This window comes from Microtus pennsylvanicus, chromosome 6 (genome assembly GCF_037038515.1).
Source record: "Microtus pennsylvanicus isolate mMicPen1 chromosome 6, mMicPen1.hap1, whole genome shotgun sequence".
NCBI classification, from domain to species: Eukaryota; Metazoa; Chordata; class Mammalia; order Rodentia; family Cricetidae; genus Microtus; species Microtus pennsylvanicus.
Genome location: NC_134584.1, coordinates 84,619,164 through 84,763,342, shown reverse-complemented (window position 1 = coordinate 84,763,342; position 144,179 = coordinate 84,619,164). Strand labels below are relative to the sequence as shown.

General features: G+C 42.4%; 2 protein-coding genes across 6 annotated transcripts; both read left to right on the top strand.

Annotated features, from left to right (window-relative positions):
• Positions 1-36,947: 36,947 nt before the first annotated feature.
• Positions 36,948-93,118, top strand: Prmt9 (protein arginine methyltransferase 9). The gene is made up of 12 exons (XM_075976612.1): positions 36,948-37,278; positions 42,895-43,043; positions 45,626-45,862; positions 48,135-48,302; positions 51,369-51,471; positions 52,834-52,940; positions 56,930-57,122; positions 67,028-67,211; positions 78,752-79,466; positions 83,398-83,551; positions 92,420-92,542; positions 92,818-93,118. The coding sequence occupies exons 1-12, from the start codon at positions 37,096-37,098 to the stop codon at positions 93,031-93,033; spliced, it is 2,532 nt and encodes an 843-aa protein (XP_075832727.1). The 5' UTR covers positions 36,948-37,095; the 3' UTR covers positions 93,034-93,118.
• Positions 93,119-117,642: 24,524 nt separating this feature from the next.
• Positions 117,643-138,857, top strand: LOC142852133 (transmembrane protein 184C-like). Of its 5 annotated transcripts, none has more exons than XM_075976608.1 (13): positions 117,643-117,937; positions 118,264-118,468; positions 122,285-122,415; positions 122,508-122,544; positions 123,280-123,479; positions 124,209-124,283; positions 126,089-126,182; positions 130,609-130,721; positions 133,415-133,514; positions 133,936-134,107; positions 134,584-134,907; positions 135,388-135,480; positions 135,995-138,857. In XM_075976608.1, exons 2-11 carry the CDS (start codon positions 118,355-118,357, stop codon positions 134,832-134,834), a joined length of 1,287 nt encoding a protein of 428 aa, XP_075832723.1. In that variant the 5' UTR covers positions 117,643-117,937; positions 118,264-118,354; the 3' UTR covers positions 134,835-134,907; positions 135,388-135,480; positions 135,995-138,857. The 5 variants fall into 5 exon arrangements, 4 of the variants coding, with proteins under 4 accessions (XP_075832723.1, XP_075832725.1, XP_075832726.1 ...); XM_075976609.1 differs by lacking the exon at positions 117,643-117,937 and adding an exon at positions 118,008-118,111; XR_012910924.1 differs by lacking the exons at positions 117,643-117,937; positions 126,089-126,182 and having other exon boundaries at positions 118,002-118,468.
• Positions 138,858-144,179: the final 5,322 nt, after the last annotated feature.

Below are 144,179 nucleotides of genomic sequence, written 5' to 3'. Positions count from 1 at the left end.
CAATAGAAAAATGGATAAAAAGTGTAGTACATTTACACAATGGAGTATTACTTAGCTGTTAAAAAATTACATGAGATTTTCAGGCAAATGAATGGAACTAGAAAAAAAATCATCCTGAGGGAGGTAACCTAGACCTGGAAAGACAAATATGGTATGTCCTCACTCAAAGTGGGTATTAGCTCTGAAGTAAGTGATATCCACAGACCGAGTAAGGTTAGGTAAAGAGGAAGGCCCCGGGGATGCATGGATCTCCCCAGGAAGGGAGATAGAATAGATTTTGTGGAAGGGCAGGGAGTGGGTGGGGACAGGAGCATAAGGGATTGGGGTAAGTGATGGAGGGAGAGAGTTTGGGGAAAGATAGCTGGAACTGGTTGGGGGTGGCTGTCTAGGTTGTAGTGTGGAAACCCAGTCCAGTGGAACTTCCCAGAATCTCTGGGGTAGCACTAGAGATGACTCCTAGGATATGGAAGTCTGAACTGGTGATTTTTACGTAGCCAGGCAAGGCTTCCAGTTGTGGGACTGGATTGCTTTCTATTAAAAGTTTGGCCAAGGAGGTCCTGTGGGTATTCCTAAACAACCCAGGCTGGTGATAGGACAGAAGGTCACTCTCTGAAAACTGACAGCAGGCTCCACTGCCAAGGACAATATCCACACAGCTCATTGGACACAGGTGGAGTAGGTCCCTGCCCACATAGAGACTTCATCTCTTCGTTCTAGCCTCTTTGGCAAGGGAACGTCTCATCAGGTCATACTTCAAAAATCTGTACTCCACAAAATTGGAAACTCTAAAAGAAATGTTCATATTTCTGGATAGGTACCACATACCAAAATTAAATCAAGACCAGATAAACAATTTAATAGGCCTTTAATACCTAAAGAATTGGGAGCTCACCAAGGCCAGCTGGACTGTGACTGAAAAAGCATGGGATAAAACTGGACTCTGTGAACATGGCGGACAATGAGGGCTGATGAGAAGCCAAGGACAATGGTACGGGGTTTTGTTCCTACTTCATGTTCTGGCTTTGTGGGAGCCTAGCCAGTTTGGATGTTCACCTTCCTAGACCAGGATGGAAGGGGGAGGACCTTGCACTTTCCACAGGGCAGAGAACCCTGACTGCTCTTTGGACTGGAGAGGGAGGGGGAGAGGAGTGGGGGAAGGGGGAGAAGGGTGGGAGGAGCAGGAGGGAAATGGGAGGCTGGGAGGAGGCGGAAACTTGTTTTTTCTTTTTCTCAATAAAAAATTAAAAAAAAAAGAATGAAACCTCTGCTCTTTCCCACTGCTCTTCTGAAGAGGCAGGCTGGTTCTTGCCTCTTCTTCCTCTTCCTTGTTCTCTCTTTCCTTCCCCAACTCCACTTATCTCAATAAAGCTACAAAACAAAAAGCAAAAAAAAAAAGTATCCCAATCAAAAAAAAAAAAAAGCACCAGGGCCAGACGGTGTTACGGGAGGTCCTCCCACTCCTCCAGCCTATAGCCGCTGAGATACCAGCCCATTGGGGCGTGGTCTCTCTCCCTTTAAAAAAGCGGCCACTTCCCTCTCCTCTCTCTCTTCACTTCCTGCTCCCCTGGTGACTAGACTCCCTTCCTGGTTGCATAGAGGGCTGTTGTCTGGGACGGCAATCTGTAAGTTTTTTCCCCTTTAAATAAATACCACCCTATTAATCATAATTCCAAACTGGTGTGGCATTGTTTGTGACTTATGCATACAGTTGGCACCCAACGTTTGGTATTAGGACCTCTCCTTCCCCCACGGCCTTGTTGGCAGCGGCCTTGTGGCCTGTGTCTTGTGCGTGGAGCCAGCAGCTTAATACTTCCAGTCCCCACGCACCCTATCGTCTGCCTCCCCATGTGGATTTAAACTCCACAGGCCTGCATAGTCTCTGCCCGCATGGTTTGCTCTTTTCTGAGTCGTTTTTAAATCTCCCTTGCAAGCACAGCTCTTAAGTGGTGCGAACCAGAGCACTCGGTTGCTGAAAGCTGCAACCCCTCAGGGTAACTCTGTCACATGGAGGCATAAGCGGCTTCCAGGTTGCTCTTCTCTACCCCTGGATTCTGGGTTTCTGGTTCCGTCTCTGGAATTGATTTAATTACATTTACTTTTTTGAGAAACTTGCATTTTCCAGTTTTTAACATCTACTAAGGCACTGAAACAGGACCCCGTTTTCATCGCGACTCGGCAACAGCGCCACCTGCTGGATAATAGGTAATATGGCAGTTTTCGTTTCTAACGCAAATTTTACTGATTTGTTTTCACTAATACAATGGATTAGTAAATTTATATTTACTAATACAATGGATTACATCATACAAGGTTTATATGATTATGGGGATACCTTAATTTGCTTGTTACTAGGTTTCAGTTTTCTTTTCCATATTCTATCATTAAGGAAGAATATGGCACTCCTAAGAACGATTGAATCTTTACGTACTAATAATGAACAGAAGAATATGGCACTCCTAAGAATGATAGAATCTTTACAAACTAATAATGAACAGAAGAATATGGCACTCCTAAGAACAATAGAATCTTTACGAACTAATAATGAACAACTAATTGACAGGATTAAAATTATTGAAAATCAGAGGTTATCTGAACAAGTGGATACTATGACAGACAAAATTGACTCCATATCCAAAGGTATTAGAAAGTTACCTGAAAGGGTACAGGCTGTTGAATTTGACCTTCAGACTTTATCACAAAGTTTTGATAAGGTAACAGACAGAATGTACCTCCAAGATGGGAATCTACATGATATACAAGAAAAGTTTAAGGAGGACATGTTATCTTTGAAGGAAAAAATTAAAGCTTTGGAATCACAGGTGCAGAATGGGGACCAAAAAATTGATACCTCAGTGAAATCACTGGAAATATATACAGGTCAGGAGATTCAGGATTTAAGAGAGACAATGATAAAAAGATTTGAAAAGATAGGAGAAATTATTGCAGCTGGTGAACGGAGTAAGGAGGCACAAGGACAGGATACAATGCCAACACCAGCTATTAGAACAGGCTTACCCAGGGTTCTAGCAACATACCCTATACTTATTTCTGACAAAGTGTCAACTTCTAAAGGCTCAAAGGGAGTCAGAGAAGCTAGATGGACACCAATAGCAATGAATGATCTGAAAGAAATTAAGCAAGCTATTGTTAATTTTGGCTTGCACAATGCATATGTAAAGGAAATGATAAGGACTTGGGCTTCTAATGCTAGAGCTACCCCCCATGATTTCCATCAGTTAGTGTTTGCAGTTTTAGATAATGGACCTTCCTTGATGTTTGGAATTTATTTCAGAGAAGAATCCAAATATATGGAACAGCAAGGAAGAGCAAAGGGTGTTGAGGTTTCCCAAGATCAAATTCTTGGTGCAGGAGAATATGCTGATCCACAGGTCCAAGCTCTTTATGACGACGAAGTACTGTGTCTATGTCACCAAGCAGCTTTAAATGTTTGGAATAGGATACAAGACCCAGCAAAAAGGGTTGAATCATATACCAGAATTAGGCATGGACAGAGAGAACCCTTTATTGACTTTTTGCAAAGATTAATTAAGGCTCTGGACATAGGGGTAACAGACCCAGAAGCTAGACGAATACTTCTTGAATCTCTAGCTTTTGAGAATGCAAACATAGAATGCAAAAAGATAATTGGGCCTTTAAAGTCTAGATCAGCACCTATGGATGAATGGATTCAGCATACGATGAATGTTGAGACGTTTAGCTATAATGATGAATCTTGGGTAGGAGAAGCGATTTCCACAGCAATGAGGAGACATCAAACTGCCAGGTGTTTTAATTGTGGTAAATTAGGACATTTGCAAAAGGATTGCAGGCACAGAATTTCTAGGAATATTATCTCCTCTGGGAATGACAAAAGTAGGAGACCTCGGCTTTCAGGTATATGTAGGAGATGTGGTAAAGGCCGACATTGGTCCAATGAATGCAGGTCAACAACAGACAAACAAGGCAACCCGATACCGTCGGGAAACTACTTGAGGGGCCTCTCGCAGGCCCCCAAGCCAACAGTGGCCCAGTCATTCCCAGTCACAGTGGAGAACGTGCCTCACCAAGAAAATTAAAAGCTCCAATTTCTGCTGTAAAAAGTAATACTGGTCTAAATGATGAAATCCGTGTGGAGGATGAGTCAAAAAACCCAGTTGGACAGAGTAAACGTATATTTTGGGAGACTTCTATTAATGATCAAAGACCAAAGCTAAGAGTCTGTATAAATGGCACTTTTATTGAAGGCTCATTAGACACAGGTGCGGATGTAAGTATCATTACCCCAGAATCTTGGGATCTGAATTGGCCTCTTCAAGAGGTAGATGTTCAGTTCCTGGGAATTGGAACCCTATCTCGTGTAAAACAAAGCACAAGATGGATTGAATGCATAGGGCCCAAAGGGCAAATAGGAAGACTAAGGCCATATATAGCCAATATTGCCATAAATTTATGGGGCCGTGACCTGCTACAGCAATGGAATACCCAGATTAACATTCCTGTAGTTCCAGGAACTCATAATTCTGGGAAAGATATGATGAGGTATTATGGAAAAAGGTCACCAGCCATTCAGGCTGTACAAGAACATACAGCAAATACCAAACCTTTAGAGGTACCAACAGCCCTACCTTTAAAATGGCTAACTGAGAAGCCAATATGGATCAAACAGTGGCCTCTAGCTGAAGATAAACTATAGGCATTAGAACAGCTGGTGCAGGAGCAACTAGATGCTCACCATATTGAAGAATCAACCAGCCCTTGGAATTCTTCTGTGTTTGTTGTAAAAAAGAAATCTGGTAAATGGAGAATGGTGACAGATTTAAGAGCTGTCAACAATGTAATTCAACCTATGGGCCCACTACAGTCTGGAATTCCTTTGCCTTCTCTGTTACCAAAAGGATGGCATCTTATAGTTATTGATTTGAAAGATTGTTTTTTCACTATACCGTTACAAGAAAAGGATAGAGAAAAATTTGCCTTCACGGTGCCTACTTATAATAATTCTCAACCTAATAGGAGATATCAATAGACTATCCTCCCACAGGGTATGCTCAATAGTCCTACATTGTGCCAATATTTTGTAAGTAAGCCATTGGAAATAATTCGTAAACAATTCCCCAAGTCCATAATTTATCATTAGATGGATGACATCTTGTTATCTGATTCAAATAAAGATACTTTAGAAAGGATGTTTGAAGAAGTAAAGAAAGTTTTGCCTAGGTGTGGATTACAAATTGCCCCTGAAAAGATTCAAAGAGGAAATTCTATTAATTACCTAGGTTACAGAATAGGATTAGAGAAAATTAAAACGCAAGAGGCACAAATTATGAGAGACCGGTTAAAGACACTTAATGACTTCCAAAGATTGTTAGGAGATATTTCCAGGCTACGACCAGCTGTTGGGATAACACCTGATCTAATAGTTCATTCAAACAAAACCTTAGATGGTGATAAAGATTTGAATAGTCCAAGAAAACTGACAGCTGAAGCAGAAAAGGAACTGACAATGATTGAGGAAAAATTACAGGAGGCACATGTGGATAGGGTGAACCCAAATCTTAGCTGCATCCTAGTCATATTGCCTTCCAGAATTTCTCCTACAGGGATTCTAATGCAGAGGGAAGATATTATTTTAGAGTGGATATTTATACCTAATAAACCAAGTAAAAAAATAAAAACTTATGTGGAAAAAGTCTCTGAATTAATTATAAAAGGTAAGCTGAGACTTCGTCAATTAGCAGGTATAGACCCAGCAGAAATTATAGTGCCTTTTACTACTGAAGAAATAACAAAGTTATGGGAAGACAATGAACCGTGGCAAAGAGCTTGTGCTAATTTTTTGGGAGAAATTAATAGCAACTATCCTAAAAGTGGTAGACTTAACCTTATAAAAAGAACTTCTTGGATTCTTCCTAGAATTGTACGTGATGCTCCAATAACTGGAGCCCGTACGTTCTATACTGATGCAAATAAATCAGGGAAAGCAGGTTACAAGTCAGATGAATTGAGTACGGTAGAACAAAGCTCTTATAATTCTGTCCAGAAGGCAGAATTATATGCCATTCTTATGGTGCTAAGGGATTTTAAAGAACCTCTTAATATAGTTACAGATTCACAATATGCAGAAAGAGTTATCTTGCATATTGAAACTGCTGAATTTATACCAGAAGACACAGAGGTGACTTCATTGTTTATCCAGGTACAAGACATAATCAGGAACAGGCTTTGTCCGATGTACATAACACACATCCGTTCCCATACAGGTTTGCCTGGTCCTCTAGCCCAAGGCAACGCTGAGATTGATCAATTATTGATTGGAAGTGTGTTGCAGGCCTCGGAATTTCATAAGAAGCATCATGTTAATAGTAAAGGCCTAAAGAAAGAATTTTCCATTACTTGGCAACAAGCTAAGGATATTATAAAGAGATGTCCTACTTGTTCTTTCTATAATCAAGCACCATTGCCTGCAGGGAGTAACCCAAAGGGTACTAAGAGAAATGAAATCTGGCAGATGGATGTGTTCCACTTTATGGAATTTGGTAAATTAAAATATGTACACCACACCATAGACACGTATTCAGGTTTTCAATGGGCTACTGCCCTGAGCTCAGAAAAGGCTGATTCAGTAATCACACATTTATTGGAAGTTATGGCCATCATGGGTATACCTGCGCAAATAAAGACAGATAATGGTCCAGCATATGTATCTAAGAAAATGAAACGCTTTTTTGATTATTATAATATAAAACACATTACAGGTATACCAAATAATCCTACATGTCAGGCAATTATAGAAAGATCAAATCGTACTATAAAGGATATGCTGAACAAACAGAAACGGACTGAAAATACCCCCAGAAATAGATTACATAATGCTTTATTAACCTTGAATTTTCTTAATGCTAATGAGAAAGGAACGACAGCAGCAGAAAGACATTGGATAATGGGAAAGTCTGCTGAACTAAATCAACCGATTTATTTCAAAGATGTGCTGACCTCTCAATGGAAGCCAGGAGATGTGCTACGTTGGGGAAGGGGTTTTGCTCTTGTTTCCATAGGAGAAGAAATATTGTGGATACCATCAAAATTAATAAAGTTTCGATTTGAAGAGGAGAAACCTCTTGGAAAGGAGAAATGACAACTTATCCACAATGATGATATTCATACAGGTGGTAAGAAAAACATATAGAATGGGGGCAGGGTTCTGTTCTTATCTCCACAGGAAAACACTCATCTTTGAAAAATTCAAGGGACCCTGAATATTTGGATACTGACAGATAGAAAAGTACCTGCCCAATAGGAAATATCAAGAAAACTGAAAAGGTTGTGTAAGTAATATTAAACCATATTTCTAAATTTATAAAGCTGGTTTTGAAGTTGTACTCTGGCTCAGTCCCTCTCCAATTCCAAGCCTGTTAGTAAGAGAAAAACCCGGAGTTTCTGGAGTTTCTGTCTCATGTCAAGAGCCATGATGTGGGACAGAAAGAAATATGAGTTTAGAAAACATCTTTGCTTTTCTTCATATCTATCATACTTTTCATTGAATATATTTATCATGTCTTTCATTGAATATATATATATATATATATATATATATATATATATATATATATGTCTATATATTTCTATATGATTAATGTTTAAGTTTTTCATAATGAACAATGAGTTTTTCCTGAAGGGACATTTGAAGTTTCCAGGAAGAAGATGGGGCCCCATAACAACAACTTCACCTTGTTGATATGACGTCATGATACTGATAGCGCTACTACAAGACCTGCTTTGGGTACCAGCTGCACGAGACAGTTCCAACTTGGTTAGCTGAAATGGTGCACATCTTATACAACATTTTGGCAAGACCTCCACAAAATACTCAGAGACTATTGGCAATTTTAAAAGACATTGATCTTGAAATTTAACCATCATTTTACTTTCACAGGATCCCCCAGAAAGAACGTCACCCCCATGACAGCTGGAAGTAATTCCAGAGGACGACGTCCCCTCTCCCAGTAAAGTTTGCCCTTGGGTTTAGGGACATCATTTAGGGGTTGATTATAATTAGTATATGATTGAGGGTTGGGGGAGGAATTTTATAAGCTCAGGGATCATTTCGAAAAAAAAAGAGGGATGATGGGATAATAGATTTGTAATTGTGAGTTACTGTTTTTAGACAAATATATTGGTATAGATTCTTGTATATTGATACAAAGTTAAATTATATTGACTATTGTATGCATGCATGTTTCTACCTCTGTTTAAAACATTGTTATGTATTGACATATATTGTATTGATATATATTGTATATATTTACCATATTGCAGTGTACATTTCTACCTCTGGTTAAGATACTTATATAATGTTTGTGTATTGATATATATTTACCTACTGCAATGTATATTTGTACATTGTTTATATTTGGAGGTCATTGTCCTCATTTGTTTCACAGTCATTTATTGTTTTAGTCTTTAAGTTAGATAGATATTGAGAATTATATAGACTAATAGTCATCTAAGTTTGTCATTTATAGTTAGACTAATCAGGTTCTTTAGATATATAGAGATTATACTCAGTATAGATAGATAATATTCAACTTCTTCAAAGAGCTGTAGAAAACGGCCTTTAATCTAACTCAGAGTTTTGTGGTAGTGAGACACAATTGCTTCTGGCAACACCACTCTATTCCCGAGAGAATGTTGAGCACCAAAGACACTCCACCTGGAGCCTTTCTTTTTGGCAGAACTGGCCTTTGGGCAAAGAAATGCCCATATCTCCACCACTGACAGAGATACAGAGCATGCATCAATGGATAAAACAGGGCTGTCTTATCCTGCCAAGACAGGGTAAGATAGTTTTGAAAAGTTGCTTGCCTTTGAAAATGGTATGTCAGTTATGTTAGGCCTTAGCCAAAGTTGGTTGCTTCAACGCTGCTAATGTGACTTTGGGTGATTGCCTAGGTAGCTAGTTGTCTCTGTGATTTGTTGCATGTTTTGGAAGTTGTTTTACTGAACTTCCTAATTAACCAGGTAACATTATTTCCCTTCTCAGATCTTTGATGGGGTTGAAGATATATAGATGTAGTTACTTTTCTCTCATGACTTGGCCAAGCTATTTATTATACAAGACCTAAGCTAGTTAGAATAGGATATTTGTACTTATTGTATATAATTTCATAGTAGTTTTAGAACTCTCTTACTTAAACAAAAGGGGGAGGTGTTATGGGAGGTCCTCCCACTCCTCCAGCCTATCACCGCTGAGATACCAGCCCATTGGGGAGTGGTCTCTCTCCCTTTAAAAAAGCGGCCACTTCCCTCTCCTCTCTCTCTTCACTTCCTGCTCCACCGGCGACTAGACTTCCTTCCTGGTTATGCAAAGGGCTGACAGTGATCTGTAAGTTTTTTCCCCTTTAAATAAATACCACCCTATTAATCATAATTCCAAACTGGTGTGGCATTGTTTATGACTTACGTCTTCAAGATGGAGCACAGAATTCTACTAGAATTTCTAAGACCAATACTCCTCAAATTGTTCCACCTGATAGAAACAGAAGGAACATTGCCAAACTCTTTTTATGAGGCTACAGTTACCCTGATACCCAAACTACACAAAGATGCACCAAAGAGAGAATTGCAGACCAATTTTCCTCATGAATAATGATGCAAAAATACTCAATAGAATACTGGCAAACCAAATTCAAAAACACATCAAATAAGTTATCCACCATAATCAAGTAGACTTCTTTCCAGTGATGCAGAGTTGGTTCAGCACATGAAAATCTATCAATGTGATCCACCATATAAACAAACTGAAAGAAAAAAAAACTATTATAATCTCGTTAGATGCTGAGAAAGCCTTTGACAAAATCCAACACCCCTTCAGGATTAGGGTCTTGAAGAGATTCAGGGATACAAGAAACATACCTAAATGTGAGCACCCACAAGTGACTCAGTTTCCACTACAGTCCAAGCTTGCTTGCTCCGGTCTCTTTGAGGGCTGTGAGAACATTTGGCTAAGCTCTTGGGAAATGGCACTTTGCACGTGAAAAACAGCACATTACCTAGACTGCGTACTATTGACACCAAACCTAAGGCACACCAAGTTAGAAACTGAAACTGCTCTAAGTGGCAGGCAAGGGGTAGACTGGAAACTGCTGTTCAAGGACAGGAATAGCCTTGGGGTTTTAGATTCTGTCTGACTAAAAAGGCTTTGAAATAAACTCTGGGCTGTTTGTCTTGAACCTTTCCTTTGTCTCAGTTTCAGTTTCTTGCTTCTGCCATTTCCTCAATCCTCACACCCCCTTCCAGGTACCCTAGTTGACTTGATGTCTGGCTCCGACAGGTGGCACCCAATGTGGGGCAGGATAGAGAGGACTCCGTGATGGACACTGCAGATTAAGGGAATGAGTTTGGAAAAGTGGAAGTGCGGTGAGTAATCTCGGTAGTATCAGCAGTCATGCAGTGTAAACATAAAAATAAGAAGCCACGTGGTATAAATACAAAAAAACTAGTTGTGCAGTGTAAAATTAAGTAATAAGTACTCAAGTATAAGTGTAAATATAATTATGGGTTAAGGAAATAGTAAATATATGTTTTTTTATTTTTCCATTCAGAAATTTATACTTCCTCCCCTCCACCCAATCCCCTCCCACTTCCCCACTCATTCTCCCCCCTCCCCCTCCCTGCTTGAGAGAGGGCAGGGAACCCTGTCCTGTGGGAAGTCCAAGGCCCTCCCCCCTACATCCAGGCCTAGGAAGCTGTGCATCCATATAGACTAGGGTCCCAAAAAGCCAGCACAGGCCGTAAAAACAAGTCCCGGTGCCTTTATCAATGGCTTCTCCGTCAGCCCCCATTGTCAGCCACATTCAGGGAGTCTGGTTTGATCACATGCTCGTTCAGTCCCGGTCCAGCTGGATTTGGTGAGCTCCCATTAGAACAGGCACACTGTCTCAGTGGTTGGACCAACCCCTCATGGTCCTGACTTCCACTTCTGCCCTTCAACTGGACCTTGGGAGCTCAGTCCGTTGCTTTGATGATGGTCTCTGTCTCTATCTCCATCCCTCACCGGACGAAGATTCTATGGTGATATTCGAGATAAACATCAGTGTGATAGTGGGGCAAGGCCAGTTCAGGTACCCTCTACTCTCTGCTGCCCAAGGACCTAGCTGGGGACATCCCCATGGACACCTGGGATCCCCTCTAGAGCCAAGTCTCTTGCCACCCCTAAAATGGCTCCCATAATGTAGATATCTTTTTCCCTGCTCCTATAGCCGCCCTTCCTCCATCTACACCCTCCCACTCCACCAAGCTCTTGCCAGTCTTTCCCTTCTCCCTTCCCTCTCCCCTTCCCCCAACCTCACCCATACCCCTACCCCCACCCTCAGGCTCCCAACTTTTGCCTGGCAATCTTGTTTGCTTCCAATTTCCAGGAGGATCTATATATGTTTTACTTTGGGTTCACCTTGTTATTTGGCTTCTCTAGGCTTGTGAACTATAGGCTTAATGTCCTTGGTTTATGGCTAGAGTCCACTAATGAGTGAGTACATACCATATTCATCTTTTTGGGTCTTCCTCGCAAAGAACCATTCCTCTCCCCTTAGTGATAGCAGGTTTAGACTCTCCTGAGAATCCAACTATTAAAATAAAGAAACTTCCCATGAGTGCTGTGTATCAGAAGCCACCCAGGCTCTTGACAGACATTAACTGTTAGCCCATTGCAGGCTAGTGATAGGAAGTCAGCCAAGAAAGGAGAAGAGAGTCAAGGATTTAAGATATTCCCAGTCTTAGAACAGCAGGATGCTCAAGGAAATGTTGTCAGAGTTCAGACACCCATTCCCTTTAAACAACTTAAAGAATTAAAAAATGCTTGTTCTCAACATGGAGCAATGACTCCCTTTACTCAAGCCATTTTAGAAGCAATGGCAACTGAAGCTCTACCTCCTAGAGACTGGAAACAACTGGCTAGAGCTTGCTTATCTGGAGAAGGTTATTTTTGTTATGGAAAACAGAATTCCATGAGCAATGTGAAATTACAGCTAATATTAATAGAGCTCAACATATTCCTATTACTTTGGACATACTAACAAGAGAGGGTGATTGTAGATACAGAAAATCATTTAAATTTTAATGTGGCAGTATATGCTCAACTTAGTTCTGCAGCAAATAAGGCCTGGAATCAATTGCCTGGCACTGGAAAACAAATGGAGGAGTTATACAAGAAAAGACAGGGACCTGATGAATTATTCCAAGATTTTGTTTCCCAGCTAAGACAACAGCAGGAAGGCATTGGGTGGTTCTAGGCTGGACTTTTACTTGTAAAGCAGTTGACTTAAGAGAGTGCTAATATTTTTGATTATATTTGACTGTTTTTGGATATCCGTCCTTATATTCAACGGCCAGCTATAGCTGCTGCATGGCAGGGTAGAATACTGAAGATGCTTTTGTAATGAAGCCTGCACTGTTAACGTGCCTGTTACTAAGGAACAAGTTGATTTGTCATTTCCAAACGAAGATTTTTAGGCCATTGCTTTTGCACGATTTACAGGACAGATTGATAACCATTTTCCTACTGATAAATTATTACAAATTTGCACAAATGTATTCTTTCATATTTCCTAAAATTATTATGGAAAATCTGGTAAAATGTTATGTTATGAAATGTTATGAAAGTGTTATGTTATGAAAATGTTACAAAAAATGTTATGTTATAAAAAATTTTATGTTTTGCAAAATGTTATATTAATTTTTATTGATGGTTCTTTTAATGGAAAAGCAGCTTATGTTTAGCTTTTAGTAAAGAATATGTAGTTCAAACAATCCCAACTGTGGCTCAAATAGTTGAGTTACAAGCTGTTGTTATAGTTTTCAGGGTTTTTTTTTGTAAATAACTCATTTAATTTGTATACTGATAGTCATTATATTTTTAGAGCCCTTCAAATTTTAGAAACTGTTCCCTGTATTGGAACGAATAATGACTAAATGAATATTTTACTTCAATGAATTCAAGATGCAATTTATCACAGAAAATTGCCATGTTTTGTGGGTCACATTGGAGCACATTCAGCTCTTCCTGGTCCGTTGGCTGAGGCTGACGCCTTAGTTGCTAAGTTTACTCAGCTGATTGCTTTATCTCAAGTTGAACTTGCTCGGCAGTCACATGCTTTACATTATCAAAATAGCAAAAGTTTAAGAAAACAGTTTGGATTCGTAAGAGAAACTGCTCATCAAATCATCAAACAAAGTACTGTTTGCCCACAATATTTGGCTTACCTCATTTTGGAATAAATCATTGAGGCCTTTTTCCTAATTATTTATGGCAAATGAATGTTACTCATTTAAAGAATTGGGAAAATTAAAGTATGTGCATGTAATAATTGATACTTATTCAGGATTCTTTAAACAACTTTTTAAAAATTTTTTTATGATTTATTTATCTTTATTTTATGTGCATTGGTGTGAAGGTGTCAGATCCCCTGGAACTGGATTTCCAGACAGTTGTGAGCTGCCATGTGGGTGCTGGAATTGAACCCGGGTCCTCTAGAAGAGCAGTCAGTGCTCTTAACCGCTGAGCCATTTCTCCAGCCCCTTATTCAGGATTCTTGATGGCCAGCGCACAACCTGGAGAAGCTACCAAACATGTAATTGCTCTTTGCCTGAAATGTTTCTCCTATATGGGGATGACAAAGATATTGAAAACCGATAATGGCTCCAGATATATTAGAAAATCATTTCAACAATTTTGCATTCTACGGAAGAATGAACATAAAACAGGCATTCCTTACAATCTTCAAGGACAAGGTATTGTTGAAAGGGCTCATGGAAGTCATGTAGTTACTCTTGCTGTTGATTTTTAGTTTAACATTTTGATCAAAATAAAAGTTATTTCAAGTTCCCTATGTTTATGTCCTATTATATGATCTATTATGGTCTATTTTAGAGCCGTCCCTATGGGTTGCTGAGAGTGTCTGTCCTGAAGTGCTGGAATGGACTGTAGGCTCTGTTGCTACGTCACTTAACTCTGGTGTGTAACTTCTGACACGATGGATGACCTGTCTGCTGCTGAGAAAGTCACCCACTGGGTGTCGGGATTAATTTGTGACTTTTCATTTGATTTAAAAATTTTATTTGCATGTGGCTTGTGTGCTAGTACATGTATGTGCTAGTGTGCACACACAGTATGTACCCATGAATACTGAACCCTGAAGTTGATACTGTGTCTCTCTCCCTCATTCTTCGTTTATTGAGGTATGTTCTCTTGCTGAAGCCAGAGAGCACCAATAGCAAAGTCTTTTCTAGCCGGTGTGCCTTGTAGACCCTGGTTCCCCTCCAGTGTTGGGTGACAGAGAACCACCACAGCTGTCTAGCTTGGATGCTGCTCCTGCTCCTTTGTGGAAGCCCTCTGGTCACTGGGCCATCTTCCTACTTTGACTTTACATCTAGTAGTTTTGTTTTGTGAAATGGGTGCACATGTGCTGGGTGAACAGAAGTTTGGAATTGTAATGTCCTCTTGAGAGATTGTTGCCTTAGATACAATCACATCTTAGACCTTGTGACTGCCTGGCTCTGTCAGGCAGTAAAACAGTGGCACTTTGCTTGTTTATAGTTCCATTTGTTTGGACCACCATTTCATCCTGGCACTGCGTGGTACCATCAGTTTATACTGGTGGCTCATTTGTGGAGACAACAAATAGTGGATCCTTACTTTGACCGCGAGGGGCTCATCGGTGTCTTTGTGGACTTGGGAGCATTGCTGTTCAGTTGTCAGTGAGAAGGAACACCTTGATCCTGTCGCTCCAGTCTTTGCTTTCTCCTGCTCTTCATTTGTTGCGGCACAGCCGCAGTGTGCCTGTTTCCATAGCCTCTTGGGTGTGTTTGTTTTCTTCAGGCCCAAAGATTCTTACTAGTGTTTTCTGATAACCTGGCTCCACAGTCTGTCCATGTTGTGTTGTGCGCCCCACCCCTTCTAAAGCAATAGGGTTTGGACCTCTGTCTTGGGCTAGACACCATGATCATCTTTAATTGGCACTGGTCTATAGTTCATTATCGTTGTACTTGCTGGTTTTGTCTGTCAGTTTGACCCAAGCTAGAGTCATCAGAGAGGAAGGAGCCTCCATGAGATCCAGCTGTAAGGCATTTTCTCATTTTGTGATCAGTGGGCGAGGGCCCAGTCCTTGGTGCGTGGTGCCATTCCTGGGCTGTTGGTCTTGGGTTCTATAAAAAGGTGGGCTAAGCAAGCCGTGGGAAACAAACCAGTAAGCAAGCAGCTCTCCTCCATGGCCTCTGCATCAACTCCTGCTTCAAGGATCCTGCCGTGATTGACTTCCTGTTCTGACTTCCTTCTGTGATGAACGACAGTGCTGAAGTGTAAGCCAGATAAACCCATCCCTTCCCCCCGCTCCCCCACCCTCCCACCTCAGCTTGACTTTAGGTATTTCATTGCCGTGGTGGAAACTGAGACAATCCTCAATGCAGGACATGTCAGCGTGCAGGCAGACCTCGTGCTGGGGAAGGATTTGAAAGTTCTGCATCCTGATCCACAGGCTGCAGAAAGAGAGTGAGCCACTGGGTCTGACTTGAGCTTCTGAAACCTCAAAACCCACCCTCCGTGATACACTTCTTCCAATAAGGCTGCACCTACTCCAACAAGGCTATATGTCCTAATTCAAATGATGCCACTACCTGTGAGTCTGTGGAGACCATTTCCGTTCAATCACCACACTGGGTATAGGAGTCTGAGATGGAAGTTATTATCTTTCAGACCTTGAAATACTTCATTCCTCACTCTCCTCTTTTAAAATATTGTTAAGGAATATGTTTTTTGATGAGTCAGCCTTTATAATGTGACTTTTTTCTTTTGCAGCTTTAGATAGACTTCCCTTGTGTATATTTAGTGTTTTGACCATAAGATAACAAGTACCTGTATGAGCATCTCAGATGATGTGCAGTTTCTTGCTCTCTGTCATTTTATGAAAAATGTTTTTCTGTTCCTTTGACATAAAACTTACCTGTCTACAATTCATAGATTTGGTCCTTTCCTAGTTCCTCGTGAATCCTGCATGTTTCAGGCATGCACATACACACGGAAACACACACACACACATATATGTTTGGTTTTTCAAGAAAGGGTTTCTTTGTGTAGCATTGGGTGTCCTGAGCTAGCCCTGTAAACCAGACTGGCCTCAAACTCATAGAGATTTGCCTGCGTCTGCCTCTGAGTACTGGGATTAAAGTGCTGAAATTAAAGGTGTGCACCACCACAGCTCAGCCCAGGCATATTTTTTAAATCAATGTATCTTTGTTAATGAACGTCCAATTCCTCATTGCCCTTAAGCCTGGATATTGTTGTCCTATTCATGGTCCTTTGGATTGCTGAATCTTTCCACAGGTCTTATTTGAATTATTGGAATTTTAATTTCTAGTTGTTTGGTTTTTCTTCAGTTTCTTTTATATCTTATCCTGATTTCCTTCTTTGATGTTCTCTTGGAACTTAGAAGTTTGTGTCTTCTTACTTTTTTAAAAAATATATAGTTGTAATATTTATTTTAAAATCTTTCTTTTTGATTCTTGGGATGTCATTTAATGTGCTCTCACTAGGTGTGGTTACTAATGGGCTTGATAGTTTTTCACGAAGCTGTACTGTCTTGGTATTCCAGTTTCTTTCCTGTGTTTTCGCTCTGAACTTAATCCTCTGTTGTTAGACTGTTGGCTGATTCAGCAGTTGAGAGCACTGGCTGATCTTGCAGGGGACCCGAGTTGGAATCTTCGCATCTACATGGCAGCTCGCAGCATTCTGCAATTCCAGTTCCCAAGGATCTGATGCGTTCTTCTGTCTTCCATGGGCACCAGGCATGCCCATTGGTGCATAGACTTACATGCAGGCGAAATACCCATACACAAAATACTGGAGAGATGGTTTGATAATGATAATGAAAAACATTTTTACTCTTGCAGAGGCCCTGAGTTTGGTTCCAGCATCCATATATGTCTCACAACTATGTGTAGCTCCAGCTCTGGGAGATCCCACACTTGCCTCCGATCTCCGGCACCAAGCATACAGGCGGTGTACTGACATACCTACACTAATAAAAGAAAGTTTTAAAAATTAGGTCATCTTTATTCTTGGAGTGAATGTTTGCAGTGTTCAAGAGGGATAAAGGTATATATATAACAAGGCCGGGTTGTTGTTTTCTTCTGCTAGATTGCTTAGCCCTGGCCTGGTCCCCAGTACTCCTGACAATAGTGTCTGCAACAATAACTGATTGTTATATCAAGGGGTAGGTCAACTGTGAAAATACTGTCATAGCCAAATAAAAACCCACCATTCCTTAAACACCATTTCAGGAAGTAAAGAGCACTGGTACCTTGTTCACTCGGAGTGAGGGGGGAAGGGAAGAGCGAGACTGGTGTTCAGTGTTGGCTCGGAGGAGTGAGGACAGAAATACAAAGTCTCAGGTAACAGGACAGTCCAGTCCCAGTCTTAGGCGGACACAGAGACCCACAAGCCAGTCTTGCCTGAGTGCTTTGAGAAAGGAAAATAGAGTAGACAGAATAAATGTGAAGAGTGCTGGACCGTGACCATATGAACGCTGTCAGTCCTGTTGGCTCTATTCAGTCTCAAGTCTCCATTGTGTCCTGATTCCCAGAAGCCTGCCGTGCTCTTGGGCATTTCACTGCTAGGGTCCTAGTTATTGGTCACAGTCATGGGTGTTGCCCTCCTGTGCTGCTCCACTGCCCTCAAGGTTCTATTTGGAATGGAATGTTTTTTTGCTTCTGGGCTTCTCTTTTGAAGTCTGGGTTACAGATGTTGAGGTCTCAGCTCTGGTTAAGCCTTCAGGAAGCTGGCTGTATATATCCAGTGTCCAGCATGCTGTGTAGAGCTTGTATCCAAGCTCTCCCTTGCAGACTCAGGCTCTATTCTGGTCTCCAGGTCAGTGAATTCAAGGAGTTTTTGTTTCAAATACTTCCATAGTCTACAAGTATTCTGCTGCCCAGGTTTTTAGTGTGACTGACACTTGCTGAATTTCCTTAAGAGTATGGTTCACATCGTCCGTTGGGTTGCAGAGACACAGAGGCAGCAGGGGTCTTAGTTTGAAATAACCTTGCAGTTGCTGATAATGTCTAATTTGCAAATTATTCTGAGCAGGGGCGGTAAACAGAGACTGTGCTTTCATTTCCGGCCACCCAGAACCAAATAATCACACAAAACTGTATTAATTGTAACACTGGCCAACAGCTCAGACATTCCTACCTAGCTTTTACATCTTAAATGAACCTATTCTATTAATTTAGGTATTGCCACGAGGCTGTGGCTTACTGGTAATGTTCTGGCATTTTTCTCCTTTGGCAGCTACATGGCTTCTCTTTACTCTGCTTGCTCTCTCTTTATATCTCTGTTTGGATTTTATACCTGGCTTTACTCAACCAATAAAAGCAACACATATACAGAAGGACGTCCCACATAATCTTCCCTTTTCTGTCTAATTAAAAAGGAAGGTTTTAACTTTAACATAGTAAAATTCCATATAAAAAACATTGATCAAGCAAGAATTATAATTATTCAGTCCATTTACACTTGGTAAATTAAGGAAAATATTCTATCTATCCTGTTTTGTGTGTCTAAAGTGTTATTTCTAGTTTATCTTTCATCATAACTAAGTAAAACTAATTATAATTATCTGTTTTCAACTCCACCAAAGACCCCAGAAGGATATAATATGACCTAAGTAAACAGGAAGTGCATTGTAAGCAACTTCTAAAGCTCTAGAATTGACAGAGTCATCTCACTGCCTGGACAGTCACCCAAAGTTCTTTTGTAATATTGGGGCATCCATCTTCAGCCTAAAGGCCCATAATGTCCAGCTGACTTTCCAGTGAAGCTGGAAATTTGAAGATCTGTTATGCCTTGTGCTGGCAGTTTGTCTCATCTGTGTTGCTCTCAACTGTGTCCTGCAGATGCCTGGCAGTTTCACCTGTGAAGCAGGAACTCTGAAGTACCATCTCATCTTGGAAAGTTCAGCACTTTTCTGTAGGTCTTGCATGTACAGTTCATATAGCATACCATCAAGCTGTCCAGGCAAGAGCAGTTTCTTGCCCAAATAGCTAGCTTTGTCACACTGAAGGAAAATTCCATAATGAATTTCTTCAGTGCCCATCAACCTCTCTGAAGTTATTGGTGCTGCCAAAAGCAGACATGTCTCACTGTCGAGGAAAGTCTAGGTTCTTAAAATATTTTAAATGTCATATTCCGTAGGTCTTTGAAGTCCTGAAGATTGTCTAACTGAAATATATTTTTTTATATTTAGAAAACCTAACATGACTACAAGTTTGACCATTATAGAATCCATAATTTCTAAATTATACATTACATTTTTAAATGAGCTGTATAAACATAATACCTTAAACAAGAGTAGAAATATACATATAGCAAAATTGACCTTAATCTTGTATCAGTAAATCAAAATCCATACTATCATCTCACCCTTATTTTTTTTTAGAAATTAACTATGACCATTAATTATTTATAAACAACCTTCTTTAAATGAAAATAAACATTTATAAACAATCATTTGAGAATTTGGGCGTAGTTTTCTCCAAACTGCTTCCTCTTTGGTGGATAAAAAATATTTAGGGTTCAGATATTTTTCTGGGGTTCTTGTTCCATTAAACCACACTAACCTAGAAGGAATCCACAGGTTCCCATCTTCTGTGGAAACAAAAACAAAATCTCTTTTCCAAAGTAACATATTCTTAGACTCAAATGTTGAAGTCAAGACACGTTTAAAATATATATTTTGGTTTGGCTTAGTAGCCCCAGAATCAAATGTTTTCCACAGTTTAACTCATTAACAGTCAAAAAATTCAAAGAAAACACAACAATATATACTCTTTTTTTTATTTTGATTTTTCGAGACAGGGTTTCTCCATAGCTTTTGGTTCCTGTCCTGGAACTAGCTCTTGTAGTCCAGGCTGGCCTCGAAGTCACAGAGATCCACCTGCCTCTGCCTTCCAAGTGCTGGGATTAAAGGCATGCGCCACCACCGCCCGGCTCAATATATACTATTTTATTCTATTTCTTTTATTCTTAATTTTTAAGTTTTGGTTTTTTGAGAAGGGCTTCTCTGTGTAGCCCTAGCTGTCCTGAATCTCACTTTAGACCAGGCTGGTCTTGAACTCACAGAGCTCCACCTGCTTCTGCCTACCAAGTGCTGGGATTAAAGGTGTATGCCATGACCTCCTGGCCCTGTCTATATTTATTTTTAAACACTGTAAACCATTTAGAGTATTTTTTTTGTCTGAATCTGTCTTGTATACCTTTATTTTTTTCTGACCTCATGAGTCTTTAATCTGCTAAGTGATATGGCTAGGATTAATGCTGCAGTTTTGGTGACTCACTCCTTGGCTTCCTGAGAGTCCTGCCTCCTGGAGGAGGTATTGGTGGGAGCCACGTTTTTTACCACAGCTCAGTGGAGTTTCTAGGTCCATGCCACCACCAAGAAGCATGCTGATGGCTGCTCATAAACAGCATTTGAGTGTTTGGTGGCAGGGCCTCTTAAAAGAGCTGCAAGGTATTTGCTACTAACATTAATTACAACACTGTTTGGCCAACGGCTCAGACATATTCCTAGCTAGCTCTTATATCTTAAATTAACCCATTTCTATTAACCTATGTATCACCACAAGGCTGTGGTTTACCAGTAAGGTTCTAGTGCCTTTCTCCTTTGGCAACTAAATGGTGTCTTTTTGGCTCTGCCTACTCTTTCTGTATATCTCTGTTCAGATTTACTGCCTGGTTTTACTCTGCTAAGCCATTGACTAAAACTTCATTCATCAACCAATAAAAGCAACACATGTACAGAAGGACATTCCACATGAAGGGGCTGCACTAAAAGCAACAAAGAAACGAGCCTTGATGTGGGGCCTGGCTGGAGCCAAGTGCACAGCTCTCAGTGCAGATAGCGTGAAGGCCTACAGAGGGATACAGTCCTGTGGCATAGTGGCAGCTACGTGAAAAGGCTTGTCGTATTGTCCACAGTCAGAAAGAAACAGATAGCACCTGCTGGCCATTTTTGTTTTATTGAAATGTTTGTTCAGCTTTTCTATTACTGAGCTGTATGAGTTTTTTTGCTTTTTTTTATAGTTATTAACTCCTTTTAAGTAGATACTGTTTGTAAGTCTTTGTCCCAGCATGTAGGCTGCTGCTCTGTGTCACTGATACATTTTCTTTGCTCTGCAGCAGAAGCTTTTAATTTATATACTTGTCCTGCCCTTATGGGAGCTCTAGATATGGCAACCAATACAGTGTCGGGGACATGCATGGAAGACAGGAAAAGGTGCCTGTCCGGCACAATTGATGTCTTCCCAGCAGGCAGCTGTGACCAGGGCTGTTTGAATCTGTGGATGTGTGCAGATGCCATCTCTTGTGACCGTGGGCTGTTTGAATCCGGGTGTAGGCAGATGCAATCTCTTGTAGAATGTTGTGGATCAAGTCCTGCGTACTCATTTGGTTTGCATTTGTGGAATAAATTTATGATATGATATTTTAATTTTTTTGAGAATATAATAACATTTCTCAATTTCCTTTTCCTCCCACAAACTCTCCCATATATCCCTCTCTGCTCTCCTTCAAATTCATGAACTCTTTTCTCATTGTTATTGTATGCATATATGTATACCATATATATTCCTAAATATAACCTGCTCAGTCTGTATAATCTACTTGCATTTGTTTTTAGGAGCTGACCATTTGTTACTAGGCAACCAATTATTATTGTGCATTTTGTGAAAAAAAAAACACCTCTCTTACTGCCATGTGGTTACTGGAAGGCCCATATGTTGAAGGGCTTGGTCTCTAGAGTGGTGCTACTGGGGGGAGGTGGTAGGTCCTTAGGGCCCTGGGAGCATGCTGTCAGATGGGCTTTTCCTGTCACCCTTTGCATCTTGGCCATGAAATCAACTGTTTTCTGGGCCCTGTGCACCCTGCTGTGACTGTCTTAACAACCATGCCAGAGGCCCTAAAATCTATAGATTCTTTCAATCAACCTTGTAGTTGGAAGCTAGAATACTCCTTTCTCTTAGTAGTCAATTATCTTGGGAGTTCTGTTACAGCAATAGTAAGGGGACCAATGTTTAAGCTGGCCTTTTATCTTCCTCAGTCCTTAGGTGTTAGAAGACATGAAACACAGGCCACATTTACTCATAAGACCACAGTCAGAATGAATGGGAGTATGCTTGCATTGGTGGCCCTTGTGTTCAAGTCCCAAAGGCTTATGTAAAGAGGCCACTTATGTGCTTCAGGTACAGTAGGCATACTTAGAATTTCCAGTCTCCTCTAGAGAACCATAAGCTAACCTGGAGGGAGACTTTGTCTCTTCTTACAGCCTTGGTTAGGAAAAGATAAGCTCCCTGCCTGAGGCTGTTTATAAACACCCTTGAAAAGACACTCTAGAATAAACGTTGTTAGAAACCATGTACCATTGTCCTAGGGAACTCTCTCTCAATAAGAATTAAATGACCCTAACTGGTCACATAACCCAGTGTAAAACTAGGACTATAACTAACTATAAACCATTTTTAACAGTAACTATACCTTATACCAGTGTCACACCAATCTCTATTCCTAACCCTAATCACATGAACTTTAAATTTAATGCTCCCATAGCTCCATTTTTAAGTTTGTATCTAACCCTATTTCTAACACCAGCCCAAGTCTAAATCTAACCGTAACTAAAATCCTAGCAGGAATACTAAAGAAAACCTCACAAATATAAAAAAGAATTTGAAGGCGAAGGCGTAAATCACAAACAATCTCACACCAGTTTGGAATTATGATTAATAGAATGGTTATTTATTTAAAGGGGAAAAAACTTACAGATCACCTTCCCAGACAATAGCTCTCTGCACAATCAGGAAGGGAGTCTAGAGCAGGAAGTAAGAGAGAGTGAGGAGGGAAGTGGCCGCTTTTTTAAAGGGAGAGAGACCACGCCCCAATGGGCTGGTATCTCAGCGACTATTGGCTCGAGGAGCGGAATGACCTCCCACAACACCTCCCCCTTTTGTTTAAGTAAGAGAGTTCTAAAACTACTACGGAATTATATACAATATGTACAAATATCCTATTCTAACTACCTTAGGTCTTGTATAATAAATAGCTTGGCCAAGTCATGAGTGGAGAGTAACTACATTTATATAGTCTTCAACCCCATCAAAGATCTGAGAAGGGAAATAATGTTACCTAAGTAATTAGGAAGTGCAATCAAACAACTTCCAAAACATGCAACAAATCACAGAGACAACTAGCTACCTGGGCAATCACCCAAGGTCACGTTTGCAGCATTGAAGCAACCAACTTTGGCTAAGGCCTAACATAACTGACATACCATTTTCAAAGGCAAGCAACTTTTCAAAACTATCTTACCCTGTCTTGGCAGGATATGACAGTCCTGTTTTATCCATTGATGCACGCTCTGTATCTCTGTCAGTGGTTGAGGTATGGGCATTTCTTTGCCCCAAGGCCAGTTCTGCCAAGAAGACAAGCTCCCAGTGGAGTGTCTTTGGTGCTCAACATTCTCTCGGGAATAGAGTGGTGTTGCCAGCAACAATTGAGTCTCACTACCACAAAACTCTGAGTTAGATTAAAGGCCGTTTTCTACAGCTCTTTGAAGAAGTTGAAGATTATCTATCTATACTGAGTATAATCTCTATATATCTAAAGAACCAGATTAGTCTAATTATAAATGACAAATTTAGAATACTATTGATCTATATAATTCTCAATACCTATCTAACTTAAAGACTGAGATAATAAATGACTGTGAAACAAATGAGGACAATGACCTCCAAATATAAACAATGTACAAATATACATTGCACTATGGTAAATATATATCAATACACAAACAATATATAAGTATCTTAATCAGAGGTAGAAATGTACACTGCAATATGATAAATATATACTATATATATCAATACAATATATGTCAATACATAAAAAATGTTTTAAACAGTGGTAGAAACATGCATGCATACAATAGTCAATATAATTTCACTTTGTATCAATATATAAGAATCGATAGCAATATATTTGTACCAACAAATACCAATCTATTATCCCATCATCCCATTATACCTCTCATTTTTTGTCAAATGATCCCTGAGCTTATAAAATTCCTCCCACAACCCTCAATCATATACTAATTATAATCAACCCCTAAATGATGTCCCTAAACCCAAGGGCAAACTTTACTGGGAGAGGGGATGTCGTCCTCTAGAGTTACTTTCAGGTCTCATGGGGGTGCCGTTCTTTCTGGGGGATCCTGTGAAAGTAAAATGATGGTTAAATTTCAAGATCAATGTCTTTTAAAATTGCCAATAATCTCTGAGTATTTTGTGCAGGTCTGGCCAAAATGTTGTATAAGATGTGCACCATTTCAGCTAACCAAGTTGGAATCTTCTTGTGCAGCTGGTACCCAAAACAGGTCTTGCAGTAGCGCTATCAGAATCATGACGTCATATCAACCAGGTAGAGTTGTTGTTGTGGGGCCCCATCTTCTTCCTGGAAACTTCAAATGTCCCTTCAGGAAAAACTCATTGTTCATTGTGAAAAACTTAAGCATTAATCATATAGACATATATAGACATACATATATATATTCAATGATAGGCATGATAGATATATTCAATGAAAAGTATGATAGATATGAAGAAAAGCAAAGATGTTTTCTAAACTCATATTTCTTTCTGTCCCATATCATGGCTCTTGACATGAGACAGAAACTCCAGAAACTCTGGGTTTTTCTCTTACTAACAGGCTTGGAATTGGAGAGGGACTGAGCCAGAGTCCAACTTCAAAACCAGCTCTACATATTTATAAAGAAATGTTTAATAAGACATATATATATATAAATTAATACTTACAAAATGTGTCCATCCATCAGTAATTAAATATTCAGGGTCCCTTAATTTCTTTGAAGATGAGTATTTTCCTGTGGAGATAAGAAAAGAACCCTGCCCCTAACCTATCTGTATTTCTTACCATCAGTATACTCGCCATCCTTGTGAATGAATTGTTATTTATCTTTTCCAGGTGGCTTCTCTTCTTCAAACTGAATCTTTATTAATTTTGACGGTATCCACAATTTTTCCTCACCTGTGGAGATAAGAGCAAAACCCCTTCCCCAATGCAGCACATCTCCTGGCTTCCATTGTGAGGTCAGCACATCCTTGAAATAAACTGGTTGATTTAGTTCAGTAGACTTTTACATTATCCAATGTCTTTCTGCAGCCGTTGTTCCCTTCTCATTAGCGTTGAGAAAATTCAAGGTTAAAAAAGCATCATATAACCTATTTCTGGGGGTGTTTTCCACCCCTTTCTGTTTGTTCAACATATCCTTTATGGTTCGATTTGATCTTTCTATGACTGCTTGACCTGTAGGATTGTATGGTATACCTGTAACATGCTTGATATTGTAATAATCAAAAAACCATTTCATTTTCATTTTCCTAGAGACATAAGCCGGACCATTATCCATCTTTATTTGTGTAGGTATACCCATGATAGCCATGACTTCTAATAAATGAGTGATTACTAAATCAGCTTTTTCTGAACTTAAAGCAGTTGCCCACTGAAAGCCTGAATAAGTGTTAATGATGTGATGAACATATTTTAATTTGCCAAATTCTGCAAAGTGGGAATGATGGGATAATAGATTTATAATTGTGAGTTACTGTTTTTAGACAAATATATTGGTATCGATTGTTGTATATTGACACAAAGTTAAATTATATTGACTCTTGTATGCATGCATGTTTCTTCCTCTATTTAAAACATTTTTTTATGTGGAAAAAGTCCTGAGTTAATTATAAAAGGCAATCTGAGACTTCATCAACTAGCAGGCATAGACCTAGCAGAAATTATAGTGCCTTTCACTGCTGATGAACTAAAGAAATTATGGGAAGATAATGAACCATGGCAAAGTGCTTGTGCTAATTTTTTTGGAGACATTAAAAACAACTATCCAAAAAGCAAGAGGCTTAACTTCATAAAGAGAACTTCTTGGATTCTTCCTCGAATCGTACGTGATGCTCCAATAACTGGAGCCCGTACATTCTATACTGATGCCAATAAATCAGGGAAGGCAGGTTACAAATCAGAAGACTTGGGTAAGGTGGAACAAAGTCCTTATGATTCTGTCCAGATCTGAAGAAGACAATAATCAACTTTATATGGAAAAACAAAAAACCCAGGATAGCCAAAACAATCTTATACAATAAAGGATCATCTGGAGGCATTACCATCCCTGACTTCAAACTCTATTACAGAGCTACAGTATTAAAAACAGCTTGTTATTGGCATAAAAACAGAGAAGTCGACCAATGGAATCGAATAGAAGACCCTGACATTAACCCACAAACATATGAACATCTGATTTTCAATAAAGGAGCTAAAAGTATACAATGGAAAAAAGAGAGCATCTTCAACAAATTGTGCTGGAAAAACTGGATGTCAACCTGTAGAAGAATGAAAATAGATCCATATCTATCGCCATGCACAAAACTCAAGTCCAAATGGATTAAAGACCTCAATATCAGTCCAAACACACCAAACCTGATAGAAGAGAAAGTGGGAAGTACTCTACAACACATGGGCACAGGAGACCACTTCCTATGTATAACCCCAGCAGCACAGACATTAAGGGCCTCATTGAATAAATGGGACCTCCTGAGACTGAGAAGCTTCTGTAAAGCAAAGGACACTGTCACTAAGACCCAAAGGCAACCCACTAACTGGGAGAAGATCTTCACCAACCCCGCAACTGACAAAGGTCTGATCTCCAAAATATATAAAGAACTCAAGAAACTAGACCATAAAAGGCTAATCAACCCAATTATAAAATGGGGCACTGATCTGAACGGAGAATTCTCAACAAAAGAAGTTCAGATGGCCAAAAGACACTTAAGGTCATGCTCAACTTCCTTAGTGATCAGGGAAATGCAAATGAAGACAACTTTAAGATACCATCTTATACCTGTCAGAATGGCTAAAATCAAAAACACCAATGATAGCCTTTGCTGGAGAGGTTGTGGAGGAAGGGGTACACTCGTCCATTGCTGTTGGAAATGCAAACTTGTACAACCACTTTGGAAAGCAGTGTTGCAGTTTCTCAGGAAATTCGGGATCACCCTACCCCTGGACCCAGCAATACCACTCTTGGGAATATACCCAAGAGAGGCCTTATCATACAACAAAAGTATATGCTCAACTATGTTCATAGCAGCATTGTTTGTAATAGCCAGAACCTGGGAACAACCTAGATGCCCTTCAATGGAAGAATGGATGAAGAAAGTATGGAATGTATACATATTAGAGTACTACTCAGCAGTAAAAAACAATGACTTCTTGAATTTTGCATGCGAATGGATGGAAATAGAAAACACTATCCTGAGTGAGGTAAGCCAGACCCAAAAAGAGGAACATGGGATGTACTCACTCATAGTTGGTTTCTAGCCATAAATAAAGGACATTGAGCCTATAATTCGTGATCCTAGAGAAGCTAAATAAGAAGGTGAACCCAAAGAAAAATATATAGGCATCCTCCTGAATATTAACCTTCATCAGGTGATGAAAGGAGACAGAGACAGAGACCCACATTGGAGCACCAGACTGAAATCTCAAAGTCCAAATCAGGAGCAGAAGAAGAGAGAGCAGGAGCAAGGAACTCAGGACTGTGAGGGGTGCACCCACACACTGAGACAATGGGGATGTTCTATTGGGAACTCACCAAAGCCAGCTGGCCTGGGTCTGGAAAAGCCTGGGATAAAACCAGACTCGCTGAACATAGTGGACAATGAGGACTACTGAGAACTCAAGAACAATGGCAATGGGTTTTTGATCCTACTGCACATACTGGCTTTGTGGGAGCCTAGGCAGTTTAAAATGCTCACCTTACTAGACCTGGATGGAGGTGGATGGTCCTTGGACTTCCAACAGGGTAGGGAACCCTGATTGCTCTTAGGGCTGATGATGGAGGGGGACTTGATTGGGGGAGGGGGAGGGAAATGGGAGGCAGTGGCAGGGAGGAGGCAGAAATCTTAAATAAATAAATAAATAAATAAATAAATAAATAAATAAATGAAATTGGTGTAGGAGAGGAACAGCCAGAGGTATGCTGATTTTGGACAGTGTCTGTTCTCATGAACCGTAGCAGACTTGTAAAGAAAAGGGATATAACTGGAAACTCCCACTACCAGTTCCACAGAGGAAATTAATGTCTCGTCCATCTTACAATGGAATCTCTCATGAACATTGTATATAACTACACTTAAGAGAAGTGATTTAAATCCAGGTGTGGAGTCTCATTTCTTTAATTCCAATAAGAATTACTTAGCCAGGTGGTGCTGGCACACACCTTTAATCCCAGTACTCAGAAGGCAGAGGTAGGAGGATCAGCCTGGTCTACAGAGTGAGTTCCAGGATAGGCACAAAGCTACAGAGAAACCCTGTCTCAAAAGCAAAAAAAACAAATTCAAGAGAACAATTATACCTATATGTTGTGGGATTCCCCATTGTATGATTATTTTGGGTCTGAGCAGCCAGGAACAAAGAAATGGTCTCCTACAACACCTATATTCAAACAATTCAGGAAGATATATACAAAAACAAAGAAGTGAATAGAATGGGGATATAAGTGCAAAATATTAGAATATAATTTAACAAAGAATTCATGAAGAAAATTCAAATTGAAAAAGATGCTGGAAATTAAAACTTTGATGTGCTGCAGGAGCTACTTTTGCTCCTTTAGCCAATAGCTTTTGAGATACCAGTCCACTGGGGTGTAGTATTTTTCGCTTTAAAAGGAAGTGGTGGCAGGCCTCTGCTCTCTCTTGCTTCAGATTCTACTTCTGGCTATCAGAGGCTTTTCCTGGTCGTGCAGGAGGCTGTTGTCTTGTAGTAATTGGAGCGGCAGGGCTGCATCCCCAGCACCCCAGCCGCCTGCTAGCTTATGCCTTGAAATAATTACACAGAAATTGTATTCTTTTAAACATTGCCTGGCCCATTAGTTCCAGCCTCTTATTGGCTAGCTCTTACATATTGAGCTAACCCATTTCTAATAATCTGTGTAGCCCACGAGGTGGCTTACCAGGAAAGATCTTAACTTGCATCTGTCTGGAGTGGAAGAATCATGGCGACCAACTGACTCAGCTTCTTTCTCCCAGCATTCTGTTCTGTTTACTCCGCCTACCTAATTTTATGTCCTATTAAAGCGCCAGGCAGTCTCTTTATTTAACCAATGAAATTAACACAACAGAAGACTCTCCCCCCATCATTTCCCCTTTTTCTGTTTAAACAAAAAAGAAAGGCTTGAACTTTAACATAGTAATATTACATATAACAAAACAGTTATCAAGTAAGAATTATAGTTACAATATTTATATCTATTTTATCTTTTATCATAACTAAGGAAAACTATAAGTAACCATTCTTCAACTCCATCAAAGACTCCAGAAGCATATAACATTACCTAAGCAAATAAGCAATCCAAAACTCTAGAAATGACAGAGATATCTCGCTGCCTAGACAGTCACCCAGAGTTCCTCTGTACCATTGGGGCATCCATCTTCGGCCTTCAGGCCCATGGTATCCAGAAGACATTTCCATGAAGCAGGCAATTTCAAAGACAGTTCAGTCACTTTCTGCTGTGTCCTGCAGAATGTCTCGCAGACTCTCATGAATCAGGAACCCCGAAAGACCATCTCATTTTTAGGCAAGTTCAGCAGTCCTCTCTCTGCGGGTTCTCTGTGTCCAGTTTATGCAACAGTCCAGGCAAGAGCAGTTTCTTGCCCAAATGGCTATCAAACTCCATAAGGAGCCTCTTCAATGCCCAGCTTCCTCTTGAAGTAGATTGGTGATGCCAGGAGCAGACATGTCTCATTGTCATGAAAAGTCCTAAGTTATTAAAATATTTTAAATGCCATATTCTGCAGCCTTTGAGAGATATGAAGAATGCCTATCTGAAATATATATCTCTATCTAGAAAATCTAAGTAACATGACTACAAACTTGACTATTATTTATGATTATCCATCAACAACCTATATTTCCTAATTATACATTACATTTTAAAAATGAACTACACAATCACAACACCTTATTCAAGATCAGAAATACATATACATATAACAAAATTGACCTTAAAGTCCATACCAATGCAAATTATTCATACCTATATCATTTTCCCCCTTTAAATGTAAAAGAACATTTACAAACACTATTTTGGGAACATGGGCACAGTTTTTTCTATCCAAACTGCTTCCTGCTGAATGGAGGCGCTGTTAATCAGATCATTTAGGGTGTAACCTGTGTGCCAGGTTTATCTCAGTTGGCAGTTGAGTGAAGTAATTTTTTTTGAGGGTGTTCACAGCAACTTTTCGGGAGGTCGTGGTCTATCATACCATATCAGGATAGAATCAATCCACAGGGTCTGGTCCTCTGTGAAAACAAAAGAAGACCCTCTCCAAAGCATCATATCCTTAGACCCAAATTTTGAAATCGTAATACCCTTATATCCATTCTGGTTTAGCTTGGCAGCCCATGTAATGAAATGTCTCTCTGTACTTAGCTCCTTCACAGTCAAAAATTTTATAGAAAACACAATGTACATTATCCAGACTCTCTGTGAATTTTCCATTTTTTTTTATTTTCGAGACAGGGTTTCTCTGTAGCTTTTTGGTTCCTGTCCTGGAACTAGCTCTGTAGACCAGGCTGGCCTCGAACTCACAGAGATCTGCCTGCCTCTGCCTCCCGAGTGCTGGGATTAAAGGCATGTGCCACCACCGCCCGGCTAATTTTCCATTTTTACGTGGCTTATTTTTCTTTATTTCTTTTAATCTCTTAACTATCTGTATTCTGTCTCTTTAAAGACTTTACCCTTTTTTAAAGACATTAACTTTATTCTTTATATTCTTTTTCTTCTCTCTCCCAAGCCTACATACATTCATCCAACAGTGTCTGAAAACACCTCTCTGTATGGTGGCAGGAGTCCGCCATGCTCTTCCGCCTGCCTAAGCCTGATTCTGCAGTCTGCCCAGGTGCAGGCAGGGAGCACTGAGCCATTAGCACGGTCTCAGAGCACTCTTCTTCCGATCCCAAGCGGGAACAGGAACATCCAGTCCCATAAATGCCATTGAAATGCTTTAAAGCCAGAGTCCACGCTGGCAGCACAGCCCCAAGAAGCTGCGCTTTAAGAGGACACAGCGTTTTTTCTGCTGCTCTGGAGCAGAGACGCCATGCTCCCCTCTCCCGGGCAGACACGATAGCTCTGCTCTCTGAGACGCATGCGATGAAGCAAGCCGCCAGGTCAGACATGCTGAATCTTTCCCGGTAAGACTGGTGCTACACAGTTTATTAGAGATGGGTTGATCGGGATATCAGAATTAGCCAGTAAGGGCTAGAGTGAATGGGCCAAGCAGTGTTTAAAAGAATACAGTGTCTGTGTAATTATTTCGAGGCATAAGCTAGCAGGTGGCCGGGGTGCTGGGGACGCAGCCCCGCCGCTCCTATTACTACATTGTCTAGGATGGTGATCTGTAAGTTTTTTCCCTTTAAATAAATAACCCTTTTATTAATCATAATTCCAAATTGGTGTGGGATTGTTTTGTGACTTACTCCATTATTGATGAATCAGAATGATGGGGGAGAGTCTTCTGTTTTGTGTTAATTTCATTGGTTAAATAAAGAGACTGCCTTGGCTCTTTAATAAAACAGAAAATTAGGTAGGCGGAGTAGACAGAACAAAATCGTGGGACAAAGAAGCCGAGTCAGGCAGTCACCATGATTCTCCCACCCGACACAGACACAGGTTAAAATCTTTCCTGGTAAGCTACTACCTCATGGTGCTACACAGATTATTAGAAATGGGTTAATCGAGATGTGAGAGTTAGCCAGTAAGAGGCTAGAGCTAATGGACCAAGCAGTATTTAAAAGAATACAGTTTCTGTGTAATTATTTCAGGTAAAGCTAGCCAGTGGCAGGGAGCTGGGCGGGAATGCAGCCTACAGCTCCTTCAACACCAGATTTTAAAAAAGCAATGGAAATTATCTCCACAAAAAGGATCATGTAGAAAACACAGTGTGGGAGATAAAAGGCAAGGTAGATGAGCTCATCACTCAGTAAAAGTTGTATCTGTTTTTTTGTGACTTTTCCTGGACTCTTTTCTGTAGTGATATTTGTGTTTTAACAAATAAAGCTTGCCTGAAGATCAAAGTGCAGAACTAAATCACTAGAGGCCAGGTAGTGGCAGCACACACCTTTAATCCCAGGACTAGGGAGACAGAGGCCCATGGATCTCTGTGAGTCCAAGGCCACCCTGGGCTACGTGAGATTCAATCTCACTAAAAGAATAACAGAACTCACACAAAGGTGATCCTAGCACTTGGGATCTCACGGTTTTAGTCCCAACACTAGGGGAGGTGGAGACAGGAGTGATATGGCTGGGTGGAAAGAGGAATATAAGACAGGATGAGACAGGAGCTCAGTGCAGTCTAAGGATTGCCCCTGCAGTCTGACTGAAGCAGTCAGTCTGAGGACACAGTCTGAAGAGGAGGTCTGAGGACAGGATTACACATTCGGTCTAAACATGGGTAGAGGTGAGAACTCTAATGTTTGGTCACACTACTTCTCCGATCTTTCAGCTTTCACTCCCTGATTGGCAACTCCAAGTTTTTATTGTTAAGCAGAATTAGAATCCCGCTACACTTTTCCTTCCGCTTCTTTACTTTGTCCTATTCCACCATGCTAGTTTTTGTTTAATTTTTTATTTTCCCTTAGATGTCAGTTTGTTTTCTAATGCGAAACAGAAAGGAGGTGTATTCGGATGGGTGAGGAGGTAGGGAGAAACTGGCAGGAATACAAGGAGGGAAAACCATAACTAAAATATATTATGTGAGAAAAATATTTGTTTTCAATAAAAGAAAAAAAGATTGAAGGAAAAATAAAACTTTCCATTATAAAAGCAGATTAAAAGGATTTATGACTTGTAGGTCAGCTTTGGCTGGACTGGAATTAGATATGTAGACCAGGCTGACTTTGAACTCACAGAGATTCTCCTGTAAGTTATTGGCCAGAGAGGCCCTCGAGGAATCCCAATTCTTTTGATTGTCTATCATAACTAGATGGTAAGACCCCAATGCTGAAGACACCAAATATTTTGGTTGAAGAACACAAAAATAAATCTTAGAGAGTTAAAGGGGAGGGGAGAGGCAGGGAGGAGAGCAGAGAAAAATGTAGAGCTCAATAAAACAAGTCTTAAATTGAGCAGGAAACTTTCTGGTGACTATCTTTTATTGTGTATGAATATACTTTGCAGGCAGGCTGTTGGGGGGGGGGCTACATCAGTAGTTGTATTCAGAGCTTGACCCTTCATGCTACACTACTGACCTTCTAGCCATGATGTGCCTACTGGTGCATTAATAGTTTATTGAAGTAACCTACAGCTCTCTTAATTTGGTTTCAGGTCTGTTCTATAAGAGGAATTCATGCCTGGTAGTATGAACATGGTCAAAATACTTGGCTAATGAGGTCATAGGCCCTAGGGGAGGTCCTGTTGATGGTTTTCTAAACGGTCATATTGTCAAACTGCCTTCTAAATATTTTTATTTATATCCATATATTAGGCTGCTCCCAACTTTAGTCACAGGAGATTCCTATTACAGTGGTGGTGTGTAGCAGTTTCCTCAGAGATTAAAACAGTCCATCCTTCAGGAAAGCTTAATCTAAGAAGGAATCAACTCAAAATTGTAGAAGGAGCTGCGGGCCTGCTTTTCATCCCGCTCGGCTCCTGGCTGCCTGGCTAGCTTTATACCTGAAATAACAACACAAAAATTGTATTCTTTTAAACACTGCCTGGCCCATTAGTTCTACCCTCTTATTGGCTAATTCTCACATCTTGCTTAACACATTTCTAATAATCTGTATAGCACCATGAGGTGGTGGCTTACCGGGAAAGATTCAGCATGTCTGACCTGGTGGCTGGCTCCATGGCGCCTGACTCATCTCCCTTCTTCCCAGCATTCTGTTCTGTCTACTCCACCTATCTAAATTCTGCCCTATCAGGCCAAGCAGTTTTCTTTATTAACTAACCAATGAAAGCAACAGATAGACATATGACCTTCCCACATCACAAAATAGCTCAGGAAGTCTGTAAAACTGACCAAATTTACTAGGCCCTGCCCTTTCAAGTATGAACAATAAAGAGTGCTAAGAGTTACTTTTAGACAAGCTAAGCTACAAAGAAGACCCCAAGACCAGACCAGCTAACTGCCTAAAAGAGGTTTAGACCAACTGAAGCACCTGGAAAGGACACTCTCCAACTTGTTGAGATATAAGTCACATCTAAACTCTTTATTGGTGGATTTCAGCCAGGTGCTCTATTGGTGAGCTACGCATCTTCTCATCTCTTTCCTTTCTTTTTAATTGCTAAAAACGTTTAAAGAGCAATTACGAGTTGGGTGTGGTGGGCACACACCTTTGATCTCAGCACTCAGGAGTTCGAGGCCAGCCTGGTCTACAAAGTGATTTCTAGGACAGTCAGGGCTATACAGAGATACCCTGTCTCACACAAAGTAAGTATGTGTCATCTCATAAGAAAATTTTTTTTTCAGTAGAATTTATTTACCTTTGTCCCCTTATCATACGTTCTGATAGGGAGTTTCTCTACTGTTTGACTTGAATTAGTTGCACGTAAAGGAATGCGACAGAAACTGTGATTGTGTGTCTGGGATTCTCTGGAATGTTCCAGCTGTTTTTGGGAACAAGACTGCTTCCAGTTTGGGTTTGGCTTACAGACGGTGGCTTCCCTTTAGCTGATTATCAACATAACAATTACAATGAGATGCATAGCTCGCATCTGCCTTAATTGTTGGGGAAACCTGGGTGTGTTAGCTCACTTAACAGAAGCAAACAGCCTTGGTCAGCACTACTTGGGCTGTGCAGACTGCTCTAATCATGACCAGCCTTTGATAGAAGCACTAGTGTGATCATTGGCAGGCAAGAAGACTGGAGCTTTGAATTTACCCAGCTGTCCCAGGAGACTCGGGTGTTTGACTTTTTCCATCACAATGCAGAAGATCACATTGCTCAGCAGTGATAAATGCTTGGGACATTTAAGGAAGAAACATGGAAACACACCATTCACTAAATATTCTGAGAAGGGAACTCCAGGAAGAGAGCTTCATTAGGTCTTTTTGAATGTCTTAAGGAAGGGTTACTAGATGAACAAGAAGGGGGAAAGCATGGACTAAAACAAGATCCTTCCCCCAAGTCTGTTAGTCTTTATATTCTACTCAGTTCCATTGGTGTAGAGGCCTTCCTTTGTGTTTCCTCCTCCTCCTTCTTCTTTTTCTTCTTCATTTTTGTTTTGTTTTTCGAGACAGGGTTTCTCTGTGGCTTTAGAGCCTGTCCCAGAGCTAGCTCTTGTAGATATAGACCAGGCTGGCCTTGAACTCACAGAGATCCGTTTGCCTCTGCCTCCTAAGTGCTGGGGTTAAAGGCATGTGCAACTACGACCCGGCTGTGTTTCCATCTTCTTAAGAGAAATACTGTACAGTTATATCCTACATTGCCTAGCACAGAAAGCAGCAAATAAGGAGGATACGAATAGCTAGGACAGTACACAAACAAAACTAAAGAGCTTGAGAGACACTTTCCATCAAAGGTAGAATTATTAAAGTTCTTATTTTGTACATACTAGATTGATTGAGAATGGTTCCTGTCTTTGAATAAATTGTCAATTTGTTGTGCCCAAGTTGAGACGCCCAGAGAGACAATACTGGAATCCAGTCAAGTCTAGAATGCAAAACCAAGGTTTATTCTTTCCAGCTAGCTGGGAGCTCAAAGCCACCACTCACAATGCAGCACAGTGGGGAGAGCTCCCATTTCTCATTTGGGGTTGACATATATAGGCAAAAACCGCAAGCTAGGTTCACTTAGGGTCAAGAGAGTTGGTCTTGCTAAATGCAGGGTATGGACCACTTCAGTATACCCCCCTTCCTGCTTTAAGAGGCTTCTTATGCTCTGTGCATGCCCCCCCCCCCTCCCGAGCCATTAAGTCTGCTCTGTCTAGACCACAAAGTGGGTGTCACAGGGGCTAGCTGCCGGGACAGCTGGTTTGCACTTTTGCAAAGTTTCCTGTTTCCAGCTAACTCTTGATGCTGCAAAGTTTTAAAATTTTTTTATGTCCTTAAATTAGGATGTACATAGGTATGTGCCTACAAGGGTGGGTCAGAGAATAAGTCACAAGAGAAAGCAAAAAGGCACACAAAGGTTGACTTTAGAACCAGAGAATTTTTTGTTTGATGTCCAAAATACTCTATCCTCCATTTTTTATTAGCCACTCTACACACTACTAATCTCTTGAAAATGGCAACAAAATTAGCTAACGCTATAATTCCTGTTGATCTTTAAAAACTTTTGGACTTCTATCTAAGAGGCCACATGCGACACAAGTCTTCTGTGTCAATGTAACAGGTCACCAGGAAATCCGGATTCAGCTGTACCATCCCACGGACTTGTGTGACCTTGACGCAGTTCGCGGAGACTACTTTTTCTTTTTCGACCACAACCCAAAGTTTCGCCTCACGTGTTTTTTTTTTTTTTTAAGAATATCTGATGCTAAGAGTACACCATGACCAAATTTAAGGTGATTTATTTCATTTTGCAATAGTGAGACTCGGGCGCTATGCTCCAGAGGGCCTAAGCATCGCACATGCCTGTCAAGTTGAAAAGCAGGGTCTGGCACTCGCAGAGGCTGCACAGGAGGAGGGAGAGAGGCTCACACCTAGTGCAAGGGACCACGCTCAGGAGCTCCCAGGAGCTGGGGGTGGGGCTTACCCGAGAGAGCGCGCCCGGGTGGCGTCATCACCGCGCGTCGCCTCTGGTCGCTGGCGGCTGCCTGTGCGGAGAAGGTGGGCGGGGTTTCGCTCTGTGTAGCGGAGAGCGAGTTTTCCTTCTGAGCCTTCTGTTGCTGCCTTGGGTGCCAGGGAAGTGAAGCGTCGAGAGTCTCTTTTCCCGGAGGAGAGTGCCTTCCTCGAGGGCTTCGGAGCGGAGCCTGAGCCATGCCGAACTCGCGGCCCAGACCCCGGCGGGGCGGTGGCGCAGGTGCGGCCGGCCGGGATCGGCTGGTGGCGCGGTCCTTGCAGAGCGCTGAGCACTGTCTGGGCGCCCGGGACTTCGGCACTGCCTATGCTCATTACCTCCTAGTGCTCAGCCTGGCGCCGGAGCTCAAAGACGACGTGAAAGTGAGGCCTTCCTGCGACCCTAACAGCGACCCGCGACCCCAGGGTGGGGTGTGTGTGTGTGTGTGTGTCTGTGTGTGTGTGGTGTGTGTGTGTGTGTGTGGTGTGTGTGTGTGTGTGTGTGTGAGAGAGAGAGAGAGAGAGAGAGAGAGGGAGGGAGGGAGGGAGGGAGGGAGGGAGGGAGGGAGGGAGGGAGGGAGGGAGAGAAGGAAGGAGAGAGATGACACAGAGACTCAGACACCTTAACTACTATGGAAGTCGATTCCCTCCTGGGCCTCCTGCAGCCCAACTCGGTACAGCCAGGTTTTAGTAACAAGTCAAAAGTTGTCTTACATCTGTTTGAAAATTTCTACCTCTCTTAAGATTCCAAAGGCCGCTGGGCAATGGTGGCTCACGCCTTTAATCCCAGCACTCGGGAGGCAGATGCAGATGGATCTCTGTGAGTTCGAGATCAGCCTGGTCTAGAATGAGTTCCAGGACAGTCAGAACTATCCCACAGAGAAACCCTGTCTCGAAAAAAAAAAAAAAAACAGAAAGAAAAAGAAAATCCAAATGTCCTTTAAATGCCAATGTCACTAGGTAGTCCTTTTTCTCCTCCAGTATGTAATTTAATTAGCCCTGCCTTGAAGGCTTTGTATTATCATGTGTACAAGGAAATTATCATGTGTACAAGGAATACTGTTCGTCCGGAGTTGGATAAATTGTGCAACCCTAAGGGACTCTTTATCTGATGGCCCGTCTCATGTGCAGCAGTTACCTGCTGACTACTGTACACTTTCATGTGTTAGCATCTCGGTTTCACAAAGCAGTTGAATTGCACATTCAGTTTAAGCTGTGGACCTTCTTGCTGTGTTCATCCCGGCATTTCTCAATCTTACCCTGTTGACATTTTGCAGGCCGCAGTCTTTCTTCTTGTTTAGCAGCGTGGTCTGTCCTATGTCCACTAGATGGCAGTAACATTAGGCGCTTGTAATTCACAGAAATTTCAGGATCTGCTACATAGTATTCTAGGTAGTTTGCTCCCTCGTGTAGAAAGCAGTCTCATCAAGACGATTTCTCTTGGCTCAGCTCTAGCTGCTGCTTCTGTGAATGGACAAGATAAATAGTTGGTGTGAGTGTAGAACATGGTAGAGTGCTTATGTTGGTAGAATTCTTATCCCGGGGAAGACATAAAGTGTATCTGCCCTTTCTCCTAAGATCCCAACAACAAACTGAGGTCTCCGGGGAAGCAGTGAATTCACTGGGCTTACTTACAGAGCACAGCGGAGGGGTTACTTACTGCAATGTGGGTGCTCCCCTACAGAAGGCTGCACTGGAAAGCCTTTACCCACAGGAATGATAGCTTTCTTCTAGCTGCATGGCTTCTCTCTCCCCGCCACCTCCCACTGTCTTCCCTGGTTATATACTGGAGACCAGAGGTTCTTAACCTGTGGGTTGCGGCTCCTTTGGGCCACACATCTTGCATATCACATGTTTACATTATGATTCATAAAATAGCAAAATTACAGTTATGAAGTAGCAACAAAAGTAATTTTATGATTGGGGTCATTCTACCAGGAAGAACTGTATTAAAGGGTCACAGCAATAATACAACATTAATTAAAGTTTGAGCATTCTCAAACCACAGCTCTAGATTCTACTTGAGGCTATGCAGTCAGGGCAGCGTTGCACACAACAGGTGGTATGAACAGCGGGATACTCAGGTGAGGGTCTCATGACCCAGCCTACCTTTCTGGGAAAGATTTAAACAGTCAGCAAGTCCATCTGGTATGATCTTGGCAAGTGGGCACAGCTAAACTTCCTTCCAAGATGGCAGTTGTTTGACTTGGGGAATAGACCTATATCACAGCTCTGAGTATGATGCTCTGGGTTCCACGGCTAGCACAGAAAAACTATGTGAAATTTGACTATATGACTGGAGACATAGCTCAGTTGGTGGATTTGTCCTAATGTGCGCCAGGTCTAAAGCTAGTACAGCAGCACACGTTTGTAATCCCAGCACTTAGGGGGTGGAGGCAGGAGAATCAAAAGTTCCAGATTATCTTAAGCTACATAATGAGTTTGAGGTAGGGTTGTATGCGACCCTGTACTAACTTTTTATTAAAAACAGACAAGCTGGTGATGGCCAGCATTCAGTAGCGTAGTAACTGGCTTGGTTTTATGTGAAACAAAGTTCTTTTTTCTTTCTTTCTTTTTTTCTTTTTGCAAAAGCCTCATTTACAGAAGTTTGCTTTTCTGAAAGCCTCTCTACTACCTATAACCACACTTTGGTCACATTAAACCATTTGTGTTTTAAAACTTTTAAATTTAATATGTATGAGTATTTGCCTGTATGTGTGGATATGTACCACATGTGTGCAGTTCTGGCTCAGGATACCACAAGACCAAGTTCTCAGCACAAAGGACTTTTATTTGCCTCAGGGATGGGAAGTAAGAGACTAAGACAGGAGATAGAAGACAGGGAGAAAGGGGAAGGGAACAAGGGAGAGGGAGAAGGGGTATTGGCCCTGGATAAAGAAGAGACAATTGGTGGTTCATAAAGATAAAGGGGGAGACCCTGTGTTAGGATAAGGTGTTTAGTTTTACTTGGGAATGTTAACCAGATGAGCCAAAGGGGGCTTTTGATTGCTGTACTTCAGTACTTTGATAGCTGGCCCTTGGTAGGCAGCCTCAGGAGGAGGAAGTGGCCAAATAAGGGAATAGACCTTGGTGGCTAGCTTTAGAAATGGTAAACTAATGGTTTTTAGCAAGACAGGGAATGGGGGAGAAGGGTAAGACTTTCCAGACCAGACCCATGCTTGTTGCGCTTGGACTGGCTAGAGTTCCTTCATGGAGGAGACCAGAAGAGGGCATTGGATTCCTTGGAGCTGGAGTTATAGCCAGTTGTGAGCTGCTGTCTGGGGTGCTTATCCTGGGTCTTCTGCAAGAGCAACAAGTACTCTTCCCCCTTCCTCCTGAGACAAGGTTTTTCGGTGTCGCTTTGGCTGTCCTGGAACTTGCTTTGTAGACCAGGCTGGCCTTGAACTGAGAGATCTGTCTGCCTCTTCCTCTACTGAACCATCTCTCCAGCCCATTAACTGTTTTATTCATTTACTTATTTTTGCTGTTACCAAGGACCAAACCCAGGGCCTTAAGCATCCTAGGAAAGAATACTCAACCATTGAGCAATCTACTAATCTATAGAACTCTTGATCCATTCATATAATTTCTAGATATCCAGATCTACCATATAATAGGATCTCCTTCATTATCTTTGTTTTTCTAGTAAACTGTTATAATTCTGATATTAACTCTTATGTGTAAAGTTTGTATGTGGAATGTCAGAGCCTGCCTTTTCTCCATAGAGCAGTATCATGGAAAGCAGCTGCAGGAAGGTGAGACTGGAGCTGGGTGGGCAGTGAGAAGCAGTCGCTGCGCTTTACCAAGTGATTGAGGGCATGGTTAGGTTGGAGCAGTAGAGCTCGTCAGAAAGCAGCAGATTTAAAGATAGTAGAGTAGGATGTGTTGTGACCAAACTTGGGGGAACATAGCATACATGTCTACTCACCCAGGTAGGGATCCTCTGACAGACCAAAGTTAGATGTTGTCTGAGGAGCACGGGACCCTTTGTTCTGTCCCGCCTGGCTAGCTTAACCCCTGAAATAATTACACAGAAACTGTATTCATTTAAACACTGCCTGACCCATTATATCTAGCCTCTTCTTGGCTAATTCTTACATCTTGATTCAACCCATTTCTCATAATCTGTGTAGAACCACAAGGTTGTGGCTTACTGGGAAAGATTCAGCATGTCTGACTCTGGCAACTTCATGGCAGCTCTCCCTGCCTGCCTTCTTTCTCCCAGCATCCAGTTCTGTCTTTCCCACCTACCTAAGTTTCTACCCTATCAAAAGGCTAAGGCAGTTTCTTTATTTGACCAATGAAAGCAACACATAGAAAGAAGAACCTCCTACACCAATTAGATACCATGAAAGACTAAGTGAACCATTGAGTTTTATTGGGGTTACTTACAGGGACAGAAATAGCTTAAAGACAGGTGTATCGTCAAAGCCCACCCCAGCATGGACGACAGCTCACAGAGCTGGAAACTGAAGCACTCTGCACAGCCTGCTGGCAGCACAACAGACTGGAGAGCATCCTCTCCAGCTGCCCCTGGTCTAAACCTCCTGGTAGCCTGGCTGGTTTCTGCTTGTTCCAGGCTAGCTGGTCTGATCTCAAAAGTCTTCCTGGCAGCTTGGCTTGTCTGAGTGACTCTCAGCACTATTGTGAGAGTGCATGGGAGGTAGAGGGGTAGTGAATCTGCTCAGTTTCAGGGACTTCCTGAAGCTATCTTGAGTTGTTTACCTTCTGTTGTAAGGACCTTTCCTAAAGGATGGAATGTTTTAATCTTGGAGGAACCTTGTACGACAGGGTAGCAGTAAGTAGTGATTTGTGTTTTGAGATGGAATAATACCTTTGTATCCTTTTGTAACCTGTGAAGGAAAGGTGGTGTGACAATTGAGGACATGTTGAACTTTTTAAAGATTGTTAAATTTCTATTAAGATAGAAGCAACATTCACGTGCATGTTTGAGTTTTCATTCTAGTTCTTTGCACATTGGTTGATGAGATGACTGGAGACCTATGTGTGGTGGGTGGAGATAGCCAGAGCCTGAGGGCTGGAAAACAAGGGCCTAAGTAGATGTGTACATGCTACATCATTAGCACATATGCGGTTGTGTACTGGGGATGAATAAGGATGAACAAGGACACTCGTGATGCATAGCTACCTGCAGAAAGCAGAGGCAGGAGGGAGGCAGCTAAGAGCAGATTTTTTTTTCTTTTTCTTTTAATTTTTTTATGGTTTATTTAACTTTATTTTATGTGCATTGGTGAGAAGGTGTCAGATCCCCTGGAACTGGATCTTCAGACAGTTGTGAGCTACCATGTGGGTGCTGGGAATTGAACCCAGGTCCTTGGGAAGAGCAGTCAGTTCTCTTAATCGCTGAGCCATCTCTCCAGCCCCTAAGAACAGATATTTACAGGAAGATCATACTGTCTGATTCTACATAGTATTTTTTTTTTTACATGTGCTTATTTGGTATCTTAGTCACTGCTATATTGTTGTGAAGAATCTCCATGACCAAGGCAGCTCATAGAAGAGAAAGCATTTAATTGGGGCTGACTTCAGTTTCAGAGGTTTCGTGCATTATTATCACTGTAGGGAGCATGGCAGGAAGTATGCAGGGCACTGAAGCAATAACTTAGAGCTGCGTCCTGATCTGCAGGAAGAGAAGGAAGGAAGGGGCTGTGGGAGAGACAGAGAGAGACAGACACTAGACTTGGCTTGAACTTTTGAAACTTTAAAGCCCACCCACAGTGACATACTTCCTCCAACCAGGCCACCCCTTCTAATCCTTCTCAAACAAGTACCACTCCTTGGTGACTTAGCATTCAAATATAAGAGCCTATGGGACCATTCTTATTTGAACCACCACATTTGGTAAATAGTACTTACTGAAAATTAGTGATTTTAGGTCATCATTCATTTCAGTCATCATTCCATTTGCTGCAATCTTCAGTTAGAGTTGTGTGTTCTTTATTCTTGTTTGCTAATTTGTCTTTTTTTCTTGTTTTAAAGGAAACTTTTCAGTATACACTTTTCAAGTGGGCTGAAGAGCTTGATGCACTCAGTCGAGTACAGGACTTACTTGGTTGCTATGAGCAGGCCTTGGAACTCTTTCCTGATGATGAAGTGATTTGCAATAGTATGGGAGAGCATCTCTTCAGGTTTGTAGTGACTTCACTGTTACTTGTTGAAGACTATTCTTTATCAGTCCAAAGCAAGTATAAGTTAGCATTAACTTTGTTAGTTTTGAGATGGAGTCTTACCACCTGCTCAGTCTGGGCTGGAATTTGTGGACTTATGAGATGTTTTAGCCTGAGACTACATGTATGCACTACCATGCCTATAGATAGGGTGATTTAAATAGGGAAAGTTTAATGTAAATAATTAACTATAGCAGGATCAAAAGAATGAGTGATTAGTTAGTAATAAGGAGAACTCAAAAGAATATAAGAATAGTAAATATGGTATGTAATCTGGCAATTTAAAATTAGGTTTATTTTATGTGCGTACATCTGGGTATATGTGCGCATTTGTACACGCGTGTGGGTAATGTGCCTGTGGATGTCAGAGAACAACTTTTGGGAGTTGGTTCTCTCCCTCTACCATGTTGGTTTTGGGATTGAACTAAGGTTTTCATGCTTAGTGGGAAGAACCCTTATCTGCTGAGCCATCTTGCTGGCCATTGCCATTTTATAGTTTATTGTTTAAGGGTTTGACCCATGGAGACTGGGGAAGTATTGAAGGAACTCAGAGCCTGTCCTTGTTTGAAAAGGCAGTGCTGTGGTTCACGGGATGCCTTGCCAGAAAGTCTTTAGAACTTGCTAGAATTTTTTCTTTTGGAGTGCCAAAGAAAGCCTGATGGGGAAGTATAAAATTGGGAGCATGCTGTTGATGAGACTCCACTGGGTGGAATCAAGGATAAGCTGCCATCATTGCTGCTGGTGCCACCCCATTAGATGCTGCGCCCCCATGCATGGGAGGTAACTTATGTAAACCTCGAGGCACATTGAATCGCTCTTCATCCATCCAAGTGCTTACGTGCCAGTCAAAGGTCAGCCTTGTGAGTAGGCTTCTCAGAGGTCACCAGTCAGGCCTGCCATGTAAACTCTGTACACACCAGTACAAGCCGTGCCCATGCCTGAGAAATTACAGGACTACAGTAAAAGGTTCGCATTGCCTCTGTATTTGAAAGTTTTAAAGAAATGGGGGAAAGAGCATGGTTCTGCCAAATTGACAAGTTGCAATTTCAAATTTAAGAGTTTACTAAATGAGTCTCATTTTATACATTCCTTCTAGTTTATTCTTATGCATTTCTCTACCATGCATCCTCTCAGGTCATTGATGTTATTAGTAATGAACTAAAAAGCACCTTAGTGTGCACAGAATTTCTCTTAAGTATATCTAAATTCTGTTGGCTGTTGATAATTATTTTAGTTAGGGTTTCTATTGCCGTGAAGAGCCACCATGACCATGACTACTTTTAAAGGAAAACATTCCATTGTGGCTGTGGCATCCAGTTTCAGAGATTAGTCTACATTCATCATACTGGGACATGGCAGTATGCAGGCAGACATGGTGTTGCTGGAGCGGAGAGTCCTACGGCTTGATCAGCAAGAGGAAGTGAACTGAGATACTGGGCATGGCTTAACATACATGAGACCTTAAGCCCACCCCTACAGTGACACACTTCCTCCAACAAGGCTGTACTTAACTCCAACAAAGCCACATCTAATAGTGCCACTCCCTACATTCAAACTAGCACAATAATCAACCTAGTAGTTTTGTCTCCTACTCCCAAGGGGCCCTTCCTTGACTCAGGACTGTGCAGGGCTAGGGCTCTGGAGAAGGGAGTGTATGCATTCTTTTCAGTTCTGACAAATTAATTGAGCAGTAGTCTTCCTTTGTTACACATTTTGGTTCAGCATGATGAGGCTTGGTCACATTAATATCATATGTTTTCTATTGTGATGTGTGCTATGCAGTTCCAGAAAATATAAAGAGATACCTTTATCTTCAGGGTAAGAAAGAAGGAACATGTACTGACCTTAAGTATTTCAGTTTTAAACTAAAGCATGAATGCCTATAATTTAACATAGTATTGCCCTTTTGTTAGTTGGTCTCATCTGTCTATGCCTGGACTGAATAGTGATGATTAAGTTTCTTTAGAATGGATGGCGAATAAAGGTGCTTGTGAAGAAAGAAGTGAGGGTTCTACTTGTTCTGCTCTGTTGAATGTGTGCTCTGTAAATTACTGATTTGTGACAGCCGTGTATAGAATTTGATAGTAGTGGACATCTCTGGTCAAGGAGCTCATGGGGTGAACAAAGTATAGAGCAGTTTTGGATGCTACTGAATTCCGATAGTATGTGAGACACATACTGGTCGTGAGCAGTGCAGTCAGCCTATGAGTAACTATTTTAAACAGTGTCGGAGTTTTCCCCACAGTTTGAGAAGCAACGTTCAGATGACTTGGTAGTATTTCCCCCCTTTTAAAATTTTTTATATGCTCATATTCAGTACACATTAATGCCTTTGACACCCCCACGCCCAACCCCAGAATCTCTGAGATGGAAATTCAGAAGTCAGGAGAGTGCCGTCCCCACAGAAGGAGAAATTTGCCAAGGAGACTGCTCTGGGGTATGGGGTAGTGATGAAGGGTTCTCAGGCTTGGTCAGTGCATGAACAGAGGCACTGTAACTAATCGCATAGAGTTGAAGAATTCTGTCATTTTTCCCCCCTCTAGAATGGGCTTTCGAGATGAGGCAGCTGGGTATTTTCATAAAGCAGTGAAGCTCAACCCTGATTTCAGTGATGCAAAGGAGAACTTCTATCGTGTTGCAAACTGGCTGGTGGAGCGCTGGCACTTCATCATGCTCAATGACACCAAGAGGAACAGGATTTACAATGCAGCAATCCAGAAGGCAGTGAGCTTGGGGTCCAAGAGTGTCTTGGATATTGGCACAGGAACTGGAATACTGAGGTTTGTTATAATTATTGTTTTATTATTATATTTACATGAATAAACAGTTTTGTTAGCTACCAAAATTGTAACATTGGTATATAAGAATAGCGGTTGTTTTTCAAAATATTGTTAGAGTATTCATGCAGTGATGGAGGAAGCAGTGAGTCGCCATGATTCTCCCACTCCAGATAGACTCAGGTTAAGATCTTCCCTGGTAAACCACCTTGTGGGCTACACACATTATTAGAAATGGGTTAGATCAATATGTAAGAGCTAGCCAATAAGAGGCTGGAACTAATGGGAACTATTTAAAAGAATACAGTTTCCGTGTAATTATTTCAGATAAAGCTCGCCCTGCGGGTGGCCGGGTGCCAGGAATGAAGCCCGTCGTTTCTATTTCAACAATGCAGCTGTTCTTTTCTTTCTTTTTTTTGTTTTTTGAGGCAGGGTTTCTCTGTGTAACATTTCTGGCTGTTCTGGAACTCACTTTGTAGACCAGGCTGGCCTTGAACTCACAGAGATCTGCCTCTGCTTCCTGAGTGCTGAGATTAAAGGCATATGCCGCCAATGCCCGGCTTGATGCAACTATTAGCATTGTAATTTTTACTATCAATAATTCAAGAAAACTAAGGAAAACTTGGGTTTATTGAAATTCTGAATAATGAGTTTTAGAGTCTTTTTTTATGTTAACATTCTGATGGATTCTAGAAAGCCCATTAAGCAAACTTCTTAATTGTGTGGATGTCTTAATTGTGTGGATGCTGAGCTGGGTGTGGTGGTGCCTGCCTTTAATCCCAGCATTTGGGAGGCAGAGGCAGGAGGAGCTCTGTGACTTTGAGGCCAGCCTGGTCTCAAAGTTGCGGGACAGCTAATGCCATATAGACAGACCCTGTCAGAAAAAACAAACAAATAAAAAAAACAAAACAAAAAACTGTGTGGATGTCATTATTTACTGAATTGTTTTTAAAAGGTATTCCAGTTCATTCTTTCTTTTATTTATTATTTATGTTGTTGTTATTATTACTATTTTCTTTTTTTTTCTTTTTTGAGACAGGGTTTCTCTGTGTAGCCCTGGCTGTCCTAAAACTCCCTCTGTAGATTAGGCTGGTCTTGAACTCACACAGATCCACCTGCTTCTACCTCCCAAGTGCTGAAATTAAAGATGTGCTCCAACATACCCAATTCTTTTTATCTTAATTTTTAAAAGTCTTTTTTTTTTTTTTGGTATTTTTTTGAGACAGGGTTTCCCTGTGTAACAGTCTTAGCTGTCCTTGAATTAGCTCTTCTTGAACTCACAGAGATCCACCTGCCTCTGCCTCCCGAATGCTGGGATTAAAGGTATGTGCCACCACTGCCAGGCTAAAAGTCTTTGTGAGATGGTGTCTCACTGTGTATCTTTGGCTTTCCTGGAACTTGCTGTGTAGAGTAGTCTGGCCTGGAGCCCACAGGGATCCACCTGCTTCAACTTCTTAAGTGCAGGGATTAAAGGCATGCACTATCATCCTTGGCCTTATCTTAGCTGATTAATTTTTAATTAGATTATATATAAAATATACATATCTAATATATATTAAATATTATATATATATATATATATATATATATATATATATATATATATATATATATAAAATATATATTGGTTTTTCAAGACAATTTCTCTGTGTACCTCTAGTTGTTCTGGAACTCATTCTGTAGACCAGGCTGGCCTTGAACCCAAAGAGATCTACCTGCCTCTGCCTCTTGAGTGCTGATTAAAGATATGCTCCCTCAGGGACTGGAGAGTTGGTTCAGAGGTCAAGAGTACTGGCTGTTCTTCCAGAGGTCCAGAGTTTAATTCCTAGCAATCACATGGTGACTTACAACTCTCTATAATGAGATCTGGTGCCCTCTTTTGGCCTGTAGACATATGTGGAGACAGACTATCATATGTGTAATAAATAGATCTTAAAAAAAAAGATGTTCTCCATCACTGCCTGGTTGTATGTCTACATATTTTGTGTGTACACATGCACGTGCAAGCCTGTGCACCACAGTACTCATGTGAAAGTCAGAAGTTAACTCTCAGGAGTCAGCTTTCTCCTTCCACTGTAGGTTTCAGACATTGAACTTGGGTTGTCAGACTTGAATGGCAAGTGTTTTTACCTGTTGAGCCATCTTGCTAGCCCTAATCTTTTAAAAGCAGAGCAAATGATAGTTATATTGAAGAATGGAAGGAAGATCCATGTTTGAAGAATTATAATTTTATTGAAATTGGGAAAAGATACAATGGATTTTTCTTCTTTTGCAGCATGTTTGCTAAAAAAGCCGGTGCACACTCAGTGTATGCCTGCGAGTTATCCAAGACCATGTATGAGCTTGCCTGTGATGTCGTGACTGCAAACAAGATGGAAACTGGAATTAAGCTCCTACACATGAAGTCACTTGACATAGAAATTCCAAAACACATTCCTGAAAGGTGTGTTTATAACTCACCAAAACCATGAAGATACGTTTCCAGCTTTTTGCATAAACGAAAGTGTTAGCATCCTCATTCTGTGACGGTACGGTTGCTAGCCAGTTTAATAAGATACAGGATTTTATGATAACATGCTTTTTAAAGAGTACCTAAAAACTCAAGGAAGATTGATAGTGAGGAATTGAACAAAAACCATCTTTAACACATCATGTAAGCTCATGTTTTTTTGTCCATAAAAATGGATAGACTTCCTGTGTATAAAGTGTGAACATTCTACCCTGAGCAGACATCACGTTTTCATCACTATCCTTGTTGAAAATGGAAGGTTAGAAGTGCCAGTTGGCAGTGTTTTTTTGCCTTGCATCTCTCAGATGCTGTAGGAACAGTTTTAGCAGCCTTGGGTATTCATCAGCATCTCAGGGTGGTCAGGAGAACAATGAAGATTAGAAGTAGCAGGGATTTAAAAAGCATTTGGCCCACCTTTTCAAAGAACTTTCCCTTTTCTTAATGTGACACTTGTCTTGTAACTCTGCCTATGCTGTCTCTCTTCTGCCTTACTTAAATGTAGTCTACATATGAAGAATTTATTATACTCTATTGTTATTTGAACTCCGATTTTTAAGTCTTCTTTCAGTTTTAATAAGTGTGCATGGTACTTAAAGTTTTTAGTAGTCTTTGTTCGTGATGATGATTATCAGCTTGTTAGTGCAGGTGTGTACTCACTTTATTTTTTTTTTTTTTTGTGGTTTTTCGAGACAGGGTTTCTGTAGCTTTGGAGTCTGTCCTGGAACTAGCTCTTGTAGACCAGGCTGGTCTCGAACTCACAGAGATCCGCCTGCCTCTGCCTCCCGAGTGCTGGGATTAAAGGCGTGCGCCGCTGCTGCCCGGCTTGTGTACTCACTTTATAAAAAAACAAAACGTCCTAAGTTGTCTTAGGAGCTTAAGATCACAATTTAAACAACAGACACAAAAGTTTTCAGGCAGAGTTCCTCCTGGCTGCAGTGGGCTACGTGCTCTTTGTATCCTCATGTGACCTTTGCTCTGTGTGTGACTTATTGCTAGTGTTTGCTCTTTCAGTAGGACACCAGTCCTGTTGAATTAGAACCTCATGTTGATGACTTTAACCTTAGTTGCCTCCTAAGGGCTCTGTCTCTAAATATAGGATTAGGGCTTCCACATAAGATTTGGAGTGACTTGAAGCTACGGTTACTTTAATTTGTATTTTCCACACAGACTGCTTGTGAAGCAAATGAAATAGAGATTTGAATTCAGACTCTTTTTTGTTCACTTTGACAATAAGCAAATTTCTGAGCTAAGTTGCAGGACTTGACGGTTTGAGGAATTTTTCGTATTCTAAGTGTATGCAGTCATAAATACTGAATGTTTCCTGTCTGTAGGTCTAATTGGGTCTAGGTACTGTGGAGGATACCCAAGTCATCCCTGCTGTTAAGATACCTATAAATCTAGAGAGGGGCATAAGGAGTGCTGATGGAATTTATGGATGTCCTTAGACTACAAAAGTGAGTGATGCTGACAGTGAAAGCTAAAGGAATTCAGAAAAGGCGAAATACTTCTTTCTGAGTATCTTTGAGTTTTCTAGAAAGAATGACTGAATGAGTAAGAGCACATAACTCTGGAGTGGGTTGTTGTGGAGACTGGAGGAGTAAGCGGTGAGATAGGTAGGCGCGGTCAGGCCCAGGGAAGGGGAAGTTTTGGAAGGGAAGGTTCTTATCAGCATTAGGTGTTATTTGCACAGAAAGAAGTATAACTGGACTGTGGCTCACTGGGTAAGGATGCTTGTTGCTAAGCCTGATGACCTGAGTTCAATCCCTTAATCCCATAAGGTAAAAGGAGAGAACCGATTCACACACAAAACAGACATGGTCGGGAAGTGGTGGCAAACGCCTTTAGTCCCAGCACTCGGGAGGCAGAGGCAGGAGGATTTTGGGGTTTGAAGCCAGCCTGGTCTACAGCATGAAATCCAGGACTACTAGGGCTACACAGACATCCTGTCTCATAAAAACAAAAACAAAATAAAAATTTAAGAAGGGTCATTGATGGTGGAGAACCTGTGGATGTAGTCCCTCCCTGATGGAGGAGAACCTGTGGATGTAGTCCCTCCCTGATGGAGGAGAACCTGTGGATGTAGTCCCTCCCTGATGGAGGAGAACCCGTGGATGTAGTCCCTCCCTGATGGAGGAGAACCTGTGGATGTAGTCCCTCCCTGATGGTAGAGAACCTGTGGATGTAGTCCCTCCCTGATGGAGGAGAACCTGTGGATGTAGTCCCTCCCTGATGGAGGAGAACCTGTGGATGTAGTCCCTCCCTGATGGAGGAGAACCCGTGGATGTAGTCCCTCCCTGATGGAGGAGAACCTGTGGATGTAGTCCCTCCCTGATGGTAGAGAACCTGTGGATGTAGTCCCTCCCTGATGGAGGAGAACCTGTGGATGTAGTCCCTCCCTGATGGAGGAGAACCCGTGGATGTAGTCCCTCCCTGATGGAGGAGAACCCGTGGATATAGTCCCTCCCTGATGGAGGAGAACCCGTGGAAGTAATCGCTCCTGGTTTATTTTTGCTTCTTTAGTGCAGGGTTTCCTGTAGCCTGTGCTGATTTCAAACCCACTACATAGTCAAAGATTACCTTTAACTTTTGTGTGATCCTCTTGCTTCCACATCCCAAGTTCAGGGCTTACAGACATAAGACATCATTCTAGGCTGGTATAAGAACATTTGTATGGAATGTTAGAGTTAGGTGCTAAATGTTTGATGTCAATGAAGGGACCAGGAATGATGTGAGCACCCCTTACTCTTCAGGACTTAGGCAGTGAATGAACGTCGGAGAAGGTAGCCCTTTTATGCCCAGACCAAGAAGAGAACTGATGAAGAGAGGAACCCAAGCAGTACTGCAGGGTTCAGGGGAAGGTGCTAAAATGCAATGCATTAGTAAACTTTACACAGGATTTTCTATAATGTATTTGCCTTTTTCTCTTGTCTTTGCTTTGACAGCTTTAAATAAGTAGCATGTCATTTTACTCACACATATCTTTAAAACATCGTTCTATAGAGTGTCCCTAGTTGTAACAGAAACTGTCGATGCAGGTGTGTTTGGAGAAGGAATTGTGGAGAGTTTAATTCATGCATGGGAGCATTTGCTTCTGCAACCAAAGGTAAGCCGTGTAAAACACTCAAGTTTGATTAAGAATTCACTATTTCAAGAGGTGCATTGAGTCCTGAGGATGTACAGAAATATATCAGAGTATGTCTGTATACCTGGAGAGAAACACAAGGAGAAGCATTCTATAGTGGTGTACACACGGTGTGCACTGTGGGTCCCAGGAAGGTTTACAGAGAAGAATGCGACAGGAAGGGAGGCGAATGATTGACCTTGTTTGAGTATAGTTGTAGGAGAGGGAATCCTTTGGCCCTCACAGTGTCGGTATTTGGGATTTTGGCACATCTCTAAAAGAGAAGATAGTGATGCTAGTTCAGTAATGTTTTAAGGTCCTCAGGGAGTTCAGGCTCTAGACAGAGCTCTGAACTCCTCTGCTGAAGCCCACGTGCCATATAAATAGTACAGTTCATTTACCGTGTATACGGAATATAGGAAGAGACTTCAGTAAATCCACTGTGTACAGAAGATATGTATTTAACATGCAACAGCAGTTTATTTTTCAAAGAAATGGTGACTTTGATACTTTTTTTTTTGTTGCTAAGAGTTGAACTTGGTGTCTCTCACATGGCCAGTGCGCTCTACTGTTGAGCTATATTTCGAGCCTACTTTTATCTTCTTTCTGTTTCTAAATATGTATTTACTTTCATTTTGTTTGAGTGTTTGCCATGTGTGCCTGTCAAGTGTGTGTGCGCCTGTTGAATGTGTATGTGCGCCTGTCATGTGTGCAGTGTTTGTGGAGGTCAGAAGGCATTGACCCTGTGGGACTGGAGCTAGAGATGGCTGTGAGCTGCTTGTGGTTCCTGGGAATTGAACCTGGGTCCTTGCCAGAGTAGCCACTGCTCTCCACCTCAGTCATCTCTCCACTTCCTCCACTATTGTTTTAAAGTCAGAGTTTCTCTGTGTAGCCCTGGCTGTCCTGGAACTCTATCTGTATATCAGGCTGGCCTTGAACTTGCAGAGTTCTGCCTACCTGTGCCCCCTGAGTACTGGGATTAAAGCCACCACCACCTGGCTCATTTTTTTTTAATTATTATATCCTGAACTGATATAGCTTTATACCTCTCTCTTTTTTGGGGGGGGGGTTTCGAGACGGGGTTTCTCTGTGGCTTTGGAGCCTGTCCTGGAACTAGCTCTGTAGACCAGGCTGGTCTCGAACTCACAGAGATCCGCCTGCCTCTGCCTCCCGAGTGCTGAGATTAAAGGCGTGCGCCACCATCGCCCGGCTACCTCTCTCTTTTTTGTACTTGTATTCTAAACACACAAAGCAGTAAAAATACTTTTTAAAGGAAAAATTCCTTAACCTGTATATATAGGCAAACTTGTACATATAATGATGTGACTTTTATTATATTTTTAGACCAAAGGAGCAAATGGAAATTGTGGACAGTATGGGAAAGTTATACCAGCAAGTGTTGCTATATTTGGGATGGCAGTAGAGTGTTCAGAGATACGAAGACATCATAGGTAAGTGGGAGAAGAATACTCTTAAGTTGGGCAGTGGTGGTATACTCCTTTATTTCCAGCACTGGGGATGGGGATGACCAGAGGCAGGCAGATCTCTGATTTTGAGGCCAGTCTGGTCTATAGAGCAAGTTCCAGGACAGCCAGGACTATCCAGAGAAACCCTGTCTTTCTGAGACAGCTTCCCCATCTCCCCCTCCCCCCCAAAAAAAAAACACGACTTCCAAGCTTCGTGCCTGCTTATCATGTTTAATTAGTCTTACTGTAAGTAGAACGCTAGTATTGAAGCTAGCTTTTTCTAAGTGAACTTTTCCTACAGCTTCCTGTTGTCTCACTGCGTGAGTAGTTTGTGTAGAAAACTAGTAAGTTCAGATTGATTTTTAACTGAAGTTCAAGTTAAACTGAAGATAAATTTTAGTACTGTTTTTCTTGGTAACTTCATTAATAGTTATTAGTGGTGTAATGTACATATTTTAGTTTTCCAAATTCTACAAAATGGAACACATCCATCTGCCAGATTTCATTCCTTTGAGAACCCTTGCGGTTACTTTCTGTAAGTAGTGGTGTTTGGTTGTATAAAGAACAAGCAAGTAGGACATTTAAATTACATATTCTCTCATTTCATTGTTCTGTTTTCAAACTGTCTGGCATATCATCATACAGAGATCCAAATCCCTCCTTTTTAATGGTTTTTTCCCATTCCTTAATGTGGGGAAACTCTTTAACCACTGCATGGCCTGGATGTCTGATGGTTCTTCAGGCAAGCTTTTTAAATTAAAATACAAATAAAATATCATTACACACGCCTTTCAAAATAGCCACAAACAACATAAAATATCTTGGGGTAATTCTAACCAAGCAAGTGAAAGATCTGTATGATAAGAACTTTAATTCTTTGAAGAAAGAAGTTGAAGAAGATATTGTAAAACGGAAAGATCTTCAATGTTCCTGGATAGGTAGGACTAAAATCATAAAATTGGCAATCCTACCAAAAGCAATCTACAGATTCAGTGCAATACCCACCAAATTCCCAGCACAATTCTTCACAGACCTCAATAAAACAATACTAAATTTCATATGGAAAAGTAAAAAACCCAGGATAGCCAAAACAAAAATAATCCTGTACAATAAAGGAACTTCTGGAGGCATCACAATCCCTGACATCAGGCTCTATTACAGAGCTACAGTAATGAAAACATTTTAATACTGACATAAAAACAGACAGTTGGACAAATGGAGTTGAGTTGAAGACCCTGATATTATCCCACACTCCTATGAACACCTGATTTTTGACAAAGAAGCTAAAAAAGAAATTATCTTCATCAAATTATGCTGGTATAACTGAATATCAACATATAAAAGATTGCAAATAGATCCGTATCTATTGCCATACACAAAACTCATGTCTAAATGGATCAAAGACCTCAACATAAATCCAACCACACTGAACCTCATATAAGAGAAAGTGGGAAGTATCCTTCAAATCATGGACACAGAAGACCACTTTCTAAATAAAACCCCAGTAGCACAGAAACTGAGAGCAACAATAAAGAAATGGGACCTCCTGAACCTGAGAATCTTCTGTAAAGCAAAGGACATGGTCAACAACACTAAACGGCAGCCTACAGAATGGGAAAAGATCTTTACCAACTCCATATTGACATAGGGCTGATCTCCGAAATATATAGCGAACTCAAGAAATTAGACATCAAAACATTGAATAATCTAATTAAAAAATAAGGTACAGATCTAAAGAGTGAATTCTCAACAGAAGAATCTTAAATGGCAGAAGACACTTAAGGAAATGCTCAGCATCTTTAGCCATCAGAGAAATGCAAAGCAAAACAACTCCTAGAAACCATCTTATACCTGTTAGAATTGCAAAGATAAAAAACGCTGGTGACTGCTTATGTTGGAGGGGATGTGGAGTAAGGGAAATGCTACTCCATTGCTGGTGGGAATCAGCCTGTCGTTTTCTTAGAATATTAGGAATCACAATGCCCAGCAATACCATTTTTGGGCATATACAAAGGAAGCACACTCACAGCACAATACATTTGCTCAACTATGTTCACAGCAGCATTATCTGTAACAGTCAGAACCTGGAAACAACCTAGAAGCCCCTCAGTTGAAGAATGGATAAAGAAAATGTGATACATTTACACAATGGTGTACTACTCAGTGGTTAAAAAAAAAAAGAAAAAAAATGACATCTTGAAATTTGCAGGCTGTAGTAGCATTTCATTTGTTTTTTAATAAATAAGATTGCTTGAAGGTCAGAGAAGTACAACAGCCACACTGGCCAGTCCTACAGGCATCGATGACACACACCTTTAATCCCAGTAGTCACACTAGCTTGCCATAGAAACCAAGCGGTAGTTCACTCCCAGAACTAGAGAGGATTATAATACAGGAGGAGAGAATCTCAGTCACAGTCTCATCTGAGGTTTCCTGGAAGCAGGTCGCCATTTCAGACTGAGGTAGAGGTAAAAGCTAGTGGCTGGGTGTTTTGCTTTTCTGACCTTCCAGTTGAACCCCAATTTCTGTCTCTGGATTTTTATTAATTGCTTCAGCAGCCAAATGGACGGAACTAAAAAAATCATCCTGAGTGAGGTAACCCAGACTCAGAAAGACAAATATAGTATGTCCTCACTCGTAAGTCGATATCAAACGTAAAACAAAGGATAACCAACCCAGAGAGGTCCACAACCCAGAGAAGCTAGACCCCTCATCCAGAAACAGATGGTAGCAGATGCAGAAATCTATAGCTAACCACTGGACTGAGCTCCTGGAATACAACCAAAGACAGGGAGGAGTGATAATGTGAACAAAGGGGTCAAGACTATGATGGGGGAAACCCACAGAATTGGCTGATGTGAGCTAGTGGGATATCACTGACAACTGGGGAACCTGCATAGGACTGAATGAGGTCCCCTGAATGCAGGTAAAAATGGTGTGATTTGGGTAGTATGTGTAGCCACTGGTAGTGGTATTAGGATCTAACCCTAATGCATGAATCTACTTTGTGGAGCCATTCTCTATGGAGAGATACCTTGCTCAGCCTAAGCACAAGGGTGGTAGGGGTGGTCCTTGTCTTGGTCCTGCCTCAGTGAGGTGATGAGACAGACTTAGTTGACTTCCCAGGGGAGGCCTCACCCTCTCTGAGGATGGGGAATAAGGTGGGGGAAGGTGGAGGGAGCAGAAGGAGAGGAAGAAGGGGGAACTGGGATTGGCATGCAAAAAAAGTGTGTGTGTGTGTGTGTGTGTAAATTTAAGTGCTTCTTTGTGTTAAATTAATTCATTAAAGGGTACCAATAAATCCAGTCGTGTGAGACAGTATCCTCAGGAACCCTTGCTATTGACTATTCCTGTTGTAGGTTGTATAGTGTGCATTGTGGTTTTCATTTCATTGCTTTGATGATCCCTGATGGTCTTATTTTATTTGGTTTTTCTCTTTGGTGAAGTATCTAAGTCTTTGTCCGTCCATTTTTGTTTGTTTTCTATTAACTTGCCAGAATTCAAAAGTAAATTTGAATATGATTGTTGAATATATGTTCTAAATATTGTCCTTTTTAATTTTCTAATTTTTAAGTTTTCTAATTTTTATTTATGCATGTGTATTTGTGTGAATTCTGCTGTGTGTGTCTGTGGAGGACATAAGAGGACATAAGTGTGAATGTGGTTCTGTGGAGGACATAAGAGGACATAAGAGGGTGTTGATCCCCTGGAGCTGGGGTTGCAGGTGGTGTGTGCGGGAGTCAAACTGAACTCAGGACATCTGCAAGAATAGCAAGTGTGTTTAACACTGAACCATCTTTTTATACTACAAAGTTGTTCATTTTAATATAGACTTTATCATATTTTTCTTTATGTGAATCTGTGGTTATGAGGTCTTATTTTATTTTTTAATATTTTCTCAACTATTAGATAATGATTTTGTTAATTAAAAAAACCCACATCTTTTACCTCGCCTTTTCTTAAACTCTTACTAGGGTGGGCACTAAGGACATTGCTGGTGTCCGTTTGCCAGCAAGTGTGAAATTTCAGAGCTCGGCCTCCTCTTCTGCAGAAACTGGAGAAGCAGTTGAACCGTATACAACTGAGAAGATGAGTCGGATCCCTGGAGGGTATTTGCCTCTGACAGAGTGCTTTGAAATTATGAAAGTGGATTTCAACAGTCTTCAGGTAGAAACAAGAAGATAATTCTTCCTTATCCCTAAACCCCAAACATAGTTTCTCTGGCTAACAGCTCTGGCTTACCTGGAACTCACTTTGTGGACCAGGGTGGCCTGGATAATACAAATCTGCCTACCTCTGTGGTTGCCACCATGCCTGGCCCTTAACTCTTAAGAATTTTTTTAATTGTTTCAGGTAGTGCATGAAGTCTTACTTTTTGTTTTGATTTTTTCCCCCTCTCCTAAGACATGCTTTCTCTGTGTAGACCTGTCCTGGGACTCACTCTGTAGAACAGGATGGCCTCGAACTCAGAGATCCACCTGCCTCTGTCTCCCAAGTGAATGCTGCATTTAAAGGTCCTTCCACTACCACTGATTCTGCCCGACTATGTCTTACTTTTTGAATGTACATGAGGTTCTACTTATGAAGAAATGATTAGCAGCAAATTAAAATTCCCTCTTGAATATACTCTTTTTAAATTCAAGGGCAAAGCTCTCTAGAGTTTGCTGAGTATATCCTGTGCTGTGTGCTTTACATGAATATTAACTGTGACAGTAGAAGTAAGAGAATGCGTGCTATTTAGATGAAACTGTTTGCAGTAGTAAGTGCTGCAAAGTTCTCGTGTTTGTAAATACACAGACAAAAGTTCCAGCCTAGATCTTTATTGTTTTCTTTGTCATGCTGTCTTCTCAAATTAATGGTTTTCATTCAGATGAGCACTAATCTAAATTTAAATGAATTAAAGTCATTAGGACAGTGTCTCTTAGCCTGTGGGTCATGACCCTTTGGAGGAGGTTGAGTGACTATCACAAGAGTCACCTCAGACGATCAGAAAACAAATATTTACATTACAATTCATAACAGTAGCAAAATCACAGTCAAGATGAGCAGTGGAAATAGTTTTACAGTTGGGGTCGCCACAATATAAGGAACTGTATAAAGGTTGCAGTGTGAGGAGGGTTGAGAACTGAAGACGTAAGTCATAAACAATGCCACACCAGTTTGGAATTATGATTAATAGGGTGGTATTTATTTAAAGGGGAAAAAACTTACAGATCACTGTCAGCCCTCTGCGTAACCAGGAAGGAAGTCAAGTCACCGGCGGAGCAGGAAGTGAAGAGAGAGAGGAGAGGGAAGTGGCCGCTTTTTTAAAGGGAGAGAGACCACGCCCCAAGGGGCTGGTATCTCAGCGGCTATAGGCTGGAGGAGAGGGAGGACCTCCCGTAACACCTCCCCCTTTTGTTTAAATAAGAGAGTTCTAAACCTACTATGAAATTATATACAATAAGTACAAATATCCTATTCTAACTAGCTTAGGTCTTGTATAATAAATAACTTGGCCAAGTCATGAGAGAAAAGTAACTACATTTATATAGTCTTCAACCCCATCAAAGATCTGAGAAGGGAAATAATGTTACCTGGGTAATTAGGAAGTTCAGTAAAACAACTTCCAAAACATGCAACAAATCACAGAGACAACTAGCTACCTGGGCAATCACCCAAAATCACGTTATCAGCGTTGAAGCAACCAACTTTGGCTAAGGCCTAACATAACTGACATACCATTTTCAAAGGCAAGCAACTTTTCAAAACTATCTTACCCTGTCTTGGCAGGATAAGACAGCCCTGTTTTATCCATTGATGCACGCTCTGTATCTCTGTCAGTGGTTGAGGTATGGGCATTTCTTTGCCCCAAGGCCAGTTCTGCCAAAAAGAAAGGCTCTAGGTGGAGTGTCTTTGGTGCTCAACATTCTCTCGGGAATAGAGTGGTGTTGCCAGGAGCAATTGTGTCTCACTACCACAAAACTCTGAGTTAGATTAAAGGCCATTTTCTACAGCTCTTTGAAGAAGTTGAAGATTATCTATCTATACTGAGTATAATCTCTATATATCTAAAGAACCTGATTAGTCTAATTATAAATGACAAACTTAGATGACTATTAGTCTATATAATTCTCAATATCTATCTAACTTAAAGATTAAGACAATAAACAACTGTGAAACAAATGAAGACAATGACCTCCAAATATAAACAATGTACAAATATACATTGCAGTAGGTAAATATATATCAATACACAAACATTATATAAGTATCTTAATCAGAGGTAGAAATGTACACAGCAATATGGTAAATATATACAATACAATATATGTCAATACATAAAAATGATTTAAACAAGGTAGAAACATGCATGCATACAATAGTCAATATAATTTAACTTTGTATCAATATACAAGAATCTATACCAATATATTTGTCTAAAAACAGTAACTCACAATTACAAATCTATTATCCCATCATCCCTCTTTTTTTTTTCAAAATGATCCCTGAGCTTATAAAATTCCTCCCCCAACCCTCAATCATATACTAATTATAATCAACCCCTAAATGATGTCCCTAAACCCAAGGGCAAACTTTACTGGGAGAGGGGACGTCGTCCTCTAGAATTACTTCCAGCTGTCATGGGGGCGACGTTCTTTCTGGGGGATCCTGTGAAAGTAAAATGATGGTTAAATTTCAAGATCAATGTCTTTTAAAATTGCCAATAGTCTCTGAGTATTTTGTGCAGGTCTGGCCAAAATGTTGTATAAGGTGCACCATTTCAGCTAACCAAGTTGGAACTGTCTTGTGCAGCTGGTACCCAAAGCAGGTCTTGTTGTAGCGCTATCAGTATCATGACGTCATATCAACCAGGTGGAGTTGTTGTTATGGGGCCCCATATTCTTCCTGGAAACTTCAAATGTCACTTCAGGAAAAGCTCAAGTCCATTATGAAAAACTTAAGCATTAATCATATAGACATATATATATTCAATGAAAGACATGATAGATATATTCAATGAAAAGTATGATAGATATGAAGAAAAGCAAAGATGTTTTCTAAACTCATATTTCTTTCTGTCCCACATCATGGCTCTTGACATGAGACAGAAACTCCAGAAACTCTGGGTTTTTCTCTTACTAACAGGCTTGGAATTGGAGAGGGACTGAGCCAGAGTACAACTTCAAAACCAGCTTTATAAATTTAGAAATATGGTTTAATATTACTTACACAACCCATTCAGTTTTCTTGATATTTCCTATCGGGCAGGTATTTTTCCATCTGTCAGTATCCAAACATCCAGGGTCCCTTGAATTTCTCAAAGATGAGTGTTTTCCTGTGGAGATAAGAACAGAACCCTGCCCCCATTCTATATGTTTTTCTTACCACCTGTATGAATATCATCGTTGTGGATGAGTTGTCATTTCTCCTTTCCAAGAGGTTTCTCCTCTTCAAATCGAAACTTTATTAATTTTGATGGTATCCACAATTTTTCTTCTCCTATGGAAACAAGAGCAAAACCCCTTCCCCAACGTAGCACATCTCCTGGCTTCCACTGAGAGGTCAGCACATCTTTGAAATAAATCGGTTGATTTAATTCAGCAGACTTTTCCATTATCCAATGTCTTTCTGCTGCTGTCGTTCCTTTCTCATTAGCGTTAAGAAAATTCAAGGTTAATAAAGCATTATGTAATCTATTTCTGGGGGTATTTTCGGTCCCTTTCTGTTTGTTCAGCATATCCTTTATAGTACGATTTGATCTTTCTATAACTGCCTGACCTGTAGGATTATTTGGTATACCTGTAATGTGTTTTATATTATAATAATCAAAAAAGCGTTTCATTTTCTTAGATACATATGCTGGACCATTATCTGTCTTTATTTGCGCAGGTATACCCATGATGGCCATAACTTCCAATAAATGTGTGATTACTGAATCAGCCTTTTCTGAGGTCAGGGCAGTAGCCCATTGAAAACCTGAATACGTGTCTATGGTGTGGTGTACATATTTTAATTAACCAAATTCTATAAAGTGGAACACATCCACCTGCTAGATTTCATTTCTCTTAGTGCCCTTTGGGTTACTCCCTGCAGGCAACGGTGTTTGATTATAGAAAGAACAAGTAGGACATCTCTTTATAATGTCCTTAGCTTGTTGCCAAGTAATGGAAAATTCTTTCTTTAGGCCTTTACTATTGACATGATGCTTCTTATGAAATTCTGAGGCCTGCAACACACTTCCAATCAATAATTGATCAATCTCAGCGTTGCCTTGGGCTAGAGGACCAGGCAGACCTGTATGGGAACGGATGTGTGTTATGTACATCGGACAAAGCCTGTTCCTGATTATGTCTTGTACTTGGATAAACAATGAAGTCAACTCTGTGTCATCTGGTATAAATTCAGCAGTTTGAATATGCAAGATAACTCTTTCTGCATATTGTGAATCTGTAACTATATTAAGAGGTTCTTTAAAATCCCTTAGCACCATAAGAATGGCATATAATTCTGCCTTCTGGACAGAATTATAAGGGCTTTGTTCCACCTTACTCAATTCATCTGACTTGTAACCTGCTTTCCCTGATTTATTTGCATCAGTATAGAACGTACGGGCTCCAGTTATTGGAGCATCACGTACAATTCTAGGAAGAATCCAAGAAGTTCTTTTTATGAGGTTAAGTCTACCACTTTTGGGATAGTTGCTATTAATTTCTTCCAAAAAATTAGCACAAGCTCTTTGCCACGGTTCATTGTCTTCCCTTAACTCTTTTATTTCTTCAGTAGTAAAAGGCACTATAATTTCTGCTGGGTCTATACCTGCTAGTTGACGAAGTCTCAGCTTACCTTTTATAATTAATTCAGAGACTTTTTCCACATAAGTTTTTAATTTTTTACTTGGTTTATTAGGTATAAATATCCACTCTAAAATAATATCTTCCCTCTGCATTAGAATCCCTGTAGGAGAAATTCTGGAAGGCAATATGACTAGGATGCAGCTAAGATTTGGGTTCACCCTATCCACATGTGCCTCCTGTAATTTTTCCTCAATCATTGTCAGTTCCTTTTCTGCTTCAGCTGTCAGTTTTCTTGGACTATTCAAATCTTTATCACCATCTAAGGTTTTGTTTAAATGGACTATTAGATCAGGTGTTATCCCAACAGCTGGTTGTAGACTGGAAATGTCTCCTAACAATCTTTGGAAGTCATTAAGAGTCTTTAACCGGTCTCTCCTAATTTGGGCCTTTTGCGTTTTAATTTTCTCTAACCGTATTCTGTAACGTAGGTAATTAATAGAATTTCCTCTTTGAATCTTTTCAGGGGCAATTAGTAATCCCCACCTAGGCAAGACTTTCTTTACTTCTTCAAACATCCTTTCTAAAGTATCTTTATTTGAATCAGATAACAAGATGTCATCCATGTAATGATAAATAATGGACTTGGGGAATTGTTTACGAATTATTTCCAATGGCTTACGTACAAAATATTGGCACAGTGTAGGACTATTGAGCATACCCTGTGGGAGGACAGTCCATTGATATCTCCTATTGGGCTGAGAATTATTATAAGTAGGCACTGTGAAGGCAAATTTTTCTCTATCCTTTTCTTGTAACGGTATAGTGAAAAAACAATCTTTCAAATCAATAACTATAAGAGGCCATCCTTTTGGTAACAGAGAAGGCAAAGGAATTCCAGATTGTAGTGAGCAAATAGGTTGAATTACTTTGTTGACAGCTCTTAGATCTGTCACCATTCTCCATTTACCAGATTTCTTTTTTTTACAACAAACACAGGAGAATTCCAAGGGCTGGTTGATTCTTCAATGTGGTGAACATCTAGTTGCTCCTGCACCAGCTGTTCCAATGCCTGTAGTTTATCTTCAGCTAGAGGCCACTGTTTGATCCATATTGGCTTCTCAGTTAGCCATTTTAAAGGTAGGGCTGTTGGTACCTCTAAAGGTTTGGTATTTGCTGTATGTTCTTGTACAGCCTGAATGGCTGGTGACCTTTTTCCATAGTACCTCATCATATACTTCCCAGAATTATGAGTTCCTGGAACTACAGGAATGTTAATCTGGGTATTCCATTGCTGTAGCAGGTCACGGCCCCATAAATTTATGGCAATATTGGCTATATATGGCCTTAGTCTTCCTATTTGCCCTTTGGGCCCTATGCATTCAACCCATCTTGTGCTTTGTTTTACACGAGATAGGGTTCCAATTCCCAGGAACTGAACATCTACCTCTTGAAGAGGCCAATTCGGATGCCAAGATTCTGGGATAATGATACTTACATCCGCACCTGTGTCTAATAAGCCTTCAATAAAAGTGCCATTTATATAGACTCTTAGCTTTGGTCTTTGATCATTAATAGAAGTCTGCCAAAATATACGTTTACTCTGTCCAACTGGGTTTTTTGACTCATCCTCCACATGGATTTCATCATTTAGACCAGTATTACTTTTTACAGCAGAAATTGGAGCTTTTAATTTTCTTGGTGAGGCACGTTCTCCACTGTGATTGGGAATGACTGGGCCACTGTTGGCTTGGGGGCCTGCGAGAGGCCCCTCAAGGAGTTTCCCGACGGTATCGGGTTGCCTTGTTTGTCTGTTGTTGACCTGCATTCATTGGACCAATGTCGGCCTTTACCGCATCTCCTACATATACCTGAAGGCCTAGGTCTCCTATTTTTGTCATTCCCAGAGGAGATAATATTCCTAGAAATTCTGTGCCTGCAATCCCTTTTCAGATGTCCTAATTTACCACAATTAAAAACCTGGCAGTTTGATGTCTCCTCATTGCTGTGGAAATCGCTTCTCCTACCCACGATTCATCGTTATAGCTAAACGTCTCAACATTCATCGTATGCTGAATCCATTCATCCATAGGTGCTGATCTAGACTTTAAAGGCCCAATTATCTTTTTGCATTCTTTGTTTGCATTCTCAAAAGCTAGAGATTCAAGAAGTATTCGTCTAGCTTCTGGGTCTGTTACCCCTATGTCCAGAGCCTTAATTAATCTTTGCAAAAAGTCAATAAAGGGTTCTCTCTGTCCATGCCTAATTCTGGTATATGATTCAACCCTTTTTGCTGGATCTTGTATCCTATTCCAAGCATTTAAAGCTGCTTGGTGACATAGACACAGTACTTCATCATCATAAAGAGCTTGGACCTGTGGATCAGCATATTCTCCTGCACCAAGAATTTGATCTTGGGAAACCTCAATACCTTTTGCTCTTCCTTGCTGTTCCATATGTTTGGATTCTTCTCTGAAATAAATTCCAAACATCAAGGAAGGTCCATTATCTAAAACTGCAGACACTAACTGATGGAAATCATGGGGCGTAGCTCTAGCATTAGAAGCCCAAGTCCTTATCATTTCCTTTACGTATGCAGAGTGCAAGCCAAAATTAACAATAGCTTGCTTAATTTCTTTTAGATCATTCATTGCTATTGGCGTCCATCTAGCTTCTCTGACTCCCTTTAAGCCTTTAGAAGTTGACGCTTTGTCAGAATTAAGTATAGGGTATGCTGCTAAAACCTTTGGTAAGCCAGTTCTAATAGCTGGTGTTGGCATTGTATCCTGTCCTTGTGCCTTATTACTCTGTTCACCAGCTCCAATCATTTCTTCAATCATTTCAAGTCTTTTTATTATTGTGTCTTTTGAATCCTTAATTTCCTGACCTGCATGAGTTTCTAGTAAAGATTGTATGGTTCTTAGGAGTGCCATGATCTTCCTAAATGATAGAATATGCAAAAGAATACTGAAACCTAGTAAGCAGTAAATTAAGTTATCCCCATAGTCATATAAACCTTGCATGATATAACCCATTGTATTGGTAACCAGAACAGTAAAATTCGCGTTGGAAACGAGAACTGCCATATTACCTATTATCCAGCAGGTGGCGCTGTTGCCAAGTCTCGACGAAAACAAGGTCCTGTTTCAGAGTCCGCCTAGTATTTGTTAAAAACTGGAAAATGTAAGTTGCTCAACAAAGTAAATGTAATTAAATCAATTCCAGAGATGGAACCAGAAACCAGAATCCAGGGGTAGAGAAGAGCAACCTGGAAGCCGCTTATGCCTCCACGTGACAGAGTCACCCTGAGGGGTTGCAGCTTTCAGCAACTGCGTGCTCTGGTTCGCGCCACTTAAGAGCTGTGCTTGCAAGGGAGATTTAAAAACGACTCAGAAAAGAGCAAACCAGGCCGGCAGAGACTACGCAGGCCTGTGGAGTTTAAATCCCATGTGGGGAGGCCAAGGCCGCAGCCGCAAGGCACAGGCGGTGGCTGAGGAAGGGAGGGCTCCCGCCAAGCCGCGGCCGGCAGCCGAGCGGGGAAAGGAGAGGTTCTAAAACCAAACGTTGGGTGCCAATTGAAGACGTAAGTCATAAACAATGCCACACCAGTTTGGAATTATGATTAATAGGGTGGTATTTATTTAAAGGGGAAAAAACTTACAGATCACTGTCAGCCCTCTGCGTAACCAGAAAGGAAGTCAAGTCGCCGGCGGAGCAGGAAGTGGAGAGAGGAGAGGGAAGTGGCCGCTTTTTTAAAGGGAGAGAGACCACTCCCCAAGGGGCTGGTATCTCAGCGGCGATAGGCTGGAGGAGTGGGAGGACCTCCCGTAACAGAGAACCACTGTGCTAGGTTATTGGCATCCCATCTCACCCAGGGCTGAAGGCTCCCGAGACAGAGAACATTTAGGAGAACCACTGTGCTAGGTTATTGGCATCCCATCTCACCCAGGGCTGAAGGCTCCTGAGACAGAGAACATTTAGGTTTTTGTCAGGATCCTAGGGGTTGAACCTAGACGTGGCACATGCTAGACAGCCTCTTTACCACAGTTACACTTCCTGCTTGGGGTTTGCCTTTTCAAGCCAGAACAGGCCTGAGGAAAGCCGATGGCGGACTGCCCTGGCTTGTTTATGTCTGTGCTGGTGGGTGATAGGAAGATAGGTGTATACAATATGCCCAGAGAGCCCAAGAACTGTTGAATAAGATCCCTTTCTAATGTCTTGAAGAAAGAATGATGTTCATGGCACATGTTTTGGGGTAGAGGTGGCTAAAGGAAGGGCATTTTGCCATGAAAGTTTAAAAGTATAGCCAGAAGTCCCTCATAATTCATCTCTTCTTGGGGGGTGGAGGGATTTGTTTTAAGTTCAGTTTTATCACACTGAGCAGCCCTGGTTTAAGGTCGTTCCTGACCAGACAGTGTTCCAGGGAGTCGTGGAGCGGTGGGAGCACAGCTGTGAAGTACCCCACAGCTGTTCTGTTATTTATTTTAAGAGTTTTTATTTGAGTTATTTCTTACACCACATATACCTTGTAAAGATTTTAGTTTTAGAAGCAATGTCTGTCTGTTTAACACTTTGAAGGAAAACAGAACAGAAATGAAAAGGCTTGGTATTGTTTCTTCCTTGGGTTATTTTTTTTTTTAAAGAGAAATTTTTTTTAAAGGATTTTTTTTATTTATTATGTGTACAGTATTCTCAGTATTCTGTCTGCACGTATGGCTGCAGGCCAGAAGAGGGCATCAGATCTCATTACAGATGGTTGTGGGCCACCATGTGGTTGCTGGGAATTGAACTCAGGACCTTTGGAAGAACAGGCAGTGCTCTTAACTGCTGAGCCATCTCTCCAGCTCCTTGGGTTATTTGTTTGAAATGTGTGTTCCAGGCTTGCTCTTCTTTCCGTGTGTGTGCATTTGCACATATGCACTTTTCCAGTATAAAATAAATGACCCCGTGGCTTTGCTGCCCACTTCTGCCATCCGGCACTACATTGCTGGCATGGGAGAGAGAGAGAGAGAGAGAGAGAGAGAGAGAGAGAGAGAGAGAGAGAGAGAGAGAGACTGTGTGAGTGTGTGTGAGCGTGTGAGCGTATGAGCACTCACGCGCAAGCTCGCAGTGTATGTTCAGTAGATGTCTGATATTCTGTGATCCCATAATTGGACAGGGGAGGACTGACTGCGAGGATGGACTGTGGGCTGACATTGAGGGAAATACATATTAATTTATAAAACCTCATTCTTTATTAGTTTTGTTTCTTACTAGTTTCCTAGACTGTTTTCTTACCCACTTTATATTTCTTCTCAGGAATTAAAGAGTCTTGCAACTAAAGAGCCACACCCCCTCAGTGTTCCTGCTATTAAAGAAGGTGTGCTGGATGCTGTCATGGTTTGGTTTGTTCTCCAGCTGGATGACGAATACAGTCTGTCCACAAGTCCTGGGGAGGAAACCTGTTGGGAACAGGCTGTTTATCCAGTCCAGGCCCTTGCAGGTAAGTATTATCTCATTTAAACCCATTCATAAGTGGCTTTTAGACATAGAGCAAAGAAAACCAGCCCATAATTCACAATCCCAGAGAACCTAGACGATAATGAGGACCCTAAGAGAGACATACATGGATCTAATCTACATGGGAAGTAGAAAGAGACAAGATCTCCTGAGTAAATTGGCAGCATGGGGACTATGGGAGAGGACTGAAGGGGAAGGGAGAGACAGGGAACACAACTGGGGGCAGGTGGAGAAACAAACAGCTCAGTAGTTAAGAGCATTGGCTGATTTTCCAGAGGACCCAAGTTCAATTCCGGACACCCACTGGCAGCTCAGAACCGTTTATACCCGTAGTCCCATGGGATCCGAAGGCCTCTTCTGATATGCAGACAAATCATCCATATACATTTTAAAAGTGCATAAATAAATCTTTTAAAAAATTAAGTCAAACCTCTTCCCATGGAACCAATCAAACAAACAGGTTTTTTTTGTTTACTCTAAGTAATTGAGTCAGTGACCAAAAGAAAAACAGAATCACTTTAGAGATGAAGTTTTCAGCAAAAGAGTGTTGCTTCAGTATTTCAGAATTTCCACATTTTTTGTCCAAAAGTCAATTTCAGAACTATATGTTGTTAAGAAGAGAGATTGAAGCCAGCTGTGGTGCATGCTGTTGATCACTGGACTGTGGAGGCACTAAGAGCAGGCACACCTCTGGGAATCCAAGGCCTGTCTGGTCTATGTAGCGAGAGTCTGGGCCAACCTTGGCTGCACACTGAGCCCCATTCTCAAAAAATAAAAAGAGAGATTCAATCATTGCCTTGGAAAGTGGGAGAGAGGGGCTGAGAGTTCTTGGAGATGGGGTTGAGAGTGCATATTGTCAAGATGCATTGTTTATGTCTGTGAAATTGCCAAAAGAGCAAATAGAAGATATTCTGTTAAAAAGCAAAAACTACTGTGTTCAGTGTCATACACCTTTAATCCCAGCACCCTGGAGGCAATTCAGCGCCAGCCAGCTTTACATAGTGAGACTCTGTCTCTAAATAAAGATTTAAAGTCACTCTATTGCATGTTCCTTAGCTGTAACTCTCATTAATCATTTCATAATTTCAAGTGGTACTTACCAGTAGATGAAAGAAATGTTCCTTAAAAAAAAAAAAGCCAGGTGTAGTGGCACATACCTTTAATCCCAGGACTCTGGAAGCAAAGGCATGTGAATCTGTCAGTTTGAGGCCAGCCTGGTCTACAAGAGCTAGTTCTAGGACAGGCACCAAAGCAACACAGAGAAACCCTGTCTCAAAACACCCCTCTAAAACAAAATAACAACAACAACAACAAAATAGAAATGAACCATTTCATGAATTTGCCTGTCGACCTTGCTGAGAAACCATGCTAGTGTTTTAATTTTAGTATAAGTGCTTCTCAAGTGTGTACTGTCCTGTGTTTCTTGTTCCTTCTTCTTATTCTCCTACTTCTATTTCCTTTTTCCCTTCCTCTTCTTTTCTTCTTCCAAAAATGAGTTAGAAAAGTATGAAGTGTGGGAGTACTTAACCTATAGAGACCCTGATAACGTTTGCAGAGCCCAAGTCATAAGAGTGTATGGAGGGGGCTTAGTGGATAAAGGTCCTTGCTGCCAGGCCTCATGACTTGAGTTTGATTTCTGGAACTCATATAGTGGAGAAGAGAACTGACTCTCCTAAGTTGTCCCCTGACCTCACACATGCCGGGGTGTGTGCATGTGCCTCCAGTGAACAAGTGTAGGAGTTAAAGTGCATACAGTTCTAGAAGTACAAATCTTACAGTTCTGAGAGAATGTGGGGATCTGTAAACTTCCCTTGGGAAAGGTTATATTAAAGACATTATCTATCTAGGAAAAGAAAGCTGTTTATAGCAGTTTGGTGGGTTTCTGTGTTTCCAACAGTGAGATATGTGGAAAAGTATGCATTTAAAGGAAGTCCATGTCTGTGGTCTCTTTATCAGGGATCTGATTCACCAAGGCCAGTCAACCATGGAATCTGTAGTCTGAAGATTCGGGTTCAGGTCTTGGCTCTCTTGTTGAATGACTTGCCAACAAAGATGTTAGAACTTTTATTGGTTCTGTCTGAAAATAGGACAGTGCTGTCTACCCTCGAGGGATGTGGGAATGGTAAGATTTAAATAAAAAAAGCTAGGCTCTAAGAAAGTTACATTTTAAATCTGTATTTATTTATATTTTCTTAGGTAATTTAAATATCCCTTGAAGAATTTTCAGGGAAAAGCCATTTTAATTGCTTAAACATAAAAATAACAACTTTTATAATAAAAACTTTTGTTTTTTGTTCTTTTTCCGAGTTAAAACTTTTATATATATATATATTATTTATTAAAAATTTCCACCTCCTCCCATTTCTCTCCCCCTTCCTCTGCTTCCCCTCCCCCTCCCTCTCCAGTCCTAAGAGCAGTCAGGGTTTCCTGCCCTGTGGGAAGTCCAAGGTCCTCCCCCCTCCATCCAGGTCTAGGAAGATGAGCATCTAAACAGACTAGGCTCCCACAAAGCCAGTCCATGCAGTAGAATCAAAACTCAGTGCCATTGTCCTTGGCTTCTCAGTCAGCCCTCATTGTCAGCCACATTCAGACAATCCAGTTTGATCACATGCTCCATCAGTTCCAGTCCAGCTGGCCTTGGTGAGCTCCCATTAGATCAGTCTGACCGACTCAGTGGGTGGACGCACCCCTCGCAGTCCTGACTTCCTCGCTCATGTTCTCCCTCCTTCTGCTCCTCATTTGAGCTCAGTCCAGTGCTCCAATGTGGGTCTCTGTCTCTATCTCCATCCAATCGCTGGATGAAGGTTCTATGGTGATATGCAAGATATTCATCAGTGTGGCTATAGGATAAAGCCAGTTCAGGCACCCTCCCTTCTGCTGCCCATGGAACTAGTTGGGGAAATCCCCTTGGACACTTGGGAACCCCTCTAGAGCCAAGACTCCAGCCAACCCTGAAATGGCTCCCTTGGTTAGGATAACTTCTTTCCTGTTCCCATATCCACCCTTCCTCCATCTCAATTATCCCATTCCCCCAAACTCTCCCCAATCCTCCCCTTCTCCCTTTTCTCTCCCAATCTCCCCTTCCCCCCAATCCACCCTCACCCCCCTGCTCCCAACTTTTGCCTGGTGATCTTGTCAACTTCCAATATCCAGGAGGATAACTATATGTTTTTCTTTGGGTTCACCTTCTTATTTAGCTTTTCTGGGATCACGAACTATAGGCTCAATGTCCTTTGTTTATGGCTAGAATCCGCTTATGAGTGAGTATATACTATATTCCTCTTTTTGGGTCTAGGTTATCTCACTCAGTAAAGTGTTTTCTATTTCTATCCATTTGCATGCAAAGTTCAAGTCATTTTTTTTTTTACTGCTGAGTAGAACTCTGAAGTATATATGTGCCACACCTTCTTTATCCATTCTTCTATTGAGGGGCACCTAGGTTGTTTCCAGGTTCTGGCTATTACAAATAGTGCTGCTATGAACATAGTTGAACAAATGCTTTTGTAGTATGATTGGGCATCTCTTGGGTATATTCCCAGGAGTTTGCTGGATCCTGAGGTAGGTTGATTCCCAGTTTCCTGAGAAACTGCCACACTGATTTCCAAAGTGGTTGCACAAGTTTGCATTCCCACCAACAATGGATGAGTGTTCCCCTTACTCCACATCCTCTCCAGCATAGTTTTTGATTTTAGCCATTCTGACAGGTGTAAGATGGTATCTCAAAGTTGTATTGATTTGCATTTCCCTGATCACTAAGGAGGTTGAGCATGACCTTAAGTGTCTTTTGGCCATTTGAACTTATGTTGAGAATTCTCTGTTCAGTTCAGTACCCTATTTTTTAATTGGGTTAATTAGAGTTTTAATGTCTAGTTTCTTGAGTTCTTTATATATTTTGGAGATCAGACCTCTGTCTGTGGGGTTAGTGAAGATCTTTTCCCATTCAGTAGGTTGCCTTTTTGTCTTAATGGCAGTGTCCTTTGCATTACAGAAGCTTCTCAGTTTCAGGAGGTCCCATTTATTCATTGTTGCTCTTATTGTCTGTGCTACTGGGGTTATACGTAGGAATTGGTCTCCTGTGCCCATGTGTTGCAGACTACTTCCCACTTTCTCTTCTGTCAGGTTCAGCGTGGTCAGATTTATATTGAGGTCTTTAATCCATTTGGACTTGAGTTTTGTGCATGGTGATAGATATGGATCTATTTTCATTCTTCTACATGTTGAAATCCAGTTATGCCAGCACCATTTGTTAAAGATACTTTCTTTCTTCCATTGTATAATTTTAGCTCCTTTGTCAAAAATCTGGTGTTCATAGGTTTGTGGGTTAATATCCAGGTCTTCGATTTGATTCCATTGGTCAACATCTCTGTTTTTATGCCAATACCAAGCTGTTTCCGTTACTGTAGTTCTGTAATAGAGTTTGAAGTCAGGGATGGTCATGCCTCCGGAAGTACTTTTATTATATAGGATTGTTTTGGCTATCCTGGGTTTTTTGTTTTTCCATATAAAGTTGATTATTGTTCTCTCAAGTTCTGTGAAGAATGTTGTTGGGATTTTGATGGGGATTGCATTGAATCTATAGATTGCTTTTGGTAGAATTGCCATTTTTACTATGTTGATCCTCTCAATCCAAGAGCAAGGGAGATCCTTCCATTTTCTGGTATCCTCTTCAATTTCTTTCTTCAAAGACTTAAAGTTCTTGTCAAATAGATCTTTCACTTCCTTGGTTAGAGTTACCCTAAGATATTTTATGCTATTTGTGGCTATCGTGAAAGGTGATGCTTCTCTGATTTCCCTCTCTGCTTCTTTATCCTTTGTGTATAGAAGGGCAACTGATTTTTTTGGAGTTGATCTTGTATCCTGCCACATTACTAAAGGTGTTTATCAGCTGTAGGAGTTCTTTGGTAGAGTTTTTGGGGTCGCTTATGTACACTATCATATCATCTGCCAATAATGAATGTTTGACTTATTCCTTTCCAATTCGAATCCCCTTGATCTCCTTATGTTGTCTTATTGCTATTGCTAGAACTTCAAGCACTATATTGAAGAGGTCCATAGAGAGTAGGCAGCCCTGTCTTGTTCCTGATTTTAGTGGAATGGCTTTGAGTTTCTCTTCATTTAATTTGATGTTAGCTGTCAGCTTGCTGTATATAGCTTTTATTATATTTAGGAATGATCCTTGTATCCCTAATCTCTCTAAGACCTTTATCATAAAGGGGTGTTGAATTTTGTCAAATGCTTTTTCAGCATCTAATGAAATGATCATATGTTTTTTTTCTTTATTTATTTAGATGATGGATTACATTGATAGATTTGCGTATGTTGAACTGGCTCTGCATCTCTGGGATAATTTTTTTTTATTGATAAAAGGAGAATAAAAAAAAATTTCCACCTCCTCCGAGCCTTCCATTTCCCTCCCCCTCCTCCCACTCTTCTCCCCCTCCTCCCACCCTTCTCCCCCTCCCCACACTCCTCTCCCCCTCCCTCTCCAGTCCAAAGAGCAGTCAGGGTTCCCTGCCCAGTGGTAAGTCCTAGGTCCTCCCCCCTCCGTCCATATCAAGGAAGGTGAACATCCAAACTGGCTAGGCTCCCACCAAGCCAGCACATTAAGTAGGATCAAAACCGCGTGCCATTGTCCTTGGCGTCTCATCAGCCCTCATTGTTCCCCATGTTCAGAGAGTCCAGTTTTATCCCATGCTATTTCGATAACAGTCCAGCTGGCCTTGGTGAGCTCCCAGTAGATCAGCTCCACTGTCTCAGTGGGTGGGTGCACCCCTCGTGGTCCCGACCTCCCTGCTCATGTTCTCCCTCCTTCTGCTCCTCATTGGGACCTTGGGATCTCAGTCCATTGCTCCAGTGTGGGTCTCTGTCTCTATCTCCATCCATCACCAGATGAAGGTTCTATGATGATATGCAAGATATTTGTCAGTATTGCTCTAGGATAGGGTCATTTCAGGTTCCCTATCCTCAGCTGCCCAAGGAACTAACTGGGGACCTCAGCTTGGGCACCTGGGAGCCCCTCTAGGGTCAAGTCTCTTGCCCACCCTAAAGTGGCTCCCTTAACTAAGAATTGTGGTTCCGAGCTCCCCTATCCAACCTTCCTTTATCCCAATCCTGTTTCCCCAAGTCCCCCCCTCCTTCCCTTCTACCGTTTCTCTCCCCATCTCCCCTTACCCCCATCCCACCCCACCCCCCAAATCCCAATTTTCTCCCCGGCAATTTTGTCTACTTCCCTTAGCCAAGAGGATAACTATATGTTTTTCCTTGGGTTCACCTTCTTACTTAGCTTCTTTAGGTTCACCTATTGTAGACTCCGTGACCCCTATTTATGGCTAGAAACCAATTATGAGTGAGTACATCCCATGTTCATCTTTTTGGGTCTGGGTTACTTCACTCAGGATAGTGTTTTCTATTTCCATCCATTTGCATGCAAAATTCGAGAAGTCATTGTTTTTTACCGCAGCGTAGTACTCTAGTGTGTATATATTCCATACTTTCTTCATCCATTCTTCCATTGAAGGGCATCTAGGTTGTTTCCAGGTTCTGGCTATTACAAATAATACTGCTATGAACATAGTTGAACAAATGCTTTTGTCATATGATAGAGCATCTCTTGGGTATATTCCCAAGAGTGGTATTGCTGGGTCCAGGGGTAGGTTGATCCCGAATTTCCTGAGAAACCGAAACACTGACTTCCACAGTGGTTGCACAAGATTGCATTCCCACCAGCAATGGATGAGGGTACCCCATCCTCCACAGTCTCTCCAGCAAAGGCTATCCTTGGTGTTTTTGACTTTAGCCATTCTGACAGGTGTAAGATGATATCTCAAAGTTGTTTTGATTTGCATTTCCCTGATTGCTAGGGAAGTTGAGCACGACCTTAAGTGTCTTTTGGCCATTTGAACTTCTTCTGTTGAGGATTCTCTGTTCAGTTCAGTGCCCCATTTTTTAATTGGGTTAATTAGTATTTTAAAGTCTAGTTTCTTGAGTTCTCTATATATTTTGGAGATCAGACCTTTGTCTGTTGCGGGGTTGATGAAGATCTTTTTTTTAATGTGTTCTTGGATTCGGTTTGCCAGTATTTTATTGAGAATTTTTATGTCGATGTTCATGAGTGAGATTGGCCTGTAATTTTCTTTCTTGGTTGAGTCTTTGTGTGTTTTTGGTATCCGGGTAACTGTAGCTTCATAAAAGGAGTTTGGCAATGATACTTCTGTTTCTATTTTGTGAAATATATTAAAGAGTATAGGTATTAGCTCTTCTTGGAAGTTCTGGTAGAATTCTGCATTGAAACCATCTGGTCCCGGGCTTTTTTTGGAAGGGAGGTTTTTGATAACAGCTTCTAATTCATCGCCACTTACAGGTCTATTTAAATTGTTCACCTGGTCTTGATTTAACTTTGGTATATGGTACTTATCTAAAAAAATGTCCATTTCTTTTACATTTTCCAATTTGTGGCATATAGGCTTTTGTAGCAAGATCTAATGAGTCTCTGAATTTCTTCAGTGTCTGGTATGTCCCCCTTTTCATTTCTGATCTTATTTATTTGCATGTTCTCTCTCTGCCGTTTGATTAGTTTGGATAGGGGTTTATCAATCTTGTTGATTTTCTCCAGGAACCAGCTTTTTGTTTCATTGATTCTTTGGATTGTTTTCTGTGTTTCTATTTTGTTGATTTCAGCCCTCAGTTTGATTATTTCCAGTCTCCTACTCCTCCTAGGTGAGTCTGCTTCTTTTTTTTCTAGAGCTTTCAGGTGTGCTGTTAAGTCTCCAATGTGTGCTTTCTCCGTTTTCTTTATGTAGGCCCTTAGTGCTATGAACTTTCCTCTTAGCACTGTTTTTATAGTGTCCCACAGGTTTGAGTATGTTGTGTCTTTATTTTCATTGAATTCAAGGAAGACTTTAATTTCTTTCTTGATTTCTTCCTTGATCCAGGGGTGGTTCCATAGTTGACTGTTCGGTTTCCATGAGTTTTTAGGCTTTCTGGGGGTAGAATTGTTGAATTCTAACTTTATTCCATGGTGATCTGATAGTACACAGGTGGTTACTACAATTTCTTTGTATCTATGGATGTTTGCTTTGTTACCAATTATGTGATCAATTTTTGAGAAGGTTCCATTAGATGCTGAGAAGAAGGTATATTCTTTTCTGTTTGGGTGGAATGTTCTATAGATGTCTGTTAAGTCCATTTGATTCATTACATCTGTTAGCTCTCTTATTTCTCTGTTAAGTTTCTGTCTGGTTGACCTGTCCATTGGTGAGAGCGGAGTGTTGAAATCTCCTACTATTAGAGTGTGGGGTTTGATGTGTGATTTGAGTTCTAGTTGTGTTTCTTTTACATCTGTGGGTGCTTTTATATTAGGAGCGTAGAGATTCAGGATTGAGACTTCCTCCTGACGAATTGTTTCTGTTATGAGAATAAAGTGTCCTTCTCCATCTCTTCTGATTGATTTTAGTTTGAAGTCAATTTTGTTAGATATTAGTATAGCCACACCCACTTGTTTCTTTGGACCATTTGATTGGAAAGCCTTTTCCTAACCCTTTACTCTGAGGTAGTGTCTGTCTTTGAGTTTGAGGTGTGTTTCTTGTAAACAGCAGAATGTTGGATCCTGTTTTCGTACCCATTCTCTTAACCTGTGCCTTTTTATAGGTGAATTGAGTCCATTGATATTAAGTGATATTAATGACCAGTGGTTGCTAACTCCGGTTATTTTTCCTGGTGGTAGTGTTTGTGTGTTTTCCTTCTTTGAGTTGTGCTGGTGGAGGGTTGTAAGATGCTTATGTTATTATGGGTGTTGTTGGCTTCCTTGGTTTGTGGTTTTCCTTCTAGTATTTTCTGTAAGGCTGGGTTTGTGGCTAAGTATTGTTTAAATCTGTTTTTGTCCTGGAATATCTTTTTTTCTCCATTGATGGTGAAAGAAAGCTTGGCTGGGTATAGTAGTCTGGCCTGCATCCATGGTCTCTTAGTGTCTGCAGCACATCTATCCAAGACCATCTGGCTTTCATGGTTTCCATTGAGAGTCAGGTGTAATTTTGATAGGTTTCCCTTTATATGTTACTTGACCTTTTCCCCTTGCAGCTCTTAATATTTGTTCTTTATTCAGTATGTTTTGTGTTTTGATTATTATATGGTGAGGGGATGCTTTTTTTGGATCCAGTCTATTTGGTGTTCTGTATGCTTCTTGTACTTTCATAGGAATATCCTTCTTTAGGTTGGGAAAGTTTTCTTCTATAATTTTGTTGAATATATTTTCTGGGCCTTTGAGCTGTAATTCTTCTCCTTCTTCAATCCCTATTATTCTTAGGTTTGGTCTTTTCACGGTGTCCCAGATTTCCTGGATGTTTTGTGTTAAGATTTTGTTGGATTTGTTATTTTCTTTAATCAATGAGTTTATTTCCTCTATAGTATCTACGGTGTTTGAGATTCTTTTTCCTATCTCTTGTATTCTGTTGGTTATGCTTGTCTCTGTAGTTCCCGATCAATTACTCAGATTTTTCATATCCAGCCTTCCCTCTGTTTGTGTTTTCTTTATTACCTCCATTTCATTTTTCAAGTCTTGAACTGTTTCCATTACCTGTTTGATTGATTTATCGTTGTTTTCTTGGGTATTTTTGAGAGATTTATTCATTTCTTCTACCTTTTTGTTTGTCTTCTCTACTTCTTTACAGCAGTTTTTCACATCCTGTTTAAGGTCCTCTATCATTTTCATAATGTTACGTTTAAAGTAGATTTCTTCTGCTTCTTCTGGAATAGGGTGTTCAAGTCTTCTTGTTGTGTGATCCCTGGAGGAATTCTTGCATTGACATCTGCCCATCTCTTCCTTCAAATGCAGCCAGGAGAGTCTTGGTGTCTTGGTCCAATCTATGCTGTGACTGACTCTGGGTGATCTCCTCAGTGCAGGAGCAGGAACTGTTCCCCTTTGGGTGGGTAGCCTCAGTGCAGGAGTAGGCACTGTTCCTGGGCCACAGAACTAGCAGCCAATAGGGCAGGCTTGGAGGGGGTGGGCAGGGATGTGTGGCACAAAGAAGCCCCTGCAGCAGGAGCTGAAGGGGCCCAATGCTCCTTTCCCAGACGTTCCGCCCCGCCCTGGGATGTCACCCACTCACCCGTCTGGAAGGTTGTCCTCAGCGCCCTATTCAGGCCACAGGACTGAGAAAGATTGTGGGTTTCTTCATGTGTGCGTTGAGAGGAATGAGCCAGTTGCCAAACACATGAGCTTCTTGACAGGCTGCCCTTCTTAGCAGGGTATCACACTGCCCTTCGCTTGGTGCCCGGCCTCCAGGTAAAACTTTTGTTTGTATGATGTGTAGATGTTTTTGGGGGCGTGCACTTGTCATTGCATGCATGTGATCAGAGGCCAACCATTTCTTTCTACCTTTAAGGATTTCTAGGCACTGAATTCCAGTAGTTAGGGCTATGAAGCAGATTTTGGGGGCTCAAGGAACCTTTCTGCCTCAGCTCCCCGCTGTCTGGTACTGTGGGCATGTACTGCCACACCTGGGACAGATTGTGTTTTCATCTGGCTCTATGGCTCAGGGACAGTTATCTGTGATGGCTTAGAAATGGACGCTGTGAAAACTCAGAAAGGAGCAGAGGATAGTCCTTTCTGCAGGACTTAGCCTTCCCTTAAACTGTGATCTTCTTAAACATGCAAATTCCCAAATGCTTAAGGACTGTTAGATGCCATTGTGTTGAATGCTTCCAATCTTTTGGAAATCACCTTTAGAGAAAAGAATGCCTGTTTAAGCTAAAAGGAGGCTTGATATTAATCCTTGAATTTCATCTATCTTTGATTATAGATAAAGCTTCTTTCTATCCCTACATCTTCCTCAGTTTGGCAGTACATCTACTGATCTTAGTAAAAGTAAACAAAAACTGTAAGAAGCTGTGCTTTGTAATACACATCTGCAATTCTAACACTTAGGAGGTAGAGGAAGGAGAATAAGGAGTTCCAGGTCAACTTTAGCTGTAGGGCAAGTTTAAGGTGCAGCTCAGTTGTAGCAAGAGACCCTAGCAGTTTGGAGTTGCCAGTATCATGGAACAACTGCCAAGAACAGCAGCAGCCATGGAATGTTCAGAGCTTAAAATGACAAGGGGACAATTTTGTTTTATGTCCACTTGACACAAGCTAAAGTCACCTGAGCCAAGGGTGTCTCAATTAAGAAAAGGCCTCCATGAAATGGGGCAGTAAGTGAGCCTGTAGGGCATTTTCATAATTAGTAATTGATGGGGGAGGGTGGGCCCATTTTATTGTGGGTGGAACCACCCTTGGACTGGAGGTCCAGGGTTCTATAAGAAAGGAAGTTGAGCAAGCCATGGGGAGCAAGCCAGTAAGCAGCATCCCTCCATGGCCTCTGCGTCAGCTCCTGCTTCTCACTTCCTTTAATGATGGGCTATAATGTGGAAGTATAAGCCAGATAAACTCTTTCCTTCCCAGCTTGATTTTGGTCATGGTGTTTATTATAGCAATAGAAGTAACTATGACAATCAATTACATGTATTTTTTTTCCTTTCTTACTAATGAAGACTACTGGATAAAGCCTGGGGACCATGTGACAATGGAAGCATCTTGTCAAGATTGTTACCTAAGAATCCAGAGTATCAATATTGTGCATTTGGAACAGGAAATGGAAGTTATAAAGCATTTTACCAAGAGTGAAGACTTGCTGTCTCTAGGGAATGAGGCTGAGCTCTGTAGTGCTCTGGCTAACCTTCAGACCAGTAGAGATGCTCTGGAGCAGACCTGTGTGTTAGAACCTGCAGAGATTGCTTTGCTCAATAACATTCCATATCATGAAGGCTTTAGGATGGCCATGAGGAAGGTGTTGTCTTCACTGGCCCCAGAGAAACTGTGCCAGCCCATGGATCCTCAGTGTCAGGACTCTGAGATGAACTCTGGAATTGGACAGAGTGCTATTGCACCGAGCACCTCTGACCCTCTCTATGTGTTGGATGTGTCTGAAGGCTTCTCTCTTTTGCCTATAATTGCTGGAACACTTGGTGAGGTTAAGCCCTACAGTTCTGTGGAGAAAGACCAGCATTGTGTTGCTTTGGACCTCATATCTGAAGCCAATCACTTCCCTAAGGAAACACTGGAGTTTTGGCTGAGACATATAGAAGATGAAGCTGCTGTGTTGCAGAGGCCCAAGTCAGATAAATTGTGGAGCATAATTATATTAGATGTCATTGAGCCATCTGGGCTCATTCAGCAGGAAATAATGGAAAAAGCTGCAATATCCAGGTAAAACAAAAAACATAAAATTGAATGGGGGATTTTGGGTTCAAAATTCACTTTCTTTTTTGAGTTTTGTATGCGATGGGGTGAGATGAATGTCTTACTGCTTAACCATTCCTGACATTGGAGTTTGTTCTGCTGAGGGCCTCTGACAGGTCTGGGGTAGAGGCTAGATGCCTGGTTAGATTTTCCTCACCTGAAATGGAGTTAGTCACCAGTGACTAACTGAAATCTTCATAAAAGCTCTGAATGGAAAGTTTACAGGCTTTCCAGAGGAGGTAAGCACATCAAAATGTGGGAGAATAGTGAGGAATAGTGGGCCTCAAGAGTGTCCCTCTCCCATAAAGAGCTATTTCTTCCTCTAACCCACCTTTTGCTCGGCTCTCATGGTGATATCTAGGCAGAGAGCCCACACTCTGAGCAGTTTGTTCCCCAGCAGACACCAGTTGGGTTTCTTTAATTCAATTCAGTTCTGGTCCTATCTGGAGGTAGGCAGAACCTACAGGGCAGCCACAGCTTCAAAAGTCAGATGCACCGAAGCACATGGTAGGTTGTCACCTGTGCTTCTACACCACCAGGCACAAATTAAAGCCCCTTCAGTTTATAAAACCCTCTTCAGATTTGGCTGAATTTGCTATCGCAGCTCACAGGACTTAGGGAAATGCTTGGCTTGGGTGAACCTATTTATTATATATGCAGAGCCAGCAGGAGAGCTGCAGAGGGTGCAGAGTCTTCATGGTCTTCCCCCGACTTGCTGGCCAGGAACCTTCACGTGCTGAGCTGCACAGGTCTCAGTGCTGTCTCTTGGGGATTTTGTGGGGCATCACTGGGTATTAGCGATAATTTAACCTGGCAGGGAAGCAAGGAAGCAAGGCAGCAAGTGACTCTAGTCATTCCTAATTCTTTCTGGAGGACAAACCCAAGACTCCTGGAGTCCCTAGCACCTGGCGTGGCCTTGCTATACACAAGAGTTCTTATTATTTCGTTGACTCTGAAAAGATGCCTATGTTTTTAGGAGTTTTATACCAAAAAACAAACAAAAGCATCAACAACAAAGACAAGATAAAGTGGAGTATTAGAGAAAGTCACCATTGCCCTGTGTATGTCTTCTGTTTGGCCATTCTTGAATGAGTTTGTCTTTGAAATGTTTGTAGATGTATTTATTTTAATTGTGTTTTGCCTACATGTATGTATATATACCACATGTGTGTGCCTGGTGCCTGGAGAGATCAGAAGAGAATGTTGGATCCCTGGAGCTAGAGTTACAGATGGTTGTGAACCACCACCATATGGGTGCTGGGAACCGAATTTGGGTCCTCTGCAAGAGCAACAAATGCTCCTAACAGCTGAGCCATCTCTCCAGCTTTCTATTTCTGGGTTTTAATCTTTGTAGCGTACCAATGCATAGAGGTATTATGTTTTTCTTAGTTCTCTGAGCCATGTTAGCAAGTTATCAGACACTTCCTTTAAAGAGGGAGTTGTGTGAACTCCACAAGTCTGTCAGTGAGAGTGTACTGGACACCTGGGGTTAGGATTGGCTTCTGAAGTGAGGCAGTCCCGTGGGACTGAACCCTAGAGAATGTTAGAGTGGACTAGCATCCTAAGATGCTCAGCTCAGCTGACAGAGAATTAATTAACTGGCTCTTTTTTGGAAAAACTCACCTTCCAGTTTGGTGTGAGAAGTTTTAATAAATAAGGGAAATAAATAAAGTTAAGGTAAAAGTCAAGTTTATGGGCTGAAGGTATGGTTCAGTGTTGACGAGCTTGCTCTGGTATCCCCAGTACTACAAAGAGAAACCTAATAGAATGTCAGTGCCTGCTAAATGATTCATTTAGTAACAGGTAAATAACAAGTTAGTATGCACTGTTATCATTCTTAGAACTTTTCTTGAGTTTCAAAGTTTGGAAAGTTAAAGTAAATGGGCAGAAAATTAACAAGTAAATAGGCTAATCTCACAACAGCTCACAAGCTAATAGGAATGGTTTTGTTGAGAGCTTTAAGTCACTAATTTGAGATGTCACTAATTGAGATTGACTTTCCCTCACACCCAAACAAGTTGTTAGGACCAGTGTGGGAGAGCATAGGGTCAGCAAGTCACAGACACCAGATGTAAGGGCATCAGACAGGTAAGTCATGACCTTGGACTAAGCTAGTCCCTTTACTCGCTGTAAGCACATGCTCACCTGAGCTTAGAGCAAGTCCTGTGTACATTAGTGCTCCACTCATTCCTGCTCTCCTATGTTTCATTGTTGACCGTCCTCGTTTGATCCTCCTCACTTTGTTAAGGTAGGGTCACTAAACACAAGGCTTGCTCCTTTGGTAGGTTAGGTCTTGAACTTGCACTGAGGATCCATCTCCACCCTTGCAGTGCTAGGATTACAGACATGCTACCATTTTACCTGGGTGCTACGAATCTGGTTCTGGTCCTCACATTTGGAGTGCAGGTGCCTTAGCCACTGAATTGTCTCCCCAGCTCCCAAGTCTTAATGATTTATTTAGGGAAACTATATAGCAAAAATGGAAACACTTAGGCACATTATCTTTTTAGATCCCTACAAACTGGCCAGATGGCTAGGCTGTAATTTTTAAAGTAGATCCTTACATCTTTAACTTGAGTGTAAAATTTACGGTGAAAGATACTTGAGGTGATCAGTGCCCACCTCTTTGTAGTAGTCCCTGCTCTGGAAGTTGAAGTAGAAGACATCCCAGAGGACTCAGTTTTTACTGATATTTGAAAACGCGACAGATGAGGAACAGTCTCACTGTCTTAAGACCTACCTTGTATTCTGTTTCTGGTTCTTCCTTATAGCTCAGGTCAGAGAAATAAGACTCCACAGTAGTTCACAGGAGCACCCGGTACCTCACACATGGGGGTGCCAGCTTCCCACCCGTCACTTATTGTTTGCTCCTAGTTCTTTGTCCAGGTCCAGCCTACTTCAGAAGCTACTTTTTAATAACCATACGTAGTATTGATAATGCCATTTTTTGTGGGACTACAGGGAGAATGAAGGTGAACAAGAGTGGGGTTGCATTAAGTACAGTTGCATGAGCAAGGGTTTGTTAACCTTTATCTTGGCTTTCCTTTCTAGAATATTTCAGTTTATGTATATGTTTGCTCTTGGAGAGTTTAGTCCTATAGAGTGACCACTTCAGAGACATCACAGAATAGTTCAGAGAGCTTGCTGTATACTCTGCCCTCATGTACTGAGCTATTTGTAGTGTTGTATTGTGAGACTGTCCTTTTTCCAGTCAGACTTTCACCTTGCGGGAAATGCTTGGGACCATCAGTGTTGCCGCTGCTTACACGTAATGATAGCTGTGGAGTCTACACGTGAAATTTATTCATGTTTCCTATACATCTTACACACAGTTGTAGAGCAGCCAGAACCATTTTTAGTGCGCTTGTGTTTTGATGGTAGCCTAGTCATGAAGTCATACATAAAACTTTCCTTATATTATATTGTATGAGTGATCAAAAAGCACTGGAATTCATTCATTCATTCATTCATTCGTTTGTTTATTTACTTGTTTTCGAGACAGGGTTTCCCTGTGTATTCCTGGCTGTCCTGGAACTCACTCTGTAGACCAGGCTGGTCTCAAACTCAAGAGTTCTGCCTGCCTCTACCTCCCGAGTGCTGGGATTAAAGGTGTGCCCCACCACTGCCTGGCTAAAAATGCTGGTTTAGGAGCACTTTGATTTCCACATAGGATGGTTCCCCATTAATGATTATGGCCTGTAACTAAGGACTTGCCTTAGTCCATCCAAATTTGACTTCTTGAGCAGTTATTTCTAATGGTTTAAATTTTGAATAATGACAATAATGACAAAGTCCAATAGACTGTATATCATCTACACTCCACTAATTTGTGACTCTTACTTGTTATCTATAAAATGTATGGAATTAAAAGGCCTTATAATTATCTACCCTTCTTCAGATGTTTATTGCAGTCTGGAGGCAAGATCTTCCCCCAGTACGTCTTGATGCTCGGGATGCTTGTGGAGTCGCAGACACTGGTAGAAGAGAGTGCCGTTCAAGGAACAGAGCACACTCTTGGGTTGAACATAGCACCTTTTATTAACCAGTTCCAGGTAAGCGTGTAGAGAACTGTTCAGCCAAGACCCTGCTGCCTCCTATTATCTTTGTCTCTCCTTTGAATTTTTACTTAGTCAGTGGGCCTAGCTAGATAGACTGCAGGCAGTTCCCTAGAGTAAAGGAACATGTCACCAATGAAAGCCAACCTGAGAGTCAGAATAAGCAAGGATTTTTGTCATGAATACTGACTAAAGTTTACAGATTGTCCTCCGAATCACCTATCACAAGATAGAGATGGTTAATACTTAATGCTGTTTATGTGCATGGTCCCAAAAATGCTATCATCTATCTTTTTGTTATGATAAAAAAAAGGATTATTTACTTATTGTAGTGTATAAGTGTTTGTATGCAGGTGTGTCTTGTATGTGCATTGTTCATGGAGTCTAGAAGAAGAGATGAGATCTCTAGGAACTAGAGCCACCATGTGGGTGCTGGGTGCTGAGAGCTGAGCGCAGGGCATCTGCCAGAGCAGTGTGTGCTCCCACCTGCTGGGTTCTCTCCACCCCATATTCCTATTTTATCTCCACTTGCTCTGACTGTTGTAATAGGAGTGGCAGGGCTGCGTCCCCAGCACCCCGGCCGCCTGCTAGCTTATGCCCCGAAATAATTACACGGACTGTATTTTTTTTTTTTTTGGTTTTTCGAGACAGGGTTTCTCTGTGGCTTTGGAGCCTGTCCTGGAACTAGCTCTTGTAGACCAGGCTGGTCTCGAACTCACAGAGATCCGCCTGCCTCTGCCTCCCGAGTGCTGGGATTAAAGGCGTGCGCCACCACCGCCCGGCTTGGACTGTATTCTTTTAAACACTGCTTGGCCCATTAACTCTAGCCCTTACAGGCTAATTCTCATATCCCGATCAACCCATCTCTAATAATCTGTGTAGCATCAGTCTTACCGACAAGATTCTAGCCTACGTCCATCCTGGGTTGGAGCTTCATCGATCGCGTCTGCCCAGGAGAGGGGAGCATGGCCTCTGAGCTCACTTCCTCTTCCTCCCAGCATTCTGTTCTGTTTATTCCTCCCACCTATGTTTTAACCTATCAGGGCCAAGCAGTTTTTTTATTGCTTAACCAGTGAAATCAACAGATTGATATATGACACTCCCACATCACTTCCGCTTTTTCTGTTTAAACAAAAAAAAGGAAGGCTTTAACTTTAACATAGCAAAATTACATATAACAAAACAGTTATCAAGCAAGAATTACAGTTACAATATTTATATCTATTTTATCTTTTATCATAACAATGGAAAACTATAACTATAACTATCTATCTATTCTTCAACTCCATCAAAGACTCCAGAAGAATACAATATTACCTAAGCAAACAAAAAGTAAGCAATTTTCAAAACTCTAGAAATGACAGAGACATCTCACTGCCTGTACAGTCATCCAAAGTTCCTCTGTACCATTAGGGCATCCGTCTTCAGCTTTCAGGCCCATAGTATCCAGCAGACATTTCCATGAAGCAGGAAAATTCAAAGTCAGTTCAGTCACTATCTGTTGTGTCCTGCAGAATGTCTTGCAGACTCCTTCATGAATCAGGAACCCCGAAAGATCATCTTACCTTTAGGCAAGTTCAGTAGTCCTCTCTCTACGGGTTCTCTGTGTCCAATTTATGCAATAGTCCAGGCAAGAGCAGTTTCTTGCCCAAATGGCTATCAAACTCCATAAAGATCCTCTTCGATGCCCATCTTCTTCTTGAAGTAGATTGGTGTTTCCAGGAGCAGACATGTCTCATTGTCATGAAAAACCCTAAGTTTTTAAAACATTAAATAGCATATTCCGTAGTCTTTGAAAGATATGAAGAATGCCTATCTAAAATAACCATGTACGTCTAGAAAATCTTAACTAACAGGACTACAAACTTGACTATTATGATTATCTATTAACAACCTATATACATTACATTTTTAAGTGAACTACACAATCACAATACCTTAATCAAGATCAGAAATACATATAGCAAAATTGACCTTAAATTTAAATCACTAAAGCAAAATCCATATCAATGCAAATTATTCATACCTATATATCCCCCTTTAAATGTAAAAGAACATTTATAAACAATATTTGGGAATATGGACGTAGTTATTTCTCTCCAAACTGCTTCCTGCTGAGTGGGGGCGCTGTTATTCAGGTCTTTTATGGGATAACCTGTGTGCTAGTTTCATCTCAGTTGACAGTTGAGCAAAGTAATTTTTTGAGGGTGTTCACAGCAACCTTTCGGGAAGGCGTGGTCCATCATACCATATTGGGATAGAAGCAATCCACAGACTCTCACCCTCTGTGAAAACAAAATAAGAAACTCCTTTCCAAAGCATCATGTCCTTAGATCCAAATTTCAAAATCAAGGCATTTTCAAAATATCTATGTTGGATTAGTTCAGCAGCATTTATAAACAAATATCTTTTAGCAGCTGTTGCTCCTTCCTCAACATTCAAACAATTCAAACAGAGCATAATAGCATACAGTATCAAAATTCTCTGTGTGTTTTCCATCTTTGTGCGCTTTATTTTAATCTCTATTTTGTTTATTTTTACTTTTATTTTTTGCTTTTTGAGACAGGCTCTCCATATATCTTTGACATGGAATAACTCTGTAGACCAGGTTGTCCTTGAACTCTCAGAGATCCACCTGTCTCTGCCTCCCAGGCATTGGGATTAAAGGTGTATGCTACTACACCTTGAACTCAAGAGATCTGTTTGTCTCTGCCTTCTAGGTACTGGGATTAAAGGCGTGTGCTACCACACCTTGAAGTCACAGAGGTCAATATCCCTTTGCCTCCCAAGCCTTGGGGATTAAAGGTGTGTACTACCACACCCAACTACTCTCTTTCACTTTTTTTTTGTTTTTTACTTTAAGAACTTTAACTTTTAGCCTGCATATCTTTTTTTTTTAGTTTTTTTTTTTTTGAGAAGGGTTTCTCTGTAACTTTGGAGCCTGCCCTGGCACTAGTTCTTGTAGACCAGGCTGGCCTCGAACTCACAGAGATCCGCCTGCCTCTGGTGCTGGGATTAAAGGTGTGCGCCGCCACGTCCGGCTCCTGCATATCTTTTTAACACACTGTAAATCATTAAAATAATTTGTCTTTGAATCTCTTTTTACTGTATATCTCTCTCTTTTTTCTGACCACATGAGTCTTTAATTTACCAAGCAATATCAGTAGGACTAAAGCCGTGGCTTTGACGGCTGAATCCAGCCCATTCCTTAGCTTTCCAGCCTCATGGCTGAGGTACTGGCTGTAGCCATGTTTACTGCCACAACTCTATGGCATTTCAAGGTCCCTGCCAGCAAGTAAGTTGCAGCATTATGTCCACAGACAACACTCAAGTCCTCTCTCTGTAGTCGGCCCTCCTGCCTCAAACAGTCAGAATTTGCTCTGGCAGGATGGCCTAGAAAACTGGCATTTTAAAACAGCACAACTTTTTTCCTGCTACAGCTGAAAACAAACAAGCATTCTGTCAGCTTTTATCAACACCATTTAAATATTTCGTGGCAGGACCTCTTCTGCAGGGTTTTGCAGCTGAAGCTGAGTCAGGAAGCCTCTCTTAGATGAGAGCACTTGCTTGCTTCTAGCAAGCAGAGCAGACCCGAGAAACTGCTGCTACCAAGAAATCATGCTTTACTCTATCCCAAGCTTTCTTAGGCTTTCAGTGGATTCAGTTGTCCACACGTCTGGGCACCATTCTGTAGTAGGAGCTGCGGGCCTCTTCCCACAGCCCGGCTCCTGGCCGCTTGGCTAGCTTATGCCCCAAAATAACAACACACAAATTGTATTCTTTTAAACACTGCCTGGCCCATTAGTTTCAGCCTCTTAACCCATTTCTAATAATCTATGTAGCACCACGAGGTGCACTTACCAGGAAAGATTCAGCATGTCTGACCTGGCAGCTTGCTTCATGGCGTCTGCCTGGGAGAGGGGAGCATGGCCTCTGAACTCACTTCCTCTTCCTCCCAGCATTCTGTTCTGTTTACTCCTCCCACCTATGTTTTAACCTATCAGGGCCAAACAGTTTCTTTATTACTTAACCAATGAAATCAACAGATTGATATATGACACTCTTACATCATCTGATTCTTCAGTTCTCTCAGTCACAGTACACTGGGCCTGCTGCCTTTTCACTGTGCTCCCAGCTATGGCTACTCTTTCCTGAACAGCTTAGGTTTTGTGCTCTGTGTATTTTCATGTAATTTAGATAGTACACCCCACTCCTGTTCTTGTGTAATCCTGCCTTGGTTAAATCCCACTGACTGTTTACATGTCTATGTGAACCCTACAGTTGGCCCTTAATTATCTAAAGAGACACTATAGCCCTTTTTGGAAGATTTATATATTTTTTAATCTGTCTGTCTGTCTATATCTATCTTTCTGGCAGGGTTTCTCTTGGTAGCCCTGGCTGTCCTAGAACTCACTCCATAGACCAGGCTGGCCTCAAAGTCAGAGAGATCAGCCTGCCTCTGCCTCCGGAGTGCTGTTATTGAAGGTTTATGCCACCACTGGCCTGTCATGGCAGTTTTATATTTTATAGACTGTTTTTCCATTGCCGTAGGTATTATCTCCCCTACTAGGTAACTGAATCAATGAAACAAAATCAGAGGTTGTTAAAGGACTATAGTACATTAAAAACTATTCAACCTGTTTACTGAGATCTTCTACATGTGCTGTTTTATTTATTTTTGTCTTTTTTAGATAGGGTCTAATGTATAGCCCCATGCTTCAATGTGTGACCAAGGATAACCTTGGCCGGGTGGTGGTGGCGCACACCTTTAATCCCAGCACTGGGAGGCAGAGGCAGGCAGATCTTTGTGAGTTTGAGGCCAGCTTGAACTCCTGCTCTTCCTGTTTCTGTTTCCCAAGGGCTGGAATTATAGATGTATGTCACCATTCCCAAATTATGTGTATATATTAACTATTCATTGCTACACCAAAGTACCTGACAAAAGCACCTTAAAATAAGGGTTTATTTTGACTCGGAGTTTGAGGGAACACAGTCCATTGTGATAGAAAATTCTACCTCTGTTACCCTTCTGTCAAAAATAAGGTGGATGGTTTGTGTTTTGGGTTTTGTTTGTTTTTTGTTGTTTTTCTTTTTTTTTCTTTTTTTTGTTTTATTTTTTTTAAATTTATTTATTTATTTATTAAGGATTTCTGCCTCCTCCCCGCAACTGCTTCCCATTTCCCTCTCCCTCCCCCGATCATGATGAGTCCCCCTCCCTCATCTGCTCGAAGAGCAATCAGGGTTCCCTGACCTGTGGGAAGCCCAAGGACTGCCCACCTCTATCCAGGTCTCGTAAGGTGAGCATCCAAACTGCCTAGGCTCCCACAAAGCCAGTACGTGCAGTAGGATCAAAAACCCCACTGCGATTGTTCTTGAGATCTCAGTATTCCTCATTGTCCGCTATGTTCAGCTAGTCCGGGTTTATCCCATGCTTTTTCAGACCTAGGCCAGCTGGCCTTGGTGAGTTCCTGTTGTTGTTTTTCATTTGTTTGTTTGTTGGTTGGTTTTATTTTGTTTTTTTCTTTTTGGTTTTTTTGAGTCATGGTCTTTCTACATAGACCTGGCTGTCCTGGCACTCACTATGCAGACCTGCACCTGCCTCTTTCCCTCCTTCCTGAGTGCTGGGATTAAAGGTGTGCACCACCACACCCAGCAATAATTTGTGTTTTTAAGAACAGCTTGTCTGAAGGGTCTTTTGTAGATTTAACATTCTCAGTTGCTGAAGTGACCACTTGCTTCTTTCTATTTTAAAAGCCTACTATGGAAGAAAAAAAAAGCTGTTCTCAAAATTTGTAGTTTCCATTTTCTCATGTTTGGTTATATTCATGTAGATCGTAAATGTCTAGACTGGTTTTTAGTAACTGCAATTGGTAAACCACACAGATCAGCAGCAAAGTGTAAACAGTCTATTCTTGCACAGAAAGAATTTATAGGCAACCATGTTTAAATTGTCTTAAAATGGTTAAGATGTCTAAGCAACCAAAGAAATAATTTAGTTGTGTACCAGTATTTTCAGAATAAAAGCAGTCATTCTACTTTTTCAGGATTCCATGTGATTTGAACTGTGTCCTGTTGTCTGGGACTAGACACTCTCAGTAAACATGACAGAACAGCTTCTAGTAATCCAGTGACACGTTTGATGTCGCACTAGGAAAACAATTCTCCTTTGCCTTTCTTGCAGTTTTTACTGATTTTTCAGTCACTGAGTTCCTATAGAAATGTTTTCCAGGCTTGCAACTATTCTCACGTTTTTGCTTCTCTAGGGGCATAGTTCATTCCGTTAGGCTTGTGTTGTGTCTTTAGAATGAGTTTTCCATTTTCTTGGGGGAAAGTGAGTATTGATGTTGCTTTGCTGATTCTGGAAGTTTGTTTCTTGGAACTGGTTAGATTTGTCTCATAAATAATAAGAGTGGTTATTTGCAAAACTATGATTGGCATGTTAGCAAATGAGACTGTCTAAGGCATGTGCTACTAGGGAAGCAAAGAGAATGTGTGTACAGAAGCTTTCAACATTGGTATATAGTGGTAATATGATGCTATACTATTGGACCAATAGCAGCTCTTTTTTATAAACTGAACGCACTATTACAAGCTTTGTAGTATTTCATTTATAAACTCTTCCACACATACTTACCTGTTACAGTTTTCTCAGAGTGTCGTAGTATGTCTTCCAGAACTTCAGTGTATCCTGACACTAAATAGTTCCAGCTTGTGGAATTTTCTGTTAGTTTCTTTTTCATTGTCTATGGCATATAGCAATTGAAGAAGATACCCGGTCAAATATATAGACAGCTTGAAATCCTACCCTCCAGGTAGAATGATTCATGCTTCCATAAATATAGGCCTTATAGCCCTAATATGTCCATTATGCCATATTAGGTGGGGTCAGGAATCTTTCCTTCATAGGAGGCTTGAAGTAGAGAACTCAAGAATCTTCTGTCACCATGCACATTGCTGCCAATTCTATGCAGAACAGGTATCTCAATATAAATCTAAGGCTTATATAAATAAATGGAACCTCTCCATGGCTGAGAGATTAAGAGTATGACCAGCATGCTCAACCTTAAGGGCTCCTCATATCCTTCAGGTGGAACCATGACCAACAATTCAGCAGGTTGGCAGCCAACCTAGAGATGATGGGTCTGGTGACATCTAGTTAACTCTAGTCACTAATATAGATGGCCATGCAGGGAGATCCCAAGAAAGAATTCATATCCGTGCAAAATGCTGTTCTGCTACAGCCAATGAGAAGACCACTTAAACTGTGTGAGCTTGACAGAGAAGGCAATATGAGCCACAGTGTGGTGCTGTGGATAGGAAACCTCTCAACTTCTGTTGCCTCTGACTATGAAGGAGGCTGGTAGATTGATTCAGGTCAACAAGAACAAAAAAAATGGTGGAACCTTACAATGGGGACACCAGTCAGTGTTGTCAGATCCTTGGAAAAGCAGTATGCCCATAGTCTCTGCCTTTGAGTGCGAGATTAAAGGGAAGAAGACCCTTCACCAGACAGTTTTGGAGCTGTTGGTCCCAGAAGTTCCAGCCTGAGGCCTGTCCTTTCCTTCAGGGTCAGGGCCTATGCAGAGTTCCGAGTCATTCAAGCAGCTGTTCCATGGCAGAAAGAGAGGACAACATCCCCAGCTCCAGCATCCACACCACACAGTCAGATACCCTGCTCCCTCAGGAGCTAGGATACAGTTTTTGATCCCAGAAATGGGATTAAATGACTTCAAACCCTGAATAACTAACTGTCCACTAAGAAAATCTCTGATATGGTGTGGGTCATATCCCTTGGGGCAAATAAGGATCCTTAGGCAGCACCAGAGTTGAACAGTAGCACAATGTACCAACTTGCTTTGTAAAGATCACTTTGAAGCCAGCCAAAGGCACAAACATGGTAGCGATGCAGTGGGAGGTAGTGGCTTAAACTGCAGCTGAAGCCGTGTGTGCTTCTGCATGTATTTTAAAAGTTGGAGTTTTACAGATTGCGTATGGTGTATGAGAGAGGTCCAGGAAAGATAGTTAGCAGTTACTTTTTTTTTAGCCATATAAGAATTTATTAACAAGGAGAGAAAGAAAGAAAGGGAAAGAGAGAGGAAGAGAGAGGAGAAAGAGAAGGAGAGAGAGGAGGAGAGAGGCAGAGCCCCGTGTGTACACTGGGAGAGAACACAGGGAGAGGGAGCCTAGTTAGCAGTTATTGATATGGGAAACATCAGAGTGATCAGCTGTATTTGTGTGTAGAAGGTGTCAGGAATAAGGAATCAAAGAAACTCTAGGATTAGTATGCAAATTAAACAGTCGATATCATATATATGGTATTGAAAACCACAAGTCTAGATGGAACATTAGGGGTGTGCAGAAAAGGGGTTGAGACTGGATTTAGAGATCTTGAATTTGAGGATGAATCTGTTTGGATGAGTTTGCTTCTTTGAAGCTGGTCTGAACTCACTATGTAGACCAGGCTGACTTCTCATAAAGAAACCTAAGTGCTGGGATTAAGGGGATGTGCCACCCACCATGGCTGGCTGAGTTTGGTGCCTCTGATCAAACCCATTAGTACTTACTGTTAGATTATTTATTCACATATTCTAGGAACAGATGTTTCTGGGATTGTTTGGCCACTTCAGAGTTTAGTGTGGTTTCATCCAAGAGAAAGACCTGTAGGTAACAAACCATAGGGAAGTGTTGAACCTGCGTAAACCTTAGCTTGTTCATTCATCCTGAAAAACTGATTCTGAGATTCATGCCTTAGGGTGATGCAGAATATAAACGAGGCAGTAAACATCGGTCATGAGGAGCTCATTGTAAATCAAGCACAGAGTGAACCTGACTGCACAAACGATAAGTCAGAGTTTTCTCTTTCAGGTGCCTATCCGTGTGTTTTTGGATTTATCTTCGTTGCCATGTGTCCCTTTAAGCCAGCCAGTGGAACTCTTAAGATTAGATCTGATGACGCCATATCTGAACACTTCCAGTAGAGAAGTAAAGGTAAGGACAACGGCCAGCGGTCACTCTTGTCAGTCAGAACAGTTTGCCTTCATGAGGGATACTATACTCACACGGTTTATCATTTTCTTTGAAGATTTAAATCTTTCTAGACAGCATGCAAAAATAGATTGAATAAATATTAGTGTCTAGGACTAGTTATTATTAAATTTGAATGGGTGGTTCAATATGTTTTTAGTTCTTATATTCAAATTGATTAAAAAGAGAAAGACTTGATGATTTGCCTTGATGAAATGTTCAAAATTCGATTTCTATAGGTCCGCATTTGTAGATCTGGACGAGTGACTGCTGTCCCATTTTGGTTTCATTTGTGCCTTGATGATGAGGTCAGGCTGGACACCTCAGGTGAAGGCTCCCACTGGAAGCAAGCTGCCATGGTTCTGGACACCCCCATCCAGGTGCAGGCGGGAGAGGAGCTTGTGCTCAGTGTGCAGCATCACAAGAGCAATGTCAGCATCACAGTGAAGCAGTGAGAGAGGCTGTAATCATGGGAGGAGTGTAAATTTCCTTGTCGTGCTCAAAGTAAAGCGTTAATAAAGCACATGGTAATGGCCTTAATGTGCAGCCTTGTTTTTGCTCTCTAGAAAAGGATACGTCCTTTGTTTCATTTTGTTGGGCTTGGTAGGGATTTAAAAGTTGTCTGCCTCATTGTCATGTCAGTTAAACAGATTTTTAAGGTTTTGAGGCCTTGTCTTATAAAGGCTTCTAGGGAAGACTGAAAGGTGGTGTGAGCCAGAGCTTGCTTCTGTTAGGTAGTGAGTTAGAGAGTGAAGGGCCTAGGAGGTGTCTTAAGGAGGCACAAACAAAAGCTTGAAAATGCTAACTCGGGGGCTGGAGAGACGGCTCAGCAGAATTTTTCTAATTTTGATTTGAATGTCCTCTTGCAAAGCTTTGTAATTCACGGGATCCCATTTTTAATTGTCGCTGTTTCCTGAGTGATCTGAAAGCCTTCAGAAAGTCATTGCCCATGTCTCTATCCTGAAGTGCTTTCCCTACTTTTGATTTTGCTAAGGAATTCTTTCTTTCTTTCTCTCTTTATTTTTTGGTTTTGTTTTTTTTCACGACAGGGTTTCTTTGTAGCTTTGGAGCCTATCCTGGAACTAGCTCTTGTAGACCAGGCTGTAGACCAGGCTGGCCTCGAACTCCCAGAGATCCACCTGCCTCTGCCTCCCTAGTGTTGGGGTAAAGGCGTGTGCCACCACCACCCAGCAATAAGGATTTTTTGATCTTCCTTGTCCCAGTCTCTTCTTCTCTCTTTTCTCCTCTCCGTTTTCTTTCTTTGATCCTTCCTCTTCCCTCTTTTTTCTTTTCTTTCTTTTCTTTTTTGTTTTTTTGGACAGGGTCTATGTATCCCCAACTGGTCTCAAATTAGCAATGTATCTGAGGATAACTTTTAATTTCTAAATTTCCTATCTCTACTTTCTAAATGCTGAGATTACAGGCGCATGCCAGCATCTCTGGTTGGTCCCGATTTGGGCATGCTAGCCAAACATTTTTAGTAAGCTCCGTTGCCATCCCTTATTCATCTACTCAAGGAACCAACTCAGCTTCATGAGTCTTTTTATTAATTTCTGCCCTCATTTTAATTTCTTTCCATCCACTGCTGTTTAGGTTTGGCTTGTTCTTACTTCTCCCAAGACTCTGAGGTTCATTTTTCTTTGAGATTCTCTGATTTTTTTTTAAATGTGGGCATGTTTAGCTACGACTTTCCCCTTAGAAATGCTTTTGTTGTGTCCCGTAGGTTTTAGTTTGTTGTTTTCCTTTTGCTTTGATTCTCCTGATCTCTGATGGCCTTCTTGATTTCTTCAGTGCCAGTGCAATGGCAATGGTGTGCTGTTGAGTTTCTACAAGTTTGCATGCTCTGTCGTTACTCTTGCTGTTGATTTTTAGTTTAACATTTTGATCAAAATAAAAGTTATTTCAAGTTCCCTATGTTTATGTCCTATTATATGATCTATTATGGTCTATTTTAGAGCCGTCCCTATGGGTTGCTGAGAGTGTCTGTCCTGAAGTGCTGGAATGGACTGTAGGCTCTGTTGCTACGTCACTTAACTCTGGTGTGTAACTTCTGACACGATGACCTGTCTGCTGCTGAGAAAGTCACCCACTGTGTGTCGGGATTAATTTGTGATTTTTCATTTGATTTAAAAATTTTATTTGCATGTGGCTTGTGTGCTAGTACATGTATGTGCTAGTGTGCACACACAGTATGTACCCATGAATACTGAACCCTGAAGTTGATACTGTGTCTCTCTCCCTCATTCTTCGTTTATTGAGGTATGTTCTCTTGCTGAAGCCAGAGAGCACCAATAGCAAAGTCTTTTCTAGCCAGTGTGCCTTGTAGACCCTGGTTCCCCTCCAGTGTTGGGTGACGGAGAACCACCAAGCTGTCTAGCTTGGATGCTGCTCCTGCTCCTTTGTGGAAGCCCTCTGGTCACTGGGCCATCTTCCTACTTTGACTTTACATCTAGTAGTTTTGTTTTGTGAAATGGGTGCACATGTGCTGGGTGAACAGAAGTTTGGAATTGTAATGTCCTCTTGAGAGATTGTTGCCTTAGATACAATCACATGTTAGACCTTGTGACTGCCTGGCTCTGTCAGGCAGTAAAACAGTGGCACTTTGCTTGTTTATAGTTCCATTTGTATGGACCACCATTTCATCCTGGCACTGCGTGGTACCATCAGTTTATACTGGTGGCTCATTTGTGGAGACAACAAATAGTGGATCCTTACTTTGACTGCGAGGGGCTGGTCTGTGTCTTTGTGGACTTGGGAGCATTGCTGTTCAGTTGTCAGTGAGAAGGAACACCTTGATCCTGTCGCTCCAGTGTTTGCTTTCTCCTGCTCTTCATTTGTTGTGGCACAGCCGCAGAGTGCCTGTTTCCATAGCCTCTTGGGTGTGTTTGTTTTCTTCAGGCCCAAAGATTCTTACTAGTGTTTTCTGATAACCTGGCTCCACAGTCTGTCCATGTTGTGTTGTGCGCCCCACCCCTTCTAAAACAATAGGGTTTGGACCTCTGTCTTGGGCTAGACACCATGATCATCTTTAATTGGCACTGGTCTATAGTTCATTATCGTTGTACCTGCAAAAAAGATTAATTATTGTTATTCCTAAACTTATGGATGTGTGTATCTGCACACAGGCGGGTACCAGAGGAGGCCACAGAGGGATCAGCATCCAGGAGCCAGAGTCACAGGTGTCTGTGAACTGCCTAAGTAGGTGCTGGGAACAGAACTCGGGTCCTCTTCTAGAGCTGAACCTGCTCTTCAGCAGTGTGCCACCTCTACAGTTACACCTGGCTCTGTGTCACATCTGCCCTGGGTCCCCTCCCACTCTGGGGCAGAGACGTCACACTACACTAGACTACTTACCTTCTCTCTAGCTTTGTCCCGCAGGACCTTTGCTCAGAGGCTAGCACCTCCCTCAGTCTCTACTTAGAAATGGCCAAGAAAGCTGCAGACACTGCGCCGGAAGCTTCTTTCTCGCACCTTCACCTTCTCCAGGGAATGGGGACAGCTCTCATCTTCTCATTGAACTCTGAGTCCCCTATTTTCCAAGTCCTATCCTGTATGATATAATATCCATATCCTGCTCACATGCCCCAGTGCAAACTGCATTTCCTTTACAAACTAGCTGTTCTTGGCTGTCGGGGACAAAAGTGACTCAACTAGGACTCTTTAGCTTCAGTATCCTCGAAGCTTGATTTCCTGCGAGTTTGAGTCCTCCCTCCCTTCCTCCCTCCCTCCCTCCCTCCCTCCCTCCCTCCCTCCCTGCCTCCCTCCCTCCCTCCTTCCCTTCCTCCCTCCCTCTCTCCCTTCCTCCCTCCCTCTTATCTGTCCCCTGCTCTGTTCCCACTCTACTCCAAGTTCAGATAAATCTCTGTGACACCCTCAGCACAGAACCTTCCCCTTCCAATCTGCCCACTTGAGCTAACACCAATATTTTCAAAACATCGTCTTTACAGTATTCATTTAATTAGAGAAAATTGTATAGATTGCTAGAGGTTGTTTGACTCTAAGGCCAAAGACCAGCTCAGAGTATCAAGGCTCCCAGTAATACTTAACGTTATTTGTGTGTGTGTGTGTGTGTGTGTGTGTGTGTGTGTGTGTGTGTGTGTGTGAGAGAGAGAGAGAGAGAGAGAGAGAGAGAGAGAGAGAGAGAGAGTGAGTGAGTGTGTGTCAGGGGCTATTGACAACTTCGCAGAGCCAGTCCTTCCTTAGATCTCCACATAGGTTCTGAGAATTGAACTCAAGATGTCCAGCTGTGTGCTAATTGAACTATCTTACTGACTGCCTTTTTTTTTTTATCTTGAAAACAATGTTCAAACTATTCTTGTAGAATTCCTCAAATGCCCATGAGAGCTGTGAAATATGCACCTCCTTCAGTCTGCATGTGGGGTCTCAAAGTGTGAGGAAAGCTTCTGGATCCTGCCAGCCAAACTCTCATGGTGGGAGAGAATACCTTCTGAGTTATTTCCAATACTACAATAGGATAGGGCACTGTATAGCTAGTATGGCGTAAAAAAACCCCCAGAGAAGGCTGGCAGGATGGCACGGTGGGTAGAGGCCTTTACCACCAAGCCTGAGATGGTCCCTGGAAGCCACACAGCGGAGGAGAAAACCAACTCCTTTCTGATTTGTCTTCTGCTGTGCACACAAGCACTGTGGTATGGGTGACCGCACCACCACATACACACATAAATAAACAAACGTAAAAAGGCAACAACAAAACCCCAGCAACCCAGATGGACATTTCAGCTCAAGAGCCCGGAGAGAGGCTTCCCAGCAGGTAGAAAGAGCATGTGCGACCAGTACCACCTATGTCTGAATCTGTAAGTACTTCCCACTCCCACTGTCTGGCTTCTTCACAAGAAGAGCTCCCAGGGCGACTGCATCTCAGTGTCCTGTGGAATCAGTTTGTATCTTCATAGCATCTAACGTAATAGTGGGCATGGGTGGGCACTTCAGAAATGTTTGTTATTTAACTGTCACTCTGATAAAGTATCTTACACGCAGACATTTCTAGAACAATTTCTCCTGGAGCTGTAAAGGTGTTCTGCCGGTGATTAATGAGAGCGCAGTCATAAGACGAAAACGCACTAATCACGGCCTCACTTAAGATCCTTAAGTGAGGCTTCTTAGAAACAACAAACCACCCGAAAGTAATGGTGAGTCTCCATAAGGCAAAGTCTCCGTTAGTGGCACAGGGACAAGTCACAAGTGTGCAGCCTTCAGTCTTCACAGCAAACAAGCAGAGTTGAGTTAGAACTGGGCACTAGTAACTACTGTTGGTTTGCACAGCTTTCTTGCTCTTACAGGTAAAATTCCATTATAACAAACAGAACCATGTGAGGAATGTTCCCGCGCTCCTCCTGCTATCCCCCAGGAAGGTTTCACAAAAGCTTTTTCGGGGGTCGGGAGGTTGAGCTCTACATTCTTTTGGTTTGCTTGTTTGTTTGTTTTCAAGACAGGGTTTCTCTGTGTAGTCCTGGCTGTCCTGGAACTCATTCTGTAGAACAGGCTGGCCTCGAACTCAGAGATCCGCCTGCCTCTGCCTCCCGAGTGCTGGGATTTAAGGCATCTGCCACTACATGCTACAGGTTCTACATAACAAGTATCCTCCCAAATACTATTCTAATCAACGACCACTTTCTTAACACCGAGAAAAGAAACGATAGAGCTTGAACTCCTCAGCACGTGGGTTTATAAACACCCTGTGTGCGCTCTACAGGTCACCGCCACTTTTGCCCTGTGAATCAAGGCACCAGCTGGCAGTGCGGTCACCGATGGTCACAGGCTGTTAGCAGCAGACACTGGCCTGCTACTGATCTTCGTTTTCCTGTTGCTTCCTCAGGTAGTGAAATAACTGTGCTCTGGCCTCCTCTGCCGCTGTATGCCTTCTAACTCCCCAAAAGCCAAAGATGACCAACTTAAAATATCTTTGGGATTATAGAACGGGGTATGTGTGCGGAGGGGATGATGACCCCCGTACCAAGCATTGGGGAAAGGCTTTCTGGACCCTCTGGGTCAGTCATACACTCTATAGGTTTCTATTTAAAAACCTGTAAAATCAAGGCTTGGGGGTCAGCACTGCTCTGTGTCTGGGGAGAAAGGTTTGAAAGGGTCACAGCTTTTAGTAGTCTATCTCATTTCACGAAACGTCATTGCCCCCCAGTCCACCTAGCCTCTAGGATTTGCCATATTGGGATTTTACCTGCGCGATTAGTTTCTCACACAGATCCAAAATTACAGCACGCTCACTGCAATGGGATCGGTTTGCTTTCAAAATCTTCTAGTAGTAGGTACTCCTCTCCTTCTTCAGAAACAAAAGATGACCCTTGTCTGGTTTATAATCACATAAGAAATGGAGCAAGATCACCATTCACAAGTCAGAACATCTGTCAAGCAAGTAACAAAAACTGGGAGACTCTTTCCAAAAGAGCCTTGTAGAAACACTGTGATCGGCCATGATGGCAGAAACGGTTTTATCAACAAGAGACCTCCCAGATAACGGAAATCATTAACAAACCTATAGTACAAACCTGCAGTGTAAGCCTACTGAGATGGTTTCGTGCAAGCTAGGCTTTTAAACTCTATACACACACGTGTACATATGTGTACATGCATGCACCCACTCACACCCTTTCACACACACACATGATGGCATGGATCATGTACCTGGTGGGTTCAGGCTTCTTGCTCTGACAGTTGATCAACAAGAGGTAGTCCTGGGGGTCATCCTGGAGGCCTAGAGTGTCTGGGTGTGGCGGGAGGCTGATGAGCTGGTAAGAAGGAGGTAGTGCTGCTGAGGAAGAGGCTTCCAGCTGGGTGGAGGCTGGTGCTGTATTCAGAGGGAAAGGTGAATCAACTGGTGCTTGCGAGGAGCTGCCAAGGGGCTTCACGGGATCTGCAATAAAGTTTAATTTTCTTCAATCTATCACAGTTTAAGGCTTTGTTCATGTTGTTAGACTAAACAGCTTTGAAGATAAACTCTTTTCATGCACGAAACCAGAATAAATGGTACATGTTGGTTAAAACAAATACCACCCAAGGCCACAGGCAGCGGTGCATGTGTGCAATGTTAGCTATTCTGAAGGCTGGTGTGGAAAACTTCTCACACTCAGGAGTTCCTCAGAACAAAGCAGCAAACACCACTTACATAGCCACATTTATGCGCTGTTTGATTCTTGTCAGAGATGTCTGAAGGATAACCTTCCCTTTATCGGGGGCCCTAAAGAAGTCTCAGTTGGGGCTGAGGAGATGCTCAGTTAGTTGGGAAAGTGCCTGCTATGCAAGCAGGAGGCCTGAATTGAGATCCCCGCAACACGCACGAAAAGCCAAGCAGACCCCTAAAGCTCACTGCCACCTAGTCTAACCCTCTTGAGCTTCGAGCAGAGTGAGAGACTGACTCAAATTGAAAGGAGATAGAGAAAGACATGATACCAACCTCTGGCATCCACACGCATGTGAACATGCATGTACACACGTCTACATCCCCTCCTCATGAGACCACGGTAATGGAACTCTGAACTACACTTAGTCTTGAAACTACTTACATTTAAAATAAAAATGTTCTATGATCTTAGCAGGACACATTTTTAATGCTAATTTAATTTACTGTGCACAGGTGTTTTGCTTGCACATATATCTATGCACTGTAACTACACGCATGCTTGGTGCCCTTGGAGGGCACAAGAGCGCATTGGGTGCTCTGGAAGTGGAGTTACAGGTGGTCACGAGCTACCATGTAGATACCAGTAATGGAACCTGTGGCCTCTGCAAGAACAGCCAGTACTCCAAACCACTGAGCCATCTCTCTCCAGTCAAGAGACAGGCATCTTGTTTGTTTTGTTTTGTGATTCCCCACCTCCCATGCCGAGGAAGTGTTTTCTAGGTCAAGCCAGTCTGACAAGGACAGCCTTGATGGCCACAGTGCTGATGGACGCTCCAGGGTCTGCTCTCTAGGCTATACCCAGGGTGCTGCTCATTCTTTCCTTTCTACTTCTCCCGTGGCTTGGGGAAAATCTGTCTAATTCAGAGGCTAGTGAAGATGGACTCTTCATCATCAGCATCAGAGCCTCTGCCCTGGGCTCGCACCATACCGGGCAGCTTGCAGAATTTTCAGGAAAAGACAGTCAGTGAACAAAGAAGCAATTCACACATCCCTTAATCATGTTCCCAAGTGATAAATGAAAATTGTGCAGAAGAATATGACTAGAAAATAAGTTGAGTAAGTTGTACGTCTAGAAATAAAACCCTCTGCAGTTTCTGACATGACAAAGTGCAATTCTAAGGGCCCTGGCAGATGGCAAGGCCATCATCAACAGCCAAGGAAAAGGCAATACTCAGATGTGAATGAACGAACAGAAAGGAGAAGGCTAAGGGAAAGTCAGACTTTAAAAAAGGAAATACGCAGCTGGGCGGTGGTGGTGCACGCCTTTAATCCCAGAGGCAGGCGGATCTCTGTGAGTTCGAGGCCGGCCTGGTCTACAAGAGCTAGTTCCAGGACAGGAACCAAAAGCTACGGAGAAAAAAAAAAAAGGAAATACGCAAAACATGCTAAAGGGTTACCACGCCATCAGCTCCTACTGAGCACAGTCATTTAACCTGATGACCTGAGTTCCGCTTCCACCACTCCCTGGTGGAGAGAAGGGCACACTGTGCTCTGACTTCCGCTCTGTGACATGTGTGTGCACTCACACACAAATAAATGATGTCAATTAAAATTTTTGAACTGTGCCTAAATCCTCTCTAACTTAAGATTTCCGCCAGAGTCAAACGGCCCCCAAAAGCCTGCTGTTGGACCTTACAGGCTGTGACGTCAGCCACTTCTGGGCCACAAGCCCCACGGCCTAGACCACTCCGCTCTCTGCCTTGCTTGGATTTCTGATCTTTTCCTCTCTCTAGGTATCTTCCTAAGAACAAACAGTGGTTCAAAGTCTGCATGCCCATGTAAAATCATTTCCCATGTCTCAACTCAGAATGCACCAGAGTATGATTGACACCTTTAAAGGCCTAACAAGCCCCTGGAGCAAACGCCTAATTGGAATTTCCTTAGAAAGCTAATAGACACCTCTAAGGCGAGACCTTCCAGCAAGTCTTCAGCACAGAAGGGAGATTATGATCTGAGTGGATCCACAAAGAATAAACTGGCTCACATGACCCCCTCACCCTATGTGTTGGTTTTTACTATTTAGGAACATCATGCTTGTGTTAAAAAGGAAATATAGGCGATTGACAAGAATGGGGGGGGCAAGAGAGAGAAGATGGGGAAAGTAGTGAGTATGACTGTATGGTGGCGAGAATTCCAAGGAGCGTTGTGAGCAGCAAAGCAAAGATGTTGGTGCCAAAATGGATGGAGCTATTAAGATGGATCGTTTAATAAAGGTGGTGACACCCAGCATATTATAAACATCTCCCAAATCATTATTGATATCTTTGGTCAATATCTCCCCGTGAGGCAACTGAACAGAACGTTAAAATTCTCCCAAGGAAATACTATGTCAGCAACAACGAAAACCAGTCTTCCAGATAAAGACCGAGTTCCTTAGGACACAGCAGGAAGACAATTCCCTCACTCCCCTGCTGGGTGAAGCAACCTTTCTTACCTGGTCCACTTCTTAGGTGATTTCCTACAACAGGCGGGGTCTCCAGAGCTCTCATTCTCTATTGTGGATTTTGGGTTATACACATATATAAACGATAGTTGGAAAGTAAGAGTTTTGACGTCTGTCAGTAAGAGCAAGCACTTTGGTGCTCTTTCTCAACCAATCACATCTCAAAACCAGAAAGTAGGACACGCCAGTTTTATATTCACCAGGCAGTGGGAAAGGTATTTGAATTCTGAACTATTCCAGGAAATAATGTCACTTTAATAACACTCTTTTAAATTCTATAACCAGGATAACCAGTACTGTGGTGAAGAACTAGTCCCCTTCATCTCTCCTCCTCATCTCTAAGCCATCCACAAAGTCTGCACCCTCTTCTGAATGGAACACGTTCTTGTCTGATGGATGTCAACTTAACACCTTCTCTGGCTCGACAGCTTTTGAGGACTTAGCAATACTTAGGGACTTTTTAACAGTCGAATCATTCTGAAAATTCTTCTTTAGTTTTGTCATCTAAGTACATCCTTATGGAGGAATACTTTTGATGTCAATCACAACCAAAAAAAAAGGCAAAACTAAACACCTGTATTTCCAAAACTCCCATATTCCCCTCATCTCAAAGAAACAAGAAAAAAATAACTCTGAGAGCCGATTCTACCTTCTCATCCCAATGTAAACAATATTCTTATTAGATCTTTGTTCTTTTCCCCTTTGCACTAAGATCAATATCTCCCCAAGTATTATCTGAGGCCCACCACCATCAAATCATCAGGTGGACCAGGGTTGGTTTTTAACTGTGGGATCCTAGGGCTGGAGAGGTGACTCAGCTATTATGTGCTTGCTATGGAGGCCCTGAGTTCAGTCCCCAGCAGTCACAGAAAATAAATAAGTAAAAAGCCAGGTGTGGCAGTGTGCACCTGTCACATTAATGCTGGAAAACCAGAGCAGGGGGATTCCTGGGCTCTACAAACCAGCCAGTCTAGACGATTAGTGAACTCCAGGTTAGTGAGAGGTCCAACCTCAAAAAAAATAAAAATAAAAAAGTAAGGTGGAGAGAGAGTGAGGACATTGGCGCAGACCTTCATCTTCCATCTGTACCAGTGCACACACGTGTGCACATACACAAATGTGTGTATCTACAAACCCCACAGACAAACACAAAATAGACAAATATATTTGCTTTTCTAAAAACAGAGTCCCTTTTCTTTGTACGTGTATGTGTGTCTATGTCCAGATATGTACAAGCCACAAGGGTCATGTGGTCAGATCCCCTGGAGCTGAGCCGCCCAATGTGGGTGCAGGAAATGAAACCTAGGCCTTCTGGAAGAGCCTCAAGTAAGGGAGTTTCTTGATAAGCACCCTCTCCAGCACAACACTTGGGGTTTTGTGGGTTTTTTTCTTTTTATTAATTTCTGGACCCTTACCTGTACTTACTAAAGTCATCAGGTGGGGGAAGGAAATAAAAACAGCAAGGCTGCACTTTAGAAGTGACACAGTGACGTCATGAACATGGAAATTTGAGGGCCACTACCTCAAACCTTCCATTTCCCCAAACCAAAGGACAACAAGGACTCTCCCAAGTCCTAACGTGGGGCCGCATTACATCTGAGATCCCGTGCTGGGTCTCTCCGCCTTCCATTTCAAACACAGGTAGAAGAGACAAGCGAGTTTGGCGAGCACATCTCCTACCCTACAAGAGCAGCAGTGCAGACTCGCTGGCCCGGCTCTGTGGCGACTGCCAATTACAGCAGCCAGACCAGCAAGAGGGCTTGATTACATGTAATTTATAAAGAGTAAACAAGTTGGGCGGCGTATGAACAGTGACTGGTGACCTTCCAGCCAGGAGGTAACAAAGAGTACAATCAATGACTCAGCACCCCCGCCCCCCACCCAGACAACAATGGCCTGTGCTCTATCTAGGAGAGTGAGGCAAATGAGCATCGGGGTTGATCTGAAGGACAATAGCTCTTTGGACAGAGGCTCTGCCTTGCACAGTCTTTCCCAACCCTAGAGTGTTCGAAATACACGCACAGAAATGACTGGTCTTGTCGTTCTGACCAGAGTGAAGAAACGCTTTGACTCTAGGGTCACAACTGAACCCTGCACCTTCTAGAATTGCAGCTTCTGGTGGAATCATGGGACAGAAACCCAACAGATAACACGGGGGAGGGGCTGCTCACTGTGGCACGCTGACAGTCAGGGTCGGGCTGTGGTGTGTTGTGGGGCTGGGCTGTACAATACAGGTTTGGTCCTGATACCACCTCCCTCCAGACGCTACAAAAGACATCGCCTTCAGACACAGCCACATGTCCTATACCTGGGTAAAACGGCCTCCCCACCTCATACCACACTGACCCCTCTATGGGGAAACATCTCAAGAAACAGGCTTGTTAGTAAGCCAGCTCATGGAGCGTATTTTTGAAATCATAAACATCGCAATGATTCTTGCTTTTAAACATATATAAGGGAGTCTTGTAAGCATATATAAGGTAGCAAATATATACGTTTTTAGGTGTATCCTAATTTTCTGAGAACTGTTCTATTCCCAGGGACCAAACAGTGACATCTCAGAATTGCTTGTGAGCTACCTGGGTGATGACAAAAGTGCCACATAACTGAGCTGAGTGACCTTTTTGCCACTGTCCTGATCTATCTGCTGACGTATGCAGTGGGACTTTATCTGCAAAGCATTTCTGTCCACTCAACAATCAGTGTATCCATGAATGAATGGTATGTATACAAAAGGGGCAGTATCTGGTGACCAAGATAGTTTAATAGAGCTTAGAATATATTTACATTACAAAATATATTTTTGCCTACCCTGCCGCTGTGTGTATATTCATATATTTTTGCAATTTTTGCAAGAGTTGGTTCTCCCTAATTCATCATATACTCCAGGGATCAAACTGAGGTCTTCAGACTTTAGGTAAGTGCTCTGTGGAGGTTTGAAAGAAAATGGGCCCCAAAAGGAGTGGCAATATGAGGAGGTGTGGCTTTGTTGGAGGAAGTGTGTCACTGTAGAGGCGGGCTTTGAGGTCTCATATATACTCATGCTCAAAATATCACCCAGTGTCTCAATTCACTTCCTGTTGCCTTTGGGTCAAGACGTAAGGCCTCTCAGCTCCAGCACCATGTCTGCCTGTGTGTTGCCTTGCTTCCCGCCATGATAACAATGGACTAAACCTCTGAACTGTAAGCAAGCCACCCCAATTAAATGTTTTCCTTTATAAGAGTTTCCAGGGTCATGGGGTCTCTTCAGAGCAACAGAAATTCTAAAACATACCCTTATCTAAATTTTCATTTTCTGCTTCTTTGGTTTTGGTTTGTTGACACAGGGTCTCACTATGCATCCTTGGCCAGCCTGAAACTCATTCTGTAGTTCCAGACTGCTTTCCAATGTGAACTCATCCTGTCTTGGCTAGCCAAGTGCTGAGATTATCCATCCAAGCCACCACACCTGGCTTTACATTTTCTATGCAAGGGGATCCCATGAGAGCAAAAGTGCCTGGAGCCCATAGAAGTTGCAATGGACTTTACCTACCAGTATCACACAGTCTCGGGGAAAATAAACAACTACGTAAGTAAATACAACCAAGGGTGGGAGTGGCATGCTTAAAGACACAACTGTCTTTTATTTATTTATTTATTTATTTATTTATTTATTTATTTATTTATTTATTTTTGGTTTTTCGAGACAGGGTTTCTCTGTGGTTTTGAAGCCTGTCCTGGAACTAGCTCTGTAGACCAGGCTGGTCTCGAACTCACAGAGATCCGCTTGCCTCTGCCTCCTGAGTGTTGGGATTAAAGGCGTGTGCCACCATCGCCCGGCTTTTTTTTTTTTTGACACAACTGTCTTGCACAGTGTGTCTGTGCCGGTGATGGAGTCCAGGCTAGACCACAGAGAGGAGAATGAGAACCAGCAGAAGTTAGTGTAGTTGAAAAAACAGAAAAAGAAGGTCAAGCATTCCTTCAGGGGCTAAGGTGTGTGCAAAAGCCCAGAACGACAGGTCTCAGGGCCAACTGGGAACACAAGAGTCCAGCAAAGCTGAGGCAGAGGCTGCCTGAAGATGGTGGCATCAAACCTCCTGGAGGGATGTGGTCATGCCACATGATGAAGCCTGGTGAGCCAAGGCGAAAGGCCTGGCTATTACCAACAGCAAAGGAACGCAGCAGAACCATCAACCTCAGCCCAGGGCGATGGCATCATTAGATTTGTTTCAGAAAAGTTGCCTAGCTGCCTTCGCAAAGAGATCTCTGCAAGCCTGGATGCAGAGGCCAGCTAACAACTGCAGCTGTCCGGAGGGAAAGCAGCAGAGCCAATGGTCGAGAGCTGCTGAGGTAAACTGACACGGTCTGTTTCTGGTCACTGTGTACAGAAGGAGAAAGCCTGCGCTCTCAAGCCACTGGAGAAGGGCCGCAGTGCTGAGCACCGGGGACGCGATGGGGACACCAGGCCTGAAAGGTGAAATGCTGGCACAGCCACCTGGCCCTTCTACAGAGCAACTAAGCAATCTGATCCACAGACTGGCTGAGAGAATCCCCATGTTAGCAGCATAAAACGTGAGAGCATTTAACCATGCATTGAGATTTGCATATGGGCTTGACAGGTCAGAAACCACACAAGTTACAATACTTACAAGTTCCTTGAGAATTCTTATGAAATTGAGAGCCCAATGCTTTTTATCCTTTAAAAGTTGTCTGTGGGCATACGTCTGCCACACTGTGCGCAGGAGACGATCAGAGAAAAACTTGGAAGAGCCAGTTCTCTTCCACCACATTGGTTCTGGGGACTGAACTGGGTCGTGACACTTGGTGGCTAGTTCTGGGGACTGAATTGGGTCCTACTTGTTCTTTCTATAATCAAACACCGTTGCCTGCAGGGAGTAACCCAAAAGGTACTAAGAGAAATGAAATCTGGCAGATGGATGTGTTCCACTTTATGGAATTTGGTAAATTAAAATATGTACACCACACCATAGACACATATTCAAGTTTTTAATGGGCTAGTGGCCTGAGCTCAGAAAAGGCTGATTCAGTAATCACACACTTATTGGAAGTTATGGCCATCATGGGTATACCTGCACAAATAAAGACAGATAATGGTCCAGCATATGTATCTAAGAAAATGAAACACTTTTTTGATTATTATAATATAAAACACATTACAGGTATACCAAATAATCCTACAGGTCAGGCAGTTATAGAAAGATCAAATCGTACTATAAAGGACATGCTGAACAAACAGAAAGGGACAGAAAATACCCCCAGAAATAGATTGCATAATGCTCTATTAACCTTGAATTTTCTTAACGCTAATGAGAAAGGAACGACAGCAACAGAAAGTCATTGGATAATGGAAAAGTCTACTGAACTAAATCAACCGATTTATTTCAAAGATATCCTGACCTCTCAATGGAAGCCAGGAGATGTGTGACATTGGGGAAGGGATTTTGCTCTTGCTTCCACAGGAGAAGAAAAATTGTGGATACCATCAAAATTAATAAAGGTTCAATTTGAAGAGGAGAAACCTCTTGGAAAGGAGAAATGACAACTCATCCACAATGATGATATTCATACAGGTGGTAAGAAAAACATATAGAATGGGGGCAGGGTTCTGTTCTTATCACCACAGGAAATCACTCATCTTTGAGAAATTCAAGGGACCCTGGATGTTTGGATACTGACAGATGGAAAAACACCTGCCCAATAGGAATTATCAAGAAAACTGAATAGGTTGTGTAAGTAAAATATACTAAACCATATTTCTAAATTTATAGAGCTGGTTTTGAAGTTGGACTCTGGCTCAGTCCCTCTCCAATTCCAAGCCTGTTGGTAAGAGAAAAACCCAGAGTTTCTGGAGTTTCTGTCTCATGTCAAGAGCCATGATATGGGACAGAAAGAAATATGAGTTTAGAAAACATCTTTGCTTTTCTTCATATCTATCATACTTTTCATTGAATATATCTATCATGCCTTTCATTGAATATATATATATATGTCTATATATGTCTATATGATTAATGCTTAAGTTTTTCACAATGAACAATGAGTTTTTCCTAAAGTGACATTTGAAGTTTCCAGGAAGAAGATGGGGCCCCACAACAACAACTCTACCTGGTTGATATGACGTCATGATACTGATAGCGCTACTGCAAGACCTGTTTTGGATACCAGCTGCACAAGACGATTCCAACTTGGTTAGCTGAAATGGTGCACATCGTATACAACATTTTGGCAAGACCTCCACAAAATACTCAGAGACTATTGGCAATTTTAAAAGACATTGATCTTGAAATTTAACCATCATTTTACTTTCACAGGATCCCCCATAAAGAATGGCATCCCCATGACAGCTGGAAGTAACTCTAGAGGACGACATCCCCTCTCCCAGTAAAGTTTGCCCTTGGGTTTAGGCACATCATTTAGGGGTTGATTATAATTAGTATATGATTGAGGGTTGGGGGAGGAATTTTATAAGCTCAGGGATCATTTGACAAAAACAAGAGAGGGATAATGGGATGATGGGGTAATAGATTGGTATTTGTTGGTACGAGGATATTGGTATCGATTCTTATATATTGATACAAAGTGAAATTATATTGACTATTGTATGCATGCATGTTTCTACCTCTGTTTAAAACATTTTTTATGTATTGACATATATTGTATTGATATATATATATATTGTATATATTTACCATATTGCAGTGTACATTTCTACCCCTGATTAAGATACTTATATATTGTTTGTGTATTGATATATATTTACCATAGTGCAATGTATATTTGTACATTGTTTATATTTGGAGGTCATTGTCCTCATTTGTTTCATAGTCGTTTATTATCTCAGTCTTTAAGTTAGATAGGTATTGAGAATTATATAGCTCAATAGTATTCTAAATTTGTCCTTTATAATTAGACTAATCAGGTTCTTTAGATACATAGAGATTATACTCAGTATAGATAGCTAATCTTCAACCTCTTCAAAGAGCTGTAGAAAATGGCCTTTAATCTAACTCAGAGTTTTGTGGTAGTGAGACACAATTGCTCCTGGCAACACTGCTCTATTCCTGAGAGAATGTTGAGCACCAAAGACACTCCACTGGGAGCTTGTCTTCTTGGCTGAACTGGCCTTTAGGCAAAGAAATGCCCATACCTCAACTACTGACAGAGATACAGAGCATACATCAATGGATAAAACAGGACTGTCATATCCTGCCAAGACAGGGTAAGATAGTTTTGACAAGTTTCTTGCCTTTGAAAATGGTATGTCAGTTATGTTAGGCCTTAGCCAAAGTTGGTTGCTTCAATGCTGCAAACGTGACCTTGGGTGATTGCCCAGGTAGCTAGTTGTCCCTGTGATTTGTTGCATGTTTTGGAAGTTGTTTGATTGCACTTCCTAATTACTCAGGTAACATTTTTTCCCTTCTCAGATCTTTGATGGGGTTGAAGACTATATAAATGTAGTTACTTTCCACTCATGACTTGGCCAAGCTATTCATTATACAAGACCTAAGCTAGTTAGAATAGGATATTTGTACATATTGTATATAATTCCGTAGTAGTTTTAGAACTCTCTTACTTAAGCAAAAGGGGGAGGTGTTGCGGGAGATCCTTCTGCTCCTCCAGCCAATAGCCGCTGAGATACCAGCCCATTGGGGCGTGGTCTCTCTCCCTTTAAAAAAGCGGTCACTTCCCTCCTCACTCTCTCTTACTTCCTGTTCCACTTCCGGGGACTAGACTCCCTTCCTGATTGCACAGAGAGCTGTTGTCTGGGACGGTGATCTGTAAGTTTTTTCCCCTTTAAATAAATAACCATTCTATTAATCATAATTCCAAGCAGGTGTGGGATTGTTTGTGATTTACGCCTTAACCTTCAAATTCTTTTTTATATTTGTGAGGTTTTCTTTAGTATTCCTGCTAGGATTTTAGTTATGGTTAGATTTAGACTTGGGCTGGTGTTAGAAATAGGGTTAGATACAAACTTAAAAATGGAGCTATGGGAGCATTAAATTTAAAGTTCATGTGATTAGGGTTAGGAATAGAGATTGGTGTAACACTGGTATAAGGTATAGTTACTGTTAAAAATGGTTTATAGTTAGTTATAGTCCTAGTTTTACACTCGGTTACGTGACCAGTTAGGGTCATTTAATTCTTATTGAGAGATAGTTCCCTAGGACAATGGTACATGGTTTCTAACAACGTTTATTCTAGAGTGTCTTTTCAAGGGTGTTTATAAACAGCCTCAGGCAGGGAGCTTATCTTTTCCTAACCAAGGCTGTAAGAAGAGACAAAGTCTCCCTCCAGGTTAGTTAGCTTATGGTTCTCTAGAGACTGGAAATTCTAAGTATGCCTACTGTACCTGAAGCACTGCCTTATGTACTCTTCACATAAGCCTTTGTGACTTGAACACAAGGTCCACCAATGCAAGCATACTCCTGTTTGTTCTGACTGCTGTCTTATGAGTAAATGTGACCTGTGTTTCATGTCTTCTGCTAACACCCAAGGACTGAAGAAGTTAAAAGGCCAGCTTAAGCATTGGTCCCCTTACTATTGCTGTAACAGAACTCCCGAGATAATTGACTACTAAGAGAAAGGAGTATTCTAGCTCCCAACTACAAGGTTGATTGAAAGAACCTATAGATTTTAGGGCCTCTGGCGTGGTTGTTAAGACAGTCACAGCAGGGTACACAGGGCCCAGAAAACAGTTGATTTCATGGCCAAGATGCAAGGGGTGACAGAAAGGGCCCATTTGACAGCATGCTCCCGGGCCCTAAGGACCTACCACTTCCCCCCAGTAGCACCGCCCTAGAGACCAAGCCCTTCAACATATGGGCCTTTGGGAGACATCTGTCACTCAAACCATAGCAGCTTGCACACACAGTCCTATCTCATGCCCTTCCAGGCCTTGCCAGCCTAATAGCATCCTTGGATTAGCTTCCATCCTGAAGTTGGGTTATTTCTGTATCAGGCCTGCTGCTTTTGACAATGATAGCCACTTTCCCTCTAGATACTCTGGGCAATGAATGTTGCTAGGTAGCTTATTCTGGGTCTCTATTCTTCCATTTTCATTGATTAGAAGGCCGATAGCATTACATTGCTTCTCCAGTAGCAGCTACACTCACAGGAAGTGGTTTCTAAGGCAGTATGGGCAGTAACACTTCTTTTATCAATGCTTTTCTCTGGCCCCATTTGGGGAGATAAAGTCAGAATTTGATGCCTATGTTAGCAACACATGAAAAATCCATTCCCATGTCCCTCTCTTACATGTCTAAGTTCTTTCCTCTTTGTCTGGGGTGATGGTAGTTAAGAGCACTGGCTGCTCTTCCAGGGTTTTCTTCCAGTAAACACATGGCAGCTCACAACCAGTTCCAGAGAATCTGTTGCTCTCTTCTGTCCTCCGTGGGCAGCAAACACATGCGCGAGGCACAGACATTCCTGCAGACAACATACCCACACACATAAAAAACAAAAAAAATTCTTTCCTCTATAATATGTGAAGGAAATGTCAGGGCTTGGCTATATTCAGTGCAGAGCCCCATATTCAGTTAGCATGGCTTGCTGGAGTCAGGGAAGTGTGCTGGCAAGGTCTGTTAGTTTTCTGACATTGCTGTGACCACAAAGCCTGAGTGAATTGACTTCAGGGAAGACTTATTGTGGTTCGTGGTTCCTGAGGGTCCCATCCATCAGTGCACAGAGAGCATGGTAGGGCAGCTCAGTTGATGGCATGAGACACACGTGGTGGAGACCCCAGAGTTCAGGGCAGGAGCCAGCGGCAGGTGTAACCCCCAAAGCCCTTGCCTTTGATTGCTTCTACCAGGGTGGCTCTATTTCCTACAGGCTCCACAGGTTCCCCAAACACAGCACCACCAGTGAGGGGGCAAACATTCAAGACTGGCATTTCAGATTCAAGCCACAACCGATGACAGAGGTTTCAACACACATACACCAGCCATGAAATACTTTGGCCTTGGAGTACACCTTCCATCCAACTTAGATTCCATGGCATGAAGGGACATAAACGACTGGCAAATAGAATTAATCAGACTAGCTTTAATATAAAATATTCATCTTTAATAAGGAGAAGAAGAGGGGAGCTTACAAAGCCAGGGTTCGAGCGAAGAGCAGCAAACAAAGAGAGGACGGGGAGCACACCCACCAGATTTATAGGTAAATATTGGCCTAAGGGGTACATGCCCTACAAACAAGGTGATTGGCTGGGGCTTCCCCTTCAATGGCATGTGACCATTGGGGCACAATGCACCAAGCTCTGAAACCCTAATACTCACCTGCTTTCAGTGAACCCCGAGACAAGGACAAACTGCAGCGTCTGAGCCAGGTTGTCCGGCGTCACTGGGTGTGTGGAGGACACGTGAAAGGGCAACCCCTCAATGAAAGGACAGGATGTCTGGGGGCGCTGCACCCTTGGAATGTGGAGCTGCACAGGAATGAAGTCGCAGCCTCCCAAATTATTATGCGTCCTGCGGGGAGTTCCGAATACCTGAAGTGTAGAATGTGCGGTGGGTGCTTCCTGCCACCCATCTAGCTTTACCCAAAATAATTACATGGAAACAGTTACCAAGCAAGAAGTAAAGTTATAATATTTATATCTATTTTATGTTTTACAATAACAAAGGAAAACTATAACTAACTATTCTTCAACTCCATCAAAGATTCCAGAAGGATATAATATTATCTAAGTAAATGAGAAGAAGTAAGAAACTTCAAAAACCCTAGAAATGACAGAAACATCTTGCTACCTGGACAGCCATCCAAAGTTCCTCTGTATGGTTGGGGCATCCATCTTCAGCCTACAGGCCCATAGTTTCCAGCAGATATTTCCATGAAGCAGAAAGTTTCAAAGGCAGTTCAGTCATTTTTTTTCTGTGTCCTGCAGAATGTCTCGCAGACTCTTTCATGAATCAGGAACTCCGAAGGATCATCTCACCTTTAGGCAAGTTCAACAGTCCTCTTTCTGCAGGTTCTTTGTGTCCAGCTCATATAACAGTCCAGGCAAGAGCAGTTTTTTGCCCAAATGGCTAGCAAACTCCATAAGGAGCCTCTTCGATGCCCATCTTCCTCTTGAAGTAGATTGGTGCTGCCAGGAGCAGACGTGTCTCATTGCCATGAAAAGTCCTAAGTTATTAAAACATCTTAAATGCCATGTTCTGTAGTCTTTGAAAGATATGAAGAATGTCTATTTAATTGAAATCTATCTCTACATATCTAGAAAATCTAATTAACATGACTATAAGCTTGACTATTATTGATGATATTTTGGGGCTGTCCGAACTAAACTGCTCAAGGTGTGATTTACAGGCACTGTTTATATTAGCAGTAACAAGAATAGCAATATGATTCTGTGGTCTTTTGGCTTCTGCAACTGGCCAATGTCAAGTCCATGCATCTCCCCTGTTTCCTCCCTATAGTTCCTAAATGTTATTCTTTGAATCCATGTTAGCTTACCTCATGGCTGTCACCAAACAGAGGGGAAGGAACCTTTCCCCATATCCCCTTATGGGTTATATTGTTTGTGATTTATTATCTTGGTTTGTCATGTGGAAGGAGGGTTTTTTTTTTAAAAAAAAGATCTATTTAAAAAAAAACAAAGAAAACAATCTTTTTTCATTATGAATACCAATCCAAGTTCCCACTCCCTCCTCTCCTCCCATTACCTCCACATACTCTCCCAGCCCACCCCCAGCCACTCCTCAGAGAGGGTAAGGCACATTGCTTTGGGGAAGGTCCAAGGCCCTCCCTACTACATCAAGGTTGAGCAAAGTATCCATCCAAAGAAAACAGGTTCCCCAAAAGCCAGTACAAGCAATAGGGATAAATCCTGGTGCCACTGCCAGTGGCCCCTCAGTCTGCCCCAGTCATGCAACTGTCAACCACATCCAGAGGGACTAGTTTCGTCCTATGCTTGTTTCTTCCCAGTCCAGCAGATGCTAGTGAGCTCCCATTCGCTGTAGGAATTCCTACAGCCAGTAGCCTTTAAGTTACCCTCCCACTTGGGCATGGCCTCATATACTATTTATGCTGATATAAAGCATGCGTCCAGTCTCTCTTTTCTGGCCGCTGGATTCAGTTGCTGTTCCCTGTTGGAGCAGAGGATTTGATCTATGAGTATACCCCTAAATAAAAAAAATTATTATACTCAATTCTGAGCTAGTGTGGGATTTCTTTTAGTGTCTTTCTTTTCCCATTAGCTCAGGTAAACTGTTTCAGTGGGTCAACCCATCATGGTCGTGACCTCTTTGCTCATATTCTCATTCCTCCCACTCTTCAGCTGGACTTTGGGAGCTCAGCCCGGTGCTCTGATGCGGGTTTCTGCCTCTGTCTCCATCAGTTGTTGGATGAGGTTCTATGGTGATATTTAAGATATTCATCAGTCTGACTACAAGGCAAGGCCAGTTCAGGCACCCTCTCCTCTACTGTTCAGGGTCTTAGCTGGGGTCATCCTTGTGGATTCCTGGGAATTTCTCTAGAGCCAGGTTTCTTACTAACCCCGTAATGGTTCCCTCAATCAAGATTTCTCTTTCCTAGGTTTATTGTGTATATGGTGCTCTGTCTGCATGTGTGCCTGCACCCAGCAGAGGGCATCATATGTGGCTGCTGGGAATTGAACTCGGGACCTCTGGAAGAGTAGTCTCTCCAGTCCTGTGGAAGGAGTTTTACAGGTCCAGGACATGGTTATCTTTCCTAGTAACCCTCCCTCCACAGGCAGGAGCGCAGACTGGCAGCCCAGTAGTGAGCTGTGTCAGTGTGTATGTCTGCACGTGTGTGTCCCTTCTGCTTTGTGAAGCGAATCCTGAGTGGCTGGCCAGTGATTTTGCTTCATGGCATTCTTATCGCTGCTCCTTCTCTGCACCACACCGTGCTAGGCGTAACTGTCTGACTCTGGAGTTAGGCTCTGACACCTGCCCCCATTAAATTGGTTTTCCAATCTTTTGTGTGTGTGTGTGTGTGTGTGTGTGTGTGTGATATAAAATTATATTTCCGTGGGGTGAGAACTACATTAGGAACAAGCTAGGCAAAGCAAAGATCCAGCTACTCGGGAGAGAATGAGAAGACTGCATGGGAAACCTGAGCAGAACAAAAGGAGGGGCTGGGGTCTCCGTCTCTATCCACCTAGTGACATGGTGGGGACTTTATTTTCAGCCCCTGGTTTTACAGGCCCTTGTTCTCTCTCTGAATTCATTGCAGAGCCTTGTAAAGTCAGCAGATCTTGCTGTAAAGTCAGGGACTATCAACTGTGGGGCATGGTGGCACACACTCTTAATACTAGCACTGGAGAAGCAGAAACAGGTGAATGTCTATGAATTTTAGGCCAGTCTGTCTACACACAGAGACTGTCAAGAAAGAAGGGAGGAAGAAAGAAAGGGTGGGAGGATAGGAGGGAGGGAAGGAGGGAAGAAGAAAGGAAGGAAGGGAAAAGGAAGGAAGGATGGGAGGAAGGGAGGAAGGAAAGAAAGAAAGAAAGAAGTAAGGACATCTTTGAAATAAAGCAGAGCCTTTATGAGAGAACATATTTAGGTGAAAAACTCAATATGTCTGTTTTCTCTACTTTTGGGTAGAAGTTAAACCAAAAATGAACTCCCTCTTAAAAACACATGCAGAGTCCGGCCTGCATCTGACATCTCTGTCTCTTCATTGCCCTGTTTTTAACAATAGTTCTTAAGGGTTCAAGAATTTTAGTTTTTTTCTGAGGAACTCACAGTCTAAGAGAAACACACAAACATTTAATGGCTGTAACAATGATGTGGGAGCGTCATATATCAATCTGTTGATTTCATTGGTTAAGCAATAAAAAGAAACTGCTTGGCCCTCATAGGTTAAAACATAGGTGGGAGGAGTAGACAGAACAGAACGCTGGGAGAAAGAAGCTGAGTCAAAGAGTCGCCATGGTTCTCCCACTCCAGACAGACGCAGGTTAAGATCTTTCCTGGTAAGCGCACCTCGTGGGGCTACAGCAGATTATTAGAAATGGGCTAGTCCAGGTGCGAGAGTTAGCCTAGAAGAGGCTAGATAGAAATGGGCCAAGCAGTGTTTAAAAGAATACAGTTTCCATGTAATTATTTCGGGGCATAAGCTAGAGCTAGCCATGTGGGCGGCCGGGTGCCGGGGACGCAGCCCCGCCGCTCCTGTTACAACATAACAAAACATGAACGATGATGCTGAGGCGTTGAGATAGATTTCAGAAATCTTGTTAAAAAATGGTTTTCCATAGGCAGCAAAGAATGTGTGTTACTGAACATACAGAAACAACCCATGTTAGACAGCCTATCCAAAAAAGAGTGTCATTGGCCAAGAAGTAAACAGTAAGGAGATTTGGTTTTAGAGCAAGAGTTTTCTCTTATTTTCTGAACCTCAGCAATGCGTGAGGTATTTTCATTAATGATCAGGAATTTCCCCCTAACCAACTATTTTAGTTTAAACCAAACAAAAGTTGTAGTGCCCCTTCAAGGAGAAGTTGTAAAATGGAGATCTTGAAAGAAATGGGGAAAGATTGTGGAAGTCAATCTCCAGGCTCTGGGTCACAGAGTGACAGGAATATACATACAATTCCATCTGTATCTCCAGGAGACTTGGGCCCACATCATTTTGCACACATGACCAATCGCCAGAATTGCCCTGGTTTCTGGTGATGACAAACCAAGTATTTAAACATCAAGCAGAATTCAAGGTCAGAGAAAAATGTTTGGGCAAATCTGTCACTTGAAACTTCTCACCTGGAAGTGGAAACTGCCTGTCTCTAGGCACTTCTTTGCAGATCAACTCATATAATATGGGTAAAGATCGTAGTATAATGCTTAATTTCAGAAAATGACATTACAGGCCATATTCATGTGTCTAATTGGACACAGATGTTTGCTTGTTCCCTTGATTTAGAAAGACTTTATGATCCCATTTGCTATTGTTTTGTCTGCAAACCTATACAGCTAAAAGCTAAGTGCATAGAATATGGTGTCAGAAAACCAGTGAGTAGGACTTTTTAACACAAGTTCCAAATGTGAACATATATTGGCAGTTACTTCCAAATGAGCTTTTTTTTTTTTTAATGACTCTCCTACTCGGTTCAGAAATTATGCAGACAAATTCTTCCTTAGGGCTCAAACTCTAGCAACTGACTAAAATCTAAGCGAAAGTTTCCTATTCTGTCTTTTTCAGGCTGGCTCCCGATTCCACCCCTAAAGACAGTTGGGAAGCCGTCTGAGAAAAAGGCTGTCTCATGTTCCGCTCCACAGTGCTCACTAAAGCTTTCCGTTATGTGGAATAAAGTCTAAAGAATGAAGAAGGTGTTTCTGAAAGGGTCTCAGTTCCTACAACCCCCCTCAGGCTCCACTAAGACCCAGTAAGTCAGCAAAACCGCTAGTCCTCCACTACCCTCTCCTACATCCCTCGCCCCGCCCACCGGTAACCTAGGTTACAGTCACGCCCTTCCTCTGTAGCTAACCAATCATAAAGGCTGATGTTATGGGACAGGGTTTGCCTAGCTTGAAGCTCCCCATCGGTCATTGGCTTTGAGTTTCTGATCAGAAAGGGAATTGGACTCATTTCTTTCTTTTTATTTCTTTTTATTTTTTTATTTATTTTATTTATTAAAAAGCCTCCTCCCCGCCACAGCCTCCCATTTCCCTCCCCCTCTCCCAACAAAGTCCCCCTCCCCCAACCAAGTCCCCCTCCCTCATCAGCCCAAAGGGCAGTCAGGGTTCCCCACCCTTTGGGAAGTCCAAGGACCTCCCACCTTTTCGGAAGTTCCAGAAGCGTGAGTGAGGAAGTAGCTAGCCGGGACTTCGAGGGGGAGGGAGGTGCGGAAACTCGCCAGCCAGAGCATGGGTGGGGGGGGGAGTTGCTGGTTTCCAGCTGCAGGTGGGACCCCCCATGTCACCCCGGCTGTCCTCTGGGCCATGGTGCAGCCTAGACTTTAGGCGACCCCCAGGTGAGCAGCGTCTGCGCCGCGGCCGACCTGGTGCATGCAGCGAGGATGCAGCCCGCAACTGCGAGCATCCCAAGCGGCTTCCGCTGTGGCAGCCACAACCACAGCGCGACCCGAGGACGCGGTGCCAACGGCTGCTGAATTTTCCCCTGTAGAGAGCCGGAGGAGAAAAAAAACGAAGAAAACCCGCCAAAATCTCGGCTTGGTTCGTTTTTTGAGCTGGTCAAAACTAATTTTTCTGTGAAAATGACCTGCACCTGTAACTGGAGGCGATGGATCCGGCCCCTGCTCGTAGTTATTTACATAATTTCCATCCTCGTCTCAGTTTCCTTCGGTGTTTGGGAACTTCAAAAACTAAAGGTAGGAGGGTCCAGCACCTCTACCCTTTCCTACACTTGTTGGCAGAATCCCTTTGTCTGCCCTCTCATGCTTGGGGTCTGAAAAAGATTTCGTCTTTGAACACACGGACCCGTCTGATTTCATTTTGCCGCTACAACTGGAGGTGGGACCGGGTGGAGAAAATAGTCAATGTTGCTGCTGAGAATGCTTTGCTGATACCCATCAATTCCCAGAGAACTCTTCTTGAAATCAGATCTGCTGTGCAGATATTGATCTTAACCAGATAAAATAAACTACCTTGAAAGTTACATTCTGGATTTTAGAAGCTCTTCCTGAAACGAAAGGATTCCCTTTAGTTTGACTTGCTAATTGTTTTTATGAAGTTACGTCTTTTGTTTCTTTCTTTAATGGGATAAAGTCTAATGTAGACCGTGCTCTTTGAAATTTGCCTTGTAGCCTAGAATAATCCTCCAAGCACATTCTCAGCGCTTCTGATTATTGAAAGCTGGGGATGGAACCCAGGGCTGTGTGCATTTGAGGCAAGCAAGCATTCTCCCATCTGAGCGACATTCCCAGAATTGAAGTTGCTCCTCAGTAAGGGAGAAGTTTTACTAAAGTTCCTTGTCTATTCATTTCTTCTTTCTTTCTTTCTTTCTTTCTTTCTTTCTTTCTTTCCTTCTTTCCTTCTTTCTTTCTTTCTCAATCATGGGAAAAGTTTTACTAAAGTTCCTGTGTATTCATTTCTTCTTACTTTCTTCCTCCCTTCCTTCCCTCCCTCCTTCTCATCCTCCCTCCCTTCCTTTCTTCCTTCCTTCCTTTCTTTTCTTAAATGTATTTGCTGGCGTATTTGTAGGATGGCCCAGTTGTGGAGGTCAAAAGATAGACAAGTTGGGGGAGTTGGTTCTCTCCTTCCCTCTTGAGTGCTGAGTGAGGGCGGAGCGCAAGGGATCAGTGCAGTGTTGGAGGCCAGCACCTTAGCGCAGCCATCTCTCTGACCCAGCCTTCATTATGTGTTGATGTCACGATGTGACATTAGTAAAGCATTGGAAGCTGGGTACCTAACATAGCCATAATATATGTATAAAGGGAACTTAGAATTATCGACTAGTTAATTAATAACCAGAAAGTACTTTTATTGAGAAACACTTATTTTGGAAGAGTTATGACATACCGTGTAGATGACCTCCCCTTTGATTGTGGAAAATATTTTAGTTAAACAATGTGTCTAGCCATATTTGTAGGGTGCTTTTGTTCACTAAACTTTTTTTGGCTTCTCTTATAGTCCATATAGCTAGTTCAGGCTATTAAAATATGACATTAAATATTTCTCATTTGTTAAGTTTTTAGGTTATTTGAAATTTGTTGTCTAAATTTGGGTATAGCAATCTTAATATAAATATAACTTCCTCATTTAGTAGTCCTTGGAATATAGTATAGGAAGGTGAGTGAAATGTGTACCATTTCTACTTAAGACTTCTCTTAGTTGTGAGCTGCAGTTTCAAAGCCTCTAACCTTTCAGACCAATTCTGATCTGCAGTGTAAACTGCCAACACCCCAAGTCAATCCCTCAAGTTCTGATCGGGGTCTAATGGAGGGTGTGCAGGTGAGCCTGTCATACTGCACTGGATATGCAAGTCTAGACCTCAGAACCGCTTCAGCTGCAGATACTCGTCTTGTTTTGTCTGCTCGCTCTGCCCTAAGAAAATGCCATAAACTGGACTGTGAAGATGGCTCAGCAGGTCACGCAATAGCCAGGAAAGCCTGACCCCGAGTTCCCCTCTATAGCCACCATGAACGATGTCTATGGAAGAGGAAGGTAGACACATAGTTGCCTAGAAGCTTGCCAGCCGTCTGGCCTGGCGTATGCAGCACAGCAGCAGAAACAAGAGAGACCCTGGCTCACAAGGTGGAAGGAGAGCTGATTTCCCAGAGTTGTCCTCTGACGTGCACACATGCATTCACCCCTTCCCCCACACCTGCACTCATACCTGCACACCTGTACCCACACATGCACTCACACATGCACACCTGCACTCACACCTGCACACCTCTACCCACACCTGCACTCACACCTTCACACCTGTGCCCACACCTGCACTCACACATGCACACCTGCACTCATGCCTGCACACCTGTACCCACACCTGCACACATGCACACCTGTACCCACACCTGCACTCACACATGCACACCTGTACCCACACCTACACTCATACCTGCACACATGCACACCTACACTCACATGCACACCTGCACTCACACCTGCACTCACACATGCACACCTGTACCCACACCTGCACTCACACATGCACACCTGTACCCACACCTGCACTCACACATGCACACCTGCACTCATACCTGCACTCACACATGCACACCTGCACTCATACCTGCATACCTGTACCCACACCTGCACTCACACATGTGAAAGCACATGTTTATGAACTGAGTGCCTTCAACAGGAATTTATCTTTTCACAGTCCTGAAAACTATTTTGGAGTCAGATATCATGGGGGCCAGAGGGGTTGCTCTCTGGGGAGGGTGCTCTCAGGTCACAGGTGGCCATGCTTTTGCTGAATCCTTAGGTTGTTGCCTGATCTCATGCAGTCACCAGCCCTGTGAGACTCTGACCTCATTTTACCTAAGTCACTTCCCATCAGCCTTATGCCCAAATATGGCCATTGGCATTCGAGGTTAGGTTTCAGCCTCTGAAAGGGGAGCACACCTAGGTACTCCCACAGGTGTACTCCTAGGTATGGTCAGACTTCAGTCAATGCCCGCAGTTAGAGAATGCTTTAGATCAAGGACACAGAGAAGGAACAACGGCAAAGGACCTGGCACCAGTATTTCACAGGAAATTACAAAGAACAAAGTGAATGCCTGGGAAGGAGGGTTTCGGGGAACATTTTGGCTGGTGTCCATTGTTGCCACCTTGCCTGTCACGTTTCACAAGTAGAAAGGTCATTGGGAGCTCAGTGATTTCACTGCAGTTGAAGGACTAAAGCCAGAACAGAACTGTTTAAGTGGGAATGTGTGGTGCAAGCTTAGAATCCGGAGAATCTTTGAGTTTTGAAGATTTGACTCTGAAGGGCCCTGAGAAATGATAGCACCATGGGCAGAGAAGACTGAGATTACAAAGGCTTTGTTTTGTCTTTAAGGTTAGAGGTATTAGCTAGAGCATATCCTCAAGATCGCTCTCATTCAATCTGTAACTATGATTTTATTTAACCCTCTGAGAAATGCTGAGTACAGGAGATTCCCTCTGTGGACGAGGACACTGAGGCAGAGAGAAGTGCCCACAGCGCTGCCGTGCTGTGCCACGTGACTGCAGCGGTGGCTGTGGTGGCTTGTTTTTCCTGTCGCATGGTTTATGACTGCTCGACATGGAACTTTCCTCCTAGCAGCACTCTGTGAGACACTTGGTCTGTATCAGTCCTTGGCACACACGGTGCTGGTCCTCACTCAGACATGATTCTGTGGGCAAAGATAGTATGGGAATGTTTTGTTTTGTTCGAGGAGGGCTCTTTTGGTGTCCTGGAGCCTCCTCCTTGGACACACACTAAAGGTGGGTGCTCTCACACCCCTCTAACTCCAGGTCCAAGGACTCTAGCGCCCTCTTCTGGCCTCAGCAGATGCCCACACATGCACATACCCACACACAGACACAAACATTCGTAGAAGTTTTTAAAAAGTAAATCTTTTTTAAAAATTTTTACTAATTATTTTGGAAATGCCAAGCAGGATTAGAAATCAAATGAAAACATAAGAAATAAAAAATATTGATCTTTGTAGTTTTAATATCAGAATCTAAACTAATGTGTTCTTTCGTTTTCCAAGGCTGGAATGCACATACAACCATGGCTTATTGCCGGTGTCATGGTGCTGTTGACAATCCCTGTGTCCCTCTGGGGGATTGTGCACCACTTACTGCATTTCACGCAACCAGAGCTTCAGAAGCCGATTATAAGGTCAAGTCTTAATATATTTGCTACTACTAGTGTTGACTGACATAATTCATAAACATGATATTAAATGTTATTATATGTTTTACTTTCGATAGAATTCTTTGGATGGTTCCAATATACAGTTTTAGTAGCGTAAGTATATTTTATTGTATTGCATTAAGAACTTTTGGGCTGGAGAGATGGCTCATCTCTCTCTCTCTCTCTCTCTCTCTCTCTCTCTCTCTCTCTCCCTCTCTCCCTCTCTCCCTCTCTCCCTCTCTCCCTCTCTCTCTTTTTATTTTTGAGATAGGGTCTCACTGTATTTCTGGCTGTCCTGAAACTCACTCTGGAGACCAGGTTGACCCTGAACTTACAGGGGGCTCCCAGTTTTTTGACAGAGGTTTCTGTCTCCCCCAGTCCTACAGCTGTTCAGTCCCAAAGAAACACACAGAACTCTACATTAATTATGAACTGGTTGGCCTATTTCCTGTCTGGAAAAAAAAAACAAGAAAGACACACACACACACACAGATGTCTTCAGGAGCATTTTCTGTGATCATTTTTCCCTTAATTTCGGATAATTTGAGAACACAGTTAATTAACTTTTCTTTTTATATTCCTTATTTGCCCCAGCACTTACCTGTTTTGTTAGCTGTATTGAAGCTGCTTGTTGCACATCAAGGCATGTGTTACAGGGCTGGGGATGCAGCTCAGTGATGGAATGCAGCCTTGCATTCCCTGGCCTCCTCCCCAAGTGAATCCATTCTGGATTATGGTAGTTTGCGGCAAGCATGGGAAGTGATCTCCAGGCTCTAGAGTTAGCTTCTGTGAGTGGGGTGAAGTCATGTTATGTCGGCGACAGGTCTTTAACATCTTGTTTTCTCGTAGTGGCTCTCTATGAAGTTTCCTAAAGTAGCCGTCTATGTGGATACCTGCAAGGACTGCTACGAGGCTTTCGTCCTTTATAACTTTATGATCTTAATGAGGAACTACGTACAAATCCAATCCCCCCGTGTGATGCTACACCTCGAAACTAAACACCAGCGTCTCCCCTTTCTGTGCTGCTGTCCACCATGGGCTAGGGGAGAGTAAGTATGTTTGTCTTTAGTGAGCCTCCGCGTGGGCTTTCAGTATCAGCCAGCTGTTTTTATTGCTTGTTATTTTGTTTTCTTTTTACGTTGCAAGTGATCACTCCGGTAGAAAAGTTCATCAATGAATTGTAGGAGAGAACATTAGAAAACATTTAGTCAGCATCCTTTTTACAGCTGGGAATAGGAGCCTGCGTGATCTTGTCTGTGATCACACACTAATTGTCTCACTGCTGGGACAAAATGACTGCCAAGAGCAACTAAGGAAGAGAGTTTGTGGAGCCAGTCCATTGTGGTGGGAAGGTGTGCGGCAGGAGCTCAGCTCACCGCCTCCTCTGTGCAGTCCAGGCCACAGCCTGGAGAATATGCTGCCACCCTCGGTGACTCCCTTGTCCCAGGAAATCTTTCTGGGAACACATTCTTATATATGCACAGGTACATATGCACAGTTGATCTGTGCCTCAGTTTCTCTCCTGGAGTGTGTGTTAGAGCTTTCATTGTCACTTCTATCAAAAATTTCTGAGATAATCGGGTTTATTTGCACTGTTGATGAGATCATTGGGTCCTGTTGATTTGAGGTATATCATGGCAAGAGTGGGAAACAAGGAAAGACCAAGGTCCCAGTACTTTCTACTCCTCCTGTTCCACGCCTTGTGACTTTAATTTGGAGGCTTTGAGATGCTCTGATGCCACTGAATAGTTGAACTTTGGTGTTCTCTTCTCTTGCAGAATGGTTAATTGCATGTGCAGATGGGGGATGTTACAATATGCTGTCATTAGGCTAGTCACCACTCTGACAACAATGTAAGTGTGACCTTTCTGGAGCTGGGTTTATTTTATCTTCTTGATATATGCCAGGGAATACAGCTCAGTTAATAAGAGTGTTTGTTTGTATGCACAAAGCCTTAGATTTAATTCCACAGAAACCAAGTGTAGAGAATGGCAAATAATCCTAGCACTTCAAGGTAGATTCGGGAGAATTGAGAGTTCAAGTTCAGACTGGGCCCTGTCTTAAAAAATAATTCTTAAATGGGAAAAACAAGTAGAAAATCAATGTTGATTAATAATGTAAATCCATATGTAAAAGCTGGAATCTACTACAGTGAACAATGCAAGAATTGTCACAAGATTTACATTCTTTTGAGAGCAGGCTGTAAAACACAAAAAATAAAATCTCCTTTGGGTTAACCAAAGAGGTTTATTTTCTACCTTGTTAAGAGTTAATAGGAGTTGGGCGTGGTGGCACACACCTGTAATCCCAGCATTTGGGAGGCAGAGGCAGGAGAATCTCAGTGAGTTCAAACCAGTCTGGTCTACAGCCAGGGCCACACAGAGAAACCCTGTCTCTAAAAAAAGTTTTATTAGGAGCACTGTCTTTTGTTACAAGGAGCAGGGGCCCCTTGTTTGTCCCAGCCACCTGGCTAGCTTACACCTGAAATAACCACACAGAAACTATTAATGAAAACTGCTTGGCCATTAGCTCTAACTTCTTATTGGCTAACTCTTACATATTAGTTTAACCTACCTCCATTAATCTGTGTATCGCCACGTGGCAGTGGCTTACTAGAGATTCTAATCAGCGTCCATCTCAGGTGGAGGATCATGGCTTCTCTCTGACTCTGCTTTCTTCCTCCCAGCATTTAGTTCTGTTTTCTCCACCTACCTAAGTTGTGCCCTATCAACTAGGCCAAGGCATTTTCTTTATTCATTAACCAATGAAAGCAACACAACTTTCATTCCAGCACTGAGAAGGCAGAGGGTAGCAGATCTCTGTGAGTTTGAGGCCAGCATGGTCTACATAGACTGAGTCTCAAACACAGACAAAAAGCATCTGATGTCAAATAAGAAGCATAATAAAAACTACCCAGGAAACGTTCCCTAAAAATATCCAAAGTGTCAATTTATATGATTCCTTGCATGAAATTCAAAGTTCTGCAGCTCACAAAATAAAGACAGCCACATTGAAACAAACCAGGTCAGTTCTTTATTCTACCTTTGAGCTGGAGTGCTTTATGGCTTAAGATGTGTTTGCTGCTTAGAAAATGGACAAGTGCAAAACCCAGTACTTAGGCTAATAATTACTTGGCGGGGGGTCTAGGTCCGCAGATATGCATCTGCCAGGTAGTTTACAGGGAAAAGGTGAGCTGGGATCAATATTTATCCGTCACATTTTCCAAAATCAGGCCTTGTCTTCTGGAGTTAGTGATGATTCTCTAGTTTAATGATGCTGAGTTTGTCATTCCTTTAAGGTAGAAGGAATAATCATATCATACACATCTAGAAGAATGTCCTCTGTCTGTGACCAGAGTCAAGAGATGATCCATAGCGCTGCTGAAGTAAATGGTCTCGGAATTCTTAAGTGTGTGTTCAGCGCTGAGAGCACGCAGTGGTTAAGAGCACCCCGAACTCCTGCATAGGACTCGGGTTCAGTAACATCTAGGGCCAGCGTGGCCAGCACCCTTTTCTGGCCTCCAAAGGCACTGCACACACATTGTGCACAGGTCTGCATGCAGTAGAACATCCATATACATAAAATAAGTCTCTAAAGGAGACATATTAAGATATGGGTTTGCTTGGTTAGTCATAACTTCGAGTTTTGCCATTTTTAGGGTGTGTGAAACAGCTGGTGTCTACAAAGAAGGGAACTTAAGTGTCGACAATGCATGGACTTACTTGTTTATAGTAAATAACTTCTCAGAATTCGTAAGTAAATCATCATTCCCCATAGCTGTACTAAGTTAGTTTCTGTGCTGAGTGTTATCAGGCACTTTTCTTTTTTTTTTGGGGGGGGGGGTTTATTGATAAAAGGAGGATAAAGAAAAGAAAAGAAAAAAAAACAAATTTCCACCTCCTCCCACCAGCCTCCCATTTCCCTCCCCCTCCTCCCACTCTTCCCCTCTTCCCACTCTTCTCCCCCTCCTCCCACCCCTCTCCCCTTCCCCCCACTCCTCTCCCCCTCCCTTTCCAGTCCAAAGAGCTGTCAGGGTTTCCTGCCCTGTGGTAAGTCCTAGGTCCTCCCCCCTCCATCCATATCTAGGAAGGTGAACATCCAGACTGGTTAGGCTCCCACCAAGCCAGCACATTGCTTAGGATCAAAACCGCGTGCCAATGTCCTTGGCGTCTCATCAGCCCTCATTGTTCGCCATGTTCCGAGAGTCCAGTTTTATCCCATGCTTTTTCTGGTAACAGTCCAGCTGGCCTTGGTGAGCTCCTAGTAGATCATCTCCACTGTCTCAGTGGGTGGGTGCACTCCTCGTGGTCCCGACATCTTTGCTCATGTTCTCACTCTTTCTGCTCCTCATTGGGACCTTGGGAGCTCAGTCCAGTGCTCCAGTGTGGGTCTCTGTCTCTATCTCCATCCATCGCCAGATGCGAGTTCTAGGATGATATGCAATATATTCGTCAGTATTGCTCTAGGGTAGGGTCATTTCAGGTTCCCTATCCTCAGCTGCCCAGGGAACTAACTGGGGACCTCAGCTTGGGCACCTGGGAGCCCCTCTAGAGTCAAGTCTCCTGCCCACCCTAAAGTGGGTCCCTTAACTAAGAATTGTGGTTCCGTGCTCCCCTAACCAACCTTCCTTTATCCCGATCCTCCTGTTTCCCCAAGTCCCCCCTCCTTCCCTTCTACCTTTTCTCTCCCCATCTCCCCTAACCCTCATCCCACCCCACCCCCAAGATCCCACTTATCTCCCCGGCAATTTTGTCTACTTCCCTTATCCAAGAGGATAACTATATGTTTTTCCTTGGGTTCACCTTCTTACTTAGCTTCTTTAGATTCGCCTACAGTAGACTCCGTGAGCCCTATTTATGGCTAGAAATCAATTATGAGTGAGTACATCCCATGTTCATCTTTTTGGGTCTGGGATACCTCACTCAGGATAGTGTTTTCTATTTCCATCCATTTGTATGCAAAATTCGAGAAGTCATTGTTTTTTACCGCAGCGTAGTACTCTAGTGTGTATATATTCCATACTTTCTTCATCCATTCTTCCATTGAAGGGCATCTAGGTTGTTTCCAGGTTCTGGCTATTACAAATAATACTGCTATGAACATAGTTGAACAAATGCTTTTGACCTGTGATAGAACATCTCTTGGGTAAATTCCCAAGAGTGGTATTGCTGGGTCCAGGGGTAGGTTGATCCCGAATTTCCTGAGAAACCGAAACACTGACTTCCATAGTGGTTGCACAAGATTGCATTCCCACCAGCAGTGGATGAGGGTACCCCTTCCTCCACAGCCTCTCCAGCAAAGGCTATCCTTGGTGTTTTTGACTTTAGCCAATCTTACAGGTGTAAGATGATATCTCAAAGTTGTTTTGATTTGCATTTCCCTGATCGCTAAGGAGGTTGAGCATGACCTTAAGTGTCTTTTGGCCATTTGAACTTCTTCTGTTGAGAATTCTCTGTTCAGTTCAGCGCCCCATTTTTTAATTGGATTAATTAGCATTTTAAAGTCTAGTTTCTTGAGTTCTCTATATATTTTGGAGATCAGACCTTTGTCTGTTGCGGGGTTGGTGAAGATCTTCTCCCAGTCAGTAGGTTGCCTTTGTGTCTTAGTGACAGTGTCCTTTGCATTACAGAAGCTTCTCAGTTTTAGTAGGTCCCATTTATTCAATGTTGCCCTTAATGTCTGTGCTTCTGGGGTTATACCTAAGAAGCGATCGCCTGTGCCCATCTGTTGTAGGGTATTGCCCACTTTCTCTTCTATCAGATTCAGTGTTTTCGGGCTGATATTGAGGTCTTTAATCCATTTGGACTTGAGTTTTGTGCACGGTGATAGATATGGGTCTATTTTCATTCTTCTACAGGTTGACATCCAGTTGTCAGGCACTTTTCTTGAGAAAAATATTACCTTTCATTTGTACATGTTACTTGAAACAGCTTTAATGTATATAAAAGTACAGTAATGTGCTCACGAATGATTTGGTGATGTTTCCCTGTCTGTGGACACCTGTTTGCCCTTGTTACCGCCTAGCTGTGGGTAAAAGCATCGTGTGCTTCTAAATGAGCAGAACATAACACAGTCAGCCTGTTCAGTTAGAGGGAAAGTCTAATTGGTGCAAAAGGATAAAGTTTAAATAAAAATGGAAAGATTCACCAGGCGGTGGTGATACAGTCCTTTAATCCCAGCATAAAGGCAAATCTCTGAGTTTGAGACTAGCTGGGTCTACAGAGTGAGTTCCAGGACAGCAAGGGCTACACAAAGAAACCCTGTCTCAAAAAAAAAAAAAAAGAAGAAGAAGAAGAAGAAAAGAAAAAGAAAGAACTCAATACTCAATTGTCTTTTCTGTATTTAGAATTAAGATTTTTTGGTTTTTGTTAGTTTTGATTTTTCTCTGTGTAACAGTCATGGCTGTCCTGGAACTTGCTTTGTAGACCAGGCTAGCCTCAAACTCACAGAGATCTGCCTTCCTCCACCTCCCAAGTGCTGGAATTAAAGGCATGCACCACCACTGCCCGCCAAGACTGAAGTTTAAAAAAAAAATGGGTGCTGTTCTAGGAACTTAAGGGCTGTAAGGAGTGTCTTTGGGTGGTGCTTCCCACAGTGTAGTAACTGAAATACAGTGGCCCACACACAGTGTTGGAAGTTTATAATGGTTTTGGGCATGGCAGCGCATGGTTCTGGGAGGCAGGGGCAGGCAGATCTGAGTGTGAGGCCAGTATGGTCTACAAAGTGAGTTCCAGGACAGCCAGTGCTACACAGAGAAACCCTGTCTCAAAACACCCAAAACAAACAAAACAATTTTTAATGGAAATAAATGTGGTGTGTCTCCAGAGATTTCCCTCGTGTTTGCCTTCATGATCCATAGTCCTTTTTCTGGAAATGTAGTCTAAAGAAATGGTCAGAAGTGCTTTTGCCTTCCGGATGAAATACCCATGATAAGAAAGGACTGGAAACGCTCTTCATTGTGGGCATAGTTTGTTCTTCCCATTGACATTTAGATAGATATTAAAAGTAAAATTTAAGAAAACCGCACAAAAATTAGCTACTTTTAGTTGAAAACAATATTGGGGAACAAAATTTTATTTTAGTTCATGACAGATGTTAGAAAATTGGGTTGTGACTGGTGGAATATGAGTGTTTGCCTAGCACACATAGCCCTGGGTATGATCCCAGCCTAACAGGGTAACAGTTCATATGTACAGAGAAATGGCTAGGTGCCGAGAGTCAGTTTGTTTTGGTTTCTGTTGTTGCTGTTGCTTTTGAGTTTTTGAGACAGGGTTTCTCCATAGTTTTGGAGCCTGTCATGAAATTTGGTTTGTAGACCAGGCTGGCCTTGAGCTCACCGAGGTCCACCTGCCTCTGGCTCCTGAATGCTAGTATTAAAGGTGTGTGCCAAAACCGCTAGGCCTTCAATTTCTTTTATTGTTTTTTTTTAACAATACTAGAGCTAGAACCCAGGACCTGTGAGTGTAGAACATGCACCTTGCTTGGCCCTGACTCCACTGCAAGGATCTGAAGAAGGATCCTTACTGCTTTCCTGTCCTGGAGTAGTTTAAATGAGCATAAAGTGTCTTATCATTTTAATGGGGAAAGTCAGCTTTCAGAGATGCTTCTTGCTGCTGAAGTCCTGGTTGGTCTTTAGAACTGACTCTGACGTCATGAACATGTATTCTAAGAAGTCAGACCAGCTGGACTAACAGACTGCTCTCAAGGAAGTTTGTATGATGTAGATATAATGGTCACAATTTTATTGAAACTGTACTTATTTAATGTGTTGATTTATAAACCGTGTATGTATGTGTGTTGTGTAAATGTTACACAAGAGACTATCTAATAATAATAATAACTGAGTTTTTATAAAAAGTGTGGTAATTTGTGTTTAAAAGCTTAACAGGTATGTTTCCCTTCTCTTTTGAATGAAAAAAATCTTCTGTTCACGTCATTTGTTTATTGCTTGAGTTACAGTATGTGAATACTTAGAAACACGTTCAGAAAAATGGCACATATGTCTTGAGAAATTTCACATGTATACCTCTGCAGTAACATATTAAAAGCACTAAAACATTGACTAATTAGCCTTAAGTTCCACCTGGAATGTTCCTGTAAAGCAGGCTCTGGTTTCAGCTTTAAGAGTCAGTCCCTGTCTTTCCACTGCAGAATGATGAATGTTGCTTTTGTTTCTAGTTTGCCGTGTACTGCCTCTGGCTGTTTTATAAAATGCTGAAAGAAGAGCTCAGAGGTCTAAAACCTGTTGGCAAGTTTGTTTGCATCAAAATGGTAGTCTGGCTCTCATTATTGTAAGTATTGCGTGCTCTTAAATATTCTTTCTTTATAAATGCCAATAAAACTGTTGTTTAAGGGAGTTTTTTAGATTAATGTGAAGACCGTGCCAGACTCAGTGGTCCCAGCCCTTGGGAAACTGAGGCAGGACCACCCATTCAAGGCCAGTCTAAACTAGGCAGACGTCCTTGGGCTGGAGAGAGAGAGGCTCAGCAGTTAGAGTTTGCACATATCCAGAGGACCAAAGTTTGTCCCCAGCAGCCATGTATGGCGACTCACAACCTCATGTCACCCTAGTTCAAGGGACCCGAAGCCCTCTTCTGACCTCTGTGACACATGCACATACTTGCACAGTCTCAGTCTCAGTCTCTCTCTCTCTCTCTCTCTCTCACACACACACACACACACACACACACACACACTCACACACACAGAGACACACTTGCGCGCACGCACATAGCAATGTTTTTTAAACCCATCCATTTAGCTTTTGTAAGATTTACAAAATCAGGGCTGCAAAAATGGCTCATCAGGTAAGAGCCCTTGTTATTGTTTTGGAGGATCTGGGTTGAGTTCCCAACACCAACAAAGTTAGTGGTCACAACCCTCTGCAGTTTCAGATCCAGGTGATTCTAATGCCCTTTCTGGTATAAACAGATACTCTACTTGTATATACACATGCAGGCAAAACTCACACAAAACAAAATATTAAAAAATAGTTTTTAAAAGTATTTTTAAAACCCAGTCTTAGTCCTGTGTGGTGGTGTATACCTGTAGTCCCAACACTCAGGGTAAACCAAGAGAATCTCATTGAGTTTGATGACAGCCTACTCTCTATAGCAAGTTGTAGATTAGCCTATGCCACTGTGTGTGATCTTGTATCTAAACAATCAAAGAAGTAGTCAGACGGCCACTATGACATTTAAAATATGAAGATAATTTAAGATAGCCTAACTATCTTGATACCATCGTTAAAATTATAGTTCTGCTGAGTGTGGTAGTGTACCCTTTAATCCCTGAACTCCCTGGTGAGGCAGAAGCAGGTGGTTCTCTATGAGTTCAAGGCTAGCAGGGTCTACATAGCAAGTGTGAGACCAGTCAGAGGTACATAGTGTGACCCTGTCTCAAAATGAATAAAATAAATTGCTTAAAATTATGATTGTCATGAATAAAACAGTATCAGTTTAGGAGAAGACATTTAATGGCGTGAGGAAATGTTTATCAGTGTGTGTCCTTTAAAATACAAGGTAGGGATGGAGATACATTTGAGTGTCCGCATAGTGTAGACAATGCCCTACTGCCTGTCCTTGGTGTCACAAAGCAAACAAACAAACCTAGATGTGGTGTTAGATTAGTAACAGGCTAGGTAATAAGAGTTACATAGACAAATCTATCCAGTTTAGCAGTTCAGTAACGGGAAAGGAGAAAAAACATTCATGGAATTGCACTGCCAGAGTAATGATTAGCATCTGAGGGCACACATCATGTGCAGTCTTCTACAGACATAATTTATGCTAGAAAAACTTCTGGAACTCAACAGTATTCTAATTCAGATAACCCATAAGCTGGCAGGATAGCTCAGCAGGGAAAGGCCCTTGCTGTACACACCAAAGAATTGAGATTGATCCCTAGCACCCTTGTAAAAGCAGAAGTAGAGAACACAGCTGCCCTCAGAGACCCTGCCACACTCACTGATCATAAAGGGAGGGGGAATAAGACAGTAGTAGAGCCGTGGCATGGGTCAGCAGGAAGAGAGGCTTGCCGTTGCCAAGCCTGATGAGGGGAGTTCCACCCAAGAGCCCACGCTAGAGGGAAAGAAATGGCGCCAGCGGGTTGTCCTCTGATCTCACATACACGGCCGAAAATAAATAGTCTATTTTTTGATCCTAGTAATTATCCAGGTGTGATGGCACGTGCCTTTAGTCTCAGAACTTGGGAGGCAGAGGTAGCCAGATCTTATGTTCAAGGCCAAGGCCAGGTTGGTCAACATAGCAAGTTCTAGAACATCCAGGGTTGCATAAAAAGACCCTGTATCTAAATAAAGAAATAAAAATAATAAAATAAAGTCCTAATAGGCACATGTAAACACACTGTTGGAACGCAGAATCTAATTATTTGTACCTGGTTTCAAAACAACAACAAAAAAGATATGTAAATCAAATGCTGAAGTTCTGGCAATACATAATGAAATTCATCTTAAAAAGCTAATACATTTGTAAGGCAAGGTGCATATAATTTAATGTAAACACAGTTTGTTTGGGAGTATGTCCTGAAGGCAGGATAGTTTGGAGGCCTTCACTGTTTGTGGTTGTGTATTTTAATCTTTTTGTGTATATGTTGTGTATATGTTTATTGTGAGTGGGAACATGCCCATGTCATGTGTGCATATGGAGACGAGGAGCTTTGGGTGTCCGTGTCTTGCATTGAGGTGAGGGTCTCTTAATTGTTCACTGTACACACACAAGGCTTGCTGGCCTGCGGCTTCCCCGGACTGTGTTCCACCTCTCAGCTCCCCTCAGGAACGCTGGTTTACATGTGTGTGCTACATGCCCGCCTTACCTGGGTTCTGTGCTTCTCACTTAGGACCTTCCTCACTCTTGTACAACAAGCGCTTCGCCTACCGAGCCACCTCCCTAGCCCCTAATTGCATAAAACAGCTGGTCATTTTATGATTTAGATTTGACATTTACCTCTTCTTTTTGACATCCAGGCAAGGAGTAATTATAGCTGTGTTGCTAAAAGTTGGAATAATTTCAGAGACTCTTACAAAGGAATGGCAAAATCCTGAAGCTACGGCCATAGGCCTGCAAGTAAGTAGGGCTGTCTCTAAACTCAGGGGGGTGTTACTGTTTAAGCTATTTAATGCAGTGATGCCCAGAACCTGCCAACGTGCAAACAGTGGGCAAGACTGTTAGCTTACTCTGTAGTGAGGAGCAAGAATCCGAGAGAAACGGCCCATAGGGACTGATGGGTACTGATTGTATTCCTGGTCCACTTATGTCTGCATGGTTCCTTTCAGTGCTTCTGTAATGCATTGAGAAATTCTTGAGTGAGGGAAAGCAAAAGAGATGCAAACTTTGCTTGTCATGTTATGAAGTGGGGGAAAATGTTGAAAAGGAATATAATCAGGATTCTGTTTCAAAATTATTGACACTCTAACTTTGAAAAGTTAGCAATTTGAAAAACTAGATCGAAGCCCAAAGATGTCTGATATTTGTGTGACTTTTGTAGGATTTCATCACCAGTATTGGGATGCTTGTTGCGGCATTTGGAAATAATTATTTTTTTCCCTATGACCCCTATATAAAAGAAGGAGAGGAAGGCTCATGCTTCAACTCCTTCCTAGCAATGTTTGATGTGTCTGATATAATGCATGATATTATGGAGGAAATGAGATGTTTCGGTAAGTAACAGCTGTTTAACTTCTGTTAGTGTAAGTGTGTATATTGGGAAGCTAGGTTTGTGTGTTGTGCACATGGGGTCAGAGATGAAGCTCAGGTGTGGTCCCTCGGAATGTTCAGCTTGAGTTTTGGAACAGGGTCTCTCGCTGTCCTGGGGCTCAGCTAGGATGGCTGACCAGAGGGCCCCAGGGATCCTATCTCTGCCTTGCTAGCACGGGGACTACAAACATGCCCAGCTTTGTACCCGTGCTGAGGATCGAACTCAGGTCCTCATGCTTGTGTGGCATCCCGACCCAAATATGTAAGATAAGGTCATTTACTCTAGTAATTTAAGAAATGAGAAAATATGGAAAGCAGTGCCATGATACATGCTCTTCAGATTTGGGGAAGACAAAGAGGGTAGGGAGGGAGTGGTTATAGAATTATGTTTACAGTAGTAAAAATAACTTTTGGCTATTAATTTTATATTGTCTTATAGAAGGAACGAGACATAATACCAAAAGGGATGTTGTCCTGAAAACCCAGAGCATACCAAACACACAGGTCGGATTACCTCATCACCACACAATGAAGGTTCTCCAGGCTCAAAGACATCCTTTCCCTAGGGCGAGTATAGGGGCTTTGGACACAAATACTCCCCAGAATGCAGTTGTTGCATTCCATCTGGGTGAACATGACAGGATTGACATCCCAGAAGAGAAGGGCCCTCCTGACGTTTCAGGCAAATGAAAACAGCGTCTTCTTCACAGGACGTGCTCTGGGTCCGCACATACACATCGGCCATGTTGTTTACAGGGAAAAGGTGAGCTGGGATCAATGTTTATCCATCACACTTTCCAAAATCAGGCCTTGTCTTCTGGAGTTGGTGATGGATGATTCTCTAGTTTGATGATGCTGAGTTTGTCATCCCTTTAAGGTAGAAGGAATAATCATATCGTACACATCTAGAAGAATGTTTCTCTTTCCGTGACCAGAGTCAAGAGATGATCCATAGCGCTGCTGAAGTAAATGGTCTCAGAATCTAAGTAGTTCTGCCATGATACCTTCCGTGTGTGTTCAGGGTTAAGAGCACTCCACACTCCTGCAGAAGACTCGGGTTCAGTAAAATCTAGGGCCAGCGTGGCCAGCACTGTTTTCTGGCCTCCAAAAGCACTGCACACACATTGTGCACAGGTCTGCACGCACTAGAATATTCATATACATAAAATAAGTCTCTAAAGGAGACATATTAAGATATGGGTTTGCTTGGTTAGTTATAACTTTGAGTTTTGCCATTTTTTAGGGTATGTGAGACTCTTGCTCTCAACGATCCAGGGAACTTTAGTTACTTCACCGCTTGGAGTTACTATTTTATATTAAAAACATGTCAGAATTCGTAAGTAAATCATCATTCCCCATAGCTGTACTAAGTTAGTTTCTGTTGCTGAGTGTTATAAGGCACTTTTCTTGAGAAAAATATTACCTTTCATTTGTACATGTTACTTGAAACAGCTTTAATGTATATAAAAGTACAGTAATGTGTTGATGAATGATTTGGTGATGTTTCTCTGTCTGTGGACTCCTGTTTGCCCTTGTTACCGCCTAGCTGTGGGTAAAAGCATTGTGTGCTTCTAAATGAGCAGAACATAACACAGTCAGCCTGTTCAGTTAGAGGGAAAGTCTAATTGGTGCAAAAGGATAAAGTTTAAATAAAAATGGAAAGATTCACCAGGCGGTGGTGATACAGTCCTTTAATCCCAGCATAAAGGCAAATCTCTGAGTTTGAGACTAGCTGGGTCTACAGGGTGAGTTCCAGGACAGCCAGGGCTATACAAAGAAACCCTGTCTCAAAAAAAAAAAGAAGAAGAAGAATAAAGAACTCAATACTCAATTGTCTTTTCTGTATTTAGAATTAAAGGAAAATAAAGGCCTCCCTGCTGAGTTACTACAGCGGCCTCATGAACTCCATGGATGTGGTCATACTCCTTGTCTGGCTCTTTGAGGTGAGCATTACTGCCGACTCCGCTACTGCACAGGACACTGGAAAGTGTGTCCAACCCCGAGGACCCCGAGTGCGAGAGTGAGGGCTGGCTGCTGGAGAAAAGTGTGCCCGAGACCTGGAACGCCTTTGTGGAGAGCTTTAAGAAGCTGGGCAAGAGCAATCAGGTGGAGGTCGAAGGTGCAGATGCAGGCCAGGCCCCAGAGGCTGGCTGATGTCTTGGGATCTCTCCCCTCCTCAACACTTATCAGACTCCAGGAAATGTGGATACCCCCTTGTCCAGCTGAAAGCCCGAATTTCCCAAGAAAGACGGGTACCTACTGACTCTCCTTGACAGAGGGCTTTGAAGTTCAGGGTCCTTAGGGCATGCGACAAACATTTGTGAAATGACTGCGTTCACATGTGCGTGAGTGAACCCTTCACCACAGACCTGCAGTCTCACGAGCCGGCCGGCCCAGGATTCATCTCCTCCCTGTGAGTCCAGCTCTCCCACAGGTGACTGGTCACACCAAGGCCCCTGCCCCGGTAATGCCCGCCTCTTCTCAGTTCCAAGTTCTGCATCCGAATCATCAATCACTTGATATATAAACACAAGGGTGAAAAAAAAAGGCTGGAGAGATGGATCAGTGGTTAAGAGCATTGCCTGCTCTTCCAAAGGTCCTGAGTTTAATTCCCAGCAACCACATGGTGGCTCACAACCAATTGTAAAGAGGTCTGGCGCCCTCTTCTGGCCTTCAGGCATACCAACAGAATATTGTATACATAATAAAATAAATAAATACTTTTTAAAAAAAGGAAAATTAAGATTGAAGACTTTTTGGTTTTTGTTTGTTTTGATTTTTCTCTGTGTAACAGTCATGGCTGTCCTGGAACTTGCTTTGTAGACCAGGCTAGCTTGAAACTCACAGAGATCTACTTTCCTCCACCTCCCAAGTGCTGGAATTAAAGGCATGTACCACCACTGCCCACCAAGACTGAAGTTTAAAAAAAAAATGGGTGCTGGAGTGTCTTTGGGTGGTGCTTCCCACAGTGTAGTAACTGGCCCACACACAGTGTTGGAAGTTTATAATGGTTCTGGGCATGGCAGCGCATGCCTTCAGTCCCAGAAGGTGGGAGGCAGGGGCAGGCAGATCTGAGTGTGAGGCCAGCGTGGTTTACGAAGTGAGTTCCAGGACAGCCAGTGCTACACAGAGAAACCCTGTCTCAAAACACCCAAAACAAACAAAACAATTTTTAATGGAAATAAATGTGGTGTGTCTCCAGAGATTTCCCTCGTGTTTGCCTTCATGACCCATAGTCCTTTTTCTGGAAATGTAGTCTAAAGAAATGGTCAGAAGTGCTTTTGCCTTCCGGATGAAATACCCATGGTAAGAAAGTACTGGCAACGCTCTTCATTGTGGGCATAGTTTGTTCTTCCCATTGACATTTAGATAGATATTAAAAGTAAAATTGAAGAAAACCGCATAAAAGTTAGCTACTTTTAGTTGAAAACAATATTGGGGAACAAAATTTTATTTTAGTTCATGACAGATGTTAGAAAATTGGGTTGTGACTGGTGGAATATGGAGTGTTTGCCTAGCACACATAGCCCTGGGTATGATCCCAGCCTAACAGGGTAACAGTTCATATGTACAGAGAAATGGCTAGGTGCCGAGAGTCAGTTTGTTTTGGTTTCTGTTGTTGCTGTTGCTTTTGAGTTGTTGAGACAGGGTTTCTCCATAGTTTTGGAGCCTGTCATGAAATTTGGTCTGTAGACCAGGCTGGCCTCGAGCTCACCGAGGTCCGCCTGCCTCTGTCTCCTGAATGCTAGTATTAAAGGTGTGTGCCAACACCGCTAGGCCTTCAATTTCTTTTATTGTTTTTTTTTTTAACAATACTAGAGCTAGAACCCAGGACCTGTGAGTGTAGAACATGCACCTTGCTTGGCCCTGACTCCACTGCAAGGATCTGAAGAAGGATCCTTACTGCTTTCCTGTCCTGGAGTAGTTTAATTGAGCATTAAGTGTCTTATCATTTTAATGGGGAAAGTAAGCTTTCAGAGATGCTTCTTGCTGCTGAAGTCCTGGTTGGTCTTTAGAACTGACTCTGACGTCATGGACATTTATTCTAAGAAGTCAGGCCAGCTGGACTAACAGACTGCTCTCAAGGAAATTCATATGATGTAGATTTCATGGTCACAATTTTATTGAAACTGTACTTATTTAATGTGTTGATTTACAAACCGTGTATGTATGTATGTTGTTTAAATGTTACACAAGAGACTAGTTTATAATAATAATAATAATTGAGTTTTTATAAAAATTGACGGTAACTTGTGTTTAAAAGCTTAACAGGTATGTTTCCCTTCTCTTTTGAATGAAAAAAATCTTCTGTTCACGTCATTTGTTTATTGCTTGAGTTACAGTATGTGAATACTTAGAAACACGTTCAGGAAAAATGGTACATATGTCTTGAGAAATTTCACATGTATACCTCTGCAGTAACGTATTAAAAGCACTAAAACATTGACTAATCAGCCTTAAGTTCCACCTGGAATGTTCCTGTAGAGCAGGCTCTGGTTTCAGCTTTAAGAGTCAGTCCCTGTCTTTCTACTGCAGAATGATGAATGTTGCTTTTGTTTCTAGTTTGCCTTGTACTGCCTCTGGCTGTTTTATAAAATGCTGAAAGAAGAGCTCAGAGGTCTAAAACCTGTTGGCAAGTTTGTTTGCATCAAAATGGTAGTCTGGCTCTTATTCTTGTAAGTATTGCGTGCTCTTAAATATTCTTTCTTTATAAATGCCAATAAAACTGTTGTTTAAGGGAGTTTTTTAGATTAATGTGAAGACCGTGCCAGACTCAGTGGTCCCAGCCCTTGGGAAACTGAGGCAGGACCACCCATTCAAGGCCAGTCTGAACTAGGCAGACATCCTTCGGCTGGAGAGAGAGAGGCTCAGCAGTTAGAGTTTGCACATATCCAGAGGACCAAAGTTTGTCCCTAGCAGCCATGTATGGCGACTCACAACCTCATGTCACCCTAGTTCAAGGGACCCGAAGCCCTCTTCTGACCTCTGTGACACATGCACATACTTGCACAGTCTCAGTCTCAGTCTCTCTCTCTCTCTCTCTCTCTCTCTCTCTCTCTCTCTCTCTCTCTCTCTCTCAAACACACACTCACTCACACACACACACACTCACACACACAGAGACACACTTGCGCGCACGCACATAGCAATGTTTTTTAAACCCATCCGTTTAGCTTTTGTAAGATTTACAAAATCAGGGCTGCAAAAATGGCTCAGCAGATAAGAGCCCTTGTTATTCTTTTGGAGGATCTGGGTTGAGTTCCCAACACCAACAAAGTTAGTGGTCACAACCCTCTGCAGTTTCAGATCCAGGTGATTCTAATATCCTCTCCTGGTATCTACAAATACTCTACTTGTATATACACATGCAGGCAAAACTCACACAAAACAAAATATTAAAAAATAGTTTTTAAATGTATTTTTAAAACCCAGTCTTAGTCCTGTGTGGTGGTATATACCTGTAGTCCCAACACTCAGGGTAAACCAAGAGAATCTCATTGAGTTTGATGACAGCCTGCTCTCTATAGCAAGTTGTAGATTAGCCTATACCACCGTGTGTGATCTTGTATCTAAACAATCAAAGAAGTAGTCAGATGGCCACTACGACATTTAAAAGATGAAGATAATTTGAGATAGCCTAACTATCTTGATACCATCGTTAAAGTTATAGTTCTGCTGAGTGTGGTAGTGTACCCTTTAATCCCAGAACTCCCTGGTGAGGCAGAAGCAGGTGGTTCTCTATGAGTTCAAGGCTAGCAGGGTCTACATAGCAAGTGTGAGACCAGTCAGAGGTACATAGTGTGACCCTGTCTCAAAATGAATAAAATAAATTGCTTAAAATTATGATTGTCATGAATAAAACAGTATCAGTTTAGGAGAAGACATTTAATGGCATGAGGAAATGTTTATCAGTGTGTGTCCTTTAAAATACAAGGTAGGGATGGAGATACATTTGAGTGTCCGCATAGTGTAGACAAGGCCCTACTGCCTGTCCTTGGTGTCACAAAGCAAACAAACAAACCTAGATGTGGTGTTAGATTAGTAATAGGCTAGGTAATAAGAGTTACATAGACAAATCTATCCAGTTTAGCAGTTCAGTAACAGGAAAAGATAAAAAACATTCATGGAATTGCACTGCCAGAGTAATGATTAGCATCTGAGGGCACACATCATGTGCAGTCTTCTACAGACGTAATTTATGCTAGAAAAACTTCTGGAACTCAACAGTATTCTAATTCAGATAACCCATAAGCTGGCAGGATAGCTCAGCAGGGAAAGGCCCTTGCTGTGCACACCAAAGAATTGAGATTGATCCCTAGCACCCTTGTAAAAGCAGAAGTAGAGAACACAGCTGCCCTCAGAGACCCTGCCACACTCACTGATCATAAAGGGAGGGGGAATAAGACAGAGTAGTAGAGCCGTGGCATGGGTCAGCAGGAAGAGACGCTTGCCTTTGCCAAGCCTGATGAGGGGAGTTCCACCCAAGAGCCCACGCTAGAGGGAAAGTAATGGCGCCAGCAGGTTGTCCTCCGATCTCACATACACGGCCGAAAATAAATAGTCATTTTTTTGATCCTAGTAATTATCCAGGTGTGATGGCACGTGCCTTTAGTCTCAGCACTGGGAGGCAGAGGTAGCCAGATCTCATGTTCAAGGCCAAGGCCCGGTTGGTCAACATAGCAAGTTCTAGAATAACCAGGGTTGCATAGAAAGACCCTGTATCTACATAAATAAAATAATAAAATAAAGTCCTAGTAGGCACATGTAAACACACTTACAGGTAAATGGCATCAGTGGTGGATATGAACATATTCTGTCTCCATCACTCTTCCCCAAGCCATGCACACTAACAGCAATGAACACGCCACCCGTGTCAGAATGCAGGCTGTGTGCAGGCCAAGTGGGCTTTGTGGAGAGGACTGGAATCTCGTGCATTGCGATCACACGGGTCCTGGGAGCAAACTCCTGGGGACACTGAGGGACCCCATTCGTATCATGGTCCTGTGCTGATTCCGAGGCTCGGAAGCGGAAAGTGTGCAGGGTCCCAAGCTGGTTGTTACATTCTGGGTAAAGATGGGCGGATGGCCTTCCGGGTGCACCATGTCTCTTCTCCTGAAGAAGGGTCTGGATGCCACGTGAGGGCTTGGAGGATGCCTCACGACGGCTCTAGATGAACTTGTTCCTAGGAACACTGGAGGATGTCCCATTTATCCACCATCTACTCCTTCCCCTCCCATTTTGACTGGAATTGGAAGCTTGCACATGCTAGGCAGGGGTTCTACCTCTGAGTCACATCCCTAGCCCCTCACTGGGGGCTGTCTGTGACTGAGCCACGCTCCCTAGCTCCTGGTATTTTCTGTGTTAGTTCAAGAATAGATACAGAATCCACAGCACACTACACTTGTGAGAGTCTTCCTTTGTGTGTACAGAAGTTAGTTAGGGGCAGACTATTCTGTCAATGGGCAGGAACTTCGTTGCAGGGGTCAGGAAGACAGGTCCACACCCCCATCTCTCATGCTCAGTCACATGCTTGTAAAACAGCACATTGTCGCAGGAGTGGGGGGGGCAGTGGAAAGTATTTGACTCAAACACAAAGCCTTCGGGATGCTCACAGTTTAGAATGAGGGTGCAGGGGCAGGAGAGGGAAACACGAAGGCACAGGAAGAATGGATCTAGTAAACCCCACAGGTTCCAGGATTTGAAGAGACTGGAGGGTTCCTGCCCTTGTCATGGAGTATGATGGAATTTAAGAAGGTGAACAGCAAGGAGCGAGGCCTTGTGATCTGGGGCTGCTTTGTTCTCTGCATTTATGTATGGAACATGCATAGATGCTGGAGTTGCTTGTGTCTGTGCGAGAAGCTTCCGAATTGCGTTAGCTTGTGCCAAGTTTCTAACTGGTTCTTAGAAGCTCAGGTGGGGAAATGAGTTTGGGCTTGAAAAGACGCCACAAGGAAAGGATTGATTCCAAACGGCACGTCCCACGGCACTCTGAGAACTAGAGAAGTCTTCCGTATGGTCCGCAAGGCCCTGAAGGATCTCCTCATCACCTTCCATGCTCACATTCTCCACTTTCCTCTTTACTTAGGCCTTCCCATGAGCCCCTGCTTGGCGTGTGAGCAAGCCCCACACAGTTCTGCCTCAGGGCCTTTGCACGCTGCTCTGGAGGGATGGAAAGCCCTTCATTCAAATGCCTGTGTGATTTCAGCATCACCTTCGAGTCCCTGCTTGGCAGTCACCTCCACAGTGGCCTTCTCTGAGATTCACTTAATGCATAACTGGCTCCCAATACATCCTGTCAAGCCTTTGTAAAGGCTAAATTGAGTGCTGTCTGAAATTGATACATTCAAGTGTAATCCCAAGTACCTTCAGACGAGGCTGCATTTGGAGAAAGGGCCTTTTAAATAGGTAACCCACGAGCTGGGGATGTAGCTCGGTTTGGTGTGGTGCTTGCCTGGCATACGCAAGGCATGCTCAACCCCCACCCTGCATACACAGGGCATGCTCAGCCCCCAGCCCTGCATACACAAGGCATGCTCAACCCCCACCCTGCATACACAGGGCATGCTCAACCCCCACCCTGCATACACAAGGCATGCTCAACCCCCACCCTGCATACACAAAGCATGCTCAACCCCCAGCCCTGCATACACAAGGCATGCTCAACCCCCACCCTGCATACACAGGGCATGCTCAACCCCCACCCTGCATACACAAGGCATGCTCAACCCCCACCCTGCATACACAAAGCATGCTCAACCCCCAGCCCTGCATACACAAGGCATGCTCAACCCCCACCCTGCATACACAAGGCATGCTCAACCCCCACCCTGCATACACAGGGCATGCACAGCCCCCAGCCCTGCATACACAAGGCATGCTCAACCCCCACCCTGCATACACAGGGCATGCACAGCCCCCAGCCCTGCATACACAAGGCATGCTCAACCCCCACCCTGCATACACAGGGCATGCACAGCCCCCACCCTGCATACACAAGGCATGCTCAACCCCCAGCCCTGCATACACAAGGCATGCTCAACCCCCACCCTGCATACACAGGGCATGCACAGCCTCCAGCCCTGCATATGCAAGGCATGCTCAACCCCCAGCCCTGCATACACAGGGCATGCTCAACCCCCAGCCCTGCATAAAGCCAGCGGAAGAATCTCACATCTGTAATCCCAGGAGGATCCCTGCAGGCTGGAGGTCAGCCCAGGCATCAGAAGGAGAGTGTCTCAAACAACAGCCTCCCCTGCCCACTGATACTCTGTGCTCTTGACAAAGGCCAGGGCATACAGTGGCCCTTGTGGATGGAGAAAGCTCTTCATCCCCACAGCGAATCTGTCCTGAACACACACTTATGATTTTCCTTGTCCTTATTCCCAAACAGCAGCATGTCGGCCATACTCACAGCATCCCCACTGTGTCCCAGGTCTCCTAGAGAGACTGGAGTCTGTAGGACTGTGTTCTCCACTCTGTAAGTCTATGCCTTTTCTCTAAGGGACCTCTAAGGGGACCTAGCCTCTGTAGGACTTGGGGTCTCTGTCAGTCCTGGGTGACAGTGGACAGCTGGCCTTGCTGACAGCAGCCCAAGGTACACCCTGTCCCTGCTGATTCTCTCCATGGTACTCTTCTGCTCCTGCCTTATTCTGTCCCTGTCCGTCCCTCTCTCCCTGGGATGTCTTCTCTGCATGGGAAGCGGCTTCTCTGTCTATCCACAGCATAGAGGCCACATCCCCAGCACCCAGCCCAGAGCTAGTTACACACTCGGTGTTTGTTGAATGAGGAAATGAGAGACCACAAAGATGTTAAGCCCCGGTTCCCCTGGTTTTGAGACCCCAGCGACTCATGGGTGTGGCAGTAGAGTTTATTGCTTTCCCTCCCTGAACAGCGGCTGAAAAGAAGACACATGTTTTCACACTGAGCCTTTCTGTACAGTCCAGATGCCCATCAAGCTCTCCATTCCCCTGCCTCAGCCTCCTGAGTGCTGGGCTTGCACGTGTGAGCCACCTTGCTCCTGTCCTCCTCAGTCTT

What these genes read in the sequence shown, in the direction of transcription:
- LOC142852133 (XM_075976608.1), top strand. Translation starts at nt 118,355, where the DNA reads ATGACCTGCACCTGTAACTGGAGGCGATGGATCCGGCCCCTGCTCGTA. An exon ending in GGGAACTTCAAAAACTAAAG is followed by an intron (nt 118,469 to 122,284) that starts GTAGGAGGGTCC and finishes TCGTTTTCCAAG; the next exon opens with GCTGGAATGCACATACAACC. An exon ending in GTCACCACTCTGACAACAAT is followed by an intron (nt 124,284 to 126,088) that starts GTAAGTGTGACC and finishes TGCCATTTTTAG; the next exon opens with GGTGTGTGAAACAGCTGGTG.
- Prmt9 (XM_075976612.1), top strand. Translation starts at nt 37,096, where the DNA reads ATGCCGAACTCGCGGCCCAGACCCCGGCGGGGCGGTGGCGCAGGTGCG. An exon ending in AGCTCAAAGACGACGTGAAA is followed by an intron (nt 37,279 to 42,894) that starts GTGAGGCCTTCC and finishes CTTGTTTTAAAG; the next exon opens with GAAACTTTTCAGTATACACT. An exon ending in GAAAAAGCTGCAATATCCAG is followed by an intron (nt 79,467 to 83,397) that starts GTAAAACAAAAA and finishes ACCCTTCTTCAG; the next exon opens with ATGTTTATTGCAGTCTGGAG.